The sequence below is a fragment of the Zingiber officinale genome, chromosome 8B, assembly GCF_018446385.1.
Source record: "Zingiber officinale cultivar Zhangliang chromosome 8B, Zo_v1.1, whole genome shotgun sequence".
In the NCBI taxonomy this organism is placed as follows: Eukaryota; Viridiplantae; Streptophyta; class Magnoliopsida; order Zingiberales; family Zingiberaceae; genus Zingiber; species Zingiber officinale.
The window spans coordinates 112,713,745-112,835,640 of NC_056001.1; the positions used below are offsets into that span (position 1 = coordinate 112,713,745).

Genomic DNA, 121,896 nt, shown 5'->3' on the forward strand with positions numbered 1-121,896 from the left:
TGACCGGACACTTGGTGAGTCTAGCGGTCAAGGGAGTGACCGGATGCTAAGCATGAGATACCAATAGGTCAAGGTTGACCGGATATTGGTTTGGAAGGCGTGGAACTTGGTTTGGGCAAAAAAAGCTCGATCGGCCGATCCGATCGTTGTATCGATCGGTGCGACCAATCGATAACAAACAAGGCGATCATGGTTTGGGCTTCGATCGGGCGGGACCGATCGATGGAGCTGATCGGCCCCGGACCGATCGGGACGCTACCACGAGGTGGGATCGGTCCGAGGACCGATCAAATTCCACGCAGAGTTGGGCAACTCTGCAGGAGCCTCGATCGGATGCGGGACCCGATAGGCTGATCGGTCCCACGGCCGATCGAGCAGGCCCGATCGGTGGCTTGATCGGTGCGATCTCAGCCGTTAAGTAACAAGCGGCTGGGTTCTCTTCTGTCTTCGTTGCAGGTTCTTCGCAGGCACAGGTAATATAAAGAGGTCGAGGGCTACAGGGCTGAGAGTCTCTCTTCTTCCTCTCCTTCTTCTAGCTTGCTGTTGCTTGCGATCTGAGCTTTGTTTGAGCTCTTCCCAGTAAGCTTCGTGTGAGCTTCCAGTCGACGGTCAGCTGCTGCTATTGTCCGAGAAGTTGTTGCTTCACAGGCAGTCGACGAGAATGCGAGTTAGTGTTTGTACATTGTTCTTGTCTTTCTACTTGTATTTCTTGTACTCCTTCTTGTTGTTGCAAGTTATTGTGACGAGGTTTCTCCACCCATAAGGAGTATATATTAGCCGGTTCTCCGGGGACTCATCCACCGACGGATTGATAGGCTTCATCCACCTTACGGACACGCCAAGGAGTAGGAGTATCATCTCCGAACCTCGTTACATCGCTGCGTCTTAGGTTTGATCATCTTCGTTTCGTTTCTATTTAGTTATTTCCGCTGCGCTAACCCTAATCGTAGGAAGAAACGCAAAGATTTGGGGTCGGCTATTCACACCCCCCTCTCTAGCCGTGATCATCGGTCCTAACAGAGGCGACGGCGCTCTACGACGACGTCGGCTTGGAGGCGTTGTGTGCGCGAGGAGCAGAAGGAGACTCCATAGAATGTGGCAACGGTGACCGTGGCGGGCGTTGGGGAAGGAGGGAGAGAAGAAAGAGTAGAGGAGTATGGGAAGAAAGAGCTATCGGCGCCGGATGTGACCGGCACCGAAGATGGAATGAGCGACATTCCTCTCCTTATAGTGGCGGCCACCTCCTTTCGTGAATGAGCCCCCCTCTCATACTGCCTGAGTGAACAGTGCTCTTTATACACATTAAAACCCTTAATGTGTCAAAGGACCCAAATGCCCCTTCTCTCTTTCTTAATTCCCTTTGGGCCCTAGACTATATCCGCATCACAAGCCTCCCCTTCAAGTCTAGTCGAAGGAGGCGTAAGTTCGACTAACTAGACCAAGTCCAAAACTGAATCGCTACCGAACGCGAAGTCAGATCACCGGGCTCGTCTTATCACGTCGAGCGAGTAGCGGTGGCGATGCCGCGCAAGTGACTCAAGTAGTATCGAGCGAGCGACGAGAAATAATACAATCCAAGCGACGGAGATAGTGCTGATCAGGTAGAAAGACAGGCGATCAAGCCGAGCACACGATCAAGCAAATGCCGATGCGAACCGAGTAACCGAGAGAGCGTCACACGAGAGATGGTAACGGTGCCGAACAAACTGCGAGAAATAACGCCAGGTCAGAAGCCAACACAATGTCGAGAGGGCGATGAAACACAATGCCAAGCGAGTGGTAGAACGTCAAGCGAGCGACAAGTGAAATGATAGACGACCGAACGCCACATGGGATATCGAGCGCACAGCCGCGAAGATGCTGACCTAACGACCGAGCGAGCGATGCTGATCAGATGATTATGAGAGTGTTGAATGAGCGGGCGAGAGAATGCCGACCGGACGACCATAAGTTGCCTACCGGATTGCCTTAAAATGTGACCGGGAGACCGAGTGAGAGGCAAAGCAGCGCTAGGCAGGCGTGGAGCCTAAAAACTAAACAGGAACATAGCCCGTGAAATCAAGTGCTAACGGAGATGAAAGTCATGAGTCGAACGGGCGCATCACACGTGAACTCAACTGAGGTGTAACCTGTGAGTCAAGGGCGCGTGGAAGCGAAAGTCGTGAGCTGCGCTGATGCATCGTACGCAAAACCGAAACGGAAGTCGTGAGCCGAACGAGCGCAGCGCCTATGAGATATCCTGGTTCAAAACCGGTGGAGACGCTCTTATTCGTAGCCATCGACGATGACTTGACCACGAACGGGGGAGATAAAATGTTTCGATATGTTTGTGACTAGTAAAGACCGTTCAACCTCGAACAGGGAGGATATGAGATCCGATATGACTGTTCGACCCCGAACGAGGGAGATAGATGCTCGTGAAGACTGCTCGACCCCTGATGGGAGAGGTAGATGCTCGTGAAGACTACTCGACCCCTGATGGGGGAGGCCAATGCTCGTGACGACTGCTCGACCCCTGATGGGGGAGGTAGATGCTCGTGAAGACTGCTTGACCCCTGATGGGGGAGGTAGAATATCAAATGCTCTGATAAGCTGGTCGCTGAAGATGCGGGTTTAAGGTCGCCGCTCGACCGCCGATGATGCGAGGGTTTAAGGTCGCCGCTCGACCGCCGGTGACGCGAGGGTTTAAGGTCGCCGCTCGACCGCTTGTGACGCGAGGGTTTAAGGTCGCCGCTCGACCGTTGGTGACGCAAGGGTTTAAGGTCGCCGCTCGACCGCTGATGATGCGAGGGTTTAACGTCACTGCTCGACGTTCTTCAAATATAACTAACACCTGGCTGATTAGCACGGGGTATTCGACATCGAGCCCGTGGCCCGGACAATATATGCCCGGCCAATTGGCACGGGGTCTTCGACATCGAGCCCGTGGCTCGGATAATATACGCCCGGCCGATCAGCGCGGGGTCTTCGACATCGAGCCCGTGGCTCGGATAATATACTTCCGGCCGATCGGCACGAGGTTTTCGACATCGAGCCCGTGGCTCGGATAATATACGCCCGGTCGATCGGCACGGGGTCTTCGACATCGAGCCCATGGCTCGGATAATATACGCCCGGCCGATCAGCGCGGGGTCTTCGACATCGAGCCCGTGGCTCGGATAATATACACCCGGCCAATCGGCATGGGGTCTTCAATCGAGGAACTAGGATAGATCATATAACTGAAAGAGCACAGATAACAAAAAAAAACTGACCTGCCGACCAGTAGAGGATTTGACCTAGTTCCTCGACTCCTAAATACTCGTGGAGTGAGGGGAATATTTATATTCGTTGAAGCCTACCAGGTCACGAGGATGGTAGAATTTTCCGGTGTCATCCATCTTCACGTTCCAGATCAGGTGTGTTCCCACAGATGACGCCAATTTGTTTCTGTCGGGAAGTTGAGAAGACGAACCTGCCGGAATGACGTGTCTAAAATGTTGACCGCATCTCCATGACCCGGATGGTGAGTTGTCTCCTGTGTTGACCAAGCCACCCGAAATCCTTTGGTCAACAGTACCTATAGCCAGGGACCGGGTTGCCCCAGTCTCCGGTACCCCGGTGCTTGAGGTGAATCCCACGAATATGTAAGCAGCCTAAAAATAATAGAATAGCGACATAAATGCAAGATATGCACAGTGACGTACCCTGGCCCAGGGGGGTGCCCTTGGATGGGTCGGTGAGCTAATCACAGTGCTGATCGAGTCGTAACAGCCCGGACGAGTAGAGGGGTATGAGCCAACTGAGGAGCCCGATCTGAGGACGACGACATAGAATCTGATGCAGCCAATGTCTAAAGAGACGACACGTAGGCCAGATGTGATAGCTCCTCGTAGGCCGTCACATGGCACGCAGGCCGTATAATGTCACTGACTCAACGGCTCGATGGTCGGAACACAACACGCCAAGCATAATACAAACCGTGGAGGTCGGAGGCCGGCTAGTGGTTGTCACTGAGGGTGACATCAGAGGTGGGAGTCGGCAGAGGCAGCGACAGCCACTGCAGGCGGTGATGACAGCCGCTAGGGGCGACTACGATGGTAGTGGCGACAGTGTTCGTTGTAGACGACAGTGGTGGCTTCTAGAGGCATTGCCGGCAACCTGCGGAACAGGTGGCCCGGCCTAGAGGCGAGGGCGGTGCCCACTGGAGCCAGCAGCGCTTGCTGGAGGCATAGGCACCTACTGGAAGAGGCGACGACTGCTGTAGGAGATGGTGATCGACTGAGGAGGTGCTCAGTGGCTAAGGCAGTGCTAGGGAGGGGCACGAGAGGGAGAGAGGAGGCAGTCCAATACATAGGCGGTCAGATGCGCAACAATGAGGGTAGGAGGTTGTCGGTGTACCGGCGAGCTCCCGAGGAGGCTGCAGTGGATGATGCCGAAGGCCTCTCGAGGCGGCGGCGGCGCTCTACGACGGCGTCGGCTTGGAGGCGCTGTGTGCGCGAGGAGCAGAAGGAGACTCCATAGAACGCGACAACGGTGACCGTGGCGAGCGTTGGGGAAGGAGGGAGAGAAGAAAGAGTAGAGGAGTATGGGAAGAAAGAGCTACCAGCACCGGATGTGACCGGCACCGGAGATGGAATAAGCGACCTTCCTCTCCTCATTGTGGCGGCCGCCTCCTTTCGTGAATGAGCCCCCCTCTCCTACTGCCTGAGTGAACAGTGCTCTTTATACACATTAAAACCCTTAATGTGTCAAAGGACCAAAATGTCCCTTCTCTCTTTCTTAATTCCCTTTGGGCCCTAGACTATATCCGCATCAAGTACATTCATCAATTTTATATGAAATTGATGACCTAGATGCAACTGAGTATTCTAGCTCATTCAGGGACACTTTCTCAAGATCAGAAAGTGAGTTAAAGCAGGTGTTGGTTGCTACTCGGAAAGCCTAGAGGTTCCACTGTAAAAAAATTTTGTACAAAGGTCTGAACCTTTTCCTAGCTACCATGTGTTCTTTTAAATTAAATTTTGGATCGCCTGCGGAACTTAACACGTTTGATCCAAAACTTAATCTATTTGTTCTTTTAGGTTTTGACTTGGATCTCCTGCGGAACTTAACACGTTCGACCCAAATCACCTTAAGTTATTAATTCCATTAAATATTAATTTCCATAATTGGTTCCCAGTACTGACGTGGCGAGGCACATGACCTTCTTGGATATGGGAGCAACCACCACCGACTAGACAAAACCTTTTATAGAAATCTAATATTTAATTTTCTAAAATAACTTTAGGTTAACCGAAAAGAACAATCAAATCACAAGGAAAAATAAAACAAAAGAACACAACTTCAAAAAACATATTCGAAATACTAGAATCGTAAGCCTCTTGTATTTGATATTATTTCAATAAATAACTAGTATGATGCGGAAAGATAAATTACTAGTTATACCTTCTAGAAAGACCTCTTGATCTTCTACCGTATTCCTCTTATAACCTCGGATGTTGTGTGGGCAACGATCTTCCGAGATGAGAAACCACCAAGCACCTTCTTCTCCTCCTAGCTAGGTTCGGCCAACACAAAGAAGCTTCACCAAGGACGAAGAACAAAACACCAACCAAGCTTCAAGGGATACAAGCTTTCTCTCCTCCTTCTTCTTCTTCTCCAAGTAGTATCTGGCCACCACAAGAGCTCCAAGCCAATAGAGAAGGTTCGGCCACCACCAAGATGAAGAGAGGAAGAGAGGTTGGCCGACCACAACACCAAGGAAAAGAGGAAGAAAAATAGAATAGAGTCGTTAGCCTTGAAGCCTCCTCTACCCCCTCTTTTATAATCCTTGGTCTTGGCAAATAAGGAAAATTTAATAAAAACTTCCTTAATTCTTTTGCCATTGAAAAGGAAAATTTATTTAATTAAAAATAATTTTCTTTCTCAATTTTATTTGGCCGGCCATATAAAAGTTACAAACAAGGAGAGTTTTAATTAATTAAAACTTCCTAATTTGTCTTTATAAAAAATTTCTCCAATAATTTTTATCCCTTCATGATTGGTTTATAAAAAGGAAATTTAATAAATTAAATCTTTCTTTTAAATATGTGGATAAAAAGAAAGTTATCTCTAAAAATTAAAATCTCTTTTAATCTACAAATAAGGAAAGATATCAAATCTTTTCTTAATCTTTTGTAGAAACTTATAAAAGAGAATATTTAATTTTAAACTCTCTTTTAAATCATGAACATGGTTAAAAAGAAAATTAAAATCCACCTTTAATCAACAAATAAGGAAAGATTTCAAATTTTAAACTCTCTTTTAAACATGTAAATGATTTACAAATAAGGAAAGTTTTTACCAAAAATTAAAACCATCCTTTTAATCTACAAATAAGGAAAGAGATTAATCTCTTCTCTTAATCTTTTGTAGAAAGCTATAAAAGGAAATTTTTAATTTTTAAACTCTCTTTTTAAAACCTTGATATCCACATAAGAAATAATTTTAATAAAAATCTCTTTTAATATTCTAGTGGCCGGCCACCTAAGCTTGGGACCCAAGCTTTGGGCGGCCACCTACATAGCTCATCCACTTGGTCTTGGCCGGCCCTAGCTTGGGTTCCAAGCTAGCTTGGCCGGCCCCATTGGATGGGTAAGAAGGTGGGTATGTGGTGGGTATAAATCTCTATATACTAGAGGCTACGATAGGGACCGAGAGGAGGAATTGGTTTTGGTCTCCCGATGAAATTAAGCATCCCATGTTCGCCCCGAACACACAACTTAATTTCATAAATAATAATTCATTCCACTAAAAAACTATTATTGAACTACCGCACCAATCCCAAATTACATTTTGGGCTCCTTCTTATTATGAGTGTGTTAGTCTCCCTGTGTTTAAGATAACAAATGTCCACTAATTAAGTAAGTTACTAACAACTCACTTAATTAATATCTAGCTCCAAGAGTAGTACCACTCAACTTCATCGTCATGTCGGACTAAGTCCACATGCAGGGTTTAACATGACAATCCTTATGAGCTCCTCTTGGGGACATTCTCAACCTAGATCACTAGGACACAGTTTCCTTCTATAATCAACAACACACACTATAAGTGATATCATTTCCCAACTTATCGGGCTTATTGATTCATCGAACTAAATCTCACCCATTGATAAATTATAGAAATAAATATCAAATATATGTGCTTGTTATTATATTAGGATTAAGAGCACACACTTCCATAATAACTGAGGTCTTTGTTTTTTATAAAGTCAGTATAAAAGAAACGACCTCTAATGGTCCTACTCAATACACTCTAAGTGTACTAGTGTAATTATATAGTTAAGATAAACTAATACCTAATTACACTGCGACCTTCCAATGGTTTGTTCCTTTCCATTATGGTCGTGAGCTACTGTTTATAATTTATAAGGTACTGATAACATGATCCTCTGTGTGTGACACCACACACCATGTTATCTACAATATAAATTAATTGAACAACTACATTTATCATAAATATAGACATTTGATCAATGTGATTCTTATTTCTAGATAAATGTTTATACCAAAAGTTAGGCTTTTAGTATACACTCTAACAATCTCCCACTTATACTAAAAGACTAAGCTGCCATATCTGCTGCCATACATCTGATTCCCAACCCTTCAACATGTCCATCAAAAGCTCTCGCCTTAAGGACCTTAGTGAAAAGATCTATAGGTCATCATCTGATGCATTCTAGGCAACATCTCCTCGTTTATACGATTTCTCGTATTGGGTGGTACTTACGCTCTATTGTGTTTACTTACCTTTATAGACTTATGGTTTCTTCGAGTTTATTGACCAATATTATTACAATAAATTGTAATAATCTTTGGACAAACCGTAAATCATATTTAAGTCTATCTTGAGGTTATTAAGTCATTCAGGTTTTATGGCTACCTGGCTTGCCATATACTAAGCTTCTATGGTGGAGTCCAGAAAATACCTATGCTTATCACTCTTCCATAGTTATGACTTTACCTCCTAAAATAAACACAAAACCCCGAGGTTGACTTATTATTGTCCATATCCGATTGGAGGTCAATCCAATATGATGTGCCGAAACTACAAATAAAAGACAAATCTTTGGGCGCAAGATTTTATCAATTATCACATACTAAATATTTTTAATGCTAAAGTATAACATGGTTTTTGTAACTATTTAAACTTTCACGTCTCGCATAGCATACATTAGGTCTCTATCAAGCATAAAGAACTGCCTACATGTCCTCAATCTCCTTTGATGTCATCGGAGACATCTCTTTAGATAAAGACACTCCATGCTTAAAAGGTAAGAAACCTTTCTAGGAGTTTTGCATGCTTAAAATGAGCAAGGATTTTTTCGATGTATCAAGCTTGGGATAAGTAAAATATATTTTTTCTTGCGATCCCTTATTACTTTGATCTCAAAAATATATACATTCTCCCAAGTCCTTTATATCAAATTATTTGGACAACCATACCCTTACTTCTGACAATATTTTGATATTGTTTCCAACTACCAAAAATATTATCTACGTATAGTACAAGAAATACCACCACGTTTCTATCACATCTTTTGTATACACAAGACTTATCCGTTTACTCAATAAATCCATAGGTCTGGATTACTTTGATAAACTGGATGTTCCAAGACCTTGAAGCTTTGTATCAGTCCATAGACTGATTGAGCTTGCACACAAGATGCTCTTAGCCCTTTGCAATGAACCCTTCTGGTTGTTTTATATAGATGATTTCTTCAAGGCTTCCATTAAGGAATATTGTCTTGACATCCACTTACCAAATAGATAAAAGAAACCGGATAGACTTAAGCATGACTACCAGTGAAAAAGTTTCCTTTTTCATCTAGCCTTGCTTTGAAAGTTTCTACCTTCCTATCTATCCTCTTTTCCTATTATAGACCTTTTTATACCCAAATGCTTTTACACCATTTGGTGGTTCTACAAGCTTCCAGATTTTATTAGAATACATATGTTCTAATTCTGTTATTCATTACTCTTTGCCAAGATGTTACATCTTTATCTTGGAGTATTTCGTCATATTTCCGGAGATCAGGTTAATTCATGTCCTCCAAGGATCGAGTCCAAAAACTCTCCCAAAACATGAATCTTTTTAGGTTGCCTAACAACCCTCCCACTACGACAGGACACTTTATGCAATTGTGTATCATTTGTGATACGTGTTGCAGTTTCCTTGTGGTATCTCATCTTGTATAGTTGGTACTAGATTAGACATGCCTTTTATTATTTCCTTAAGAACAAATTTTCTTATGGGCACATGGTTTATTACATAGTCCTTTTCTAAAAATCGGTCATTGATGCTAACAATGACCTTTTGATTTTTAAGACTATAAACCTACTTTCATTTCACTAGGATAACCCCACAAACAAGTGAATTCCTGTCCAACTTATCATTATCTCTCTTCTGCATATGTGCTGGACTACCCGAATCCGAATATGCTTCGAAATAGGCTTACGCCTATTCTATATGAGTAGAGAGTTCTGACTTTGGAAGGTACTATATTCACTCCCGTTTCCAGAGTATATCCTTAAAATGATTTTGGTAATATTCTTAATAACTCATCAATCTACTTATTTCCATAAGAGTCCTATACCTTCCTTTTTCTACACCATTCTGTTGGGGTGTACCAGGTGCAGTTAGTTGGGATTGAATCCCTACTTCTGATAAATGACTCCTAAATTCTCCCAAGAGGTACTTGCCACTACGATCTTACCGTAGTGTCTTGATACTTTTACTTTGTCGTTTCTCCACATCAGCCTCGTACTCTTTGAACTAATCAAAGCACTTAGACTTGCGGCACATCAAGTAAATATATCTGTATCTCAAATAGTTGTTTATAAAATAGATGAAATATTTGAAACAACCTCTTGCCTGGATGCTCATAGGATCACACAAATCAGAATGAACTAATTCCAATATATCTTTGACTTCATACCCCTTAGACTTAAAAGCTTCTTGGTTATTTTTCCTTCCAAGTAAGACTCGTAGGTTGGAAAGATTTCCACTCCCAAAAGTTCATCAGCTACCAATGAATCCTACTCAAGTTAATATAACCTAGCCTTAGATGTCAAAGATATAATTGGTTCATTTTCGAAGGTTACTTTCTCTTAAAGTTAGAAGATGTGTTACTAATTTCTATTTGTTGCATCGTGAGAGTTATTGGATTTATAAATTATCAACCAACGTATCAGAACAGATAACTTCCCTCTTTTTCTTAATAATAACTTTGTTATTAAAAGAGGTAGAATATCAAGTTCTTTGAATAGTTTATAAACTGAAAACTAGTTCTTTCTAAACTTGGTGCGTAAAGATAATTACTCAAAAATCCATGTTTTATTCTTATCAAAAGATAAACATCTCACACTGCAACAGCTACCATTTTTACAGTAGCGCCCATGTGGACGGTGTTTTATTTTCATTTAGTTGCCGGGTTTCCTGGAACCCTGCAATGAATTGCGGACATGATTAATGGCATCTGTATCTATACTCCAGGTTCTGGTAGATAACACCACTAAACATATTTCAACTAATGAATTAAATATACCTATATTGTTCTTAGTTCTAAGAAGACAGTCTATCTTAATGTCCAAGTCCTATTTCCAATCATTACAATTGGGACTACTAAGTCTTTTCTATAGTATGACTACTAGGAGATTGACAAACATTTTAAATCCTAAGAATCACAAAAATACTTGGTCTAGATCAACTCCTTAAAAATCCCCATGAATTTTGTATGCCACGATAGTATGGACGTATACAAAATCGAAGAGGAGATTTTATTCATTAATTTTATTATCTCGTCAACTTTACTTTATGACGAATAAAATTAATAGTTGATCTGTCTTTGATCAAATATTTAGTTAAAACTTTTTGAATTTAAAAAATATTGATTCCTCAAATAATATTATTTAAATTCACCAACACCTCAAACACCGTGAATTTTGCATGCCACGTTAGTGTGGACGTATACAAATTCAACATTTGTAAAAGGAGGGTTTTAACCCATTAATTTTATTATCTTGTCAACCTAACTTTTTGACAAATAAAATTAATAATTGGTATCATTTGGTCACACAAATAATAGCAGTGACTCCGATGGGGAGGATACTATTAGATGTGTCTAAGTGTATACCATTACTTAACACTAAGTCTATTAATAAGATTGTGCCCCTTCCGATGGGGAAGATCACATGCTCTTAATTAATTTCCTATAGTCATCCAAAATGGAAGTTCGTTCTAGTGATCCACAAACAAACTCATCCGATATGGAGGAAGGCACTCAGAGCCAACGCGCAAATTTGTTTGCATCTCTTACAAACCAGTAATGGAGACCGTGGAATTTATTTAAAATCCCTCTCCCACTTAGTTATTTAAAGTGAGGAATTTTGACTATGCTAGCCTACTAAACATGCATACTAACAAGCACACACAGTCACAGCATAAAAAGCAATAAATAGAAAAACTATTTTCAACTATTATGGCTTTTATCTATTGTTGTCCTCCGTGTGTCACCAACCCTAGCTGCTGCCATCGCCACCGGGTCTAGTTGTCGCATCCATCTTGCTCCTTGCGCCTCTGATCCTCAAAAGGTTCCACGCCTTGCAAGATTCGATCCGCGACATAAATAGAATTTTACATTTTTCGATCCTATATTCCTCGAAGGAATGTACATGTATCTAGATCAAAAAATAAAATCCTAATAAAACTAAATACAGCTCCTGTTGTAGTTTATAATACAATCATGCACACACAATAAAATGCCCTTGACATGTCCAATGGTCCAATCATACACACAATATCTATAAGCCATAATAGTTGGATCTGCATCCACAAAGTTAGCACATCCTATTATTATCCTGCCTAAATTATGTATGACATGTGCATAATTAAACTAATACCAAATACACAGAGGCAAAACCCTAGCTCTGATACCAATTGTTGGTTGCTACTCGGAAAACCTAATGGTTCCACTGTACAAAAATTTTGTACAAAGGTCTGAACCTTTTCCTAGCTACCATGTGTTCTTTTAAATTAAATTTTGGATCGCCTGCGGAACTTAACACGTTTGATCCAAAACTTAATCTATTTGTTCTTTTAGGTTTTGACTTGGATCTCCTGCGGAACTTAACACGTTCGACCCAAATCACCTTAAGTTATTAATTCCATTAAATATTAATTTCCATAATTGGTTCCCAGTACTGACGTGGCGAGGCACATGACCTTCTTGGATATGGGAGCAACCACCACCGACTAGACAAAACCTTTTATAGAAATCTAATATTTAATTTCCTAAAATAACTTTAGGTTAACCGAAAAGAACAATCAAATCACAAGGAAAAATAAAACAAAAGAACACAACTTCGAAAAACATATTTGAAATACTAGAATCGTAAGCCTCTTGTATTTGGTATTATTTCCATAAATAACTAGTATGATGCGGAAAGAAAAATTACTAGTTATACCTTCTAGAAAGACCTCTTGATCTTCTACCGTATTCCTCTTCTAACCTCAGATGTTGTGTGGGCAACGATCTTCCGAGATGAGAAACCACGAAGCACCTTCTTCTCCTCCTAGCTAGGTTTGGCCAACACAAAGAAGCTTCACCAAGGACGAAGAACAAAACACCAACCAAGCTTCAAGGGATACAAGCTTTCTCTCCTTCTTCTTCTTCTTCTCCAAGTAGTATCTAGCCACCACAAGAGCTCCAAGCCAATAGAGAAGGTTCGGCCACCACCAAGAGGAAGAGAGGTTGGCCGGCCACAACACCAAGGAAAAGAGGAAGAAAAATAGAATAGAGTCGTTAGCCTTGAAGCCTCCTCTACCCCCTCTTTTATAATCCTTGGTCTTGGCAAATAAGGAAAATTTAATAAAAACTTCCTTAATTCTTTTGCCATTGAAAAGGAAAATTTATTTAATTAAAAATAATTTTCTTTCTCAATTTTATTTGGCCGGCCATATAAAAGTTACAAACAAGGAGAGTTTTAATTAATTAAAACTTCCTAATTTGTCTTTATAAAAAATTTCTCCAATAATTTTTATCCCTTCATGATTGGTTTATAAAAAAGAAATTTAATAAATTAAAATCTTTCTTTTAAACATGTGGATAAAAAGAAAGTTATCTCTAAAAATTAAAATCTCTTTTAATCTACAAATAAGGAAAGATATCAAATCTTTTCTTAATCTTTTGTAGAAACTTATAAAAGAGAATATTTAATTTTAAACTCTCTTTTAAATCATGAGCATGGTTAAAAAGGAAATTAAAATCCACCTTTAATCAACAAATAAGGAAAGATTTCAAATTTTAAACTCTCTTTTAAACATGTAGATGATTTACAAATAAGGAAAGTTTTTACCAAAAATTAAAATCATCCTTTTAATCTACAAATAAGGAAAGAGATTAATCTCTTCTCTTAATCTTTTGTAGAAAGTTATAAAAGGAAATTTTTAATTTTTAAACTCTCTTTTTAAAACCTTGATATCCACATAAGAAATAATTTTAATAAAAATCCCTTTTAATATTCTAGTGGCCGGCCACCTAAGCTTGGGACCCAAGCTTTGGCCGGCCACCTACATAGCTCATCCACTTGGTCTTGGCCGGCCCTAGCTTGGGTTCCAAGCTAGCTTGGCCGGCCCCATTGGATGGGTAAGAAGGTGGGTATGTGGTGGGTATAAATCTCTATATACTAGAGGCTACGATAGGGACCGAGAGGAGGAATTGGTTTTGGTCTCCCGATGAAATTAAGCATCCCGTGTTCGCCCCGAACACACAACTTAATTTCATCAATAATAATTTATTCCACTAAAGAACTATTATTGAACTACCGCACCAATCCCAAATTACATTTTGGGCTCCTTCTTATTATGAGTGTGTTAGTCTCCCTGTGTTTAAGATAACAAATGTCCACTAATTAAGTAAGTTCGACAACTCACTTAATTAATATCTAGCTCCAAGAGTAGTACCACTCAACTTCATCGCCATGTCGGACTAAGTCCACCGCAGGGTTTAACATGACAATCCTTATGAGCTCCTCTTGGGGACATTCTCAACCTAGATCACTAGGACACAGTTTCCTTCTATAATCAACAACACACACTATAAGTGATATCATTTCCCAACTTATCGGGCTTATTGATTCATCGAACTAAATCTTACCCATTGATAAATTAAAGAAATAAATATCAAATATATGTGTTTGTTATTATATTAGGATTAAGAGCACACACTTCCATAATAACTGAGGTCTTTGTTTCTTTATAAAGTCAGTATAAAAGAAACGACCTCTAATGGTCCTACTCAATACACTCTAAGTGTACTAGTGTAATTATATAGTTAAGATAAACTAATACCTAATTACACTACGACCTTCCAATGGTTTGTTCTTTTCCATTATGGTCGTGAGCTACTGTTTATAATTTATAAGGTATTGATAACATGATCCTCTGTGTGTGACACCACACACCATGTTATCTACAATATAAATTAATTGAACAACTACATTTATCATAAATGTAGACATTTGACCAATGTGATTCTTATTTCTAGATAAATATTTATACCAAAAGCTAGGCTTTTAGTATACACTCTAACAGCAGGAGAATGGGGATATGGAAGTTGATTCACCCTTTGTTCCTTTAAATGTGGATCCTGCAGTATTTGAGTGTTCTAGGACTTTCACCTTGTCTAAGATCACTTAGAATTTTTCTGTATACTTAGTTTAACTTGTTAGAACTAGGGATAACAATTTCACCTGAACCCGATGGAGGATTCGACATCCAATCGGAATGGAGGAGGGTATGGAGAGACTATCAATACCCGATACACGACCTGAATATCCAATTAAATAATATATATACATATATTAAAGAAATTTTATTTTTTCTAAAATCAACTTACTATTTTTGTTGATATTAGTAGGAGATTACATAGATGTTTAATCTATTTTTTAGCATATATAGGATGTTAATTTTAGTATATTTTTGTTGAATGATAATCGTTGATAGAAAGAAAAAAAAATTATAAGTATAAAAGATATCATATCTTTAATGGGTATGGGTATACCCATCGGATATCCTATACCCGATGAGTATAGGGACGAAGGACATAGAATCTAACCTGAACTTGACTCATTGTCATCCCTAGTTAGAATAACAACACTGCTTAACTTTGAACTTTTGCCAATATCAAAATACAAGTTTGATTAGCTGGTGCTTCCAACACTAACAATGTGTCTATTAGGAGGAATTAATGTGCTTAGATGAGTTGGTCCACTTTCTTATTGTTATTGCACTCTTCCAAATATACTATTGACTATTGCACAACATTATTCAATTCATTAATTAGGTATACTCTTTTTTTGTCTTTTCTTTTTGTAACACCATGTTTAGACGAGATCATACTTCTCTATCATCCACTTCAATAGTTGTGTTAGGATTAGAAGAGTCAGTATGTGCACTTGATGATTATGATGTCCTTGCTTTCTTTGCAACTCATCACCCTGAGGATTGAGGAACGTATATTGAACTATCTTTCACAATCATCTACACATGTTCATATTGGAAAGTAGACTTAAAAGTATTCTTGTATCCCAATGAGCCCGTACCATCAAATCCTAGTCTCTCCATCCGCTGGTCGATTGTTGTACTATTTATTGTAGATTTCATTATATCTTTTCATGATTTTTTTACCGAAGCTCAATGTGATTTTACTTTATTCGCAATTATCTTTTTAGCTCCCTTATCTTGATTAGTATTGTAATATGCCACCACCCTTTTACAAAAAGACTCATTATGGGCATTATTAACTACTAAATCTTCACTCATAATTGTGTAGGCTACTGTAAGGAGCTTATCATCCGCTACTGTCCACATTGTTCGCTTGATATGATTACCATCCAATTCGTTGTCCGTCTCAGTTGTTTGATCGAGAATAATATTGGCAAACCCTATTTGATATAAGAATGAAAGAAATTGTAAATCGAGGACTGCATGATGTGTTTCTATACATTTATCACTGTCACTTACGTCAATACTAACTCTTCTCGATTCATTTGATTGAATCCCTAATGATTGAAGCGAATTAATTCTATGAGATTAAACTTGTATGAAATATTAGTTATTTTGCCAATATTCCAGTGGATGTGTATAAATTGGAACTCGAGGGTCATTACTCGAAAAATTTGAATAATTTTAAAAATTATGATAATATGGAGGTGGGTATGAAAAAAATAAAAATTATATCGATATTATGTAGGTTAGGATGAACTTGAAAATGTTCTCCATTTAAAATTTTGTCAATATTTAAAGAATTCAATAAATTTTTAAAATAATGATTGAAATTTTTATTCATCTCCTTCTAAATGTTTAGTATGGAGTGATTTTTTAGTGTAAGATTAAAAAAACTAACGTGTCTATAGAAGGAAATCAAATGATCGACTTTTACATTCAATTGTTTAAAATGTATAATAAAAAAAAATAACAGATCTGCAACAACCCTTGAGGGGGAGATGAGATCCTCTGTCCCCAAAATGCTGTGTCCCTATGTCTCAGAGCCGATCGGACGGCTATGATATTTTCATGATGTACACTGCATTCTTGAGATATGATTTAATCCGTCCGATCGGCTCTGGGACATGGGGACACAACATTTTAGGGACAGAGGATCTCATCTCCCATTTATCCTTATAACTTACGGGTCGTACAGAACCTTTTATCTAGTGATTTCAAATACATAGAAAAATATCTCTCCAAATATACGCATAGCTGTCCCTAGTAACTTAAGCATGAAAAGACCTGGTCCGAAATAATTTCGGGTGCGCCGCCTTGACATTTATTTTTGGGTGTGCAGGTCAAACCATGCCGTGTAGATCAATCTAAACCTTCACTTTGATAGCTACTAGATCAATAGACATTCACATCATTACCTTTACCTCAACATTCATCTTATTAGCAGATTTTATAAGCATTAAAGGTTATCTAAAGAGCTAGCAAATCATAACTCCAATAAACTAGTCAATAGAAATGCATGAACTGAGACTCAAATCCAATACTTAAGAATTTCTCTTCAAGTTAATTAACAAAGGGCGAAAACATTCATATTGATTACGCTAAAATTTCATTTCAATGCAGTTAGTAATACTGGAGGATACTTCGAGTAAGGGCTCATTGGATGCTAATATATCGTTGAACTGCTCTCTGCTTGTGCGACTTTTCAACTTTTGCAATCCCACTTGCTTTAATTCCTCCATCTTCTTCGGATTCGAGAGAAACCCTTCAAACGTCTTCTCGGGCATTCTCATTTGTAAGTTAATTAGCTCTACGTCTGTAGAGCCATGAAGCAATTGATCGACCCTTGTTGTTTCATCGGTGCTCTTTATACGAGTAGAATCTACATGTATACCAAACTCAGAATTGTAGCCATTGTGCACCTTGAGCAGCTGGGTTAATATCATTAACGATGATTGATCTTTCAGATTGAAGTCAAAGTTGAAGATCGCGGCGTCCTCTTTGATTTCCGGATAAATATATCTATCAAATTCGTGTTCTGCTGCTAATATCTGTCAACCAAAGCAAATTATGTTAGAGTATGCATAAGAAATGAAGGTCAGCTTCATCAATCTTCTCTCACGTTTGGGATTGTGCTAGAATTCAGCCTCAGCATGAGACAAACGGTTGCCATTGGAAAAGCAGCTGTTACACAAGAAGGAACTCCGAGAAGCTTCATCAATGCATTTGAAGTATATTCCGGTGGATTGAGGCTAAGAAGTAACGACGCGTTCCGGACCTTGGGCGTTTCAATGCGCAGCGCAGTGCCGTTGATGGTGAGCGACTCAAGCTTTGGGCAGTGGACGTCGATGGGGCGGAAGATGGGAGTCTTGTATAATACGACTAGATGCTTGATGGAGGCGGAGTGGATGCTTAGTTTGCTCATGTAGAGGTCGTGGCAACAGAGGACATGCAGAGTCTCGAGGAAAGGACAGGAGGCGAGCAAGGCCAACAGGAAATCATAATAGAGAAGGCTGCAATATTCCATTTTGAGGGAGGTGAGAAGGGTGCAGGCAATGGGCGGAGGGTGGCCGACCGCAATATTGTGCAAGGAGAGACTCCTCACCGACTTGATGCCCAAGAAGCCGCAATGTTTCCTGATACTGAAATTCATCCAATACTCGCCGGAGTATTCGAGGGTGAGATCTTGGACGCCCGACTCGACGACATCCTTGACGAGCAGCCGCTCGAGGCGATTGAATAAATATGTGACGTCGGAGAAAAGGATGTGGCATTGGCGGATCAGGGCGCGGGGGAAGGTCTGCTGCAGGGGGATGACATTGCCGACGACGTAAAGCCTGAATGTGTCGAGTCGGGGGATGAGGGAGGGGAGGCGGCGGCGGAAGTGGGAGCAGACGGCCGAAAGGGCGACGCACTGCTTGATGGAGAGGAAGGAGAGGACGGAGAAGAGGAGGTCTTCGGGGAGGGAAGTGAGGCGGTCCTCGGCTGAGCCATCCTGCTGCAGCACATCATTGCGGCGGCATCCAATTGAGCTGCGACGGCGACGGACCGCAGGCGGCTCAGGCGGGGTGTCGTCGTGGTCCGCCATCAAGAGGCGAGCAAAGGCGTTAGGGTCGAAGTATCGCCGCCGCCCCTTCAATATTTGTCGAGGAAATCAGGAGGATAAGTCTTTTAATTCTTATAATTATTAATTCTAAAATTTAGATCATTATTTTTTTTATTTACTTTTGTCGAGGAAATCAGGAGGATAAGGTTTGTAATTCTTATAATTAAACGTTAAATAATAATATAGAAAAAAAAATACAGTATGTAAAATTCTAAAATAGTAATTAAAATATAATTATATGAGAAGGATTCCTTTATCTTGATTGCCCTAGCGTAATTTTTAAAAATTAATTCTAAAATTTAGATCATATTTTATTTATGAAAAATAATATATCTAGAGGAAAAAAAATCTTAGAGATAGACATATAAAGTGATAGGATCAATAAAAATAAAAATAGTGAGTCATTAATTTATATATCTATTCCTAAACTTTTTTCTGAGATTTTTTCTTCTGTGTATTATTATTCTTTATTTATTTACTTTTTACATCTATTATAATATCAATTAATTCCTCATTCCCTAATAGAACTTAGCAAACAAAGTACATTGTATTTAGCTTAATCTATAAATAATAATGGAAAGAAGTAATACAAAAAAATATTAGTTCTCAATTAACATCCAAGAACTTTATATCTCCATCAGAATTTAGGTATAATATTAAATAGATAAGCGTTCTCACACCATAAGTTGGATAAGAATAAATATGACAGAAAAACTAATAATCTAAGATTTTGAACATAGAATATATTAACTCTAACTTATAAATCAATGAAGATAGTAGACACGATGATTAGAAAAAGAATTAGTATTTTGTGTGTACAAGATACAAAATGAGTAGGTGAGAAGGTAAAATTGATAGAGAATTCGAGTTTTAAATTATGGTATATAGGAAAAAGTAAAGCAAGAAATGAAGTGAGTATTGTTATAGATGGTTCGTTAAAGGATAAAGTTGTAGGAGTAATTAGAAAAGGGAATAGAATTATAACTCTTAAGATAATAATGGCAAAAGAAACTATGAATATAATTAGCATATATGCACCGTAAATAGGATTAGATGAAGCTACCAAATTAAGATTTTAGGACGACTTAAATGAAATATTACAAAACTTTCTGCCAAATGAAATAATTTTAATAAGAGTTGATCTAAATTATCATGTCAGAGTGAAAAATGAGAAATATGAGAGGGTACATGAAGGTTATGTGTGTTGGCGCAGCGGGGCCAGCAAGAGGGAGGTGAATTGCCTACAAAATAAAAAACTAACCCCTTCTCATTCTTTGGACTTGATTAGTAGCACAATAATAATAATAATAAAATCGAACTAAATAACTTAAAAGAAAGACGTAAGAAGACCATAAATTAACTTAGTTACAACCTAGATGGTTGTTAATCTAAGGTAGTGAAAAGTGCTAGTAGATCTCCTTCGTTGCAGGTGGAGAAGCCTCTTACAGACGTTGACAGCTCAAGAAATAGACTAGGAAAGAGTACAAGAGTTGTAGTTACAGTTGTTGTCTATTTTCCAACTCTAAGGGCCTTTTTACAGCTTCTAGAAAATCTTATTCGAGGGTGGAAGGAGCCTTCAAGAGGGTTCAAGGTGCCTTCAATTAGTTAAGTTTTATCCATGTGAAGATAAAATTTTATCTTCGCTAACAGCTATCGGAAGGCACCTTCAAAGGCTAGAAGGTGCCTTCAAACTGTCCATCGAAGGCATCTTCCAACCATGGAAGGCACCTTCCACACAGTAGATCAGCTCTTTTACTGATCTCTTTGCGTAGGTGATTCTCCGACTAACTGTAATTGAGCTCACTCGAATCCAACTTCGACTTTCTTCTCGAGCAACCTTCCTCCCCAACTTCTCATCCCTCGGACCACTGCGCGCTTCCTTCTCGTCCGCCGGTGTACTCTTTCATAGCATCTCGTCCTTTGGATGCACCGAGCCCATCGACTCCCTTCCCGTGCCATCCTTTTGGCTAGCCGCGTCTTCTGCTCGACTTCTTGTGTTCCTAAACTCCTGCACACGTAGACACAAGGATCAAAAATACCAGAATCTAACTGAACTTGGTTGACCACATCAAAACTACTTCAGGGTAATTACAATTTCTCCCTTTTTGATGTGCATCAATCCAAGTTCAAGTTAGGGTTAAAAATATAATAACATAAAAGTAGATAGCAAAAAAACTGGAATAACAAATTGCTTGTAAAAATAAAAAATTCTAAATCTAAAAAAAATCCTAACTCCTCCTGAACTTGTACCTATTTCTCCCCTTTTGATCACATAAAAAAATAGGGAAAAATACAATAAAGTGTTAAATAAATACTTTTAGGGTACATTACAAACATTACTAGTAGGCTATTTTTTTTTAAAATATTTATAAGGATAGAGAATGTTATATTTTATCACTAAAAAATAAGATGTAAGTATGTGAAATAAATTTAAATTTTAAAGTATGATTTTTGTTAACAAAATAACTCAATAGTAAACAAAATTTTTTTAAAAAAATCTATTTGAAGTTTAAATCATCAGATAGAATAGAAAAAAAAATTCTAACTCAAAATACAAACAGAAATTTTTTTAAAGATATTTATCTAATTGAGATCATTTCTATCCTAATAATTAAAAAAACTAGAGTTTAATCTAAAAAAGATTTTGGAATCCAATATAGGTTTCTACCTACTGGATTTACTAAAAATTTGAGAAGTACATAATTTTTAAAAATGTTCCTAACTTGTTCCTGGTGATTTCTAATGTACTAGTTGATTTTTCTATAATTTCTAAATTTTAATTTTTTAAAATTGTTTGAACATGCATGTTAATTTTTCAACTTTTCAATTTATATTTTCAATTTTCAATTTTTTATTTTTTATTTTTTATTTTTAAATTATCATACATTTCTAAGGGGTATGAATTGGCTAAAGTTATTTTTATCTTGACATTTTCTTTTTCTAGTTGTACTATATTTTTTGAAAGTATTTTAATAAAATTGAAAGGCTATTTGGGAGATAGTGTGCATACCTCACTTACCTCGTGTTTGATTCTCCTCCTTCATCGTAGCTTTCCTTTAATGATCCTCCTCCTTCATCGATGCTCATCTCTAACTGTTTTCATCTTCTCCTTGGTGGTCTACCATTAGAGCTAGTCCGACATAAGCTTCAATCTCGGACTCGGAGGACGATGATTCATCCCACATAGCTTTCAAGATCTTGTGCTTCAATCTTGTTGGTCTTTTGCCTTTGTCCTTCTCCTTTTTCTTTAATTCGGAGCAGTCATCCTTGATGTGTCCTTCTCCTTGGCAGTTATAGTATTGTACCTTTCTTTTGCTCCGAAAGTTCTTTTTCACCTACGACTTATTAAATTTATTAGATTTAATAAACCTATTAAATTTTCTTACCAATAATGTTGTTTCATCTTTGTCAATTGATTCTTTGGAGTCTAGATCTGGTTCGCCTTTCTAGTTGGCCTTTAAAGCTATGTTGTGGGTTGTCTTTTCTTTTTTTCTTTCGTAAGCCTACACATCTTGATTCGTGAAGTTCAAAAGTGGAAAACAGATTTTCTAATGAACTAATTTCGAGGTCTTTAGATATATAAAATGAGTCTACTATAAAGGTCCACTCGGGTGTCCTAGTAAATGCATTTAAAGTATACCTTAATGAATCTCAGTTCGTTACCTTTTCTCTGAGATTCGTGAGTTCGGTGATGAGTTCTTTGATCCTCGAGTGTAGATGTACAACTGTTTCACTTTCTTCCATCCAGAGATTCATCAATTATGTAAGTATCCCAAGGTAGTTTTGATATGATCAACCAAGTCAGGTTAGGTCCTGTTGGTATTTAACCCCTATGTCTAAGTGTGTAACAATTTAGGAGCATCGGAAGTCGAGCGAAAGACGTGGCTAGTGAGAAGGACGACATAGGAGAGAGTCGACAGGCTAGGTGCGTCCGAGGTACAAGTTGCTGCAGAAGAGTATGCGGACAGACGAGAAGGAGGTGCGAGACGTTTCCGAGGGACGAGAAACCGGAGCGGAAGTTTGCTCGAAAGCTGAAAGTTGGGTTTAGGTGAGCCTTATTCTGGACGGCCAAGATCACCCAAGCGGAGTCGGAGCCAGAGCCAGAGTGGAAGACCCGGACCCAAGCAAGCGGAGCTGGAGTGGAAGAACCCGAACCAAATAGTTAACATGATGTTAACTTGGGTTCGGGCGCTTGGACTGAGTCCATGTGCCAGGAGCAAACTTTTATCCGAAATGCTATATGGCGCATTCCGTTGTGATGGGGATAAAAGTTTATCCCTTCCCAAACACCTGGAACCCTTCCAGGCGCACCAACCAGGACTATAAAAACAATCCTAGTCCCAAAAGCTAAAACATAACACTTGTCATTGATTCCTATTCAGTTCTGTTCTATAATTGAGTGCTTTAATTACTGTAAAAAGCCTTCTCCACCTGAAGGAGAGTTTAGTGCACCTTCATCTTTCTTAGATTAACAACATCCCTAGTTGTAATCAAGTAAATCCGTTGTGCCTCTTATTTCTAGTTTCTTATTTATTTTATGCAAGTGTTGATTCTTATTAAGTTGTAAAGTTCGAAGAAGGTTCGTATTTCTTTGCAGGGTCATTCACCCCTTCTAGCTGGTCACCCAAGGTTCCTACAAGTGGTATCAGAGCCAAGTTCACTTTAGGAGGACTAACCATCGAAGGAAGCACACGAGATGGCCGGACCGAGCATCAATCCACCAAAGTTCAAGGGGAAATTTACGAGCTGGAAGAAAAGATAGAGGTATTTTTTAAAATAAACTTTGAATTATTAATAATTATAAAATATGATTTTATAGCTCCGAAAGATAAAGAAGAATATCAATGGATGAAGGAGCAAGCCGACTTCGTGACAAATGACAAAGCAGAGTTCCATCTACTGAGCATCTTACCGCCATAAGAAGTCAACCGGATCGGAGCCTACAAGTCAGCCAAGGAGCTCTAGGAGAAATTCCTAAAACTACACGAAGGGCACTCGGAGGCAAAACTAGCGAGACGGGATCTACTCCAGAACCAGATCAACAACCTCTGATTAGAAGAAGGCAAAATTGTCGCACACCTCCACTCAAGAATCAAGGAGCTCATCACCGGACTCACGAATCTCAGAGAAAAGGTAACCAATCGAGATTTGCTAAGGTACACACTTAACGTATTTCCTATAACTCCGGAATGGTCGACCTTAGTAGATGCATATTTTATCTCTAAGGATTTAGAAGTAAGCACTTTAGAAGATTTTTTTCAACTTTTGAAATTCATGAGTTAAGATGTACAGGTCTAAAAAAGGAATCAAGGCAAAACATTGCCTTAAAAGCTAAAATGGACAACCAGATTTCGAGACATCACTTGACGATGATGAAACGACGTTAATGTTAAGAAATTTTTAAAAAATATTTAAATCTAATAAATTTAATCAAAGTGTAGGGTACAAAAAGAAAAAGGAAAGTAAGATGCTACCACTATAATGAAGAAGGACATGTCAAAGATAACTGCTCAAAATTGAAGAGCAAAGACAAGGACAAGGAAAAGAACAAGAAGTCAGCTCAGTCCAGGTATAATCGAAAGGTGATGTGGGAGGATACGTCATCCGAATCGGAGATAGAAGCCCTCGCTGGACTTGCGCTTGTAGCAAGTCACCAAGAAGATGAAAACAAAGCAAGCTCGCCCGAAATGAGCATCGAGAGTATCGATGAAGTGGGAGCAACATCGGAAGAAAGCAGCACTTCAGGGGGAGCTTTAGATTACGGAATCGATAAGGTAAGTCAGGTACGGTCTCTTCCTCCTGACAAGTTATTATAGTTCATAAAACTATTATCAAAAAATTATTATAAATTAGAGAAAGAAAATAAGGATTTAAAATCAACCTTAGCTAGTTCTTGTCAATTAAAAGATTTCGACAAAGTAAAAATATCAAATGAAAAATTTAAAAAGGAAATAAAAAATTTGAAAAGTCATGCATGCTCAACTTTTATTCCTTCTAATTTTAAAAATTATTCAGGACTTAACTGGTATCTCAATTATCATAAGAGTCAAATTAGAAAAATATCACAGAAATATATTCCTAAGAAATTATTAATTAATCATGTAAGAAGGAATCTATTTTAGATTCCAAAAACATATTTAGATTGATTGTTTAAAGAAAATTAAATATTCAATTTCTTTAAAAGACTTTGTCTAGATCCAATATCCAAGAAGGTCTAATATCTCGCCACAGCCTGGAAGTTAATTATTGAAATAAGTATTTAATTGACTAACTGTTAAGCATTGAGTAGTTATAAAAATACTTTAAATTATTTGTCAAAATTTATGATAATTTTATGTTATTTTAGCAAAGTTATGTTTCTGTGAAACTTTATCTAAACAATTTTTTTTGTTAGAAAACTTTCTGTGAATTAATTATCAAAAATACAATTTTTTTTAAAATTTTGACTAAAATTAAAGAAACTTTTTTTGTTCAACCCTTGTTAATTTTTTTAAGGAGTTTTTTTTTTATTTTAATTTTCCCTTAGACTTTTAATTTAACTTTTCCAAAGTCATTTTAAAAGTAACCCCATTTTTAATGTGATCAAAAGAGGGAGTAGTGAAGATTAAGTCTAGGGGGAGGGTAGTACAAATTCTTAAGTTTTGTACTTGTAAATTTTTTTGCGCATTACTTGCAAATTTTTTGACTTGCAAAAATTATAACAGTTATTTGTTTGTGGATTACCCTAACTTAACTTGGGTTTGCTCACATCAAAAAGGGGGAGATTGTAAATATCCCAAGGTAGTTTTGATGTAATCAACCAAGTTAGGTTAGACCTTGTTGGTATTTAACCCTTATGTTTAAGTGTGCAGGAACTTAGAACCAAATAGTTAACATGATGTTAAGTTGGGTCTGGGCGCTCGGAGCAAGCTTTTATCAAGAACGCGACGTGGCACGTTCCATTGTGATGGGATAAAAGTTTATCTGCTCCCAGATACCCAGAACCATTCCAAGCACCCCGACCAGGGCTATAAATACAACCCTGGTCCCAAAAGCTAAAACATAACACTTGTAATTGATTTATATTCAGTTATGTTATGTAATTGAGTGCTTTAATTGCTATAAAGAAATTTCTCTGCCTGAAGAAGAGTTTAGTGTGCTTTCATCTTCCTTGGATTAATAACCTCCCCAGTTGTAACCAAGTAAATCCGTTGTACCTTTTATTTCTAATTTCATATTTATTTTATGCAAGTGTTGATTCTTATTAAGCTGTAAAGTTCGAGAAAGGTTCATTTTTCTTTATAGGGTCATTCACCCCTTTCTAGCCGGTCGCCCAAGGTTCCTACAAGTTGGTTCCGCAGTAGGTCCCATCTCACGAGCTTTAATTCGGAAGTTCCTTTGTATAGCTCCAGGAAATTCTCCCAAAGTTTCTTTGCTGATTCATAATCTCTGATCCGATTGACTTTCTGGGGTGGCAGTACATTGAGCAGGTGGAATTCAGCTCGTTCGTTCGCTACGAAGTCTGCTTGCTCCTTCTTAGTCCATTGGTATTATTCTTTTTTATTTCCTTGTGGGTCTTCGAGAGCTACAAAATGAAAGAATCTCAAAATCTATTTGAAAAAAATACCTCCATGCTTTTCTTCCATATCGTAAATTCTCCCTCGAATTTCGGTGGATAGATGCTCGCTCCGGCCATCATCTCTGTACTTCAGTCAACGGTTAGTCCTTCTGAGGTATTTTGGCTTTGATACGACTTATTGGTACAGCAGGCCGATAAGAAGGGGGGAGGGGGGGTGAATTACCTACAAAATAAAAAACTAACCCCTTCTCATTCTTTGGACCTGATTAGCAGCACAATAATAATAATAAAACTAAACTAAATAACTTAAAAGAAAGACGTAAGAAGGCTAAAAATTAACTTGGTTACAACCTAGATGGATGTTAATCCAAGGCAGTGAAAAACACTAATAGATCTCCTTCATTGCAGGAGGAGAAGACTCTTACGGACATTGACAACTCAAGAAATAGACTAGGAAAGAGTACAAGAGTTGTAGTTATAGTTGTTGTCTATTTCCCTCTCCATGGGTCTTTTTATAGCTTCTGAAAAGTCTTATCCGAGGGTGGAAGGCCCCTTCAATTGGTTAAGTTTTATCCATGAGAAGATAAAACTTTATCTTCGCTAACGGCTATCAGAAGGCACCTTCAAAAGCTGAAAGGTGCTTCCACACGACAGATCAACTCTTTTGTTGATCTCTTCGCATAGGTGATTCTTTGGCTAATCGGAGTTGAGCCCACCTGAACCCAACTTCGACCTTCTCCTCGAGAAGCCTTCCTCCCTAGCTTCTCATTCCTTAGACCGCCGCGAGCGTCTCTCTCGGCCGTCGGTGTACTCTTCCGCAACATCTTGTCCTTCAGATGCACCGAGCCTGTCAACTCCCTTCCTGTGTCATCCTTCTCACTAGCCGTATCTTCCGCTCGACTTCTTGTGTTCCTAAACTCCTACACACTTAGACACAAGGATCAAATACACTAGGACCTAACTAAACTTGATTGACCACGTCAAAACTATCCCGGGGTATTTATAATGGGTTTGGATGTGAAATGAGGAAAGAAAAACTATATTAGATTTTGCGATAATATATGACTTTATATTAGCTAATACATTTTTTAAGAAAAGAGAAGAACATTTAGCCACATTCAAAAGTGGGAATAATAAATCGTAAATTGACTTTCTTAAAATTAAGAAGAAGGATAGAAAGATTTATAAAGATTGCAAGGTCATCCTTGGAGAAAATTTAACTACCCACCATAGGTTAGTAGTTTTGGATATACATCTCAAACATAGTATCAATAGGAAAAAAATATAGGCGACTCCTAAAAATTAAGTGGCGAAAGTTAAAGGATGAGAAGCAAAATATATTTAAGGAGAATGTAGTGTGAGAGCAATCGACCTAGGTTTGATTTGGTACAATCATGGTTTTAATATGTGTGTCAAAGAGTTTAAGTTGGGCTTTCATATTATTTTGATATGTATTGGAGTCATGCAGGACTTAGTGAAACACATGAGAAACTTGGTGTGGCCAAATTTGGAAAAATCTCATCCTATGGCTCAACTCCTTGAGATCGGTGAAGGATGATACATCCGAGGGACTGCCGGATTAGGAGCAAAGGAGTGGGTCAAAGGAAGTGGAGTTCAAGGTAACGTGAAGGATAGTACGGAGAGGAGCCACAGGCTCAAGTGCATATGAGGGACAAAGGCCAAGGAAGAGGACTTTAAGGACGACTCCAGATAGGATGAGTGTGAGTGAATATAAGGGCTCAGTCATATGGTACTAAGGCAAGTCGATTGGTCCAAATTCATGAGAGAACAGAATGGTTCTATATCCAATGGTTGAGAATACAGTCGACTGCTAGAAAGCCATTGGTAGTCGTTGGTTTTGTGCCCGACGATTGCGAATACCATCGTTGGTAATGAATATCAGTCGACTGGTAATGACACCAATCAAGTTGCCCGAAATCGAGAAGTTTAAATATTTATGATCATTTTTGTAAAATAATAGAAGGATTGAGAGAGATATCTTATATAGAATACAATCAAGATAGCTTAAATGGAGAAGAGTGTCAGGTGTTTTATATAACTGTAAAGTACCTCTAAAATTTAAAGGAAAGTTCTACAAAATAATAGTTAAACCTGTTATGTTATATGGAACTGAATGTTGGGCTATGACTTGAGCAAATGAGCAGAAGATGAGAGTTGCAGAAATGAGGATGTTAAGGTGGATGTGTGGATATGCGAGGATAAACAAAATAAGAATGGGAACATTAGATAGAAAGTTGGAGTTACGTCTATTGAGAAAAAACTCTGAGAGATACGTTTAAGATGGTACATACATGTACTTAAACGACCAATAAATACTTCAGTTAGACGATGTGAAACTATGATAAATATGCATATCAAACAAGGAAGAGGAAGACCAGAAAAAGATTTGATTAGCAATAATAAAATAAGATAGAATTTATTTAAGTATAGATGATAATATAATAGGAGATAGAACTCAATGGCATAAAATGATCTATATAGCCAATTTCATCTAGTGTGATAAGACTTGATTGTTGTTCTTGTTATTTGTTTTCTGATGCAAGGAAAAGAAGGTGAGGAATAAGCAGGTCAGAAGTAGGTAAAAACCAATCAAGAAGAGAAAGTTAAATGAAATGTTTCTCAGTTTGTAATTCCTAGCTTTGACTAGAATAATATTATGAGATTGTCTGTTTGATTAACTTTGTTTGGAATCTATTTGTGTTGTAAGATTAACTTTATATGATAAATTGGTTTGTCTGTGTGACAATGAAGGGGTTCTGTTTGAATTTTTGTGTGTTGGATTAACTTTCTATGTGTCATTTGTTTGGATGTGAATTTAGTTTAGAATTTTTTTCTCTAAGATTGTTTCATGATATGTATTGTATATATCCAAATTTGTTTGTTTGAAATTTGTTGTAAAAAAATTTAAAATTTGTGACAAACTTTACCATGAAAATAAATTTGACAAAATCGAGCAATTTGCATCGAAAAAGCTTTTCATCGGAAATTATTTATGTGATAATTTTTTTATAAAATTCATTGCAAAATTCATCCCATGCAGTGGATTTTCTTTAGTGAATCTTAAGCTCATAGAGCTCAAACTACTGGGATTGTTGGAATGTCACATTTGGATTCAATTACGCTTCCTAATTTACCTGATGGGCGAAATAGGAGAAGACTGCTCATCTTTAGCATTAATCAGATCTAAGGCCTAAATATCTGGATTAAAATAATAATAATAATAAATAAATAGACTAAAACTATTAATTTATTAACTAGCTAAGTAGATCAAATCCAAATGTGTTGGATTAAGCTTGGAAGAGGTGAGTGAATTAGGCTTTTATGGGATCTCTTTGGGTCGACCTCATGTGGTCACTTAACAAGCCAACATGATGTTTCACTCCCTAGTCTGCCACCATGCCCTCCCTCCTCTAACCCATCTCCATTGTATCTTCTTCTCCATCATCGCTTCCACCTCCTCCTCGGGTTCCACTGCTTCTCTTGATCCCCACTTCCTGATCGAGTACCTCGTGAATACATCTGCTTAATTAGTATTGGTGCAATCGACTTTTAGGGTTTTGATTTTTGACAATGTGTCTAAATCTAGTCAGTTTGACGAAGGGTTGATTTAAACAGGACTTGATGTTTAGAAGATAGAAGTATAGTCAAGACTAGATGACTAGCAAGGGTAAGTCCTAATAGAAGGATAGGCAGATGAGAAGTCTACTGAGTGACTAGTCCTAACTAGAGGATAGATAAGGAGAAGTCCTGGTGAGTAAAATCAAGCCCTATTGAGCGAAGCTAGGTAGTGGAAGTCCTAGTGAGAACCGGCCTCTAGTGAGTGAAGCTAAGTAGTGGAAGTCCTGGTGAGTGAAGCTAGGTGGTGGAAGTCCTAGTGAGTGAAGTCAGGTAATGGAAGTCCTAGTAAGTGAAGTCAGGTAATGAAAGTCCTAATGAGTGAAGCTGGACAACCTTAAGGGGAGATAATCCTAGGTAATAAGGGGTCTTGGATGAGAAACCAGTCAGTTTCTGGTTGACCACTCACAGTCGGCCGGACCAGTGAATTATTAATAATGTTAACACTATTTTCTTTACCATTTTATATCTATTGTGCTAACTCAATGTTGCAGGCAAGTCTTAGTAGATCAGCTTGGTCAGATACTAAGCAAGGCTAGAGAAAGTCCAAACAGGTCTGAAGGACCAGATGTTTGGTAAGTAAGTGGAGGTAAGTCACTAGAAGAGAGTGACTCAGTGAGGACGTGTCCAGGTTGAAGGGACAGTAGGCGTCGGTCTAACTTAGGTCCATTTCGAAAACCTAAATTGAGACTCTAACTAAATCTTGGTTTGGAGGGCAGGGTCTAAGTCATGAATTAATCACATTATTATTGTGCTAGCCTTATTTTGTAGGTTAAATATTTTTGTGTTGGACTAACACTTGTTGCAAGACAAAGGGAGCACAAAAGGTCTCAGGTGAACAATACCCGAGGCACCTTCCAAGCGACGGAAGACACCTTGAGTACTCTTCATGGAAGGCGCATTCCAACGGATAAAAATAGACTTTGTCGACGATAAGGAGCAATGTTTTTTGAGATACAGTTTTGCCTAAGAAAGGCGCCTTTAGGACTATAGAAGGAGCCTTCCACACTCTATAAAAGAGGTGCTCATCTAAGACTTTGAAGACACCTTCTCTATGAGCTTCTACGTGTTCGTATGACATTCCGACTTCCCTAGCTTCTTGCTGCTGCTTTGCTACGGTGTTGCTACACTCGACTACTGCTGAGGAGTCGTCCAACACCGAGCCTAAGTCGATCATCCTCGAAAGTGTTGGGCAGCGAAATTCAATTATGTATTTAATTATAACAAAAGGAAAAGTGTAGTGTGTTACATTTGTTCCTATTCTTTTTGTATTTGATCCCCTCTTCCGGCGGTTTCGGAAGAGATTATTAGTGGATTATCTATCAATAGGTCTGTGGGACCTAAATCTTGGAGTAAGAGTCACCAAACGCTCCGAACGAAGTAAAATCGCTTGCGTTCTTATACTTTTCTGTTTCTATTTTTCTTTCTACACTTACTTTGATTTTAAAATAAAAGTTTTCAAAATCACGTGATTCACCCCCCACTCACGTGTGTCTCAATCTAACAATTAGTTCAATATATGTACAAAGATATAACAACCAGAGAAAAGACTTTAGGCGGCGTAACTGAAACATTTTCAATAAAGATAGCATTACATTAAGGATCAACTCTAAGTGTAGGATCGAGGCACATGCAAGAGGGTGAATCACATGTGTTTAAAAATGTTTTCTTTTTCAATTTTATAAAAGTGAGTGCGCAGCAGAAATAAAAGAAGACAAAACAGAAATGCAAATACAAGGGTTTTTACATGGTTCAGAACCTTCGGTGACTCCTACTTCAAGATCCAGGTCCCTTAAAGCTATAGATGGGAAATCCATTAAATTCTTTTTTAGAATCGCCAGAAGAGTAATCTGAATATAAAAGATGAAGAAAAGTGTAACAATCCTATACTTTTCTTTTGCAGGTATATACTAGAAAATGCACAATAAAAAAGTTGTTACCAACACTTAGAAGAATTGACTTTGGTCGAGCTCATGTGTTGGTGTTTGTGTGCCAACAGCGATCGGATGTCTCAGAGTAGTAGCGCAGCAGTTGTACGACGTATTCGGAGCAGCAGAAAAGTTGTAGTAGCTTGGAAACCAGTTGTATCTCAAGTGCTGGTTGAATAGCCCTTTTAAAGAGCGTTGAAGGCACCTCCAACCTCATCTGAGGTGCCTTCTGTTGGTGCGGTTAGCACTAACGATTTAACCCAGGTTTTGATAAATGACAAATAGGTTAAGTTAGGTTTGTCGTTATCTAATGCTTTGATCGAGTATGCAGGCTAAGTCCAGACAGGTCGACGGGCTGACCGGATGTCTGGCACGAAGTCCAAGCGGGTCGACGGGTTGACCGGACGCTTGGCGAGAAGTCCAGCTAGGTCGACGGGCTGACCAGATAGCTGGCACGAAGTCCAAGCGGGTCGATGGGGTGACCAGACGCTTGCCACGAAGTCCAACTAGGTCGACGGGCTGACCGGATAGCTGACACAAAGTCCAGACGGGTCGAAGGGCTGACCGAACGTCTGGCAGGTAAGTAAAGGTAAGTCACTGGATGAGAGTGACTGTGAGGGCGCATCTCAGTTAAGGGACAGTAGGCGTCGGTCCAGTTTAGGTCCATTTTGGATCCCTAAATTGAGACCCTGACTAGGTTCTGGTCTCAGGAAGACAGGACCTAACTCATAAATCTATATAAAATATCTATACATATATTTTTATAACTCTATTTTATAGATACAAATGTAGATCTTCAAATTCTGCACGCGTAGCAACTGACAGAGCTTGATTCCGAGTTCGGAGTCAAAAGTTATGACCTTCGGAAGATGACTGTGTCAAACAAGTAGTTGGAGACGACTTGGATCAGCCAGATTCGAACTCTCCTCATTTGATCCGAATTTTTGGGATCTGATAAGCTCTGGAGACCCCTCCAAAGGGCTATAAAAGGAGGGGGTGAGCAAGCTTCAAGGACACAACTCTCAGAACGAAGAATCTGCTTCCATGTGCTCCTGCTACGCTGCGATCTCCGACAAGCTTTTCCTTTCTGTTCTAAGTCTTTTTATTGTCGGTAATTTTTCCTTATTAGCAATATTGTACTTAACTTGTAATCTATATTTCGAATTGCTAGTGAATTTCCCAACGAAAGTACTCACGGAGTACGGGCCTTCGAGTAGGAGTCGTCACAGGCTCCGAACGAAGTAAATCCACTGTGTTCAATTTTCTTATTCAGCTGCGTTTATACTCGTTGTTTTTCGAATCGATATTCACCCCCCCCTCTATCGACGTTTCACGATCCAACAAGTGGTATCACAGTGGGTACCGCTCTAATTTGGTGCAACCACCAATCAGACAGGGGGTGAAAATTTCCTTTTTTTTTATTTCAGTTTTTTCGCATAAGTCCAAACTAGTATCATTACTTGTTTTGGATATTTTCTTTCGTTGCAATTAAGACTAAATTGGTGCAACACCAACTTAGTTCATTTTGATTAAACTCTTCCCGCACTGCTAATCCAAGACGAAGTCTTGGGATATTTTTTTTTGCTTAATTTCGTGTGTGCAGATTAACATGTCTCAATTAGAAGGCTTCAGCACAGTACGTCCTCCCCTATTCAATGGGGATGACTTTTCGTACTGGAAGAAAAGAATGGAGGTTTACCTGAAGACAGACTACGACCAGTGGTTCAGCGTCATAAAAGCCTACAGACCTCCAGTCGACAACTCCGGAAATCCACTAGACCCGGAACAGTGGACTCCGGACATGAGGAAAAAGGCATCAACTGAGAACAAAGCAATTAACACGCTACACTGCGGTCTAACACGAGAAGAACTAAACCGGGTCGGACCACATCAGAACGCGAAGGAGCTTTGGGACAAATTGATCGAGCTACACGAAGGAACGAGAGACGCGAAGGTAACAAAAAGAGACTTACTTTTAAATAGAATTTTTAATATAAAAATGCAGGAAGGAGAAACGGCAAGTCAGCTCCACGCGAGGATCAAGGACATCCTCAACGGACTCCACGCGATAGGCCACCAGATGGAAAATAGAGACTTAATAAGGTACACACTAAATGCTTTTCCACGTAATAGTTTGTGGGCATCGATCGTAGATGCCTACATTTATCTAAATTAAAGTTAGACGAGCTTTTTTTGTTAGTTAGAACTGCATGAACAAACTAATGCTAGAGACGAGAAAGGTGTTGCTTTATTTGCAGGCTCCTCCAAAGAAAAGAAGAGCAAGCCTGAATCTGAAGAAGATTCCGACCAAGATTTCGAAGACGAAGAATACTTGGTGAACTTGGTAAGAAAAATGTTCACCAGGAGAAAAATGAGCTTCAGCAAGAAGGATCTTCAAAAGATCAGTTCTCCCACGGAACAAAAGAACGTGACCTGCTTCGGATGTAACAAGAAGGGGCACTACAAGAACGAGTGACCGAGACTAAAGAACGACAAACCGAAGCCGACCAAAAAGAAGGCTCTCAAAGCGACGTGGGACGACTCCTCCTTGGACGAATCAGAGGTAGAAGATCAGAAGCACCAGAGCCACCTCGCGCTGATGACCCGCGGAGCTGAATCAGAAGACGAATCGGAAGACGGGTCCGAATCCGAATCGAGCCACGAGTCCGTACTCATTTCCGAAGGCCCGGAAGAGGTATATTTCGATTTAAACAATTTTTTTAAAAAATTATTTCCTTCTTAAATAATAAATTAATTAAAATAGAAAATGAAAACAAATCACTCCTTGAGGAAAATCAAGACCTCAAGGAACAAATAAAAAATTCAAATCCAACTCAAGATCTAACACTTGAGGAAGAAAATTTATCATTAAAAAATGATATTAACAATTTAAAAGAGATGTTAGAAAAATTCACTACAAGATCAAAAAATCTAGACTTAATCCTGAATAATCAAAAGGCGTGTTATAATAAAACCGGACTCGGATATAAGTCAAACTCAAATAAAACCTTTAAATCATTAATAACCCAATTCAAACCAACACGTAAAGCTTGGGTCCCGAAAGCGTGCTTAACCACGCAAGTAGGACTTAATCAACTTTACATACCTAAAGATAAAATATATTATATAAAATCTGATAAAGAAAATCAAAAATCAAAATACAAACTTAAATCAAAAATTTAAAATCTGAACATTTTAAAACTCAACAAAATATAAATTACCACCAAGTTAATTATAACTATAAAAGAAATAGACATAAACCTAAATCAAAAAGGTTAAATTGAAGGCCAATAATTCAGGGGGAGACTCCAGAATAGCTGGCACCTCCAAAACTAACATACCCAACAGGGTAACCCAAACAAACTAACCCGGCAAGGTGATTAGGATTAGTTAAAAAGGGACCAGGTTTAACTTGAATCATGGTACTGGTGAAGTTTTTGGATGATAGTACGTTAGGGAAGCTTGGGCATCGCGTGTCTAGAAAGATATGGCTTCGATCTGGTGCATTTGGCCAAGTGGAACTGACCGAAGCTACCCTTAAATGAATCCTAACTAGTTAGACCAAGGTTTAGTACTAAGCTCCGTGGATAGGACTATTCGGAAAACTTTGACGGCATGGTTACTCACCAGAGCCCAGAGGTTTATCCGAAAAATGCATATTTGTTGAGACCAAAGCTAAACCTGAAGCTAACACAAGTTAAACCAAACTCTATAATCAATTCAACTTCATCTCATAAAATTATAGGATTCCCTTATTGATAATTTAGATCGGGTGAAATGAATTAGGTTTAAATTAATTTTTAAATTAAATTTCGAATTAAATTAAATTTTGAATTAATTTAAATCTCGAATTAATTGAATCTCGAATTAATTTAAATTTTGAATTCAAAATTTTAATTTTAAACTTAAAAATTAATTTCAAAATTTTAATTTTAAACTTAAAAATTAAATTTCAAATTTTAACTCTCAATTAATTTCAATGTTTTAATTTTAACTTAAAAATTAATTTCAAAATTTTAATTCTAAACTTAATTTCAAAGTTTTAATTTTAAACTTAAAAATTAATTTCATAATTTTTAATCTTAAACTTAAAAATTAATTTCAAAATTTTAATTTTAAACTTAAAAATTAATTTCAAAGTTTTAATTTTAAACTTAAAAATTAATTTCAAGTTTTAATTTTAAACTTAAAAATTAATTTCAAGTTTTAATTTTAAACTTAAAAATTAATTTCAAAATTTTAATTTTAAACTTAAAAATTAATTTCATAATTTTAATTTTAAACTTAAAAATTAATTTCAAAATTTTAATTCTAAACTTAATTTCAAAGTTTTAATTTTAAACTTAAAAAATTAATTTTAAAATTTTAATTTTAAACTTAAAAAATTAATTTCAAAATTTTAATTTTAAACTTAAAAATTAATTTCAAAATTTTAATTCTAAACTTAATTTCAAAGTTTTAATTTTAAACTTAAAAATTAATTTCAAAATTTTAATTCTAAACTTAATTTCAAAGTTTTAATTTTAAACTTAAAAATTAATTTCATAATTTTAATTTTAAACTTAAAAATTAATTTCAAAATTTTAATTTTAAACTTAAAAATTATTTTTATAATCTTAATTTCAAAAACTTAAAAACATATTTTAAAAATTAAAATTTAAAGTTTCTTAAAATTTTATTTATCAAAATTCAAAACTTAAAATTAACTTAAATAATGCTTGCTCAAAAATAATCTTAAAAGACTAACTTTAATTCCTACTTACTTTAGGAAACCAAGTGGATTTTGGACAGTGGTTGCTCTAAACATATGACTGGAGATCACACCAAGTTCACTCAACTCACTTACAAAAGCTTAGGAACAGTTGCCTTTGGAAACATTGGCAAACTCAAGGTAATTGGTATAGGTAATATTAAATTAAAAATAGACTTTACAAAAGTTTTACTTGTTGAAAATTTTAAATATAATCTTCTGAGTATAGTCAATTGTGTGATACTAGGTATGAGGTTAAATTTCTATCTACAGAATGTTTAATCAAACATCTAGATAATCCTACTGTAAGCCTAAAAGGTTTTAGAAAAGACAACATCTATGTCATCAACTTAACCACTTTTTCAATTAAGTGTTATTTAACACAAAAAGAATAAACTTGGTTATGGCATAGGAGGATGTCGCACACCAACTTTAGAAATATAAGCAAATTAAACGGACTAGTTAGAGGGTTGCCAAAATTACCTAACTTGGATTCAATCATATGTAATGCTTGTCAACAAGGTAAACAAACAAAATCCACTCACAAACCAACTAATCAGCCACAAACCAACTCAATATTAGAACTTCTACATTTAGACCTTTTTGACTCCCATGGAGTAATCAATAAATGGAAACTTATATTGCTTAGTAATAATAGATGATTATTCTAGGTTTACTTGGGTAAAATTCTTAAAACATAAAGATGAACTTTTGGAATCTTTACAAACTTTTGCAAACAAATTGAAAATGAAAAAGATCTTAAAATTAAAAGAATTAGAAGTGACAATGGGGGAGAATTTAAAAATCATAACTTTAACAAATTCTGTCTTAAAAATGGCTACCATCATGAATTTTCGTGCCCTAAAACCCCTCAACAAAATGGAATTGTAGAAAGAAAAAAATAGAACCTTACTGGAAGCCTCTAGAACTATGTTAAATGAATACAATTTACCTAAATATTTTTGGGCAGAAGCTGTCAGTACAGCCTGCTATGTATAAAATAGAACAACATTAAATAAAAGACATAATAAAACTTTCTTTGAAATATTTTATAACAAACAACCCAACATAAAGTACTTTAAAGTATTTGGGTGTCCAGCCTTTATCCTAAATACCAGAGAACATCTAGGAAAATTTACTTCTAAAATAGAAAATGGAATTTTTGTAGGATACTCACTAAATAGTAGGGGTTACAGAATATATAATAAAGTCACATTAAAAATTGAAGAAACAACAAATGTAAAATTTGAAGAATCCAAAGAAATCCCAGGACAAACCCAATTCCTACCAATTGAGTTCACTCAAGGTAATCAAGAAGAATCCAATCAACCCTTAAATCATGAAGAAGAAGAACAACCTCAAGAAAATCAACCCCCTAGAACTATAAGAGTGAACCCAAACCATCCAACTGATCAAATAATTGGTGACCCAGACCTGAGGGTCCAAACTAGATCATCATTTAGAAATCTAAGTCAAATCTCTTTAATCTCAAATATTGAACCCAAAACTGTAGCTGAATCCCTACTTGACCCAAACTGGATCATAGCCATGCAAGAAGAACTAGCTCAATTTGAGTGTAACGAAGTCTGGGACTTAGTACCACCACCCAAAAATAAGAAAATAATAGAAACAAAATGGGTATTTAGAACTAAATTAAGTGAAACTGGGGAAATTACTAGGAATAAGGCTAGGTTAGTTGCCAAAGGATTCATTCAAGTTGAAGGACTTGACTATGATGAAACCTATATCCCAGTAGCTAGATTAGAATCCATTAGAATGTTACTAGGTTATGCGGCCTATAAGGGATTCAAACTATACCAAATGGATGTTAAATCTGCATTTCTCAATGGGTTAATAAAAGAAGAAGTTTATGTAGGTCAGCCTCTTGGATTTGAAAGTCTAGAATACCCTGACTATGTCTTTAAATTAAAGAAAGCATTATATGGACTTAAACAAGCACCCAAGGCATGGTATGAAAGGTTAAACTCCTACTTAACATCCAAAGGATTCAACCAAGATCAAATTGATCCGACCTTGTTTGTTAAATCATTAAATAACGACATATTTATAGCACAAATATATGTAGATGATATAATATTTGGTTCAACTAACTCAGATTTTTTAGAAGAATTTACTAATCTAATGGAACAAGAATTTGAAATGAGTTTAGTAGGAAAATTAACTTATTTCCTAGGATTACAAATCAAACAAACAAATGAAGGAAATTATATTTATCAACACAAATACACTAAAGAATTACTTAAAAAAATCGGAATGAAAAATACAAAAGAAATTAAAACACCCATGGCAGTAAACACAATCTTAGACAATGACCCAAATGGAAAACCAGTTGATCTAAAGTATTATAGGAGTGCAATAGGTAGTCTACTTTACTTAACTGCAAGCCGACCTGATATTTTATTTGCAGTTAGTATGTGTGCTAAATACCAAACATGTGCTAAAGAATCCCATTTGACTCAAGTCAAAAGAATTTTTAGATACCTTAAAGGAACAATAAATGTAGGAATTTGGTATCCTATGACCACCAACTTTGAATTAATAGGGTATTCTAACTCAGATTATGCTGGGTGCAAATTAGACCACAAAAGCACAAGTGGTGGATGTCAACTACTAGGTCCATCACTTGTTAGCTGGTTTAGTAGAAAGCAACACTGTGTTGCGCTATCTACAACTGAGTCAGAATACATAGCCATACGAGAATGTGTAGCCCTATTATTATGGATGATGCACACCTTAAAAGATTTCAACTTAAATATCACAAATGTAAAAGTCTTAATTGACAATATTAGTTCAATTAATTTAACAAAAAATTCAGTACATCATTCAAGAACCAAACACATTGAAATTAGGCACCACTTATTAGGGACCATGTCACTAAAGGTGATATTGAACTCAAATACATTGAGTCCAAGTCAAATTTAGCCGACATATTTACCAAACCACTCCCTGAAAATGAATTTAGTAATTTACGTAGAAAATTAGGAATGTGTTTAATAGACTAGGATTTTCAAATTACAAAATTATTTTCAAAAATGGTTATTTTTTAGGCTAAAATTATTTCTATTCTTATTTTTCAAAAACTTCCCTATTTTTATATTTTAAAGACAGTTTTACCCTTAGACTAGTTCAAACTCCTTAGAAAGCATATACCTATAGGACTAGTTTTTGAGCATCTTACCAACACCCTAGGCTTACCTTGCTTGTGTTTGACAAACATAGAAAAGGGGTGAGATGCATAGGCCACTTGCCTAAGACTTAAGATGCTTATTTCAGTGCATCAATATAAGTCTAGGCGTTAAATACAAGATATACATTGATCAAGTTAAGTTATTCAATTTAAACTTAACTTGACTAACCTAGTGAAAACTATTGCCTTCTGATAGTCAGTCAGTAATTAACTGGTTAGACATTTGACTTGATGTCAGGTTTAGGGGGAGGAATAAAATCAAAATCTTTAAAGTTCAAAATTACTTAGGTTTTGGAAAACAATATCTTCTCAATTTTTGAAAATTCGATTCTACTTAGTCTTTGAAAACTGAGCTTTTCAAATATTTTAAATCATGGTTTTGAAATTAGTAAGTTAAACTTTGAAATTTTAATTTTGGAAAAAGAATTTTATAAAATTATTTTAAAAACTCCTACTACTTCATTTTGAAACATTATTTTGATTTTAATTCCAAAAATGTGATCTTACTTTACCAAAATTAGTTGTGACAAACTTTGAAAACTAAAAGTAAAGTTCAAAATCGTTTTTCTTAATGTTTGAATTCGATTTAACTTCACTTCGTTTTGAAAATAACCCTGAATCAAGTTCTGGAAAATTAGTCGTACTTAATTTTGACAATTTGATTTGACAAAATTAGTTTTGAAAATTACTATCAACTTAGTTTTGAAAATTATTTTAGAAAGTGATTTTTTTTAAAAAAAACTTATGTTTGAAAACTTGAATTTTTAACTTTGACCTTAAAAACTATACTTGAAAAATTAGCTATCTTTCAAAATTACAAAGTTATAAATCAGCTATCTTTCAAAACCTAGTTTTTTTCAAAGATTTAAGAAATAAAAGCAAAATAATCTATGTTTTAAACTCCCCCAGATTAACTTACATTATTTCTTACTTTGTCTAAAGTCTGTATTTATGCTTACTTAATCCATGCTTACTTTTGATGAATGCCAAAGGGGGAGGGTTAGGTGATTAAGTTAGCTAAACCAAACTGAAAATACAAACTAACTTAAAAACCACATAAATGTATGTTGTTACTTGTTTTTTCTTGCATATGTTTTCACTGACTTAACCAGGTTGTCATTCCATCAAAAAGGGGAAGATTGTTGGTGCGGTTAGCACTAACGATTTAACCCAGGTTTTGATGAATGACAAATAGGTTAAGTTAGATTTGTCGTTATCTAATGCTTTGATCGAGTATGCAGGCTAAGTCTAGACAGGTCGACAGGCTGACCGAATGTCTGGCACGAAGTCCAAGCGGGTCGACGGGCTGATCGGACGCTTGCAAGAAGTCCAGCTAGGTCAACGGGCTAACCAGATAGCTGGCACGAAGTCCAAGCGGGTCAACGGGTTGACCGGATGCTTGCCACGAAGTCCAGCTAGGTCGACAGGCTGACCGGATAGTTGGCACAAAGTCCAGACGGGTCGAAGGGCTGACCGAACGTCTGGCAGGTAAGTAAAGGTAAGTCACTAGATGAGGGTGACTGTGAGGACGCATCCCAGTTAAGGGACAGTAGGTGTCGGTCCAGTTTAGGTCCATTTTGGATCCCTAAATTGAGACCCTGACTAGGTTCTGGTCTCGGGAAGACAGGACCTAACTCATAAATCTATATAAAATGTCTATACATATATTTTTCTAACTCTATTTTGTAGATACAAATGTTGAGCTTCAAATTCTACACGCGTAGCAACTGACAGAGCTTGATTCCGAGTTCGGAGTCAAAAGTTATGACCTTCGGAAGATGACTGTGTCAAACAAGTAGTTGGAGACGACTCGGATCAGCCAGATTCGAACTCTCCTCATCTGATCCGAATTTTTGGGATCTGATAAGCTCTGGAGACCCCTCCAAAGACTATAAAAGGAGGGGGTGAGCAAGCTTCAAGGACACTGTGTTCAATTTATTGTCGGTAAGCTTCCTTGTGCTCCTGCTGCGCTGCGATCTCCGACAAGCTTTTCCTTTCTGTTCTAAGTCTTTTTATTGTCGGTAATTTTTCCTTATTAACAATATTGTACTTAACTTGTAATCTATATTTCGAATTGCTAGTGAATTGCCCAACGAAAGTACTCACGGAGTACGGGCCTTCGAGTAGGAGTCGTCACAGGCTCTGAACGAAGTAAACCCACTGTGTTCAATTTTCTTATTCCGCTGCGTTTATACTCGTTGTTTTTCGAATCGATATTCACCCCCCCCCTCTATCGACGTTTCACGATCCAACACCTTCAACCTGAAAAATTATCTCGAAAATGTCAGACTCGATCAACTCCGCGTGCTTCGATTCCTATTCATGTGAAGGCGCCTTCAAGCTCTCCAAGATGCCTCCAAGAGCTCCAAGGCGCCTCCAAGCACTCATCAGGGGTGCCTCCAGTACACTCCAGGGAAACTCCCAGCACAAGAACTTATCCTCAAAGTTCATATGTGTGAGGGCGCTTCCACTAGATCTAGGGCGCCTCCATGCCACTCTGAGGCACCTCTATCACTCTACGAAGCGCCTCGAACACTGTTGATCTGAGGATTAACTTAGTTTTTGCTCCTACAAAAACATGTTAGACTAACAAAAAAAATATTTAACCTATAAAATAAAGTTAGTATAATTTATAAGCATTATTAATTATATCCTATCTTCCCAAGATCAAGATCTTGTCATTATCTCAGTCTAGGTTTCCAAAATGGACATAAACTGAATCTGTGTCTAAAGTTCTAATTAGGACTCGTCCTCACTGGAACACTCTCCTCCAGTTATTTACCACACTTACGATGCAAAATCACTTGGCTTATCTTTCTCCCACCAGGTCTTCCCGCCAGTTGTCAGGTGTGCATTCCCAACTGGACTTTGGCAGTGTAAAGAGGAAGTGTCCGTTTGGGAAACAAAGGATGTTGAAAGTGTCAAGACATAAGTTAAGCTTCATATTAAGTCGAGCGGCACAATGAAGAACAAGCGTCCAATCGGAGGATAAGGGAGCACCAGCAACACAAGTGTCTAGTTAGTCGAACTGCCAGCCTCCTTCGACTAGACTTGCGGGGAGGCTTGTGATATGGTTGATGATGTGGAGCCTCCGAGTTGGGTCAAAGTCAAGAAGGTTGGTGGACGTGACAATCAAAGTCAAGGAGGGGTCAACTCTTGAAGCCAACGCATTCAATCATCACAGTCGAGAGTTCGTCCGACCTGACCGATGGGCCAGTTGGACGTCGATTCACTCAATGTTGAGGACTAACTAAAGATGAGCCAGCACTATCTAGAGCCAGGACTTCTTTGCCACTTGAGGATAGCCTGATTAACTAGCTCGATCAAGTAGTTTAGCCGATCGAAGCAGCGGTCTGGTCGAGCAAACTGGACATTCGGTTTGATTGAACTGTGCGGCTAGATAGATAGGCCAAGTGAGGGACGAGTTCCTGACAGTATTTTGCATGCCCGATCGGCTGGTCCTTTTAAGCGATTGCCAAGCGGGTTACTAGAGGAACTCGATCGCCTTGTCACGTAAGCATATTGTGAGTCCCTCAACCTAACAGCTTTATATTCCTTTTTAGCATTTTGTACCACGAAGAACAGAAAATATTCTGTATGCAAGCTATACATAAGAAGCTCCTCTTTGCCAAACTTAGAAATTGCGGGTCCATTTTAGCAAAGGTGGTAGAACATCTTTATGGTCGGTCTTTTTTTAGAAACATTCTGATATTCATGTAAAGACAAACAGTATCACTATAAAAGGGGTCGGGTATCCATCTACAGGCATAGGTACACTTACACGACGCAAATGCTACATAATTTTACACACGCATCCACTGTTCTTACTACTATTCATCACTTTCTACCGATCACTGTCTTGAGCGTCGAACGACCTGCGCCAGGACTCTAGCCTAGTCACTAACGCTCATTTTAACACACAGAAGTGCTTCGGAGTTATTTTTAGATAGCAAAAAGTTTTTATTTAGTCAACACCAGAGCTACACATCTAGTATTTTATCTCCATCAACTTCAGACAGGATCACCGACCTCCCTAACATTTTCATTTGCACTTAGAGTCCTATCGTTTCCCATGCATATTTTTGTGTTTAGCATCCGAGCCCCATCAAAAATGTGCACACTCCCTTTCAATATATAATGGCTTAATTTGAATTTTAGCCATTTGTATATGTTTAAAAATTGAAATAAATAGCGAAATACAATTGATAATTTAATTTTAGTTTCTTTTGTTTGATTTTGAAAAGAAAATATTTTTTTTCATATTTAATTATCAATTCATTATTTGAGATATATCCATTATCGACGAATTAAGATGTTAATGATTTTAGGTGGATTAATTATTTTTGAATATTTTAAAATATTATAAAAGAGGAAAATTTCAAAGATGTTGAATGGAACTTTATCTCATTAATAATTAAATTAACCGAGATAAAAAAAATTCTTTTGATTTGGAATCAAATCAATTTAATGGAAATTTGATTTTTTTTTATTTTTATAAAAATGATAAAAACAAAAGTTTCAATAAAAAAATATAAAACAACACATTGACCTTTTATAGTGAATTTATATTAATTAAAGTATTTTAGCATTAAAATACTAAAGTAGAGTCATTAGGGTAAAATACCTAACTTTTAAAAATCTAAATTATTTGGATTTTTGAAAATCTGAATTGTTTGGATTTTCAAGTATCATCCTTACAGCTTTCCTATGAAAAAATTAATTTAATTTAATATTATACTTATCTTAGTAAAAAAAATTAAGAAAAATATATTTTTTAACATTGTCGGTCTAAAATATTTATAGAAGTTTCTTTAATTATAGTGTTGTCAATTCTAAAATGTGGGACTAAAGAGAACTATATTTTTTTTTATATAAAACAACCAGAGAAAATTAATGATGAGAAAATTTCATAATAATATGCAGTCCGAACTCTAGATCACTGATTGTTTCGCTTGTGAAATTATTAATAAACCTTGGAATTATTTTTAGTCTGAATAAAAAAAAAGATATTAACGTAAATTCATTTTGGGCTTCACCAAAGTTAGTTAGTAAAGGGGAGAGATTTTTTAATAAAATAGTAAGATAACTTAACTTAACCACTAATTTTATATTAAGGTCTATATATATATATATATATATACACACGAAGAAAATCAAATTAATGCTAAAAATTTAAATTTTAAGATACAAACTAAATAATAAAATAATACAAATATAATCATTTTAATAGTGAAAATATTCCAACAATTGCTTTATTTTTAATCACTTTTTTTTAGCGTGGCTAACGAGAATTTGTGCAGCGATGAACTTGTAGAATGAGTAGGCATATATTTGATCGTCTCCATTGAACAATAAAAACATTCTATTCATCGCACCTATTGTTATAGAAGATGAAAGTGTGCATTTTTTTGTACATTGCTAGTGATCGACGACCACATATGAGAAGTTAACCTAAATTGATCCCTTTAACCACTTATGATTCGAAAACACTTGTCCAAAGTTATATGTCTATGACTCTTTCCGTTCAATAGCCACGACCTTATCATTTTTTTCTGAACTAATGATACAAGTGAACAAGAATCACATTCAAAGAAGAGATGAGTGAAAGTTTCTTCATTTTAACATCTTCATCAATGTGACTCTTATTTTTTTACTTGTAAATTCGAGTTATAATCTAATATTCAAATACATATAACATAGTCGATCCAATTGTAATTTTATGAAACTTCTCTTTAAGTTTTAGAGAAACTTTACAATTATAAAAAATATATAACTTTTTCATTTATTTCAACTATATAACTTGTATTTTTTTAAGACATCTCTCAACTCTTTCATTTTTTTTATAAAAATGATCATAAATATTTAAAGCTCTCAATTACATATAACTCATCATGTCTTATCCTAATAATTATTTTATTACATCTAATATTACTAAACTTAAATTGTATATATTTTATCTATACTTTATAAGGTCAAAACCTTTCACTTTCAATACATCCTAGCTACTAAAATTTGAGCTTAGCAAAAAGTGTTTCATCTATCAAAATAATATTATCTGCAAACAATATATACATTGTGGTAACATGTCTTGGATGTGTCCATTGAATTTATTCATGATTAATATAAAAATAAATAAAGACTTTGAACAAATCTTTATGTAATTTTATTTTTATAAGAAACTCTTTCACTAAAAGTTTTTACTCTTATTATTACATCCTCATAAGTTTTTTTAGATTGGCGAATATCATGTGTAAATCCTTGTTTTATACTTTTCAATAAATTGTATGATAAAATGTATAACTTATATTGTTAATGTCATATATATATAAATTCAAATTGATTTTAGTTTATCATAATCTTGACTCTTTTCTAAACTTGCGGATGTATAACTCATTAATTTAATGTTTCTATAATTTATATAATTTTATATGTTTTATTTGTTTTTCCTCTGCTAATGAGACTTTTTTTACATTTTTTCAAAAAAAAATTTCTCAAATGAATCACTGGCTTTTCTCAATTGATCAAAATTTGCTTTTGATCGAATGAAAATTTGATTCTAACAAAATTGCTAGTATATAACAAAAATTTTAAAAATAATTTCTAAATTAAATTTCTAAGGTACAAAAAAATAAAATAGTACCATTTTAATTTTCTAATGGTCTTTTATATATATATATATATATATATATATATATATATATATATATATATATATATATATATATACATATAATGTTCAAATTAATCGAATGATATAATTTGACTTAAACTATAATTTATATAAACATCTATATAATTATGTTTACTGAAAGATTTTTTTTTCCTTGATAGAGCCATCTTTAAAGTAAGATATTTTTAAAAACATATAATAATTTGTTTCAAAATATTTCGTTAAATAAAATTTTCAATATTCTACTAAAAATATTTATAATTTATAACAAATTTTAAAAAATGATAAAAAATTTAAGAAAAGTTTTAGAACTAATAAGTTTAATCAAGTATAGGCAAAGAAAAGAAGAGCAAAGAAGATAAGATGTTATAACTGTAATAAATGAGGACACATCAAGGAAGACTATCCAAAGATGAAGAAGAAGGACAACAAGAAATGATTAAATACAACAACAAAGCATAAAATCCTGAAGGTGACGTGGGATGAGTCATCATCAGAATCTAAATTAGAGGAGTACACTGGACTTGCATTGATGGCAAGTCATCAGGAGGAGAGCATAGACGAAGGGGGAGGCTCCTCAGAAGAAAGCTACAGCAAGGAGGAAGAAACAAGCTTCAGAGCAGACATGGTAAATGAAGTATGTTTACTATCCCCAGTTATATTCAAGTATTAAATCTATGATTAGATCGTTATATAAGCCAAAATCAAAAAAAAAATTGAAAAAAGAAGTTTTTTAATTAAAAATAATCTTAGCAAATACATGCTCCTTAGAAATGTATGATAAATTAAAAGATGAAAATAAAAAATCGAAGGACCAAATTGAAAAATCAAAAAACTTTGCATGTAATAATCAAAATACCTATAAAAATTATAAAAGTTTAAATTGGTATTTTAAATATCATAAGGGCTAAATTAGAAAAGTATCAAAAAAATATGTACCCAAGAAATTTCTTGTTAACACAATAGATAAAAATTTATTTTGGATTCCCAAATTTTGTTTAGTCTAAATAAATGATTATGCATGTTATATTAATTTCACTTTTGATCCTGTCTGAGCGCTGAGTCGACGGACGCTGGGGACGTGACTCTCCGCTGCTGATCTGACTGGTGGTATAGATCTCCGGCGAACCTGCAAACAAGCTGAGCCGGGAGGGGTTTCCCGGCGACGACCCTCCGACGCTCAAGTTAGGCAACGAAGAAGCAGAGTAACGTTACTGTGGCTACAGTGATCAAGATTACATACCTCTGTCGAAGTCTGGGGGTCCTTATATAGGACCCCGGGAGGCACGGGCACGCTTCTTGATGCGTGCGCGCTTCCCCAAACATACTTCAGTAGGGTTGTGTCAGAAAAGTACGCCTGACGTCATTCCGCAATCGTCCGAGCATATCCCGGATGTGACGGTGGAAGCTTCTACCGTACGATATTCTGTCCACTTCGGCCGCCGACCATGCTGTTTGTCGGCGGCAGGTGTCTCGAGGATGAAGCTACCAGCTGTCCTTTTTGTCTCCTAGCGCTCTTATCTGTTCCCAGGCCGAGCGGAACGGTCGCTCGGCGCTCATGTCCCCCAAGAAGCCATATTCACGTGCTCGGCTGGGATTGCGGATTACTGTCCTAGTCGCTCGGCTTAAATACTCTTTTTACCTTGAGCATCGGAAACCCGCCCCATGGTCGGGTTGTCTTTTGTCCGGTCGCATGGGAGACCCGGACCGAGCGCCCGGTCGGCTGGATGTCCGGGGATGATCCGCCGGTCCGCTCGGCACGACCTTGGTGTTGACCACCTTGACCGTTGACCTCCACGTATCATTGACCTCCCGCCAATGAGGGTTTCCCGTCCTTACCACCGGATCAACTTTCAAAATTAAGTTTCTATGTTTACTGTTAATATTTATTTCTAAAATTTTTCTTCTATTGCTAGAATGAAAAATATTTTAGTATCAAAATTTTGAGAATTTTTTTATTAAAAGTTACTTTATGAATTTTTTATTAAAAAGTCATAATTTAATATTTAGAATGTTTTGGATATATATTTTGACAAACCTAATTTTTTACAAAATTATCATTATATTTAAATTTTTGAATAACAAGAAAAATCAGTATTATTTTTAGATTAATAAAAATATTTTTAAATATTTATTTTTGAAAAGAATCATGTCTATTTTAAACATTTTTCGTACCATCTTTCTTTTTGAAATCTTTGTCTAAATTTTTTATGGTGATATATCATTTGAAATTCTGTTTGAAAATATCTTTTTGTAAATTTTTGATAAACAGTAAATTTTATATAGATTAATTATCAAAAACCTTATTTTTAAAGCTAAAAAATCCTGAAAACTTATTTTTGAAAATTTTAATTTTTCATTTGTTTTCATTCTCTTTTCAATACTTAAAAATATTTTTTAAATTTAACTAGTAAAGACTATGATTCTACATAAAATAATTTATCTATGCTAAAATACTTAAAAAATTTCGTGAAGTTTTTTCTACACATGTAAATTAAAATTATCAAAATAATTATTTTAAATAAAATAACTACTTTAAGATATTTTAGTAAAAAAAAAATATTTATTAATAAAAATTTAATTAAAAGCCTCTAATATTATCTCAATATATGAAGACTTATTATTTAAAAATATATATTGGTAAATCTAATAAAATATATAAAAATAAATTTTAGTTGAAGAAGAGAAAGAAATCCTCGCGATCTCATGCCCCATTTGCAATGCTCGCGATCTCCTGTCTCGAATAAAGCAAGAAAAACGGATTGAAGTTTTTAATCGAATTTTAGATGGATGAGAAAACATATCAAATCCGCGAGCGTATTTAAAATCTGTCCGTCTGTCTGTATTTTTTTTAACAATGGAACTGCCTCAACTACTGACTGATGTGTATTTCATCATGAACTGTTTAATCATCTACAAAATACCCTCCATCCTTCCACCCTGTCTCATGGTCGCATGATGATTTCATCATGCATTGTTCAAAATTCTACAAATATCCAATAATAATATTCATTTACAATACGAACCACTATATATGTTCAAGTATGTATTGTGTAACATGATGGTTGTTTTTCTTAGCTTTTCAAGGACTTCACGTTTTCTATATTCTCTTACTATGTCACATTTCCTAAAGTTAAAGCAAAGTTGAAACTGAAAAATATCCAGAAGAACATACTGGAATATACACAAGCACGTAGTATGATTATTTTATATATCATTGTTTTTTACTATATTCCAAAACCATATATGACTTATGTAGGTTGGATCTAACTGTTTCTCTCTGAATATTGAGGTAACAATTATAGTTCATGCTTGAAATTGACTTAATTGACAATTTGTTAAAAAGCAACAATGTACAACTGATAGTTAGTACAAAAAGAGTGAATGAATAAATATGCAAAGCTTGCAATGTACTAAGATTTTGTGCATGTATCATAGACAATGGATACACTGAGTAATTTCTAGTACATTTTGTATTAGTGGACAAATGCCTTCTGTAGATCTTATACCTCTTATCTTTTGTACATTATTAGATAATGGATGCACTGACTAACTGCAAAATATATTAACTCAAGGATTTCAATGCTTTTCTGCTTCTTTGTTGATTAAGCATGTTCATTTTTGTTGATTCTGCACAAGAATGCTTATGGTAGACTTTATACCAGACATCTGTTTAGAAGATGTGAAGCACATCCTTTTCCAGCATAAAGACCAGCTTGCAGTTTGATTTCTTTCCTCAACTTTTATATTTCGGTTCTAAATTTGTTGTTATTTGTCTATTAATTGAAGGTTTTCATACTAATATTCTTCTCTAGGAAAAATTTCTTTTTCATGTTTGCCAAGTTGCAAATTTGAGGTGTTTACCAAACTATTCAGATAAGGACTGAATGTGTAATTTTGTTCTTCAGCTCGTAAATGCCTTAGCAATGTTTTCCTTGCTGAGCTTATGTCCATGATTGCTTGTCATAGAAAACTAAGGCATCTAATTCATTTCCTTCACAATTAGATTTGGTAAAACGATTTGGGAGATATTTATTGGAACGCGAGGCTACATTTACTTTGTCTGTTTCACTTAAATTTTGAGACTCCCAGACTTCTGAACCAACTTAGTCATCTCTTTTTAGGGTTTGATTGTAGACATATTATGAGCTTCAATTTCAAACAACAACTTGACTTCCTTAGCTCTACTTCTAAAACAATGTCAGTTTAAAATAGTGGGAAAAGTATGCATTTTGGGTTCTCAGTTTGAGTATCGCTTCTTGAATCGTCTAAAATTCGTTTAAATTTAACTTGTTTATTCTGTCTCTCACACCTTAAGGGTCAATTCAAAGACGAATTCGTTAGTATTAGCCCTAAGAGCTAATTTAAAGATGATTAGGATTTTTGGGTTATTCATTGAATTAGACTTAGACTCATTGGATTGAGTGTAATCTGAGTTAGACTTGATTGAATTCATTTTTTTAAGGAAGATCAAAAGACAATGATTACTTTTGATTAATCATGCATTAATAAGAAGGAAGGTCAAAAGCAAAAGGACCTTTGGTATTCCTTACATGAGTACAAAAGGTTTGTAATTCATTTTTATTAGAGAGATTTTTGATCTTCCCTTCTTCCTCCTGGCCAAATCCTCTCTTGGCCAAACCATCTCTTGTGGCTAGCACCACGAAGATGGTTCTTCTCCAAATCGTGAGTTCGTGAGACGGACGGAACATGTTCGTGTGGATACCGTAGAGGCACGGCCACTTGATCGTGCTGAGATCCACCGAGGATAAAGTTGCTGTCGGGAGTTCATATTTACGCAACAAAGGTATAACTCTCATCTCAACTAGTATACGGTCTCCTTCGCATCAATCTTCTGAAAGGATCTAGTTAGTTTTTCCGCTGCGCTTTCCGCGTATTTAGCGCTCTAGATCCTTACAAAATTTGTCACAGCCGGAAGCATCCCAGTCTCTGAGATTTGTGCTCTACTCCACGGGCAATCAAAAGGAGAGAAAATTCTCTTTATCTTTTACTCATCACTTTCTCCTTTTCTTATATTGCAATGTAGATATCACTAAATATCATGGAAAGCAAAGTAACGCCGAATCTATTTTTTGCAGGCGAGGTAATCTGTTGTTTTCCTATTACATTGTAGTTTATTCATCGGATAGCATAATTGGAAATCAACTCTTTTGGATTCAACTTTCAGATAATGTTTATGTACATGAAAGTATTCTATTGAAGAACATATTGATTTAGCTACCAACATGTTGGCGATGCTAATTGTGTTTGCAACCTTCTATTTACTTTGACTAATTGACAAAAAAGAAGGATAATTAAAAATGTCACCATGATGGTGAACAATCGAGAAAGTGTGTTTTGTAAATTGTACCTGAGAGTTGAACCAATCGAAACCGGTTCAATCGAAGTGCTACTACAACTGGACCGATCTTGTTTCAAAAACATCCATTTAGGTAAAATCTTGTTCTAGATATTTTAATAACAAAAAGTATATTTGTAAGCCATAAGGTTAATTTATTGAAATCATTATACCGATAATTGTAAGCCATTAACATGCGATCCCAACATAGAACCCTACAATGGTCCCTTCACGATCATCACTTTTGGCTATCAATGGTCGAACTGTTGACATTAATAGAGACTACCATAATTAATGGCCATTAATCTATAATTAATGGCTGAAATAATTGAATGGTCTCTAACTTCCAATGATCTATAATTAATTTCTTGGTCTTTTGGCAAAAATCAAATGTAGTATTTGTTCTTATCAGTTTAATACCTAATATAAAAAAATAAATTAATTTTTTATGAGAAAAAGTCTATTAGTAACTTGCTGCTTGGGGTTCTCAAACGTCACCCTTACGTTGCACTACTACATAGACCTGACACACCCTTACCAAGTTTAATTTATGGATGGGCACTAATTTATGCTTATTCATGCATCATATTACACATGCAACGCGTGCATGCGATGACTAGTATGAATTAAAAATTAATATAATTGACAATATATTTATAAATTTGATAAACTAATTAAGAGAATTAATATATGAATTTTAGAGACATTAGATTTGGATTTATAAGTATATGGTTTGACATAGTGAAATCTAACAAATTATGTACTAGAGTAGTAATCACAAAACCTCATCTTAAAGTTGTTTGATCATGGAGACAGATATATTATATTTGAATATTACATTTCAATTTTTATGTACATATATATTTTTATGCTTTGAGCATGAGGAGGAAATTTCAGTCAAGTTTATGATATTGTGCAATGGAGTAAAGGGACATTTTTCTAATTGTTTCGAATAGTCGAGTGACAAATTTGACTAAATTCTGATTAAGATGTTGGACTGTTGAGTTTAGTTGTGTGCAACTTCTCTAATAGGGAATTCTGTATTGAAGAAAGATTTCTAATTTCTGTATTGAGTGAAGTTGCTGATAGTTTGGTTAATTTGTTTGGATGTTTCATCAGTAGTTGTTGTATAGTTGGTTCAATTGGAAATCAAAGTGGGATACATGTTGTAATGCAGAAATGTATAGTTAGTTCATCAGGGTTTCTAAAATTTATTTCTGAAACTGTTGTAATGCAGAAATATGAAACTGTTGGGATCTGAAATCCTAAATTTGAGTATGGAACTAATTGCTGAATGGCTGAACCCTTTGAGCAATTTAACACCTTTGATGCTCTGGTTGAACCTGAATTTTGAAGGTCTATTTCCTTGAATTAGATTGCTAAAAAAAAAAATAGAACAGAACTATCAAATGCTGAAATTTGAAGTTGATGTTTGAATTCATGAAATGCAGAGGATACTTCTAGTTTAAAGGGTTCATAGCTGAAGTGGGGAGTACAACTGAGATTCTGGAACATCACACCAAGTTGTTCTAAGCTAACAAAAGAAGAGGAAACAAAAACTAAATCAGCAAAAACCAGAAAAAAAGCCTGAAATAACAAAACCTTGTTATGTGTGACAATTCTTTATGTTATTTCTATTTAGAATTGCTTTAAATTGAAGCTCCAATCATTCTAGTGTTAAATGAGAGTCCTTGTTCAGCTGAATTCTGCAGGATCTAAACTGAAGCTACTTTAATTTGAAATCCCAATGTTGAAACTTAAGCCTCGGGTCTGAAAATTCTGAAATCAGAATTAAGAATTGGCCTCATTTCTATTTTTGATACTGATTTTAGTGCTATTGGGATGGAATGATAGAAATTTTTATCCAAGCTGAGTAGAGACGTTTTATCTTTGATCTTGCTGAAGTGCTGCACATAGGAAGAACTAGGACAAGAGTAGAAAGGAAAAGATTGCTGAGTTGCTGTTGGAATGTGCAGAAATGAATTCTGAAACTAATGCATCACTAATTAGTAATTACATGTTGTGTGCCAATTCATGATTGCGATTATCTAACTAGAACATTTAAATTTGAGCCTGTATTAATCTCTTGTCATTTGGTGCCCCTTATTCTTCAAGACTACCATGATTTAAAGCATGTAGTCTCAGTGGATTCAATTTTTGAAACTGACTTCTGTTTCCAATCCTTTTGTGGTATAAACTCTGAAAAAAATCATAAGCTGTTCTTAATTGATAGTGATGAGAAATGGAGAAAGTTACCAGCTTCTATATAAGTTTGAGTGATGTGCCAATCGACATACACATCAGGAATTTAGAGGATGTTGAGATGTAAGAATGTTAAGTACAGTCAATGTGAAATCTCCAACTAAAAGAGCTTGATAGGACATCACAGTTTCTGAAATTTCAGTGAAACATTTCGATAGTTCTAGAATTCTGATACAAGAAATGAAGTGAGTTCTTGAAAGTGGAATATAAAGAAACAACAACCCACATCATTGGTTCTGGATCTCAGAATTCAGCAATGCATTCTGAAATTGAATCAACAGAAAACAAAAATCACAAAGTGCCAAGTTTTTAATGTTGTTTGCAATCACTAACATTGACTTTGATTCCTTATTGGTTCAGTGCTAAATGGGATTTAGTGATAAGCTTAACTCTTCAATTCAAAACCTTTCAACAAAGGAAATTCTAACTTTCCAGCAGTGAAAGAAACAAGACCCAATGAAACTCAAGGTCCAGAACTAAGCCAATGAAGTTATGAATGAATGTATCAACCTTAAACCTATAGCGTGCCAAGTTCTTGGTGCATTTATCCGATCAGAGAAAAGCTTGAGAAAACCTTTTGTTTTGCAGTGTTGAGTGATTTCTAGAATTGGGAATCCATGAGTGGTAAAAAAAGGTCCAATATTAGTTGCAACTAACTCATCAAGTTTACTCCTCCCATACTCTCATTACTCATTGATTCATTTTCTCTTGTTATTTTGTTTGCTTCACTTAGTTCTTTTTTACTCTATTTCTATTCTTAATAAATCCTTGTGATTCATGCATACTATGTTTTGATCATGGTGGAGAATTAGAAAATAAGTAAGTTTATGGTAATGAAATGGTATGAGTGACATTTAGTGAACCTCCACTTCCATATATGATTGTGAGAGTTAGAGTGGATACATTTATCTTGTGAGGTTGCATCTTTCTTAGTTAATCAAATGGATTGAAACCACCATGCTTATTGATTGATTGTGTTCATGAATGTTTGATCTTTAGATGTTCTTAGTTAATTACCTTTTATAATCTTTGAAGTATTGCTAGGGTATTATTTGGGAGATGAATTTTTAGTTTGTTTCATAGTTTTGTTTGTTTGCCCTGATGTGCAAAAATAAATGTGGGGATTTCATAACCATCATTTTATCGCGATATTGAGGCTTCTATATTCATGCTTTTTTATCTTCTCGTGTGTTAAATTCACATTTATATCATATTTAATGAGTTAGATTCATTTTGGGCTTTTGATACGGTTTCTTTTATATTCAGGGAATTATATGCTAATTATTTGAATGTGATCTTTATAGGGCTCAAGGAGGAGGACTAATCTGAAGCAATTTAGGTCGTTCATCTAAGATATAAAGAATTCTGGGTCGTCCACTCCACTTAATCTCCTCCACCTACGTCGATTAACTCGAGGTCAAGGGGATTCCCTTCCTCTGGTGATCGTCCATCCACCTTCTCGCCATCAATGCAATCCACCGAGGCATCTTCTTCCCCCATCCGCCACCTACCGGAGCTTCAGCCACTATTGTCTATCGGGGTCAAGGGGTTCTTCTTCCTCATTTATCTAGCATCATGTACCATTGGAGAAGTCTAGAGGATTCCCTACTTTGACTGCGGGCCACCACAGAAGCTCCGCCATCGCTTCATCTACATCCTAACGCCAACCATCACCGATCACCAACACCTTCCATCGTCGGTCATTTACTTAATTGAACATCCACTAGGGTTAAGAGGATTCTCTTTGTTATGGATTTCATCTTCCAGCCGCAGCTCATGATCATCATCACCACTATCGATCATCACTGTCGAGCCTCCTCTTAACTTCTGATCAAGCCCTGCTTGGTGTTACCCTAGCTAATCTGTGAGAACCATTTGATGGGATACCTTTGTTTTCTTGATGAATTGCGATCTTTCTTATGCAGGCTTCAATTTCCCCTATTCGAGTAGATAATTTCAATTAGAGTAACTGTCTACATTCTTGATTGATTTAATAGAGGAATTAAGGTTGATAATGAATTTTGTTTCTGATTGTTTTTCTTTAATGTGGTAGTTAGGTTAGTTTGGATTTCTCTCTTTTCATGAGTTGATTTGCTTTCCTAGATTATCTTAGTTTCTTTATTTTTCTATTCATGCAAGTTGGATAGATTAGGTTAGGTTCCATTAGATGCTTAAGTTTCATTAATCACTTTGCGCTTCTTTAATTCATTACCGTTATAGTTTAGGTTAGGTTAAGTTGTCTTTCATTATTCTTATTTAGCATTTATAGCTGAAAATCCAAACCCCATGTCTGAATAATTTGATTCTTAGATTTATCATGCATTGACTACATACATTGGGAGACAGCTCGAGTCATCTCTATACTGCACTAGTCTAGAGGAGTTTGGTAATCAATTGTTTGTAATCGCTTCATGACAAAAAGTTTATCAAAAATTGCCATCGTTCTAGGGAATTATAGCGGTGTTTGATGATTTTAGGATTGTTTTCTTTTGCTTTTATATAAAAAAAATTAATTTTTTTTCTAAGTGATTTAATATTCAAAAAAATCCTTGTGGTTGATCTTATATGTTCCTGTGTCTTTTGATCATATTTGTTAGTGTTTTAGTGAAAGAACAGGAAATTTCTTAGAAGCAACCATGGATACTTATTTTCAACAATTTGGAGGTTTCAATGAGACTTATGGTTATGGTTGGGGAGAACAACTAATAATGTCCTTGTAACTTATTAATGAGTATAACATCTCAATTATCTCTTCTATTTATGCTATTTTAGATGTTCATTTTGAGTTTGTATTAGATATAGTTCCATATGAGGTTTAGACAATTTAATTTTCCTTTGGTATTAGGGGGATAAAACCTGAGAAGTTTGTCTACTTGTTTTTATGAAAGTGTAGTACAGTTTACACGACTAGGTTATATTCTACAGAGTCAGTCGATCGAAGAGTTCTATCATTTACAAAGCAAGTTGTTGGAGTTTAATTTGTCAAGACACTCCACGAATCCTAGCCTAAGCTGCTAAAGGCACTCAATATTGATGACCATGATGATAAGTGAGTGACCACAGCATTATTTTATACCAATTGTTTCTTACGTTGAAACAAACTTTGGCGATTAGTGCATTCATTTAATAAGTTGACTAATGCGAAGGATAGCAGAGGCCTCCACGTGGTGAGGTCCTATCTTGCTGTCTGGTCAAAGGTCAAGCAGAGGTGAAAGTCAAAATAGACCCCCGCACCCGGCTCTTTCAATTCGTCTATCCGACACCTTGGACTCAACTCACCCAATTCCTTCGATTGGTTCACCCCAACACTAGGAACTTGGCTCAACTCCTTCGACTAACACTAGGAACTCGGCTCAACTCCTTCGATTCAGTTCACCCTGACACAAGAAACTCAGCTCGTCTCCACTACTCTACTCAGCTCGCCTCTGCCTATCCGACAGGCCAATGCCACTCAGCTCGTCTCCACTGCTCAGCATAGCTCTACCTATTCGACAAGCTATCACCACTCGGCTCGTCTCCACTACTCAGCTCCTTCCTTACTCGGCCTCGCCGATCGAGCTCTCCCACCTACATGACTCTTAGCTCATTCCTTTCGATTCATCCGATCAAACCCTCCTTTACTTAATAAGTCAAACCCTTGGCCCAATTAATTCCATATCCTATGGTATGACATTGTGAGTAGTACAACACATGGACTAACGCAACATGTGAGATAACACGAGTTGTCAGAGCATGTGGAGCGATTTATAAATATAGAACGTGGGTGACTTGACCGTAGGATACGGCGGTAATACTGCAGTGATATGTTGATATAACATTTTCCTTACTAGAATGTGACATCCAATCAATGAGGAAATGACTACCATTCTCACTGCGGTAGTATTATAAAAGGAGCCCGTTTCAACGGGTAAAGGTACACAAGCACATAACCGCTCAAAACTTATTGCATCTCCTCATTCACTTTCATCTTCTTCTCCACCTCCCCCGGAGATTTGACTTGAGTGTCAGAGTGGCCAAGTCAAGGTACCCCTGACCTCCATTCTAACTCTCCTTTTCCTTCCCAGGCTTCGCAAGTGCTCCAATTGATTCGGCTCCCTCCTTCCTTCTCTTCTTTAAAGATTCGATGACTTCGTCAACATAGAAGAGAGCTCATAGGTGGCTCATCCTCCGTCGATCTCAGGCAAGAACAAATTGGCACCGTATGTGGGGACACTAAGGGAGCATTTGGTTTGTTTGCATTTTCATTTCATTTTCCAGAAAATCGCATTTTCTCATTTTTGAGAAAATGACTTTTCCACATTTTCCGTTTTCTTAGAAAATGCTCTCTTTTTCTTGAAAACGAATGTGGAAAATGCAAACCAAACACATTTTCCATTTTCTCAGAAAATAAAAATAGAAAACAATAGGGAAAATGCAAACTAAATGCTCCCTAAGATTTTGCACTGAGATGTTAAGATGAATGATACCGGAAGATCCACTTTCATCACTAAGACACAGAAGAATTTTGTTGGTGTCTCTATGCGCGTACAAAAATTTTGTTTTTGAAAAACACATAACGAAAGTATAATAATTTTCTAAATTATTATAACACACTTCACACACAACTACAAGAACATATATATGTAGACATAATCATAGAAAATAACTTCGTTTAGAAATTATACCTATTGGATGATGTTTAACGGAAATGACATCAACTAGCCATCCTCACAAGACTTGCCTCTATTCATATCTACGCGAGATACCTTCAAGATGACTTCACAACATCACAATTCATGTCTCCTCTTTGGTACTAGCCAAAGGAGGGAGACGATGTGATTCGAGAGAGAATCCCATGACTCAACTTGGTGCTTGACGACAAGGGCAACCTGGCAATACCAATCGGGACAACAACCTTCAGGTTGTTGTTCACTTCTTGGATAGTGGCTGCCCATGGCGTCGGACGTCTGTTGGCTAGGGGTGGTGACCAAAAGGGCCGACGACAGCAAGAGCTACTGGCGGTGGGTGGTGGTGGCGACAAGAAGGGTGGCGACATCCTTTATCTCAGCGGTATAGGAGAGGGAGAGGAAAAACCTAAAACAATAATTCCCTTTATTTTTCATACACCTCCATCATAGTTGGTTGAAAGCCGCCAGTATTCAAGCAACCCAGGAGACTTTTCGGCGAGACAATCTTCAATAGGAGTGAGACCAACTTGCTCGGGATATGGAAAATCCTTAAGGCAGATTGAAAGGCAGCTCAAGTAGAAACATTGCTTACAGTAACTAGGGTGCAGACATTCGAGGACTAGGCTTATAGGGAAGAACTATCGAAGGAGGAAGCCTTGAGACAGTTGGCCAACTCCCTCTGTCGTGAAGCTGAGTTGAAGAAGATTATTTAAGATTCGCAGATCACCCCATCTTTGGAACCAGCTCAACTGCTCAAAAAGAAGAAGGGCCATGTTGATAAGCTATAAAGTCGACAACCAAGATCTCATTCAACTCCTCCTTCTAATCTCGCACTGATCTGGAGTGCCCTTGTCTATTTAAAAGGCCAAAACTTATAACAAGGAGGTCATAGCCCACGGGTTGTTTCTTGTATGGCTGTAAAATATTTATCTTTTTCTGTTAATTGACATTTTCCTAGGCCATTGTCTAATGAATGCATCTTTTTCAAGGATAGGGGAAATAATGGCCTAAAAAGAGATAACTAGAAGGGTTAAATACTCAAAGGACTGCATCTAACTGGATCCTTTAGAGATTATAAATTATTCTCTCCTTGAATTAAACAAAATGACTAGAACGGGTCCTGCGAGAGGTTCTTTTAGACTTAACTTAGGCTTATTTCATAGGTTGTCCTTCTTGGTGTTAAGACCAAAAGAATTCAAATATTTCCATAATGGTATAATATTATCCGTTTTGGGACTAAGCCCTCATAGTTTTGTTCTTGGGTTTTATCCAAAAGGTCTCATACCAATAGAGATATCTTTTTCTTATAAGCCCATGATCTTTCCAATGTGTTTTCAATATGGGACTATGCTTGCAACTCCAACAATCCCCTCTAAAACAAATGACCGCAAGGTCCCCCCTCAAGTATCGAGTCACTCTTGATTTGCTCAGTAGCTCCCCTCGAGCATCGGGTCACTCTTGACTTGCTCAGATCCTCCCTTCAAGCATCGGGTCACTAGCCTGCTCAGGGACTCTCCTACTTGGTTCAAGGTTTCACCCTCATGGTTCAATCTTGGATCATGACTCTGGATCGTGCTTCTTCCGGCGATTAGTCCGGTGAAGAGTGACCTCACTCTGATATCAATTGTTAGGATCAAAAGAATTAGGATATCTCCACAATGGTATGATATTGTCTAATTTGGGCCTAAGCCCTCATGGTTTTGCTTTTGGACTCTACCCAAAATGCCTCATACCAATGGAGATATCTTTTTCTTATAAACTCATGATCTTTCTAATTATTTTAATATGGGACTATGTTTGCAACCTTGCAACCCCAACACTTGGTCCTCCTAAATTGAACTTTTGGTTTTCTTTTTTTTTTCCGACCTGAATCATTTCCACAACATTTCTGGGTTGCTTACTAATCTCCACACGCTTTCCCTACTTTACCCTCTATAGGGAATTTGATCTTTTGGTAATAGGGTGAGACGACCACTTGTAGGGCATTAAGTGTCAATCGGGCCAATATAATGTTATAAGCATAAACAACCTCCGCTACTGTGAAAATTGGCAAGATGATCCGCTGGTAAGGCTCCATCCCTAAATAAAGTGGGAGCTTAATTTGATTGAAGGGTTGAACGACATCCCCCAAAAATCTGAACAGGGAAGTGTTAACATTCTGCAGGTCATCCATACTAATCGCCATCTATTCAAAAGTTGAACAGAATAAGATGTTGACGGAACTGCTAGCATCGATGAAGACCTGAGCCACCTCAAAGTTGGCTATTGTAACTGGAATGGAAGGAATACCCTCTAGGTCTTCTGGCCGAAAACCTAACACATGCCTAGTCTCCATATTAGGTTCCCTAATAGAAAAACATTCTTCCCTGCTATATCTCTTGTGGGCCCGATTGGAATCACCATCTGTGACCCTTCCAAAAATCATGTTGATGACTCCCCAAATCGATTGATTACAAGGGCGGGAGCTTCATGTTGTGATTCCGATGTGAGTGGATTTGGCCTAGGAAATAAGGGGTTTTATAGCACCTAGATGGCCTGACCATGAGGGGTATTGAGGAGGAGGTCTAGGCTGGAATAGCACCAGAGTTATGAGCAAAGCCCTCACATTGTCCATATTTATGATAAAAGGCATTGTAAGCATCAGTTTGAGGTTGTCACGGACCTCGTTCAAAGACAAATGGTCTTCTCAAAAGTTGATGTTCTTCACAAGAAAAGCATCGCCCTCTCCTTAGGTATCCAAAAGGAGGCGGGAAAAGGTGAGTAGCGTGGTTGGACTAGCCGTGGAAGAGATCGAGGTTTAGGAAGATGTTCAGGAATTTCTGTTAGTCGGGTCCCCCTTGACTTTTGTCAAGCTCATTAGGTTACTTCCATATTGTTGTATTTCTCAACCCAAGTGAGATGTTTCTCATAGTCTCACGGTGGTTTCTTTGACAAGGAGTGAAAGAACTCTTCCTCCTTCAACCCCTGGGCTAAAGCGCCCATCAAAATGTCAAGTATGACCGAAGGAATGTCCAAAGTGACCCGGGTAAACTTTTGTATATAAGCACGTAAAGATTCTTGTGATTTTTGCTTGAAATTAAAGAGACTAAGAGGAGTAGGTGAGTACCTCTTCGAGTTGGAGAAATAATGCAAGAATAATATGGAAGACATCAAAAGACTGTATGATTTTTTCCTTGAGAGTATTGAGCCATTGTTGGGTGGGTTCAATAAGTGTAATGAGAAAGACCTTACATTTGACTCCCTAGGAGTATTGATGCTTGAGAGCTGCATTCTCAAAGCGACAGATATGCTCATTTGGATCGACACTTCCATTTAGGTCTGGGTCGGTACGGTATACCGTACCAAAATCCGAGTACCGTATATCGTACCGAAACATTCGGTATTCTAAAAAATGATACCGATACTATACCAACATTTCGGTATACCAAAATTTCGGTATATTGAAATGTCGGTATGGTATCGGTAAAATACCGTCATACCGTCATATAAGAAGAATTCTCCATTTTTTATATTTGTTGCTAGTTTCAAACAAAAACAGTATTACATGAGATCAATATTTCTTATATATTTAATTTGATTTCACTTGTATTATTTTTGATGTGATTTGATCAAAACCTTCAGAATGATTGCACCCAAGAAGAATATAAAGTTACATATTTATACAAGAGACAACAAGTACAAGCAATAGCCGAGATTTGATCATCTTGGTATTTTACCCATGGCTGGCTCGAGAACCCGCGAGGTCTCGAGTCAAATAGATATAAAGAGCACACTTGATGAGTATTTACAGAACTCATCTAAAAGACCATTGTATTTCTTCAAGAGATCTTCCCTTGGTCGCAGGAACCCATATTATGACAAACAATAAGGTGAGGGCACTCACAACTGCATAAATCAAAAAGGTACCTGGCAAAGATAAATAAGAAGAAGAAAAAAAATCCTGTGTTAATGCAACAAAAATAGGTGTCAATTTTCATAGAGAAGCACATGGTAACAGAATTTCAACCTCCAGAGGTCCAACTCAAAAGCAAATTTGCAATCATTGTTACCGCAAACGGCATCAATCAGTTCGCAAGTGTTGCTACACTGCCTGTAAGACTCTGAATGAAGATTAAGCTTTCTCTGTACCACAGTTCTAGTATTACATTGATATAGATATGCATAACGATTATGAAAAATATCACATATGAAAAATCTCATAAGCAGATATAATTAAATACCGCAACGCTTATTGAGACTCAACTTCCCAAGTGAACAAACATGGGTAAGACTCAGAACTAATAATGCTTATCACTTAGTGTGAACTTCGCATACAACATAAAATCACGAAAAGATTTCTCGGAAATCCAATTGTCAACAAAGCAAAAATTCATAAAACAATGAATATAAAATTCATAGTCGGACACCACAATGACTCAATATTCTATAGTAAAACTTCAATAATTCAGTGTCGGACACCTCAATATCTATATTTCTATATTGAAATAATTAACTATAACAAAATACAGGAGGAACATACATGCTAATACCCATTATTAAAGCATTCTTGTGTGACCGGAGTCATTAAGTATATTACACAAGCTGACAAGCACCTATATAATGAGTTTGTGGATAATTGATGAATCAATCGTTGATTTTGTTAATAAGTTTTTCTTAAACTTTCAGAGAAATGTGCTAACCCACCATACATTCAACAAGAACACCAGTAACCTACGACAATCTTTCTGAAGAGAGTAAACTAATTAGCTTTAACTCACATACCTCACATACCTCAGACATAACATAATAATCCATGGAATTGCTCCCAACCCAAGAGAGAAGGAAACGACAAAAGCCTATGAGAAGATAAATAATAGATTAGGGATTACAAAACAATGACTTCTGTTACATAAAATGATAAACTCACAGCTGACGTATACATACCACAAGTCCAACCAAAGAAAGGATGCTCATTACATGGTATGGATAAGATTCTTGCAAAAAGACTCCCTGTTATCAACAATTACAAAAATTTTAAAAATTATTGAAATAAGTATAAAGGATGCCTGATCACATTAAAAAGGAACATCAAGTTATGCCACAGAACAATCATGGTACTAGAATCAATTTAGTAAACTGACTATTGCCAGACTGACCTCCAAAAAAAAAACAACAGAAACTAGGAGAAGGCTTAGTGTCATCCGCCCATTCCTGCAGCGGAGATCTGCAACCAGATAAGATTTTCCATGTGCATTATTATTACTTTTAAAATAGATGCATAAAAAGGTAATTTATGTCGCATAAGCTTACTATAAGAAGAATTCTTCGACCAGCTCTGTCTGTTAACCATGTGATAACACCAGTAGCAACCACCTGGAAGATAGTTGATGTCCCTTTGGTAAGAAGATGAGGACACTAAAACTTTAGGATATTATATTAAAATCCTGAAATGAGATTCAAAATGACTACCTGAATAGCTCCAAGGCCGCATGTGGCAAGGTCACTATTTGTAATCCCTGTTCAAGAATAAAAATCCAGACAAAATTGGACATGTTTGAACTCAAATGAAGGTTTAGAGGTTTACCATTACGTGGGCACATATATGCAGATTGACATCAATTTATCCATATATATTAACAAATGGAAACCCTATTTCTTAATAGTTCAAAGTATATAAAATACCAATTAAAAATATTCTAGAGTAAATTCGACAGGATGAAAAATATAATAAGATTGACTATTGATGAATGAAATAAAACATTTCAGATTAGTGCAACACTAAATGACTATCAAATACATTTTAGATTAACCTGCAATACTTCTTGTAAGCCACTGTCAACTATATTCTCACTCAAGTATAAATCTCATGAATGCAGAATATAAATATAATTCATAAACCATCAAATATCTTACAAGATTAGTGCTTCATGTAAAAGTCAAAACTCAAAATAAGTGTCACATCAAATTTATCACAAGTTGTAACACTAAATGACTATTGCTTAGACTGCTTAGTTACAAAAAAAAGTGTCTCCAGATTTTTTGAAATTCCAACGTCTCAAAAGACCTGCAAAAGTTAAAAACTATAATTTAGTTACAAATATTAGAATTTAAATAAGAAAACATAAATGCAATCTTACTAACTATAATTTTGTTGAAACTCTAAGTCTCTAACATCTCAAAGGACCTGCAAAAGTTACAAACTAAATTTAGTTACAAATATTAGAATTGAAATAAGTAAACATAAATATAGTCTTACTCTTAAAGTTAGATCAAGGTGGAGGGGGGAGAAGATGAAGTGTTTGCACGGTCTTGACTGGCATTTGCATCTGTTAAAAGAAACATTATTATTCATATTAGATTAACAATGATATAAATATAAACTTAATTTAATAAAAAATGGTTACTTTTTTCAATTTCTTCAATTTCCTTATATAGTTCAAGGTCATCATCAGTTGGATCTTTCCAAAAAGAGAACTCCTCCGCTCTTAGCCAATCACTAGTGCATACCAATGCCTCTACCATTTTAGTACTCAAACTGCTCCTAAAAGGATCCACAATTCTTTTGCCCAAACTAAAAGCTGACTCACTAGCAACGGTTGAGCATGGAATTGAAAAAACATCCTTGGCAATCATTGAAAGGATTGGGTACCTAGTTTCACTTCCTTTCCACCACTCCAAAAGATTGAAAGATTTATTAGATCGTTTTTCAATCTCATCGGCCAAGTACTTATCCACTTCATTGGATATCTCTTGAAGTTGCTCTTCTTCATTTTGTGCTTCCACATCATCAAACAATTCATCACAAAGACCACCACCAGGTCCACCACCACCACTAGTGCTGCCATATCCATCATCACACTCTATTTGCATATCTTGACTCTCAACATTCAATATATCATTTATTCCCTTGTACTCCATCCATAAAGTTACCAAGCTTTGTTTGACACTATCAACAAACTCTTTGACACTTGTAGGAGTACCTCCTAATTTTCTGACGATGACTTTCATCATTTGAAGTTTGTTTCTCGAGTCCAAAATATTACCAATAAATATCAAAGGGTTAATGTTATTCCAATTTCCCCAATACTTGTCAAACTTTAACTTCATTGCACATGCTACCTCTTTAAGAATTGGATTTGAATCATCATGTCTCTTTCTATCAATCTCAACTTGTAGTGCAATCATGGTTTGATAAAGCAATTGGGAGGTAGGACTTTTTGATGCACTTAGCTCCAAAGTGGCATCATAAAACTTTTTCAGAAAGTGTACAAAAGCCTTTGAAATCTCCCAATCATCAGCATTTGGAGGCCCTATCCTTTCTTTACCCTTATCATCTTTTTGACTGAAATAATTCATAAAGGGCAACCATTCTTCAGTCATCCTTTCAAACACCCTTCTATACTTTAATGCAACTTCAAGCATTTTATAAGTTGCATTCCACCTTGTTTTGACATCCATAGGTACTGTTGATGTACTAGAAAACTTGGCTAGTATGGCAAACTCCCTAAATTTATTCAATCTTGATGGGGAAGAATGAATAAAAACAACTGCATTCCTTATAGCTTTAATTGAAACATTAAGCTCCTTCAAGCCATCCTTAACAATTAAGTTAATTATATGACAAGCACACCTTAAGTGCAAGTATTTCCCTTCAAACAACAATGAATTTTCAGTTTTCATTCTTCTTTTCAAGTAATCAATTGCAGTGTCATTAGATGAAGCATTGTCAACTACAATTGAAAATACTTTGTCTATCCCCCAATCTCTTAGACAAACCTCAACCATCTTTCCAATTTCTTCCCCATGATGACTAGTGATTTTTGTGAAGTTAATTATTCTTTTATGTAGCTTCCAATCACTATCCAAGAAGTGAGCTGTCACTACCATGTAATTTATGTTTTGAATGGATGTCCAAGTATCAGTAGTGATGCTTATCCTTTGGTTGCCAATCACACTTTGTATCTTAGCCTTTTCAACTAAGAAAATATCATAAACCATACTTGCAACTTTCTTTCGATCAGGAATTCTGAATCTTGGTTGTAATTCATGTAATAATTCTACAAACCCCTTCCCTTCCACAGTCCTAAAAGACACTTCATCGACAATCACATATCTCGCCACTTTCAATTCACATTTTTTTTTATTAAAAGTATGAGGAACCAATGCACTTCCTTGCCCCATAGTCTCATTCGTCAATATAGTTTGACTCTTATCATCCCCCCTTGCTTTATAGAGCGGACTTGACTTACACCTCTTTACTAAGTGGTTTTTTAACCCACTAGTACTTCCGTAAACTGTTGGGATCTCAACTTTGCAATATTTGCATGTCCCTATTTGTTGTTCTGTTCCATCACTCAACTTCCTTGATCCCTTTATACAATGCTCCCAAAATTTACTCTTGATATGTCTAGGAGGCTTCCTTGGTCGTTTTTCAGCAGTGGACTGTTGTGTTTCAGGTTCAATTGTATTTGATGTTTGTGATGAATTTTGGAGAGTATTAGACTCCATCCTGAAAGAAAACTAAGATAATAGTATTAACTGCCAATTTATTCGATATATCAACATGAAACTAGAAAGGAATTAAATCATACTACATGAAGAAGATTTAATAAAAACTATCAACCTTTTAAATCAAGATAACATGTAATAGCAACTCTGTTATCAAAATAATTACACACTAATTATAAATGTAAATAATAGTTGCTTATTTTAAACATTACAAATGCATTATGCATGCAGGACAGCAGGAATGCGAATCCATAAGACCATAAGGCCATAAGGGCAAAGTAAAGAAAATATTAATGTAAGTATAAATATGGTTCTTTCAAGAAAAGAAGACATTAATGTAAGAGATGGAAAAGTATAAATATATTTTTCATTTAATTAGTTTGGGCAGCTTACTTATAAGAACAAGAGATGTGATTTCGGACCTGAATATGCAATATTGAAGCTTAAACCAGCAGATAGTGATCCCAGAGTGGTGGCTCGACGGAGACTCGTCGAAATATTGCCGGAAATAGCTAAACGCTAGCTGGAAAAATAGGGGAAACATTATAAACGATGGGAAGCAAAACGAACAGCAAACAGTGGTGATTTTACATAATCGTGTTAGATTCGTCGATGGAAACTGAGCATTATATTAACAAGGCACATAAAAAAATGCAATATTGTGCAATCAAAAAATAAATCAAATCTCCCACCTGGCAGCAAAATCAGTAAGGAAAAAAAGGAAAGTTAATCTCAGTGTAATGTACAAAATAGGGAACACTAATTGCAGATTGGGTTTCCACACTCGTAGATACAAACTGTGCTCTTATTCTAAATTATAATCATAAGATAAAATTGCATAGCCAAAGGGCCCAAACATATATGCTTCAATCCTACTAAAAATACCATAAATCCACCAAAAAGACGAAGCTAAAACTCACCGGAAAATCGAACAATAACTTGCCCAAGCCAAGCACAGCTCTCAGAACAGACTCGGTGCTCGGATTTCTTCAGACTCGTTGCTTCTTCTCCGGCGACTAGCGCGATGGTCGGATGCGCAAGATGAAGAATCGCGACTGGAGTGACAGCGCACGATGATCGGCTGCGCAAGAAGAATCGTGAGTCGCAACGGTGGCTGTGAGCGAATAGCGATGGTCGGCTACCCAGGACGGCAGGAGAAATGTGAAATAGGTTTGGGAAGACGGAAGAGTTAATGCCTTAGGGTTTGGTTTAGGAGTAATTAAATAATTAAATTAATATAATTAATATATGGGTTGTGTCGGTATTTTGGTATACCGAAATAATGTAAATCGTTACCGTTACCGTTACCGAAAAATTCGGTACGGTATGGTACCGTACCGAATTTTTCGGTATACCGAAAAATACGGTATTTCAGTATTTTTTTACGGTACAGTATTTTGGTATTTCGGTATTTTTTTCCAGCCCTACTTCCATTGTAATCATGAATGTGTAATGGTCTGAAGTGTCAGGGCAAACTCCTCCTTCAGGATGTTCTCGACAAATGACATTTGTCGTACGACCATCCTCTGAGCGAGTAGCAATCCCTCTAGCTCGTTTTGGATGGGCTGCTTGTCGAGATGATGGACTGAAGTGTTCCTCTTGAGCTATGAGCATTAGGTTTGAGCGGGAGTGCCTCTCCAACCGAGGCTAGCCCCACTTCCCCTTCAAGACGAAGAGTAGGGCCTTGTCTCAAGGTTGTCTCTAGTATAATAGCTATCATTCATGAGAACTCCCATGGAACTAGACTCTCAAGGGTTTCCACCATGGTTGGCGGCGGAGGTTGACACTGCTCCCTGTTAGCTAGAGCCCTAGAGCCAATCATTTGATGATTGTATTTTGGACTTGTTGTATTATATTCTATATAAATAAAGGCATTTAGTTTTTGGTTATTATACTTACTTGTATTGGTGCCAAATAAACTAAGTATAATAACGTCCTTGAGTAGAAGGTTCTTACCTATATCAATCGATTAGTTGAATCGATAGTGAGATGATATAGGGAACACTACTCTTAATCATTCCTAGTCGGGTATTAACATTCAGGGACAATGTTAATGCAATAAGACTAGCATGTAGGTCAACTCGATGACTTGATCTCACAAGTCATAGATATGGAGATATCAAGTTGACACATGGGTATGCATTGGAGAATGTATACTGAATGACCCGCCATGAGAAAGTATCATGGATCGTTATATGAGTGTCATATACTTTCTCATGTGGCTATTAGTATGACTACTAGTCCTTAGACCTGAAGTCACCATGGTTCCCTACATAAGGAGTTATGTACTTTGGTTTCGTCAAACGTCACCCGTAACTGGGTGGACTATAAAGGCGATTACTGGGTATGCAACAAATTATGCGGAGGGATGTGAGTGATGTAGATGAGATCTATCCCTCCTATATGACGGGAGAGACATCGGTATTCTTGATAGAGTGAGACCACGAAGTGCATGGCCATGCCCAAATGAGTCAATATAAGATATTGAGCTCATTTGATTTAGTGAGTCTACTCGGAGTTCAAGATTTAGATTGATCAGAGGATGACACGGTCTATGCCTCACATTGATCAATCTAAATGTCTAGGATAGAAGGACACTTGTCATATATTGTGAGGAGTCACAATTAGTAGTCACAAGGTGATGTTGGAGCTCAACATTCTTGTAACTTGGGTAGCAATGATGTATTGCTAGATGCCACTCATTGCTTATGTTTCTAAAGGAGTTTAGAAACATTGCCAACGTTACAAGAACCTATTGGGTCACACACAAAAAACAAGTGGATGGAGATTAGGTTCATATGATGAACCAATTGGATTATGTTCATATGATGCACCAAGGATTGGATTCGGATTAATTCAAATTAGACTTATTGAGTTAGACTCAATTAGATTCAATTGTTGAATGAGTATAATTTAAATTTGATTCATTGAGTCAATTTATATTAATGAATTGAGATTCATTAAATTGAAATTGAATTGAATCAAAGGTTGGATTTAACTCAACAAGGAAGAGAATTGGTTAATTTTGACTTGACCAAATGGAAGTTGAAACATCAAGTTTGACCTGATGTATTACCACATCATGAAGGTTGACTCATCCTACATGGCATGACTAACCTTGCCACATCATCTCCACATCTTCATGGTGTGCCACCTCATGGAGGTTACACATCCCATGCCATTTAATGTGGCCGGCCACATTAATGAGGGAGGTTACAACATGTGGCCGGCCACACTAATGTGGTGAGGAGGTTTTGTTTTTGTGTATTGATGTGTATTCATGTGTGGTAATTGCTTCTCCTTCTTCCTCCTCTTTGCTTGCTGTTGCCGTGAGTTTTCATGGAAGGAGAAGGTGGTTGAGTGAGTTCCAAGAGAATAAGGAAGAGTGAAGGTCACAAAGGAGGATACTACTTCTTGAGTGTATGAGATTCTTTTTGCATCCTCTCTTTTTCTTCCTTTCAAATCCTACCCGAGAGCCCTAGAAAGTGCTAGCACACTTGGGGTGCTCTCTTCTCCATCCTTGAGTGTTAGAGAACATATCTTGTTCGTGTGGATATCACTAGAGAGTTGTCTACATTGACAACTTCGAGATCCGGCGTACCTTGGACTTGCGGGATTGCAAAGGGCACGCATCGAAGGTATAAAATCTTTTTATGTAGATCTAGGAGTAGATCTAGTTTGAAACTCGTATTCGTAGTTTTTCGAAATTTTTCTTTGCACGGATCCAATGGCTAGGGGGTTTCGGGGTTTTCGCGACGCGAAAAAGCGGTTTTCGCGGCCCGAAAAACCCAACACTCCCTCGACTCCTCTAGTTGTGGTTGTGTCATTGTTCTTCTGGTGTTCACCATTGAGATTTTTCTAATGCTTCTTATCGTAGCTTTTCGTATCTCTTTCCGTAGACGATGCTAATTTGATGGTGTCACATTTCACCTGCTCGAATTCCTTCCTTCCTACCTTAGCTTCTCTTTGGATAGCAGCCGCTAGGGATCCTTCGAGAGACGAGACATGAGGATCAACGAGCATTAGTCAGGGGTCGACATTGCCCCTCAGACGATCAAGTCAATGAAATGACAAAGAGGAGAGTAAAGAGCTCGAAAGAGAGAAAGACGTAAAAAAATAGCCTCTGTGAGTGCCCAAAAAGACCATACTTTCACTTACCTACGTGAAGATAAAGACTCAGCCAAAGAGGATCCATGTCAACGGTCACGCTAGCCCAGGTTAGGCCGCATGGGTGATCACACGAGCGAAGCATTGCTCCTTGATCGACCACATGAGTGAGCCTCTCCATCTATGACAACAACTATGAGTCTGTACCGTCGGCTTTGTCTGATTGTTAGCTTGACGTTCCTTCCTCCAAGGGGACCACTAGTACATACTGACTCTGTATCAGAAGAGGTTAGAAGTGGGCATCCCAAAAGAGTCGACTCATCTTGGCTCTGAAATAGTAAGAATCTGGCATGGTCACTCAGTCCAAAAGATGATCACTTGGATCAAAGATGACTGGGTTGCCTTGTGTGGAAAGGGGAGGCGATTATGTCTTATAGGTTCGAAAAAGCCCATGACCTAGTTAGATTTTACCTAGGTGACATAAGTAAGAAACACCAATATATTGATAAATGGACGCTTGGTTCCATAATCATGATTAAAAATGTGTCTTGAAAATCAAATATAAGTTTTCGAAAGATTACAGTTAGTATTTTCACACTTATGGAATTCAAAATAAATGGTTTAACACATTTTGGTGTCTTTGAATCTTTTATAAATTTGGTTAATTTCAAAAATTAAAATGATCTTTCATGAAAATTTAAATAGGGCTAATACTTACATTTAAATAAAAATAAAAAAATAAATTTATAATTAAATTTTACAGAAGTCATGAACTTTATTCATAATTATTACCAAACTAATTTACTAAATTTTAGTTCCTTTACTAATCTTGTGGATGGATAAAGGAGGACAACGAATGCAGGAAAAATTCTTTAGTGGAAACGAAAAAAGTTACTTAGTAGATCAATAACATTGCGAAAGAAACGAGAAAAGAAGGACAAGAAATGAAAACAAGGAAAAAATTAGAGAGACAAGGTCAGTCGTTGTTACTTAAAAAATATTTTTACTCTCATGTAACCTAATTCTTTCCCTCATTCATCCTTTCATGTTACTTAAAAAATATTTTTACTCTCATGTAACCTAATTCTTTCCCTCATTCATCCTTCCGAATAAACATGATATTAATTCCCTTGATTTAATTTTATTTATGGCGATTTTAAGTTATGTGATATCTCAACGGTTGATTTTCTATTTTAATTAGGGGCAATTAGGGTTTGATTCGGGTGGGGTTTGAATTAAGATTCCGTTCAGGGGTCAATTTGGGCGAGGTTTGAATCTAAACCGATCACTCGGGTTCCAATACCCAGCGTGGGGGCCTCTGTTAGTAGGGTTTATATATAGTGATTAGTGAGTGATTCGTGCGTCGGAACAAGCCTCTCCCTTTCTCTTCTCGTTCTCGTTCTCGTTCTCGTAATCTCCCTCGTGTTTCTGATCCCCAATCGCGAGGTAACCGGCGTCGAGGATCTTACGGCGCGGTCGGAGAGCGTCTCCTGAGCGCTCCGCTTCTGGAGTAGTTGAGCATCTCCTCTCTTGTGGCCGAGTTCTTCACCGAGCGGCTGCGGATCTGGTTGATTAAGATTGGTGAAGATCTTTCTCATCTTTCTTCTTCTATTTCTTCCCTTGTGTTATCTAGAAACTATTTTCTGGTGGGATCGGGTTGTCATTATCCCTCTTCCTATTTGGTTGAAGTTTTGGGTTCCGGATTGTATTTTTTCCCCTGTTTAGGGGATGTTGTGTGGTTAGAAATTGTTGTAGGATGTTATGATCCCACACTTCAATTCAGTGGACGCTGTTCCTTGGTAGAGTAGAGAGGTTGTGAACCTTGATCGTTAGGAATTAGTTATCTTCTTTTGTGAGTTTGGAATTTTCTTTTGTTTTTTTTTTTTGAGAAATATTTTTCTTTTTGGTTCCGAGACTTATTTACATGTTTTTTTCGTAGGCTCGTTCATTTTTCCTATCATGTTTGTATTTCAGTGTGTCCAAAAGTTTTAAGTACTTAGAAGGGTTTCAAGTATCATGGCTCCTGCGCAATGTATGTATGGTGCCAATGAAGAAGGAAAACTTGATGTCTCAGTAAAAACGGAGAACAAGGAATTTGTAGAAACGAAAGAGGCAGCCGGAATATTTTCTTCAGATAACAGTGAAGATCGTATGTTATGTGTTGGATCATTGAAAGAAATGGGCAAATCTGTAGTTGTCCCTGATGAAAGTAAACTTAACCACATTGTAAAATCTGTGAACATGGAGTTGGTGGATGACAAAGATGTGCTAGGATTTCCACATGCAAAAAATTGTGAAGAAGTTGATTTTTGTGCTGGATCCTCTACTTCCTTGACTAAAGTTGATAATGTCATTGTTGAGGAAATTGACATTGTCAATTGTACGGATGACATTGATGACAAGGCACTGGAAATTGATGACCTAGATGCAACTGAGTGTTCTAGCTCATTCGGGGACACTTTCTCAGGTTCAGAGAATGAGTTGAAGCAGGAGAATGGGGGTATGGAAGTTGATTCACCACTTGTTCCTTCAAATGTGGATCCTGCTGTATTTGATTTGCTTAACAAGGATTTTAGGTAAGTTTTTATAGATACAGTCATTAATTTTTTCCTTAGAAGTTTACTTTTTTTTTATACTTAAGCATTGTTATGTCTGGAACTATTGTTTTATATATATATATATATATATATATATATATATATATATTGTTTTGGGGGATTAGAGAAGTGAGATTGAATTAAGTTATTAACTAGAAGTTATGGAAGTCATGAGGATGATGAGACGCTTTAGGAAAATTGATGCAAGCAAGAGTGGAACAGAATGTTAGGGAAAGAGACATGTTAGTTTGGTAATATGAAGATATGATATACTAGATTAGGATAACCATATTCATGCCTTGGAGAACATTGAGGAATCATAATTTGTCTCATATTGTACAACTCTAGATTCAAGTTCAAAGGGTTTCATCTTACTACTAGGAATGTAGGTGTTGGACACATCATATTCTCAAGTTGGGACATAGTGTAAAGGACCTAAATTTTTTTGACATGACATATCTTTAGTAAAACGTTATTTTGTGTCAAGGTAGGTAGGGCTAGGGGAAGGCATTAAGTAAGAGTCTGGGTAACATAGATTGCAAGTATTACAAAAATCATATTAAAATTCTAGAATTTTGAAAACTAATTAAATTATCACCAGAAACACCTAGAAATTTAATAAGAATATAGACATATAAACATATTAAAATTAGTTGATGAATCCTTTTGAGTATACAACAGATTAATTCTGAAAATATATAGTATATAAATTAATCTCTCTTATCCATGGTTTAAAGTAAGGTTTCTTACTCTAGTTTTTATCCCCATCCACAACATCATATTAAGACTTAGACGTTCCTCTACACTTGACATGTCTTGAAGCATGTCGAGATAATCTCGTAGTTTTAATTTAAATATTCTTGCACTTGGCTTGTTTACTTTTAAAAAAAGACTAATAATTAGAAAGTCAATCAGATTAAAATTTTAGAGAAATGAATGACTAACAAGAATTTTGATTAATGACCCAAAGGAGTATTAGTAGCAGATGTTGAAGCAGATATAATTAATTACTCAATTGTAAATATAATTTATTAGAATTATAAATAAATGATCATATATGAATTAATAATTAATGAATTTACTTTTATAAATATAAACCTTAATTATATCCTATAATAAATATATTGTTTAATCAATGTAATTAAAACTATAAGTTTTTATGAATTACTAAATGCCACCCCCACAAAATATAATAATCATTAATCATTTGACTTTTGTAATTTTAATGAGTCAAATTAAAAATCCTTTAATTAATCAATTAGTTAAACATCCCACCTTTTAACGAAAATTAAAATTATATTAATCCATAACTTATTCACTATATTGAAGCCTAACCCTTTTTTTATAAATTGATAACATGATTTATTCTTTATAAAATAACTAACTTTTCTAATAAAAAACCTTAATTATCCCAATACAAACTCTAACAAACTTTTCTAAAAATACTAAACAACCTTTCTATGCCATCATATATCATAATTGATGAAATCATGATCCCATGATTTATGGAATATTTCTAGCCCAATTCTTAGGGATATACATAGTTACAAAAAAAAAATCATGTTTTCCTACACCCTCTTAATTTAGTGAATAGAAGATGCAACACTTTGAAACATTGAGCTACTTAGCCCTTTTGTAAGTCTAGTAAGTGTATCTGCTAGTTGTCTATGAGTGAGATACAAATCAATCCACTCTCTGCTCTCTAGTTTCTCCTTAATGAAGTATTTGTCAATTTCAATATGCTTTGTTTAATCATGTAGTGTCAATTTGTGAGCTATGTTAGTTTTAGATTTATTATCACAATAATGTCTCATTAGACCATCCCACTTTATCTTTAAGTCATTTAACTTTAACCAAAGTCATTTATACACACCTTGAGTCATTGCTTGGAATTTTGCCTCTGCACTAGACCACACTATCTTATTTTGGTTCTTGCTCTTCCATGTTATGAGGTTGCCATTAAGAAAGGTGCTATATACCTTCTGTTAATCATTGTCCTATCATAATCAACTTCCATACATGTCTTTAGCACTAAACCTCCCTTACCCTTTCCTAGTGTTCCTTTGAGATACTGTAATAATAAGTGAGTTAGTTGTAGATAAGTTTCTTTTGGGTTATGCATAAATCAACTAAATTGCATATTAAGTCTGGTTGTGTAAGAGACATAAATAAGCTTTCCTACCAAACATTGATACATTTCTATCTACTGTGACATCTTCCTTTGCCATTCTAAGTTTAGGATTTGAGTCTGTTGGATTACTTAGGCTAGCTTGCATGTTGCCTTGCTTGTTTATACAAGCAGATCATAAATAGAGATACAAATGCCTTGCTTAGAGTGAGCCACTCAATCCGGTAAAGCATTTCAACCTTCCTAATACTTTGATTTCAAACTTCTTTGCCAAACACTGATTTAGAAGTTATCTTTATCATCAAAGAGAGTTGACTCCCTTTGGGGAAGAGTGTTTAATAAACGATACATGATCTCTTTGGCTTTGTCTTTACCCCATGACAATTATAATTTTTGCAAATTTTCTATACTATGTTCGTGGTGATTGCTTTAGTTCATATAAGGCTTTCTTCAATTTATATATACTATTAGCACCAAAATTATTTCCATATCTTGATGGGAGCACCATATTAATTTCTTCCTTTAGTTCTCTTTGCAAAAATGCATTCTTGACATTAGATTGTTGCAACTCCCAACTATAATTAGCTGCCAATGAAATTCTATTCATTTTTGCAACTAGAGCAAAAATCCCTTGAAAATCAATTGATTATAACTTGTGGTGATTGCTTAGGAGTTAGGTCCATATAAGGCTTTCTTCAATTTACTTACAATACAACAACAAACAACAACCAAGTCTTTTCCCACTAGATGGGGTCGGTTGTATGAATCAATTTACATACAATATGAGCATCAAATTATTCCTAATTGTTGAGATCGAATGACCTCCTCTGATGTGCTACACTCCTTTGACTGCGTGTAGTAGTTGTTTCTACAACTTCTGACATTTTTATAAGTCAAGACTTGCCCAAAAAAAAAACTAGTGAGAAATGGGGAAAATCAACAATGGAGGCTGAGCAACAATGATGAAGAATAGAAAAAGGAATCTAATTCTAAAGGTTGGTAAAAGGGACATGAGTAACATGGAAGAAGGAAATCTAAAATCGATGAAGGCTGGAAGAAGGAAATCCAAAATGAAGCCCAACGCTTTTACACCATGACAAAAATTAAAATTATATTAACTCAAAACTTATCCAATACATGGGATTCTAACCCCTTTTTATAGATTGATAGCACCATTTATTCTTCTTATGATTTATGAAATCATGATCTTATGACATGGAATATTTTTGTCCTAAATTTTAGAGATACATATGGTTACAAAAATACAGTTCCCACATTAATCACCCCACGCCATACCATAGAGGAGTGACTCCATGCAATGAGTAGGTCCTCATGAATGTTGTTATAAGCTCTTTTGTTGTGTCAACAATATCTTCATCACTGCTGCTTCCTTGGGTATGTCATTGCCTTCCTTTATCCTCTCCCATCGTCTTATATTCTTTCCTTCCCCACAGACATGACCAACAATTAGAATCAAGGCTGAACTCATGGGGTGAGCAATTTCTGTGAGTTGGGGTTGGTACCAGAAGTCACAGGTTGAGATTGACCTTGTTTACTTCTTTTGACTAGTGTTGGTTATCATTCTCTGTAAATTTTGGCCCACTTAACTTGACACAAAATCTCCATCCTTGCTCTTATGACTACCCTAAATATTAACCCAAACGAGTCTGAAAAACACATGAGATGGAAAAATAATTTTAAATAATTAGATCTGAGAAAAAGCTATGTGAACTAACTTCTTATAAAAAGAAAAAAAAGATCATGTTTTAATTTCCACAAAGCTGGTCACACAAATATAACTTGAATAAGTCAGCAATGATTGTTGTTTAGTGGTTAAATATACTCTTAATATCTACAATGATTTTTTATTTTTAAATATGGCCTATATCAACTTTGACAATCAATTTCCTGGAAGAAAAAAGTGAGTGCTCATTGGAGAAATTCCATCTCTTATCTTATGTGGAGATGAAGAGTCTACCTATTTTTGTCAGATCTATCAACATTCTAGAATTCATTCAGATACTAATTCACTTATTAATTATCACTTCTTACTCCTACAAGTTTTGGTAAGAACATAAACATACTAAAACATAGATAAATCAGTTAATGCACTAACTTTTTTGTATCACATATATAAATCAGTTAATGCACCATCTTTTTAGTATCAAATAAACAAATTCTAAATACATGTAGTCTTAGAAAGGAATCTATGGAAAATGCAACTACAAAGCTGAACAATGTGAAAAATGATAACTTAAGGTCAATTAGTTTTAGATCTGAGGTGAACTTGTATAAAAGGGCAACTTGGTGCACGAAGCTTCTGCCAATGCGGGTCCCGGAGAAGAGTCGGACCACATTGAGTCTATTGTACGCAACCTTACTTTGTATTGCAAAAGGGTATTTCTGCGACTCGAAACAATTTTACCGTTGCACCAAGGCTTCCCTTCTTGAGATAAAACTATATGAAGTAAGTTTTTGTGCTCAGTATTAAAAATCTGTATAATAAACCCAGGATTCTTCGGTTTTAATTTCCTCAAAGCTGGTCATGACAATATAATCCATTAGTTATGAATGTTGTTCAGTGGTTAAAGATATCTCTTGACTTCCAAAATGAATTTTCTGTTTGAAATGGTCAATACTAAACAAATTTGACATGACAAGCAACTTTCCAGGAAGAAGAAAGTGAGTGCTCATTGGAGAAAGTTTATCAGTCCTCTCACGTGGAGATGCCAATGGTTAGAGTTGCACATGAAACAATTTTTCTCACAAGCTTCAATGTATGATAAGGAGCTTACGATGTACAAGCATGGAAAGGAACTTCAGTCAAAGATTATTGAGTTGGATAATTCTGTCTCTAGATCAGTGCCCTTCACATCTCGAAACAATTGGAAAAGTTCCATGGACAGGAGAAAAAGGAAAAGAACTGAAGATAAAGATGGCATATCATCATATATGTCAAATCATGCTATATTTTCTTACTATGGTAGCTATGAGTCCCATATATCAATCTTTATGCCTCTTTTAGTGCAACACTTGGTAATTTATTCTACTACTGTGCAGAAAATAAGAGAACAGATTCAGACAGCCACTCAGTTGATGATGATTGTGAAGGTAAAGTTTTCTGCTAATTCAGGATTTTTTTATTATGGTTAAAAATAAATGTAGTTATTCTATTGTTAGAATGCTTAGTACTGATGATATATGGTGAAAATATGTTAACATTCACAAAATGTAGTGGTAAGAATAAACAAAGAAATGCCACTTCATTGCATAAGCATTCATCTCAGACATATATATTCTAGTTATCCATGTATCCTTCAATATGGACAATTGCTGAAAGGATGAATCCCATTATATAACTCCCGTAGTTGAGCTCCATACAAAGGGGAAAAAATGGCATGAAACATCACCTGAAGACCACTGTTTATTTTCCCACTTTCTGCTACAAGGCAATACATAACCACAATTGATACCGATGTTTCATTAACATATATCTTTTCTATGCAATGGTTTTTCCCGTTAGTTTGAGTTTTTTTTTTATCTTCAGAAGGTTATGAAACAAGATTGTGACACTAAACCTCTAATAATGAATTTCTGATTTGAGAAAGGTTACAAGATCTATTTATTATTTTATGTTATTTTATAATCTTTGCATCAACTTGCTTCCTATTAACTTTTTCTGAATACCTTGTCTTCCAAAGGAGAAAATGTAATTTAGAGTTATATTTTATTTTGTTCTCTTCTATCTACTATTTTAAATGCTTTCACAAAGACAACTTCTATAGATGCATAGGTTATGAGTGAGGTATCACATTGCCTCTTCTCACGCTCATATAAAAATTATGCAGGCCAAATTAATCCTATCTTGTTAAAATGGAAGTCATGTCCACGTTAACGACTTGATTACTTGCCACATTGATTAACAAGAATTAAATTTGTTGTATTGGTTATCTTATCCTGTAAATTTTTCTTCAGATGTGCTGGTTGATTGGTTGACATGTTTGTTAAATGATATGTGTTTTGTGATATATGTATTGTTTGTGTTACATAGTTGACATGCATGCCAAATGCTATGTTTTGTGCTATATATTTTGTCATCTGCTAAATAATTTGTATTGAAGTATGAATTGTTTAGGATGATTAATCTGAATGTGACCAATGAAATTTTTATATATAATAATAGCTTAGTTTATTAATTTGATATTTTTGTATGTGCTTGTCAAACATAGGACTAGTATGCCTTAGTTATTGCTTTAGGGATTATAGTTTTTATGGTTCATTAATGATTTCGTCTATCTGGCAACAAGTAAACAGCATGGTTGATGGCCTGACACTGTTTGTAATACTGTGTCGGCCTGGTCTCGACTGATACCCAGAGTTTGAATCGTTCGAGTTAGTTTTATAACTGGCCTGAAAAGAAATATGGGTATTTTGCTTGGTGCTATTACAGGAATCGTTTTTGCTTTCTTTTCCTCTAACTACTAAGATGTTTCAGTTGATTGTCTCTTGCCTGTCCATGAATTCAGCAACAGTTCGAAAGATTGACCTATTCGGGAATCTCCGGATCTATGCTTATTTTCAACTACCTAAAGTATTTTGTCACTTGCTTTCCACTCCTAAACTAGTTCTTTTACTCAAATAGTCAATCTTTTATTGTTTCACATGCTTATAGAACTACATTGAATGGAATGATATCTTACTTTGGAAATTATTTGAGAGGAATATTGTGGAAAAAAGTACCCAGCATCATCCAATCTTGATAAGTGCTTTCTGTTGTTCCTTTTCTTCCTTGGTGCACTTGGATGCCTAAAGCAATTTAGTTACTGAAAGCAGACTACCTGTTATATTTTGTTGATTTTTTGTTTTGGCATATCCTTCAATTTGAGACAATAATATATATCAGAAATTATAAGCCGAGATCAAGTTTTTTCTATCACAAATTTTTACTGATCTTTAAGTTTTTTGGTTTTTATACAAATTCAGATTTTTTTTTATATTATTCATTGTGATGCATCTTTTCAATGATTTTTATTGTGAATATTGCATCAGATTACAACATCATAAGCAATGATGATAATGAGTGGTTGCTTGGCTTGAAAGGCGGTGATAATTCCCTCGAACAGATTCTTTTGAACATTGAAGCTGTTAAATCTAGAATTCTGAAGTTGAAGATTCAGCTTGACAATGTCATAGGTAGAGATGTAAGAGAGATACCTTCTCCTTCCAATCTATCAATGGAAGATCTGCCCGTGAGTTTTCTGCAAAATGGTACTGGTGGAGGTGCAACGTCGACTGGATTGCCAGGTACACCACCACACATTGCATCTGAATGTGAGACACAGAGGGTGGTTATGCCCTTAAGTGAAGGTTCAAGCTACGGTGATGCTGCAGATATTGGTATCATTGAAAGCACAATCGGCTTATTGTCTGGCAGTGCTGTAACTCTTGATCACCACCACATGAGAGACTTGTGTGAAGATGTAAGAATTCTCGCTCTCTGCTCTTTACATTGTTCTGCTATCTTGTGGTTTTAAAGCTGGGACAGATCAGCAGGTTCAAGCAGTTAAACTGGAACCAGCTAGAGGTAAAACTGGTACAATTCTATTTCTGGAGGGCAACCAATTTAACCGGACAAGTTTAATAGGAAAAACTGAGGACCAGCAGGTCTTCCAGTCCACTGCCCTTCCTGGCCTAGCTAGTGTTACAAACTGTTGCCTAGTCGAGTAGTTTCTGCTCTGAAGTGCATTTATTATCAACCTATAAGAGCTGTAGTGCTTGAACCATGCTTTGTATTTCTATTTTTATTTTTATTTTATAATAGGTAGATGACCTTTCCCTTTTGTTTGCCTACCGGGTAAATTCAGAGCACAACTTAATCATGCTCAGAAGTTGAACTTTTAGAATATTCATCCTTATTAAGATTTGAATCTATTCTAGTCCTCTTATTTGTTTCTCTGAATGCTTTACCGCTATACTACACCAGTGGGGGCATTGAACTATGCTTTGCCATTAGAATTATGAATGTCTTGGGTAAGAGAAAGGGATGCCTCGTATTTGGGAGTCATATTGAATGAACATCAGCCAATACAAATGGCAATTATTCTTCTACTTAATGATTTCTGATGCTATTACCTTGTGTTGAGTTGCAGAATGAAGATGTGTTGATTGATAACCCAATAGCTGAGGAAGAGTATCAGAACTTTGAGAAAGTCAGTCATGAAACAGATAAAGTTGAGGGTATAGCAAAGCCAAACAGCGTGATCCATTCTGGTGACCAAAGTACTGCCCCTAACGTGTCAGTGCCAGAAACAAGTCGACCTGGATCGAATGTTGAAATGCCACTGCAAACAATTCTGAAGCCCTGTTACACTGGTAAAAGAAGAGGACGAAAGCCCAAGAAAAAGTGGCAAGCCAGTTTAGTTGCTGCTTCTCGTCAACCAAGGACCAAGAAGCTTCGCGTATCTAGTTCTTCGTGGAGTGACTGGAATTCTGGTCCTCCCAAGACTGAGAAGCTTCAGACTTCAGGTCCCTGGAGGAGCGAGAGGCTTAAGATGCAAAGATTAGACGCCAACAGGAAGTCGTAAGTCTGTCGACGCTTCACGTCCCTTGAGGGAGGATTAGATTCCAAGAGTGACCAGTAAGAAAACATGATGAGTTCAAGTGTACATGCATCCCATCAACTTGTACTGGAGCCTGCTCTGGATTCTCTTTCATCCTAATCTAGAACAAAGCTTGTATGCTACTGGATGACTGAATTATTAGGGTACTGTTCTATGTATATGTTTTTTATTATTATTATACCATGACCTCGATCAGTTCCGTAGTGTCAGATATCATGCAATTGTTTTGTAGTCAGAACAAATGAAAAGGTAGAATTTGTTTTATCGTGTTCTGGTATGTTCCATGTGTCTGCCATTGTTATTTGCTATTATCAGTCGTGTAGAGTTTTTGATCACTCTAATTTATCTATATTAATTTTAAAATAGATAGTAGTTTTAAGTTGAAGTTTTTTTAAGTAATTTGTTGAAAATTATTATATAAAATTATTTTAGTTAAATTTATCTGCAAGTGTGCTTTCAACTACTTTAAATTCATATTAGTCTAGTTTTAATAAAAATTGTTATATGGAGTTAAATTGATCCAATTTTTTAAAATGTTCTCTTCTTATAGACTTAGTTTTGAAGTGATGTTAAGCTGTTAGATCATTTGAATCCAAGGTTATTAGCAATTTTAACTAAGATTATTATATAAATTTAAACTAGATGCATTTAACAATTTAATTTTAATGAAAAATATGGAGTTAAATTGATTGAATTCGAAAAACATTCTCCTTTGACACTAAAATCATATATTATGCTTTTAGACCGTTTAAGATCAAGATTACGAGATGCTTTTGAGCAAAATTATGATATAAATTTAAACTAGTTTTTTTTTTTAAAAAAAAAAAGTGTTCTAGGTCTTTAAATTTATCTTATCACTTTATGTGATTAAAATTATTATAGGAACTTAAATTGGTCAAATTTTAACTTTTAAGTTAATCAATCTTTAGGATGCTTAACTTAAAGGGGGAGATTGGGTTATTTTTCAAGTTGGCCAATTTGGCTAGCAAGAAATCTCGGAGAAGCTCCCTTCAGAAGGTCTTGGCTTGTATGAAATCTCTAAGGTGGAACTCTTAACCGGTGAAAGTCTTAAGATGTCCAAATCCTAAAGATGGAATTTCTAATAGATAAAAGTAAAAAAGAAATAAATTCTTGACGAAGTATCAGAAGAAGAGTGAACTCTAGTAATATAAGCTTAGCAAATGGAAGTTCCAAGAAGAGAACTCCCGACACATATTAGTTCCTATAGAGAAGTAAACACTTAATCGGTGGAAGTCAAGAAGGTCTTAGTAGATGAAAGCCCAAGCAAGTTTTGTTTATTCTCTTCAAACAATAATTGACTTGGCAGTTAACTAATACTTTGCTCAATTGACTGGTTATACCATGAATTCCAAATCATAAAGTGTGGTATTCTACTATGAGTTAGTTGACTAATGATGGGTTTAGTCGACTGAAATCATAGATCAGTCAGGAAAGTTAGTCAATTGATTAGTTAGAACAGTTGACCATAAACAATAACAAAATTGCAGTCATTGATTTGACATTATGAAATTTGCAACGATTAGATATCTGTAGGATATTGTGCAAGCAGTTGACTGATGTACAGTGACAAACGACTAATGGCGATTTGGAAATATAAAATTGTAATTAATCATTATAAAAGGTTTCTCTGCATCAGGTTACTAACAAGAAAGGAAAAAACTTAAAGATGCTTTGGAGTGCTCCACTTTAGGGGCTCTTGAGACGAGCTGGATCTTCTGGTCCGTAATTTGTGGATCAGGGGATGGTCCGTTGTATGAGGATCATTGATTTCGATGGAATTCACCTTTAAATTGATAGGGTCCATCCAAATCAAGGGTCTACAATAATGGACTATCCCCTGGTCCGTAAATTGTGGACTAGAGGATCTATCCTCCTCTTGAGAGAAGAGCAAACCATGTTAAACATCGTGCATTAGTCAACTGCTCCTTCAACATCAATCAATCGACTGGGCACTAGAGCTTTACTTGCCCTATTAGTGAAGTGTTTGTTCCGTTAGTCCGACTGTGGCTTTAATAGTTGCTTTTTGAGACAATTATTATATCCGTTATAACCGTTTAATCCTCCACTTTATCTTTAATAGTAGCTTTTGGAAAATTGTTATAACAAATGGTGATGTTACACTAGATTAGTTGTTATGCTAGTTGACTCAAGTGACTACCAATCGATTGTTCAACAAAGATGACCAAATTGTTTGATATTTTAAGTAATTGAAAAAGGTTGGAAAGAAAAGTCATAATTTTTTAGAAAAGTCATAACTTTTAGTCATTTTCAATATGTTTGGTTGTCCATAAAAGAGGTTAAATTGGATAGAAAATAAACATATATTCTTACTCTCCTTTCCTTTGTTTTCTTAATTGTCTTACTTAGTGAAAGTAAAGGCAATTAACTTCATCTAATCCTAAAGGATATTTAGTCTTTGTGGTGCATAATTTATAGACCAAATAAAGTCTCAAGGATAGTGTTTGAAACACGATTTAGAATTTAAGATTGATCTTATTTTTGAACACCAGACTCATACTACACCAACACAAATAGTGCTCTTGGTCTAAGTTACAGTCCACTACGCAATCGATTGGCATATAACATCAGTTTATTAATCAATTGATTGAAACACTTGGCATACAAGGGCGATAAATTGTCGACCGATAACATCAATTCAATTGATTGAGTAATGACTAAGTCAATTCTAACATTTTGGTCGGAGTTTGATCTATCCCTTATTCCCCAATATTACATGTGCACTCATATATATATATATATACCCATCGTTGCACAAATGAAATATGTCAAGTTACTAAAGAAAAACCCTTCTCCAAGACCTTTATATGGAGTCTTCTTTGCCTTGCCGAGTGTTCTATCAACATTGAATAGTCGGACTTCATCTTATCGGGCATTCGGTCACACTTAATCTTTCAAGACTTCCTCTCGTCATACATTTGATTACCCTTGATCAATCAAAACTTTCTCTTATCAAACATCTTATCATCCTAATCTATTAGGATTGAATTCTCTCTTATTATGTGACTTGCTCCTCCTGCAGACACTTGTCACAGGCTTATCAATTTCCAATTTCGACTTTAATTGTTATTCATAAGCTTCTTTTAGGATGCAATTGCCTACTTAATTTTTATTTTAAATTTTCCTCAATATGTACAAGTGAATTTTTAAAAATAAATAAAATATATTTTTTAAACATTTCAATTGCTTAATCATATTTAGTTTACTTGCTTCTATATAAACTTTCGAGCGTCAGAAGGCCAACAATGTTGATCAAACCACGCTGTTAATAGAACAGAGATATTACACAATGTGATGTAGAATCAGATAGATAGGAACATACTGGCATGTAGACGAACGCAGCAGGCTCTATCAAGCCACAGTTCAAGCTCATGAGATATTGCACACGCAATAGCCAAAGCGCTTCCGACTACTCTACTAAACTTTCGACCGTCAAAAGGCCAACAATGTTTATCAAAGCACACTCTGTTTATAGAAGAACATGCATGAATCTAGATACCGATGTGATGTAGAATCAGATAGATAGGAACATACTTGCATATAGTAGGACGCAACAAGCCCTATCAAGTCACAGTTCTTGCTCATGAGATATTGCACACGCAATAGCCAAAGCGCTTCCGACTACTCTACTAAACTTTCGACCGTCAAAAGGCCAACAATGTTTATCAAAGCACACTCTGTTTATAGAAGAACATGCATGAATCTGGATACTGATGTGATGTAGAATCAGATAGATAGGAACATACTTGCATATAGTAGGACGCAACAAGCCCTATCAAGTCACAGTTCTTGCTCATGAGATATTGCACACGCAATAGCCAAAGCGCTTCCGACTACTCTACTAAACTTTCGACCGTCAAAAGGCCAACAATGTTTATCAAAGCACACTCTGTTTATAGAAGAACATGCATGAATCTGGATACCGATGTGATGTAGAATCAGATAGATAGGAACATACTTGCATATAGTAGGACGCAACAAGCCCTATCAAGTCACAGTTCTTGCTCATGAGATATTGCACACGCAATAGCCAAAGCGCTTCCGACTACTCTACTAAACTTTCGACCGTCAAAAGGCCAACAATGTTTATCAAAGCACACTCTGTTTATAGAAGAACATGCATGAATCTGGATACTGATGTGATGTAGAATCAGATAGATAGGAACATACTTGCATATAGTAGGACGCAACAAGCCCTATCAAGTCACAGTTCTTGCTCATGAGATATTGCACACGCAATAGCCAAAGCGCTTCCGACTACTCTACTAAACTTTCGACCGTCAAAAGGCCAACAATGTTTATCAAAGCACACTCTGTTTATAGAAGAACATGCATGAATCTGGATACCGATGTGATGTAGAATCAGATAGATAGGAACATACTTGCATATAGTAGGACGCAACAAGCCCTATCAAGTCACAGTTCTTGCTCATGAGATATTGCACACGCAATAGCCAAAGCGCTTCCGACTACTCTACTAAACTTTCGACCGTCAAAAGGCCAACAATGTTTATCAAAGCACACTCTGTTTATAGAAGAACATGCATGAATCTGGATACCGATGTGATGTAGAATCAGATAGATAGGAACATACTTGCATATAGTAGGACGCAACAAGCCCTATCAAGTCACAGTTCTTGCTCATGAGATATTGTACATGATAGCCAAAACACTCGAGACTAATCTACTAAACTTTTGACCATCAGAAGGTCAACAATGCTGATCAAATCGCGCTGTTTATAGAACACCAGAGGTTGACTAGGGCATGAATCTGGATACCAATGTGATGTAGAATCAGACAGATAGGAACATACTTACATGTAGACGGGCACAACAGGCCCTATCAAGCCGCAGTTCATGCTCATGAGATATTGTACAGACACGATAGCCAAAACGCTTGAGACTAATCTGCTAAACTTTTAACCATCAGAAGCCTGATCAAATCACATTGAATTTATAGAACAGCAGAGGTTAACTAGGGCATGAATCTGGATACCAATGTGATGTAGAATCAGGTAGATAGGAACATACTGGCATGTAGACAAACGAAATGGGCCCTATCGACCCACAGTTCATGCTCATCAGCTCTGTTTGAGTTTTATGAGCACCAAATGTTGGTGTAGGATGTCTATAGAAAAATTTGCTACTCTTCAATTCTGTGTAATATATCCTATTTCGCAACAATTTTCTCAAATCCAATTCTTAACAAATCCTATATGAGAACATCAGAAACAGTGCAATGGCATTTTCATCGGCAACTAGTGGTGATTATTTAAAGCAATTACAAGTATGATATACTAGCTAAAAGAACAATGCCATCGAGCTGAAAACACAGGACAGAAATTCAATGAACAAATTCTTGATTATATCGCAACTTCGCTTCCTTCGCGTGTTACTCATACTCTTCATCTGGCAGAATTGCTGTCAGGAGCGAATACTTGGCCCTCAGTGAGATCTTGCCCCTCTCTAAATGCAGCTTCGCACCGGAGACCACCCAATACCCTGGGCTGTCCTGTGGGCCTCGTGACATCTCAGTGGTATCGACAAACTTGAGCAACTTTGGAGGAACTGGAACTGGTGGGCCGCCTGGATACACCGCTGAGTTGATGTTCACATCTGCTGGCCTTGGCGGAGGTTTCTGGATAGCCATGGAGAAATGAGTGCTAATGAGTGTTGAAAAGAGACCAGACTTTTGCACCAAGTTTGGAGACCCTTCCCACTCGGGATCTTTGACCAACACAGCATTAGAAACTGACGAGAAATGGAGGCCAAGGAAAAGGACTTTCTTTAGACCATGATACTCTACGTGCAACTGAGCCCCAGTGACAATTGAAAGATCATCATCAGCTTCAACAGGAGCTGTGCAGACATGAGAAAAGCGCTGCCAAGAAACAGGCTCGTAGTACTTTCGGTCATGAGAATCGGTAGAAAAGTGGTTACTTGCATTGTCACCAAGTTGAAAAAATTGTGGACGAGAGCAAAGATGTTGCAGATGGATTGCTAATCTGTTACTCCTTTTACCTTCCAAATATAGCCGGAGTCCAGTCACAGGCTTCTTCCCCACATCCACCTGCAAAGCATAGTTGATTACAATTACAAGAGAGCCCAACATAATTCCATCTTAAGCAAAATCAGAAAGCATGAGGATCATTTAAAAAAGCCTCATAATTCATACTTCTTGCAACCAAAATCAAACAACTATAGCAGTGCAACTCTGGAATAAACTACAACTTCTAGGGGAAATTAAAGCAAGAAAAGAATTATACATAGCACTATAGCAGTACCAAAATCTCAAGGGACAGAGAGTTGACTAATTAGAACAAATAATATGCAGAGTGAAAGTTCCAATCGAAAACTAAAATAAGAAAACAGGGTCAATAAGTTCGCTCAAGCTGTTTGTAAGAATCAGCTGTTTCTAGAGAACTATGGTGAACACCTTTGGTAAGCTTCTAGTAAGAATTGAGCACCCACCCCATTACATAAAAATGAAATCTATATGCATATATTTTGGTTTTAACCTTTTCTAATCCTTCTATTTTTACCTTTTGCTGCTACTCAATAAAAGCACATTCAACATGAATAGAAATGCATTTTTTTTAAAATAATAATAATAATAATTCTCCCATTCTTCTATCCCATTTTCTCTTTTTTTTTGTTCCCACGAGTGTGGTGCAATGGTAAAGCACTTAGAAGAGTAATAAAAAGAGGGGTTCAAATTCCAAATGGGAAATGTATCTTGGTAGACGAACTAGGGGGAAAGTCATCTACCTCAAGGATTAATTTGGTGAAAAATACAAAATAACAACCAAGCCTTATCCTACTAAATGTGGTTAGCAAAATGGATCCTTCTACATCATTGGACTCTATCCCCTACTATATCATCATTTATATTTAAATAAATTTTATCTTATTTTATTGTTACTAATCAAATCTTTTTTGATCTTCCTCCTTGTTTGATGTGCACATTTGTCATAGTTTCACATCGCCTAACTAGAGCATTTATTGATCGTCTAAGTATATGTTCGTATCATCTTAAACGCGTCTCCTAAAGTTTTCACTCAATAGGTGCAACTCCAACTTTCTCTGATATTTTCATTTCTTATCATGTTCAACCTTTATGCCTCTACATCCATCTTAACATTCTCATCTCTGCATCTCATATCTTTTGCTCATGTGCTCGAGCCCAACATTTAGTTTATATAGCATAGCAAGTCTAACCGTCATTTTGTAAAACATTCCTTTTAAGTCTTAGAGATGTTTTACGATCACAAAGAACACATGATACTCTCTTCCATTTCAACCATCCTGCTTGTATTCTATGTAAAATATTTCTCTGAATGTCTTCATTCTTTTGTAAAAATGATCTTAAATACTTAAAACTTTTAGTTACAGACATATCGTCATCTCCTATCATAACAATTGTCTCATTACGTCTAATATTACTAAACTTAAATTTTATATATTATGTCTTTACTCTACTCATTTTAAAATCTTTCACTTCTAGCATTTTTAACCCAGATTTAAGTTTAGCATTTACTCTTTGTCTTATCTACCAAAATAATATCATCTACAAACAACATGCACCGCGGTACAGTATCTTGGAAAATAAAAAATTTATAATTATTGTATCCTTTTGACAATACTAAACTAATGTATCTAATACCTCCTAGAAGCTCTTAACTTTAGAGCTAGATTCCGTCCCCAGGGCTATGGTGCCGCGGTAGGACATCCAGGTTGTCACCTAGACACCCGCGGCTATAGCGTATTTGCAGGAATTTTTCTTCCAAATGGAGGGCGCAATCAAAGGATGCTGGGCTTCTGGGCTGGCTGCCGCGTGCGCTTCCCGATTTACCCTGGTGGCCGATGAGAAACTTCCGTGGAGTCGGGCCGGTCACCGCAGGGATAGTCAATGAGGCTAACTGGATTATCATTTATTATTTATTTATTTATTTTACTTTAGAGCTGGTGTAATGTCCTAAACCAATATGCGTGCGCCCACACACACATATATATAAAGTTATTAGATACCAAAAATGTAGATAAATGTGTAAATAATTAAAATTTAACATAATTAGAATATTTTAAGGAAAATGAATATTTTTAGTGGATAATATATCAGGAAATAAGTTTATATGAATTTATGAAATTTATTGAAATTTTTATAGATTTTAAATGAACCCTTTTAGGTTTTAAGTGATACAAATGGGTAAGCAGAAGCCTATTTAGAAATACCCATTTCAATGAGGAGTTGATGGTTATATAAGCAATTTATCTAAACCCTAAGTTTAAGTTCTCATTAATGGCCCAATTCCCCTTATCTCATTGTCGTTGACTCCCTCTCCCGATCTTCTTTTTCCATCGCCTCTCGTCGTTAGCACCGACAGCTGCTAGCCCTGATCGCCGCAGCCAGTCGCGGCAAGTGACATGGCCAGCTCCTTTCCCGGCCTCCTTGGGCCAAGCAGCACCGGCGTTGTGCCCTAGCTTTTTAGTCGTCGTCGCCCTTTTGCCTATCACCACAAGTAGCCACTAGCCAATCGCCGTGCCGCTCGATCCCTCGATCATCTCATTTCTTTTCCTCACTACTCGATGCCGGTCGCTATTCGCGAGCTCCGACAGATCGCGCCAGCGCCCGTCGACGACCGCTGCTTCTCTACTCATCATCAACGGTCGCCCAAGCCTTGCTCTGGCAATCGACCTCCATTTTGGCCTCCCATCTTTGGCCTTGAACACCAAAGGGCTCCCAGTAGCCAAGCTTTCGGTCGTGCCCTAGAGCCGTCGTCGAGCCGCCTCCTTTCGATCATGCACCACTGCTTCCTCTTGTTGTTATACTCTCTCCAGATCTAGAAAGGGATGATTAGTGGTTTAGGGGGAGCTTCAATTCCACCATAGCACCATTTGATTTTCTATCAGAGGAAGCTATGGATCTAGATTGAGCCATCTTCACACGCAGTTGCGAGCCTCTGCCGCAAGTCACTGTCTCAAGATCGCCATTGCACCGCCACCCCATCCACCTCTTTCTTCGATCTTGAGAGCAGAAGGAAGGAGGTCTCTCTGGCCTGAAGCCCTGAATGGAGGTGAGGAAGAAGAATCCCGATGGGAATAGGATCCAACGGAAAGAGAGAAGGTTTGGGCAGAGTTGTCTTTGAGGCATGTTCTTCACTTTCTTGACGCTTTAATTCTTCCTATAATATGTAGAACTATGGGTTAAGTATAGATAACATCCTATGATTGAACGAAATAAGATTTCATGTAGAACCAATTTAGGTTTCTATGTTTCATGTGCATGTTCTATACTTTATTATGTTTCAACCAGTTCCCTAAAGTCATGTACGTTTTGACACCATGTTAGGTTAAGTGATAAATTTCAGAATTTAGCTAATTGTGATGATGATTATGCTTTTACTTGTTTCTTATCTCGATAACCTTACATGCACTATGTAGGTTTTGGATTTGAATTTGGTTGAGATTTAGTTATGAGTTTCGATTGTGCCCATGCTCTTTATATTTCCTAGCATGATTTTCTTGCTATAGGTGACATGTTAGCGTTAGGCAATTTAGTTTAGCATATTCTCAACCATGTTATTGCTTTAAATTTATCCTCTATGTTTTGTGTGGCTTCAGATTTTTGTAACTTGTAAGGTTTTGTTTTGTTTTCTTGCTAAGGATATCATGTTTCGGCCCGTACAAATTGTGCATGTTTCAACTATGTTAATGCTTTAGTTTAAGTTCCTTCCTTATAAGTTTTGAAGGCTTGTATAAATGCATAATTTTGGATTTCATAGATTCCTATACTCTTTTGCTCATTTAGTGAGTGATATCATGTTAGCACCTAGAACTTTTAAGCTTCAGAATTTGTTTAGTATGCTTGTGCTTACCCTTGTTTCACATCATGATAGTTTAGTAAGCTATATGTATGATACGATTTTACATGCTTGGGCTTACGATTATGTCATGTTCTTTTGACGCCTTATTATGATACCTTAATATGATCTAGGCTTAGGGGGACGTTTATGTTTTTCCCTACATCCTACCATGATAACATTTATAGGTTACATATTAGGTTTTCGGATCCTTAGGATTTAACATGCAATGAAGATAATTATATTTGATAACTTTGCAAGCATATGTAAAGTTATGTTCTTTAGGATCAACATACTATAACGGTGATGATGTTGGATAACCATGTGGTATAGGTAAGTTTCAGATTTCTTGGTTTGATAATCTATAACCCTAAACATGCTCCTGAAAATGATAATGATTTAATAAGAATATCGTGAGAGAAAAGACCGTAGAGGGAGCCTGTTTACGGGAAAAGCCCCAGAGGAAGGCCAATATCGGTAAGTTGACTGTAACAAAGTGATAATGATAAAGGTTTAAAGAGGATAGCGTGAGGGAAAAGACCCCAGAGGGACCTCGTTTATGGGACAAGGCTCAGAGGTAGCCCAATATTGGGTAAGTTGACTGTGACGAAACGATTATGATAATGATTTATGGGAATACTGCGAGGGAGAAGACCCCAGAGGGAGCCCAACACCAGATTTCCATCAGCCACGGGACAAAAGGGTTGTTGGAGTCCCCACCAACTATAGGCCAAGGCACAGTAACAAAAAAGTGGTTGCTGATGTCCCGCCGCCTGGTACCATGGATTTACAGCTGAGATTGATCAATCGACTATATGATGATAGCTAGTCTCAACAATCCAACCTTGCCTTAAAAAGGTTTTATGATATGCTACGTTTATGTATATGTTTAGGTTCATGATATGCTATGTCTATGTTCATGTTATGCTATAAATATGTTAGGTTCCTGAGATGCTACGTTATGTTCATGTTATGCTATGTATATAATTGGGTTCATGAAATGCTATGATCAAGCTCATGTTACGCCATGTTAGATTAGTTCGTGCTATGTTTACGCTAGTTCATGTTATGCTATGTTTATGTCATGTCTATTATGGTCATGCGATGCTATGTTCATATTCATGTTAGTTATAACCCTGTTAAGCTATTTTATTGTTCATGTCAGTTATAACCATGTTATGCTATGCCTATGTCTATGCTAGTTCATGCTATGTCATATTCTTGTGATGCTACGCTTATGTTTATGTTCATGCACGTTGAAATCATGGTATGGCCATCAATAAGCTTTGGTTTACATTTAGACTATGCTAACTAGGTAGGTTGGTAATATAGATAAGTTTAAAAATTTAGGCGACTCTCGCTTTTCCCTTAGTATGCACATTATACGAAGTATTCTTGCATATGGTGGTTTTGAATATGCTCAGACTTTACTTTTTTCAGACTATGGAACAATTGTGCAGAGGCGTCCAGCTCGGAACAATGACAGTACAACTGGAAGACCTTCTGATTTATGTTACCGCATTTGCTAGTAGTTCCTTTATTTAGTAAATACAACCTTGTAATTGATGACATGTAATAATAACCGTTAGTGACTTGTTCTATTTAGTAGTCTTTCCAGATGGCCGCTTGTGTCTAGAAAAAAAAAACTAGGGATGTTGCAGCTAGATTCCACCATAGCACAAACATGAGATTGAAAGAATGGGATGTTAAACAACATGATTGTTGTGTCTGTGATGTCTAGTGAGTGATGAGTATTGTTTGGAGCAAGGAATTATTTTCAATCAAATTCGATGTGGTTAACTATGTGATTTGTGAAAATAAATTCACAAATGGAAAAGGATCCTCAAATGTCCAAAACAAATAAAGAAAATTTCTTAATATTCTATACAAAGTAGTTCATATATATATACACACACACACACACACACCAACTTCTTAGCATGGTGAAGTCCCAAGAATGAACCTCTCTGCATGCTGGTAATCCTTGTGAGGATGAATTGACCGACCATGAGTTGATTAGGCAGTCAACTTAGGCTCAAACAAAAATAATGTTTTTGTTCAAGGATCAATCAACTAGTACATAACTGTGATTCCCAGTTAGTCCACTGGTGAACCAGATCAATTGATTGCTCAATAATAGAAATCTTGAAAAAGTCATTAATCTGACATTAACGAACTGCAACGACCAAATAGCTTACAGGCTATTATTCGGCAGTTGACTAATGGCTCATTTTAGTTGAGGTAGCCATTGTAGCAAAAGAGGCTAACAAAATCAATTAGAAGCATGATTCAATCGAATGACCGAAGGCTACAATGGCTCATTTTAGTCGACTGAGGGAGCCATTGTAGCAAAAGAGGCAAACAAAATCAAGTCAACAATTGATTAGAAGCATGATTCAATCAAATGACCGAAGGCTGGAAAGCTATTTGAAGGCTGAAAAGGAGCTACATGGCTATAAATATGGGCATGTCTAGCCACTGGAATACCATTGAAAATTGGCATACTATCATTCTTAAGCTCAATGCATTATAGTTGTAGAACAGGAATACGGGGTTCCAAACCACAGTAAAAACTCTTATTCAATTTGTTTGGTTTGTCTTTTTTTTTTTCTTTTACTTGCATTGCACTAACTCAATTTGTAGAACCAAGCATGAAAATGAATTATTGATTATTCATCCCCCTCTAGCCTCTCAAGGATCCAACAAGTGGTAATAGAGCTCTATCACTACTAGAGGACTAGTTGCCCAAAAGAGCAAATTTAAGAGATGGCAATGCAAGAGGAACATAGCACAATACGGGCACCATTCTTCAACATGACCAATTTCTCTTATTGAAAAGGTAGGATAGAGTATTATCTAATGACAGATATTGATACGTGGTTCATTGTGAAAGAAGGTTTTGAGATGTCAACTCAACAATTCCAACCCTTAAGTCTCAAGGACCTTTAGGAGAAGCTCATCCAACTCCATGAAGGTACAAGAGATTCTTGCAAATCTTTTATCGAGCCAAATGTTAAATTGTGTGAATTGAGAATTAAGTGAGCCAGTTACATGGGAGGTTCAAGGAGATCCTTAGCAAGCTACATGTTATTGAAGAACAAGTAGAGAAGCGGGACCTTATAAGGTATGCCCTCAAAGTCTTTCCCCATACCTCACTTTGATCATCCATTATGGATGCCCAACAAGTGCCCCAAGATTTATCTTTGATAAAATTTGATGAATTTTTTTGTTAAATTTCATGAACAAGCTACCTTATGGGTTTAACTTTGGTTACTATAAATAAGTAAAAGGAGTCATCTTCCAAGTCCGAGCATGAAACCAAGAGCGAGGTGAAATTTCAACAAGTGGGATAGCACACTTCATGAAGACGATGATGAGGAAGAGCAAGAAGTTCAACAGAAAGCATGTCAAGAAAATGTTTGAGGATCAAAGAAACCAACAAAATTGGAAGGTGTAACAAAACCAAATCTAATATTACTTTCAATGTAACAGAAAGGGGCACTACAAGTTGGAATTCCGGAGTAGCACAAGAGGAAAAGCTAAGAAAAGGAAAGTTTTTACAGCAACTTGGGATGACCCCATTCCCTTCATGGCAATTGATATGGAGTTGAGAGATCAAGTGATGAAAGAGAAGAAGCATCAAGCTACAAGGGGAGCCATTAAGTGATGATGAAATAATATTTCCTGAATTAGATAAGTTAGATGAAACTATAGCTTGTTTAAGAAACTCCTTGTCTAGGTCTAAGGATAAGGTTAAGTCACTCCAAAAGGAGTTTATAGCGCTTATGGGAGAGACAACTCCATCCTCCACTTGCAAAGTTCAAGAAAAAGTTATTCCCGAGTTGAAAAACTTAACAGAATGTTCATTTAAATTGCAAGTGGAAGAATTGAAGAAATGTAAAGATTGATTTACTTAAAGCTCCAAATATCTAAACAAGATACTTGGGGGCCAACAAGCTATTTATAGCAAAGTATTGGCTATAAGACAAAACAAGGTATCATATGTTTCCTTAATTTGTTGAAACACCTCCTTCATGCTTAAAGCCTCCATTAAGGGAATCTCAAGGTCTAGAATGGTAAAGGCATGGGTACCCAAGCATTTGCTAGGTACAAGCAAGGGAAGGGTACTTTGGAGAAAGAATGTTGGATAACGGGTGTTCTACACACATGATTGAGGACATTGCAAAATTCACCGCCCTCAAGCACGAGCACAAGAACAAAGAGATGGTGTCATTTGAGAATAGTGGGAAGCTTAAGGTAATTGGTATAGGCAACATAAATTTTACCTACAATTTTATTAGTTAAGTGAATGAACTTTCACCTCTTTAGTATTAGTCAATTGTGTGATACTGAGTGTAAAGTTGAGTATCACTCAACTAAGTGTTTGATAAAACACAATAAATTCTAACAATCATGCTAGTAGTAGGATATAGGAAGGATAACATGAGGCAAATTGCATAAATTTACAAGAGGGATTAGGTGAAGGGCGCTACAACAAGGACAAATTATGTAATGCGTGCCAAGAAGGCAAACAAGTCAAATCTACGCATAAAAGTAAAACTTTACTTTTATTACTTCACAACGGTTACAATGTTTGCATTTAAATTTATTTGATATTCATGGTACTATTTCACTTAATGGTAACAAATATTATCTAGTAATAGTTCATGACTATAGTAGATTTACTTGGGTGCATTTTTTTAAACATAAGGATCAATTTTGTTAGGACCAAATAGATAGACGATTGGAGAAGTTAAAAGAGTAAAGGGAGTGAATAGCAAACATTCTTGATTTACATTTAAAGAAATCTAGCTAATAACTTATCAAGGTCAATTCAAATCAAATACAGAGGAAATAAAATTGACAAGAAAGTGTTGGTGCAGGGTGCACCATAATCGAACCTGAGTTTTGATGTTATCAAAGGTTTAAGTTAAGTTTTGTTGTGATCTGACAATTGACTAAGTGTGCAGGCTGTTTACTCTGTTGGTGCAATCATGCCCTGGAAGTTTCAATGTGTTGACAATTATTTAAGTTTAGGTTAATACGGTGGAACTAACATGCATTGTGAGTTTGCAGGAGGAGTTTCTTGCAGGTCAGAAGACCAGATGCAAGAGAAGACCAAGAAGGTCGAGGACTGGATTCTTGGTAAAAAGAGTTCTTGCAGGTCAGAAGACCAGATGCAAGGCAAGGTATTGAATCGATCGGCCGATCGATTCACGAAGCTGCGATTTCATGAGCAAGCGGTGAATCGATTCAAACGCGCCTCAATCGATCCAAGTCAAATGAAAGAATCTGCACCGTCGATCTTGACGCGATGGCTTCAACGGATAGTTGTGAATCGATTGGAATATGACCTCAATCGATCCACGGCGACGGCGGCGTGAGAAACGGCTAGTTTTCTCAACGTATAAAGCACGGAAAGAAACGGAAAACAAATACAACAAAACATATTGTTCCATTGCTCTCCAAGCCTTTTGAAAGCTCTCAAGTGATAAAGATTCAAAGCAAAGGGTTCAAGCTCCTCTCCACTACGTATATTTATTTTGAAGAAAAGGGAGAGGTGTATTTCGTTAAGGTTTCTCCACCTTCGGTGTGATTCCGAGAAGGAGGGTTTTCGATAGTGAAAGAGTGTGAGTGGTGTGGATCCTTGGATTAGTCACCTCCTTGAGGAGGTGGATACCAAGTAAATACCGGTGTTAGCATTGCCTTCAGATTTCCGCTGTGCAAAACAAAGTTGGTAAAAGCCCTAGTCGCGGCTAGGCAGGAAAGTCTTAACAGATCGTGAAAGCTAGGCAGGAAGTCTAGGTGGGTCGAGGACCTGACACTTGGCAATTGGAGTCGATCGGTCTGGAGGACCTGATATCGAGAGGAAGCCCTAGCTGATCCGATGCTAAACCGAAGTCCAAACAGGTCTGGAGGATCCGATGTTTGGCAGGTAGGTTGAGGTAAGCAACCAGAGTAGAGCGACGGGGAGGTTGTGTTCCGGGAAGGAACAAACCCTAGGTCGCTGATCCAACTAAAAAAATCGACAGGTTTCCAAGTTGAGATCAAAACAAGTCTTACTGTTTTTTCCTATTCATGCAACACTTGCAGGGATATTTTATACTACTGTGCAAACTAACTCTGTTTTGCAGAATCCAGGTGGATCGATCAATCGAACAGAAGGATCAATCGACTGAACCAAGCTGACATGGCACAGAGTGATCAAACAGAGCACATTTGGTATTCAAGGGGATCGGTCTACCAAACCCATTTTAATAAACAACTTAGAAGATCGAAATCTCAACAAACTTGGAATTTAGGCGGATCGGACCGAACATTAAATAACATTAATGTCAAAGAAGATTCAGATCGAAGAGAAGAAGGAAATTCAAGGGATCAGTCGACCGATAAAGGTGATCGGTCGACCGATCAATTAATGCTCTTAATCACGCGAAGATCGAATCTCATCACCAAAGGAAAGCATAGTATTCAATCGACAAGATTCAGTCGACCAAACAGATCAATCGACTGTTGGGTTTTTCAATCGACTGATCAACACTTATAAAAGCAAGCTTCAAGCACCGAGCCGAAGTAACTTTTCTTCATTTCCATTATTCTATTGCTGCTCATTCTGCTTCTGATTTTCTACTCAGCGTGGAAGCTACATCACTAAGAAGCTCCGACAATCTTCATTGTTGTATTGTTGGTATTTCTATTTAGCTTGCATTATGTTGTATTAACTTATTGTACGCATTACCTCTTTTCCAAAGTTTTCGAAAGGAGGAATATTAGTGAATTGCCCAACAGTGCAATCAAGGATCGCGGGTCTTGGAGTAGGAGTCGCCACATGTTCCAAACCAAGTAACCAAACGAGTCTACTTGTTTTTGTTTTTATTCCGCTGCTACTTTGATATTTCGAAACGAGAAGAAAATTTTTAAAAAGAACGATATTTACCCCCCCCCCCCCCCCTCTATCGCATCTTCGATCCTTCAGAAAGAACAAGTTAACACTTTAATTTACATGATTTGGAACTCTCATTCCTACTCCACAACTTATGATCCTTCAGTGCATTACTCCTAGATGTCTACTATGCTTTCTCCTTCTTAGACAACTTCCAAAGGTGGAGAACCTCTTATAGACTCTTAGATGATTATAATTGAGAGCATAAGAGTGAGAAGAATATGAGTGCAATAAGGCTCAGAACATTAACAATATGTATGGGAATGTTAACCTTCAAATTTCCTCTAAGACCCCCTCTTATAAGAAGACTTCATCCATTTGATTTGTTCTTGGTCATTATGTTGTGCTAATGTTGATCAGTCGACTAGAATGCACCATTAGTATATCCTGTCGCCATCACCAATCCAACGTTGTCGCATAGCTTTTTCTTATCAACTCTCTTTGATTTTTCTACTATAGCAGGAGCCGATTAGATGTAGTTGAGTCAATTGATCCTTGATCAGTAGATTGACCAATCAACTCAACCACGAATGAAAATATTCTATTCACTCGTTGGTGATTAGCTTGAGTGGACTGGCTAGTTGACTCACTCATAGCCTTGAACGGAAACATTCTATTCACCAACCATAGCCCTGAACATGAACATTTTGTCTGTTGGTTGAAACTCGAGTCAACTAATTTGTTCACTTAACCACCAATTAGCTAAAGCACCATTCAATTGACTAAAACATCAACTACAATCATTCTAAGAGTTGAATCTGCCTAAATTGAGATCTACCCTCTTCTAGCAGGTATATGTTCTCAACTCTCAACTCACTATGGAGTTTACCTTGCCTTGAGGCCTTCTCACGTCAAGCTACTCATCCCGTGGATGCACCCAAGCCCTCGGCTCACTGTATGTGTCATCCTTTACCCCTTCACGCATGTAATCTACCTCCTTCAACTCAATTGTGCTATGATGCTCCTGGTCTCCCCTAATATCCCATATCATCCTTCTTCGATCTCCATCCTTAAGTCATTAAGTCATCAGCTCACTTGGGCATACTGAGTCTCCATGTGTATCTAAGTCCTACACAACTTCATGCACATCAAATACAAATATAATCCTAACATAAACTATTTGTCCATACCATAAAAACCTATGATGGATCATGATTACTTAGGGGCTAGATTGTAGTAACAATTTCTAACTTAAACCATTCTCTTCTACCTCTTTATCATGCATAAAAAAGATTGCACCGAACAATTTACAAACTAAAAATTTAATCATTTAAATAGTAATCCTAATCCCAATCTCGGATCTAAATGAAACACAAATAATAACTTGATCAATTTCAGCTAACTAAAACCTTCTACATACAGTCAGTTGCCAAACTAAGCCCCAATCGATTGGATATTTGATGCAATTGACTGAGTTCTAGATTACACTTTTGTGCAAAATTTTGAAATGTATTAAAACAATCTACAAACCTCTAAAAATTTTAAATTTTGCACAATGATTTGTCTAGTGTATATCTATCATGGAAAAATACTTTTTCATGATAATACATTTCAAAATTCTAGATTATAGGAGTTTGGTGCGGCATTAAGTCTTCAGATAAATATACAGAAATCATGTATCTACCTAGCAGGGGCTGATGATGAGACACATGTGACTACTCACGATCACAAGTTTTCAGGAGGGTTCCATGCCATTTATGTATCTTGGGATTCCTCTGGCTGCAATGAGACTTCGAATTTCTTATTATAGCCCCTTGTTGGATTCGCTAGGTAGACGAATTATTGCTTGGCCACGAAAAGCTCTATCTTATGCAGGCAAGGCACAACTTATTACCTCTGTGTTACAAGGAGTGAAGTATTTTTTGTTATTTATATTACCACTTCCTATGGGTATTATTGATCGTATCAATAGTATATGCAGGTCTTTTATGTGGACGTCTAAGCACCCGCCGGTCTCCTAGGCTGATATGTGCAGACTAAAGCATGAAGGTGGCTTGGGCTTTCAGGATCTACGTGCTTGGAACTTGGCCCTCTTGGCTAAGTACTATGATGGGTACAGGCCAAGGAGGATGCGCTTTAGATAAAGTGGGTGCATCACACTTACTTGAGATGCACAGATGTTTGATCCCGGGAGGTCGCTCACATGGACTCTCCACTAATCATGTGGTTGTTCCTGATACGAGTTCTTTCGATGGTTGGGGCACTAGAGGTTGCTGGATAGATGTTGGACTAGTTTTCTTAGGATGATGGTGTGACCCAAGCTTATATTTTTTTAGGCACCCTAGTCCAAGAAACCATGGGCTCGGATGGTGCAGAAGACCTATGTTCAACCAAGTCATGCGGTCACATTATGAATGTTGGCGTAGCAACATCTTCCCACTAAAGACAGGCAGGAAGATCGACAGTGCACTTTCCATCGTTCGGTGCTGGAGTCATTGGATGCCCTCCCATTGCAGAGCTCTGGAGGAGGATCAGAGATTGGCTACATATGAGACACGCGATGTCCGTGTATTATGTAAATGCTACCATGGGAGGCGACTATTGCAAAGGCCCGTCATCTAGCTTTGCCTTCATTCACTATGTTTGGCAAGTGAGGAGCAATAACTTCTTTGGGAAGAGATATTGAGTGGATATTCAGGAGCATGCAAACTCATGTATACCGATCCTGGGAGTATACTCCAATTTGACACTATGTCAGGCATAAGTAGCCTCCGGGGATAAGGGATGGTTGATTATGGTGATTGGGCTTACCCAATCCTTGTTGTACACCTTTTTCTTTGGATTTAATATATTTTTATTTATCCAAAAAAAAGAAGGTTAAGGAATCCTCAATGTTGTGTTTCATAGAAACCATGAAGTCATACTAGCACTCTCCCATTGATAAGAATATCAATAAAGAATTAAAATGAATGGTAAGTTGGCATTACTCAATAGTTTCATTGAGAGTTTTTTTTAGAATCACCACCCAGGTTTAAGAACCTAGAATACTCAAAACCATATTTTCAAACTTAAGAAAGTTTTATGTGGTTTGATAGAAGCATCTCGGGCTTGATATGAGAAACTCTCTTTGTTATTTCCAAAGACTTTAACCATCTTATTCTAATGGAAATGACATTTTGTTAAAATAGATGATATCATCTTTTGGTCAACAAATAAGATTTTTCAATGAATTCATCATGCGAAGAGTGAGTTTAAGATAAACTTAGTGGGAGAATTGAACTTCCTTTTAGATCTTTAAATTTACAAACTAAGGAGGAATTCATATCCATTAAATAAAATATATCAAGCAATTTAACAAATTTGGCATGAAATGTGCCATGTGGTTGTCAACTCCCGTGGCTACTAACATTAAGATAGATCATGATACAGAAGGTAAGTACTTTACAATTGTCATAACAAGGTCGAATATAAGACTACGGGTGGAATGTGTAGCACAATTGCTTTGGATTATCTACAAACTAGAAGACTATGAACTTAATTGTAAGAATGTTCAAGCTATGCAACAATTGCTTTGGATCATCCTAATAATTGAGTCCACCTAAATTGAGTTCCACCCTCGCCCCATGCATATATATCACTCAATTATCACAGCTCACAATCAAAATCTTACCATCAAAACTTGACTTTGCCCTTGGTCTATCTGGCATCAAGTTACCGGGTCCCTTGAATGCACACAAGCCCTTGACTCGTCTCCTTATGCCATCATGGCTTCACCTACGTAGTACATCTCCACCATTTGTCGTCCTTGTTACTCCTCAATCCTCCTCATCCTACAATCCATTGGTCGCCTCATGCAACCTTCTCTAATCCCTTCAGATCTTGAGCCATTAAACCTCCAACTTGGTCCAACACGTCATTGTCCAAAGTTGCTCCAATCACCACCTTAGTGCTCACATCTTGCGATCTCTCGGATATCTCATATCATCCTTTTATGATGTGTCACCTTAGTCACACTAAGTCATAAGCTCTTCAAACTTCATGTGCACTCCTGCAAATCCTTGTACACTCAAACACACATCAAATCACAAGACAAAACCTAATTTAAACCCTTTACCCAAACATCAAAATCCAAGGTCACACCGGACCACCTAGGGCACGATTTATTTTCAGTAACTCCTCATTTATAAAGTAACTTATGAGTTACTATTTCATTTTTAGATCTTTAAGTTCCATGTTTCCTTTATTTGATCTTGATGCATCTTATCATATATTCATGTTTACTTCTTAGTTGTAAATGATTTTTGTGCTAATTTTTGCATGAATGATAGCTTTGTTTTACTTTTTCACCAACTTGGGCACGTCCTTGCCATTTTATTTTCAGCTTGTGCTTTAGATACATGTCTAATCTACTGAACAATAGTGATGATCAAATATCATGATTGTAAGTACTATTACAGGAATTTATGTGCATAAAGTCAAATTTTAATAAAGGATTTCTAGAAGAGAAAGAACTGCATGAGATCAAAAAGTATTCAGAAATTTTCACAAGATGCTAAGCATATTTGTCAGAAAAAAAACAATCAAAAGATGCATTTGTTCCTTCATCATTGCATTCAAGAAAGAATCAACTCTTGTAACATTAAGTTAGACCACTATTGACTTTTTATGGAAAGTGCATTATGCAATACAACTATTGAGTTTCCTAAAATTATCTTGATATTGATATTTGAACAAGAATTGCCTAGCAGGTTAAATCCAAAGGGGCATAATATACAAGATTCAACTTTTCATTTCATGCTGGTTTTCAAGTTTTTATAGTAACCTCAAAAGAGCTCATTTGTAAATTAAGAGCACTAAAGAGTTCTAAATCTATATGAGCAGTTGATAAGGAAGAATGTCTACCTAACTGATGAATCCAAGCTATCTGAATCGCCATCTATAAATAACTAATGAGTCCAGTGAGGAACAAATATGCATGACTGAAAATAATTACCACGCTGGTATTAACATAAAGCTTTGGGCCCATGAAGGCAAACTGAAGAGATGCACTGCTCTGCTTCCTCCGCTGTAGACCAAGTTGAAGATCACAGTAAACAGGAGCCCACTGTCTTGGAAGCTGAAAGTCCAAAAATTGATGAAGTTCTTCTATTGGCGGCTTATCTAGTGCAATGAAAAACCAAATGTGAGCACATAAACCTTAGTCCTTCCCAAACTACATACAAATTTTAGAAGGTGATGGTAACTCAAAAAGAACTTCAAAATGCAAGCATTATCATTTTGAAGGTAATGGTATCTCAAATGTAATAGTTGAAACTTAGTGTAACAGGGAACATACTGTTCCAACTCTGTGCCAAAACCAAAACCAAGCGGCATGGACTAAAGTTACATGTTCCACCCATACCACTTGTGCTAACTATGGCAACCCTATGTATCGTCCACATGGGAAAAACAAATTTTAGTTTTGGCCAACATCAGGTGAGACAAGCTTAAGCCTCATGTAATAAAATTTAAGCCATTCAAATCCAATTAAACCTAATTTGAATGTAAGTTCAAATAATAATGAATTAAATATACAATTCCCTTTCAATTGATTATCTCTAAAAGAATTATCACTGACAAGAAGACCTTGGGCAGTGAGAACAATGCCTCTTCTGTATCAACCAAGCGATGAGGTCAATGCACACTCCGACTGAGACTCCAACTCTATTGAACGACTACAAAACTTCTCTTCCAAGCTAATCAAAGACCAAGAAGACGACTCGCACCTACTCTACTCGAGTGGCTCCAAGTTTGACATAGATTTGGACTCCATCTAAGGGGTGAAGATGCAAATGCAGGTTATCTAATGAAACATCCTTCTTTGTTATTCTTTCATATTCTTGATTTGGCATGCTACATGGCACCTTAAGGGGACGCAATACTCATGGGGTTTAAAATTCTTCTATTAATTGTAAAAAAAATCGTACGAATGCCCAAATTGAAGATGTTGATATCTTGTTAAGAGTCGAGTTCTCATTGGTGCATAAAAATGGTGGATTAATTAAAATTTATATTTTAAAAGCTTTAAATAGGAATTTATAAGATTTTTAAACTTAGTTTTCCCCTTTTTTTTATTAAAAGGGGAATTTGAAAATCAGCACATTGCCCACATTGCCATCACAAGTGAATTATAGCAGTACCATTATGTCGATCAGACTGATGAAAATCAGCAACATAGACGAATTATAGTAGCATGGTTTGAAATCTCATATTGTATCGAGCGTAATAGTCAAAATGTATTGTTCCAGTAAATTACTAAAAGTCGATACCACTTGGCACAGATAATGTCTCTTTCCTATGTTTCATCTTCTTTCTTCTTCAATCTCCAATCTATATGCACCAAGTATCAAAACATCAATATGATACTGAAACAATGTCATTCTAGTTAAAGACTGAAACTTCAACACGGCTCGAGATTTTGTAGAGCCATTATGTTGATTCGTCTTGGTAAGTACTGCAATAGATAGAATATTGAATTGTGTTGATAGAGAGATCTAGTAACCATTATGCATTTAGGTAACTCTCACTCTCTTTTAGAAGATCTATTGATCCCGACATCTTTCCCTCCAAGCAAGGGGTTCTTCTTGCTCTTTTTTTTTTTAAAAAAAATCATTTTGATTCTGCTAGGACTGAAGGGGAGCCTTGGCGCAACGGTAAAGTTGCTACCACATGGCTTGGAGGTATCGACTTCAAGTCACGAAAACCAGCTCTTTTAAAGCAGGATAAAGTTGTCTGCAATAGAACCTTCTCAGGACCCCGCATTAGTAGGAGCTTCGTACACCAAGTTGCCCTGATTCGGCTAGAACTATGAAACGCTGCTATAGGGAGGTAAATGCACATTCAATTTCGTTTGTGCTCATGTCTACAAATCATCAATTGCCGCAAAAATATAAATAGGACACAATCTACTTTGAATAAAAAGCCCCTTGATGCCCTATTTATAGAGTTTTTGTTGTTTTTGATCAATCTGCTTCATCCTCATCTATTGACTGATTCACTATTCTCACATAGATCAATCTAACTGTTACAATTTCCCACTTCATTTGGATCATGATTGATTCTCCTACTAACTCAATCATCATCAGTAGACTCTAAGTGATAGTTATTGATTTCTTCAGCAAACATCTTGCCTTGCTCATGAGTCGACTAGTCATACCTCAATCGCCTGCCTAGTCGACTAACTCCTCATAAAAAGATATTCTGTTCATTGGCATTTCAGCATAAGTCAACTACCTAGCCGATTCAATTATCATTTGTATCAATCGACTTATACCCTGACTTTAACCAACTCTAAGACTGAATCTCGTCCTACCAATAGATATCATGTCTCCATGACTTTCTCATCTACCTATTACAATTCAACTTCAATTTACTAGGACTTTCAATGCTTAGAGACCACTTCTCTAAGATTTCATTCATTGCCTAATTTTAGTCACCCTTGACTAACCACAACTTCAAATGCCTAGAGACCATTTCTCTAAGATTTCATTCATTGCCTCATTTTAGTCACCCTTGACTAACCAGAACTTCAAATGCCTAGAGACCATTTCTCTAGGACTTTATCCATTTTATTAATTGTCCACTGTTAGTCACCCTTGACTTACTATCGATATTCTTCAACAGTCAATGGTTTTGTAAAAGCTTTCTCTGGTTTCATAAGATTCCTAAGAAAAAGAAAGTAAAGTCGTTTTTTGTGGAGTTAAGCCGCAGAGTAGTAATTAAGGTTTCTGAACCATGTAAAATACTTATAAATTTTTCTATTACTCTCAGATCTATTAGTTATTCGCACAAATTTTTCTATTATAATATCTCTATCGTCGGTTTTTCAATGAACACATTCCACTGCTCATTCATCTCATACTTAAATTTCTAAAGCTCATTTGAGTCTTCACTAGATTTTTGAAAGATTTTTATTTCTGCTGCATTTAAAAAATAAACTTGAAAACAGTTTATTTCCTCCACAATTCTTTAAAGTATTTAAGAACTTCCACTGCATTGGTTTTGAAATAATTTCGATTATGCTATTCAACCCCCCTCCTCCTAGCATCTCTCTCAATCCAAATAATAAAGATGTAATTTAGTCCCTTACCATGTATATACTGCTGCCTACACTATATTCTAAAGCATAGAAAACATTCATATATCAACATCACTATAAAAGGAATCCTAAATTTCATAACTGTATTTCCAACCAGAATGACGAAAAAAAATCCACCTACCTCAGAAACTTCTACATCCAAATCCGCAAATCTGGCCAATGATAGGTTGGTTTGGCTCTAGCCATAAGCAATTGCTAAAGTTTTTGAATCTTTGGTTTCCACCTACCTCAGAAACTTCTACATCTAAATCCATAGATCTGGCAAATGATAGGTTGGTTTGGCTCTAGCCATAAACAATTGCTAAAGTTTCTGAATCTTTGATTTTCAAAAATCAGATTCAGTATCTAAATTTCTTTCCCATCCACAGCAGTTGCAAATTAATGAAAAATATATGTTAAAATTTAAATTATAGATGGATTTCTTTCCTAAATGCTTAAGTTTGTGGGAGAAGTGGTCTTCCACCCTCTTATATTTAACATGGGCCATTGCAATTCACTTCCCATGTCCTTGTGTGAAGGGCAGAGTTAAGAATATGAACGTATAGATAGAATTCTTCTTTTATCCTTTAGTGTCAAATTTATAGCTCGTAGAGGAGGATTGGCAAAAGTGCCAATTTTGTTGAAACAAACTGAGAACTCATTCTCCTTTTTATAATGCTATACAAATCAATGAAAGGCATGACAAGCTTCAGTGTTAAAAATACCTGATAATGATGCAAACAATAATGGATCAATTTAAAATAAACTTCTCAAATAAAATAAACTGGATCATTTAAAATCAAGTTTTCATTTAATTGTTATTTACTAAAATGTATCTTTTTTCTTAATTAATTAAGTCTATATTGCAGCAAGTCTAGCTATTATTGGGTCTAAAAATGAGATCTAACTCCTTAGTTTTTACCAATTCCAGTTTAATAAGGTTTTGATAGGGTTGCAAATGAACCAAACGTTCATGTGCAAGCTTGGTATTCGGCTTAACAAGAGCTTGTTTATCTTCATTCAATATACACAAGGTTAATTAAATAAAAAAAATTGAGTAAACAAAATGAACAAACTTGAATACGTATATGTTTAGCTCGTAAAATTCATGAACAAAGATTATGAATTGTTCATGAACAATGTTCATGAACAATATCCACAAAAAAAGTTTATGAACCATGTTCATCAATCAAGCTCTTATGAATCTTGCAAATAGACAAAAAAGTTCTCAAAATGAACAAACAAACTTGTAATATCAAAAAGTCAAACAAACTCGAATTGAGAGCTTAATAACATCTAAATGAATCAAGCTCAAGCTCATAAAAAGAAACATGTCAAGCATAAATGTTTCAACAGTTTGATTCATTTTAGACACATCTTGACTTGGCTTGCTTATCAAACAAGCTTGAACAACACAAAGTTGGGCTCAACTTGGCTTATTTATAGCCCTAGGTTTTGATCTCTCTTTATGAGTGTTCTCTCTCAAGAAAATCTCTAGTGTTGCAACAAATAGTGAGGAACTTTCCACTTCAACTTACAATTTGTAATTTCCAAATGAGACCTAAATTTAGTCCCATCTTAAATACACTATAAGAAGTTGAAATATCTCACATATGTAACAAAGCAATAAACGTGTAATTTTGGATCATTAATGTTGTTTCAATGAGTTCAGATACTAAACCTCCATCTAAGGGTTAACTTAAGAGTGTCATATCAATTCACACAAGTGTTTTTGACAAGCACTATCAACATTATGGATAATCAACCAAAGATGATTTTATAATATATCTAAGACTACAAGCAAGACCTACATATCGGTCATGTGCTGGAATTTCAATTGCAACATTAATTTTCCATAAGCACTCAGGAAAAATATTGGAGCAAAGTCAAATCAATTTCCAATGAAGGAATAAACATTCTCTTATATGTTTAGAGATAAGATGCCTGGTAATAAGGGAACAAGCTTGAATGATACTTAAAACATGCCGATAATTTCGTTAGACATGAGGAACTCCTAAAAGACTGGTTTTTGTACTGATTTGTGCTATAAAATTTTACTTATCCAAAAATAAATAAAACAAGCCGATAATGGAAAATTGAGACAAAAGCAATGCTCATTGACCCACAAGTTTATTTTGGAAATAAATATATTCCATATTGTAATAATGGAAATTAAACTTACATCGTAGGTACAGATTGAAGGCATGCTGTAGGAAACCACTTCCAGGCACTCCATTCAAAAGAGAAGTAATTGGCAGAAAGGACATTGAAATAACATCAGGTGCAGAATGGACAGTGTTCAACCACTCAATATGAGATAAATCCCTAGTATCTCTTCCACCTCTTCTTTTCGGGATTTCTACAATGTCCTAAAATTTAGTACAAAAAGTAACAAATGATCCAAGGAAGAAGTATAGCCAAAGTAAGAGCTCTTTTCAGGATTAGAAACCATGCCACAAAGGACTAACATAATTTTTTATACCTCTTTTGGGCAATAAGAGCTCGATGGACTGGCATTGACAAACCTAAGCCTTTGCTCTCTCATTTCAAACTGCACCAGGCACTAAAATGATGGTATAAGTGATGCTAATTTTACAACCACTATGTAAATTGGATTAAAGAAAAATTAATAAAACTAGAAAGAGCTGGGAACCTTCACAAAAAATTGTTCTCACTTTTGTCCAGTACTTGCTACAAGATAAGTTTCAAAAATGATGGGGTATAATTTTGCATAACTGAGCAGAAACTAATCTAAAAATAAAGTTTAGAATTAAATGAAGATGGTTATGTATTAGTATTTGCATAGGCAAAGATCTAAAATATAAAAGAATTGTAAAAGCAACATCAAGGAGAAAAGTAGTAGAAGTAAAAGAAGACAAAAGAAAAGTTGACAGAGTAGCAGAGATAGCAGCCAAGCAAGGAACAGAATCAAAGGCAGAGCACTAAGATTGATGAGAATTAGCAAAGCAATAACAAAAATATGAAGGTAACGTAGGAAGAATATTTGGTAGCAGAACCCTAGATCAACAAGCATAAGAAAAGGCAAAAAGAAAAGTGCAGCTAGACCTGATGCCCTATAGACCATATCCACGTGTGTTTATGATCAATTCATTTTGTTCTTACATTGCTTGAGGGTAAATCTCACACTATGAAAAATAGAAAATGTCCAGCTGTGAAAGAGAACTATGGATTATCTCAACAAGAGCTCTAGGATAAAGGGGAATGAAGCAAATAAGGGCAGCATTGGTTCATGATTCTCTTTTCTATTATTCATGTCACCACAATAAGAAATGTGAGAAATAGAATATTTTTCTACTGAGAATTCAAATTTTGGTATATCAAAACAGAAATAATGCTACTGGAGATTTTAAAAAAATTGTGATAACTTGTTCATCAGTTAAAAATATGACTAATTATGATAAATTTAATCAATAAATTAATAATATATTGTTTTTACCGTTAATGTTTGATAATACTATACCTACAATATAAAATCAATAAACAACTTGAATTTAACAATTATACATACTATCAAAAAAACATTGTTTCTAAAGTGATATAACAAATTATTACATAGTATATAATTACTCTTTATTACTATACGATTACATTATGTTCCATTGTTATAACATGGTCGGTAGAGCAACCATTACATTGGAGAAGTACAAACTTACCACAGCCATAAGGCAACATTAATAGCAATTGAGAGACTGATACAAGGAGTTGAATGCAGCAATGAGCTTTTAATTTTTTTACTTTTATTTACTCAATCTATGCAAGGACCATAAATATCAGCGTGGAAGTTGTCCTTTGAGTGTGGTGCCGCATGGTTAAAATCTCTTAGGCAGGAGATTTGTGTGGTTATTGATGTAGAAACAAACAAGGTAGTTAGTGTAACTGAACGAAAAGGAATACATATGTGTGGAATACTAGGGATCATTAGATCCTAAAAACCAAAGTTATCTTAATTTTCTTTCTTCCCTTTAATAAGATGCTGAGTTATCATAACAGTTAACACAAACAATTTCACATCTGCATGAAATTATAGGTCAGCAAAATCAAATTTCATAGCATCTGCCACGTTTAGAAGTAAAGAATCATGACAACAATCCTCCTCTAGAACACCATGGCTTAGATCCCAGGTTACATGTTGTCTGAATGCTCTTAGTTGCAACTTTGAAATTTCTTGAGTAGTCCAATGTGGCATGACAGCCCGCAGCCATCCAGAATATCCATCCAATGATTATCACAAGGCTGCCCACCCTTAGGCGCACACAGCACATTCTTTTACTTCTCACCCAATCCAACTGGAGTTCCCAAATTCTAGTGCAGAAGATCCCATCTGCTGATTAGCCAATCATTACTTTTGACATCAACAGGTTGCAGAAAACAAGAATTAAGCGTGATCCTATATCGAAAGGTTTTCTTATTTCTCTTAATTCTCTTATATCAAGATCACTGAGTTCTCTTAAAACAAACAAGCTCACATCTACCTACTAGCGTTCAGCAACAAACTGGTGGGACTCAGAAACGTTGAGACATCTGCTGACATTGAATAATCAAAAGCCTTAATTGAAGTTCATATCAAGTTAACTTTGGATGGGCTGCCAACAAACTTTTTGTCATATTTATCTCCAACTATATTCTATTCATTGGATAGCACAGTGGAAAGAAAATTTTGATTTAAAAAACCATCCTCCCTCACATGTTTCCCACAATTTCATGATTGATTTCTTTTGGGCTCAGGAGTGTTAATCAATTGAAACTTCATTCACAATCATGCGAATTGGATAAGCAGAAATGGGTTGTGCCTTCAAAGTAAGCCTGAGGTCCATAAGGTGGCATCTCTTACTCTTTATAGTTAGTGCAGTGCTATGGTGCATGCCTCACAGATTAATTTTGTTATTTTGTTCAATTTTTTAGGTATTCAATTATGCTTGAATCTCTTTAAGGGTAAAATTTATTATCTTATTATTAGCCATTACATATTAGCATAATATATCAGGGTTCTGGTGTCACTCCTGCTGCCCAATATGTGCATTTTCACTGTTCTGACATGGGATCTCATGGCACACTCATGTCAGTCATACAGCATGAGATTCCCTTAGTCAGACAGATTTTCTTACGTACTCGTAGCCAACAAGGAACGAGTAAGAAAGAACCACTTGATTTCTTTTGTCGATCACATGGGAAGGGTCAAGGTTATAAAAGCTTGGGATCTTACCAAAAGCAGCAGCAAGCAGCAATGAGAGGCTACCAACAACAATCACAAGAGGTGGCGAGCAGTGGTGAGCAGCAATGAGCAACAGCAGGAGGCATCAAACTCTTTGGCCTCAGAGCAATGGCGTGTGGACAAGTAATGTGTGCCCCACAATACGATGTTGAAACCATTTTCTTTCAGTCTAAGACTGAAACTCATGCCAAAATTTTAAACCTTGTAATACACTATACTAATTTTGACAATAAGCTGAAAGGGAGAGTTTGGTATTGTGTTAAGATTTTGTTTAAAAAGAGTGTATAATTTTTTTTTCATTCTAATTTCTGAGATCAATGTAAGATGTAGGACCTAGAGATTAATTTTCTCCTCAGTAGAAAAGCTACAAACATGCAAATGTTCTATTGCAAGTCCTAATCTTAAAAGTTTATGAAACAACCAAACTATATGTTTTTCATTGTTACCCAATACAACATTGATGTCCAACCAAAAGGGATTGGATGTTTATTGAATCTTATTGTACAATGAGTTTAACAAAGATGTATTGAACAAGGTGACAAATAAATTCATCTTGCTCCACAGGATTTTCTTGTATTGTCAAACGATATTACTTTAAGTTAAAATAGTTGGACAGCCTTAGTTATACATTTTCACTTTTGAAACACAAAAAGAACACACACGCCAAGAAGAGAGATGATCACCTTATCTTTCTCATATGTTTCTTTAGAAGCCATGTCATATTCTCTTGAAGTCTCTTGAAATCTCTTATCTGCCAAATCTTTCAACCTTTTTTGAACTTCAAAAGATTGGAGGTTGGATGAATGCTGTTGTTTGATATAGATTACATCCTTTCCTCCCATCTTAACACCAATAATAATATGAGTGCCAAATCTTTCAATAAACCTTGAAGAAAAGAAAAACGGAAGTCATATCTCCTAAGAATGATATTGAAAATCCAGTTCAAGCATGCTGCTATTTTGAATTGATATTAGTGTCTCCATGAATTGGAATATTAAAATAAATAACTTGCGTTGAAATTTGAGCTATGACCCAGGAGACAATTATAAGTTATTTCCAGATAACATGAGTTATTTAATAATAAATACTAACAACACTCACAAAGGGACGCCAATAAGTTAATTTTAAGTGTGTATATAAGTACTGGAGGATGAGCTAATAGAATAAGTATCTAGATTTATTTCTAAAATCACATGTACCTGAAAATTTATCAAAAAGAGAAATAGTTTTTTTTTAAAAATCCTTTCAATATTTATATGCAACAGAACACGTTTCTAACCTTGCCAAGGCAGCAGGGTCCCATGTTGATGGAACTGCATGCTTAACATGATCAAGAAGTACAATCTGAGATTTTGATAATGCAAAAGTGTATAGGGTAATAAACCATCCATCAAATGCTAAAGTTTTCGTATTTGCTGCATCTTTCTGCCAACAACCTGTGAAGTCAAACATATTGTTGAAGAGACCAGATGGTATTTTGCCAGATAATGATAACTCCTGGTTGAATTGCTCGGACATCTGCATAAAGTTCAATATTCAGCTAACATAACCAAAAATTGTGTTTTTACATGAGCTGAAAACTAGATAAGCATGTGCAAAAATATCCTATGAAATATCCCAAGTCAGAGCAAAGTTTTACATCTTGATCTCAAATAATACTGGACTATGTCAACTAGTATCAACAAAAAATATAGCATGAAACATGTAGAACATTTCAGAATGTATTAGTAGTTTATACATTCCCATAGACATAATCTCCATTCTTTAATCAACTGTACTCTTAGCTCACTTAAATTAAAAAACACATATCCTTGACCATTTCCTTCAAGAAGATTATATAATTTAATTTTTATGACTTCATTTGTTAGCCCTACCAAACTGATATAATGTTCTAACAAACTTATGATGTTTGCAAACCTAACCCAACTTTCCATAAGTTCTAGGCTTCAAAAATTTCAAAACTGATATTTCTTAAGCTGCATACAGACTAGAAATGGAAGGACATATGCTAAATGTATTCAATCTATAATGTTGCTAATAAACTTATATGTGATTTACATGATGTAGCCTTTTAGTATAGCTTCTAAGGAATTAGAATTTGGCATTTGGAACAAAATGAGACTAGTTCATTAACTTAGTCATAATTTCTTTCAACTTAATAGCATGCAAGTTGCATATGTAATTTGTTAAAGAATATTAAATAATTTCTTTCAGAATGGTTTCACACAATTTTGCCCTACTTTAACCATGCATATTTCTTAGGCAACATACGAATATATTTATATCTTCTCTTAACCTTTTATGTTATATTTGTATCAATATATTTATATGTTCTCTTAGCCTTTTATGTTATATTTGTATCACCCATATCGGGCTTCATAGACTATCAGAGCCAACATCAAATCCAGACATGGCTGGCTATATAGTCAATTTTCATCTTGATTAGGTAAAGAAAGTAAGAAACCACAATCAACAAGGAGATAGATGGAAGATGAGGTCACACAAATGTTAACTTAGAAAAAGAAGCAACAATCTACGATAAAAATACAACAAGTTTGAGTTACAACTACTAAGGACTGAATGCATTGATTTTCTGCCATTGAACTCTGTAATATTATGTGGGTAGGAACACATTCCTTAAAAAACGTGTAATTATAGTAAATAGAATTTCTTGGCCTTGCTTCACTTAACCACCAAGGGTCCAACCTACAATCAAGTTGGTTCCTATTAGGTAAAGGATAGAGAGGGAGTGAAAGAAGCTCATACATAAATTGCTTACAAGAGCAAAGGAGGAAAGAACAAGGGATCAAAAAATTAATAAAATGGAACAATGGATTTTAAGGAGTTAACACACACTTAAAGCACAAAAAAAAGGGCAGCCCGGTGCACGAAGCTCCCGCTATGCAGGGTCCCGGGGAAGGATCCATTGTACGCAGTCTTACCCTACTTTTTGCAAGAGGATGTTTCCAAGATTCGAACCCGTGAGATGCAATAAATAGAAAGAACATAAAGAATAATTATAAAATTGTGAAAAAAATAAGAAACTTACAAAATTTTATTACACCCTAAATTTATCTTTAAAATATTAATGAATTCATTATATGTCACATATGAGTGTTCGGCCAATGGAAACTACTCATCATTGATATCACCTTCCATGTCATTAGCCAAGAACACATTTCCTTTTATTTCCTCTTCAACCTTATGATTTCTTACTGAGTCCAAGTGTTTTCAAAGTAGTCCTCCACTCCTATACTCATCATAGTTGAGTCATCCTTACACTTCATTGAGAAACTCAAACAACTAGTGTTTGTGTTCAACAAAACAGAAAAGTTGCAGGATGTAGATGATATATTAACAATGCAAATACTTTTCTTGAATTAGTAGGTGTCTTTCCTTCAATCTTGATTCAACAAATTCAATAAATTGAGCACTTCGACACAATAGGATCTTCCATGCAATGCAAAGTTAAAAAAAAAAACAACCATTAGATGAATATAGAAACAACATCAGCTGGTTTTGTGCTCCTAGCAAAATCATCTTTGTGAGTCAACTAGAACATCCTCATATAGTGAATCAGATGTGTCTAAGACCACTAAGGATCTTTAGCAAAAATTCATTAATTGGCCTAGACGAAGAAGAAGAAAATTAAACATGTCGGCTCTAGGGAGCGTTAGGAATGCCCTGGTTTTTGTTTAGAGTGGATACTATATATTTAGGTCCATCAATACATTTTGCCAAAAATCCTTAATGAGACTAGAGGTGCCCAAAAAAGAAAAATTAGGCATGGGAAGACTTTGTTCATTGTCAGGAATGTATCTGTACTGATTTAGAATGAGTACTGTGTCTTCATTACATCAAACGCTTTTGTTTAACAAGCAACAATATTTGAATGTCAATTGGGGATTTAGAAAAGTAGATTAATTTCTAAATACAATGAACAAAAGAGCTAAGAAAATGATGGATCACCAGGACCAACAAGTAAAGAAACACCACAAATACTCATTCGTACAACACCATTAAAATATACATGGGAATGGGGCATACTTCTGCATTGTAAAGAGAAAGAATCTGAGGAGACTACCAACAACCAAACATTATAATGAGTTTTAGAGGTCGCTAATTCTATATGCTTGCTTAAATGTATTTTTGGATGATTATAGCACTGAAATAAGGAGACAGATGGGAAGAAAATAGAGTCAAGCATAGCATTTTTTGCTTGTATGGTGTCATTTTTTTTGGCGGTAGCAAAGGTGATGCTTTGGTGGCTCAGGCGAAGGAATGTGGTATGGCGTTTGATGGTTTAACTATTACGGGCTAAGGGTTTTTTTTGTGATCCGGTGCGTGATTTGATTGTTTGTATAAATACTTAGAACTTGTTTAGAAATCACACTTGGTATATTAACTCTAGAGTCAGCAAATCAGGCTTCCAAATCAGCATTAGAGACCAAAAAATATAGATACATGAAAAATGCGATACACTGTTTCGATAAGGGTATAGTTGTTGAATAGCCAATGCTAAAAGAAGAGAAGGATCAACAAGTTGCAAAATTAAACCTCATGTAAAAACTGCACAAACTAACCAAAGATTTTGAACTCCAAGTTAACATAAAGGAGTTTATATTTACAATGTGGACTGTGGATAGCACGATTTACCTAAAAAATAAACAAACTTAAAATAGTAAAACCCCTTAAGCTCACAGCACATACACCAACTAACCAAAGATTTTGAACTCCAAGTTAACATAAAGGAGTTTATATTTACAAGGTGGACTCTGGATAGCTCGATTTACCTAAAAAATAAACAAACTCAAAATAGTAAAACCCCTTAAGTTCACAGCACATAAACCAACTAACCAAAGATTTTGAACTACAAGTTAACATAAAGGTGTTTATATTTACAAGGTGGACTCTGGATAGCACGATTTACCTAAAAGATAAACAAACTCAAAATAGTAAAACTTCTTAAGGTCACAGCACATACACCAACTAACCAAAGATTTTGAACTACAAGTTAACATAAAGGTGTTCATATTTACAAGGTGGACTCTGGATAGCACGATTTACCTAAAAGATAAACAAACTCAACAGAAGCATACCTGTTGAAATGACAGAACGTCGGATCTGAAGCGCTTAGTTCTTGGCATATGACCTAAAGTTCCTGTTCTTCTGTGGCTAAACAAATGTAGTAGCTTCCATATCCTTTGTCCTTTTCTTTTCTCAGTTTAGGGCATTGGTCTTTTACTTGCCCTTCTTTTAGGCAATTGTAGCATCCCAACATCCTTTTGTCCATCCTCCTTATGCCTATGGTAATTCTTTAAGTTATTTCTATATGCTTCACCATTATTGGCCTCCTTTACGGTGAATTCCTTGAAGTTTGAGGATGACGGTCTCCCTTTTCTTTCCTTTTCTCTGTTGACTAAGGCTAAGTTATGATGTGTGTAGACTTGCTCCTTTTCGGCATCTAGATCCCTTGAAGTATGTAATTCTACTAATAAAAAAATTGATCTAAAGTACTTGCATTTAAATTTCTAGCAATGTAGTAGTTGTTGGTGACTGAGCTCCTTACTTTGTCTTCGGTTAAGGCATTGAGGGCGTTCTAGACTAGGTCCTTGTTTGATATTCACCAATTTTTGTCAATTCAGGAATAATCTATGTATACTTGGCATGCATGTTAGCAATTTGTTCTCTCTTCGAGTTGAATTTCGTGCACGGGAAGTCTCTTGTGCCAATTTTACTTTCAATTATCCTTTGTGCATAATTATGATTCTTTCCCACAACTCCATGGCAATCATATACTTTCTGATTTTGTTCATTTCATGCTCTCATAATGTTAGTGGAATTAACCCATGGTCAGATTAACCTAGATTTATATTTTGATGTTTGAGTAATATATTTGTTAATTATATCAAATACGTCAAAATTGATTGGATACCTATCTATGTAAGAAGACCAAGTGAGTCGAGGTCGATTAGGCACTTGACAATCTAAAAAGAGAATAAATGTTGGAGGATGGGAAATCTAAGTGAGTCAAGGTTAATCAAACACTTGGTTGATGGGAAGTCTAGGTGGGTTAGGTAGATCAGACACTTGACACTTGAGATTCAATAGGTGTTGATAGTGGAAGTCTAAACTGTCAAATAATGAGAAGTTCGTGTGTTAGCAGTGAAAGTTGAGGCAAAGAGGATTGGATGTCTCACAAGTGATAGAAAGTTTGAGCAAGTTGATGATGACTCGATGTTTGTCAGTGGAAGTTCTAATAGGTTGATGATGATTAGATGTTAGGCAACAAAAGTTGAGGTAGGTTGACAAGGACTGGATGCTTGATAAAGGAAGTATTAATAGGTGATGGAGTATTGGATGTTAGGCAAGTGACGAAAGTCTCGACAAGGTTGAAGTCCTAGAGGAGTAAACTGTAAGCAAGTGAAGTCTCAATAGGTTAAGGTTGATTACAAGCTTGGCAAGAGAAGTTCTAGGTTTTTAGGTAGTGAAAGTCTTGACGAGTCAAGGTTGACTCGAGGTTGGGTAAAGAAAATTTTTGCTAGGCCAAGGTCTGTTACATACTAGGCAATGATGCAGTCCAAAGACGAGGAGCCTTTGGAGAGTCCTGGTGATTTAAGGTTGACGTGCACTAGGTAGATGAAGAAGTCGTAGAGAAATAAGCTATCTTCGCAAGGCACAAATTTAGCCTTGGTGTGACTGTAATCAGAATATTAATTGGCTGGTGTAGTATTAGTTGATTGGAGAAGTAGTATTAGTCTATTGATGAATTTGAAACCATGAAGTTGTGATTTGAACAGTTGACTGATGTTGTAGTAGTCAACCGATGGAGTAGTTCACTCAGACAAAAAACTAAACGAACAGAGAGTGAATGGACTAATCGACTGATGGTAAGGAGAAGCCAACTGATGGGCGGAATCTAGATTAACAACAACCTTATAAAGAGCTTCAAAGGTACCTTTCAAAGGTGCTCATGTAGTGCTTCATGAGAGCTTCTACAAGGGCTGTGAGAACGACCAGGTCAAGGTTCTAGTGCTCATCCAAGCAATTAAGAAGAAACAATAATATAAGCTTTTAATTGTGTAATCTTCATAGTATATTTGTTTTCATTTGTATTTGTTTGTGTAGTTGTAACTTGGACAATTTTATAAGAGGTTTCTCGATCTCCAGAAGGTTTTTGAGAAGCAGAAAAGCTAGAGGTGATTCTGGGAGTGATTTGCTTTAAGTATCATAAGTTGTGAATTAGGAGTGGGTTTGTGTTCTTGTGTTTGAGTTATTGCTTTGTTATTTTTAGTGTACTAACTCATTGTAGACGAGAATAATGAATGAATTGCAAAAGTGTCTCTTCACCCCCTCGAGCCGCTACTTACAATCCTTCAGTTAATGCTTGTTCCAACACTAATTTGCTTTGTTCAGCCACCATCTCCTCCTTTTGTTCATCGTGAACTTGGAAAGTTATTATTATTATCATCCAATGGAAATTCATACCTTTCTTTTATGGCTCTTGCTATGTTGTTGCTGAGTCCTTAACAGAATCATCTTTTTTAGGAGCTAAAATTGTCCTCTAATTTTGGAATTTGAAACCTAGGTTAGTTTTCTTGTTGGTATCACATATTTGTATCAGGTTCTTTAGATCTACACTTGCTTTAGCACCTTGTTGCTCGAAAAGTCGTTAAGCTTTTTCAGAGGATCCTCGCTTTGATACCATTATTGGATCGTATTGTCAGTGGTAGAGGGGGTACTAGATACCACTTCTTGAGATGTTAGTGCTCCAAAACAAAATATATAGCAAAAATAAAATAAAGAACATGCACAAATAGTTTAACGTGGTTCGGTAACCCCTAGGCCCTTAGTCCATGACCTACGATCCTCAAGTGGATTGCTCTTGAGAACTCGAGTATTTTCTCCTTCTCGACAGCATCGAAGATGGAGAAACTTCTTATAGATCAACAAATAGGATTTATAATAAAGAGAAAAAAAGGTCAATAAAGCTCAAAATAAGAACAGAGTGTGGGTGATGTTTACATTGGATAGATGATAAATGATGTATTTTGCTATCCTTGAGCTTTTAAAGCCTTCTCCTTCGTTATATTGATGTGGTGACCATGAGTCAACTAATCGTTAACCATGAATCGGTTGATCTATAGTATGTTATTCGAATCCTACGGTTGATCCTTCTATCTTTGGCTTTGTTTGCAAATGGACTAATCGACTAACAATCATTTTGAGAGTTTGCCAATGGTCTGAATCATCAGCAAACAAAACCTTATCCATCAGTGCTTCATTCTATAATACCCCACACAGACCTAACTTGGGGTATCAAGCCACTAATCGACTGGTTTCCAATTATCGGTCAACGTGGCAAATCACAAACTCACAACCAACAATTTAATTGGTTAAGTGACAAGCCTTGGAACTCTTAGGGTGTGATTTTCTCATCCACTAGTCAACTAGATCACTTGACTTTGACCACATCTACTTTCTAGTTTGCCTAAGCTGCCATCTACTTTTGTCCCTTAAATACATGTCATTCTACTCACATTTCTCATGTAGTCTCTCCAAACCTTGAGGTTCCTATCTAGCTATGTCTCTTGGATGCTCCAAGCCCTCGACTTCTTCTCATGTCATCCTTCACTTACGTATCACTTTCTTGGCTTTATGTCATTGCGATGTTTCTCATGTTGCTGTCCCTCGAATGTTGGCACCATCTTTCTCCAATCTTCATTAACCTTGTCCTACAGATCCTCGAATGCCGCGCTTTACTTCAGTGATCTCCGACCTTGAGTCGTTGAGGCAACAAACGCCTTGGCCATGTGAAGTGAACCTTTATACATGTGAGTTATCAAAACACTTAATTGCATAATTGCACTAGGGGATGAAAACTCCAACATAAATTAATCAAATTGTAGCTATTAAATTACTTAAGACTAAGGTTTGAAATATCGAGTTAATTGTCTCAATAATATGATTCTACTACTTTGTTGAAGTACAAATACATGGTCGTGATAGCGTATTGAAGGTGGCAGGAGAAAAGAGAGAAAAAAAAATAAAGAAGAAGATGAGAAGACAACATCTTATTTGGGGCAAAGTTTAAAGTGTCATTCTATATCAAAGTTTCATTCCTAATTAGAATGAAATATTTCTATCGCCTTAT

General features: G+C 36.3%; 3 protein-coding genes and 1 pseudogene across 5 annotated transcripts; 2 read left to right on the forward strand and 2 right to left on the reverse strand.

Annotated features, from left to right (window-relative positions):
- Positions 1-17,053: 17,053 nt before the first annotated feature.
- On the reverse strand, positions 17,054-18,808 carry LOC122014407. Its single transcript, XM_042570636.1, has 2 exons — positions 17,651-18,808; positions 17,054-17,579 (listed from the first exon to the last, which is right to left on the reverse strand). Exons 1-2 carry the CDS (start codon positions 18,614-18,616, stop codon positions 17,130-17,132), a joined length of 1,416 nt encoding a protein of 471 aa, XP_042426570.1. The 5' UTR covers positions 18,617-18,808; the 3' UTR covers positions 17,054-17,129.
- A 33,295-nt stretch (positions 18,809-52,103) lies between these two features.
- LOC122018168 lies at positions 52,104-52,280 on the forward strand (annotated as a pseudogene).
- A 20,352-nt stretch (positions 52,281-72,632) lies between these two features.
- Positions 72,633-82,820, forward strand: LOC122016969. Of its 2 annotated transcripts, none has more exons than XM_042574410.1 (6): positions 72,633-72,847; positions 73,206-73,842; positions 78,664-78,974; positions 79,052-79,102; positions 81,041-81,471; positions 82,141-82,820. In XM_042574410.1, exons 2-6 carry the CDS (start codon positions 73,283-73,285, stop codon positions 82,573-82,575), a joined length of 1,788 nt encoding a protein of 595 aa, XP_042430344.1. In that variant the 5' UTR covers positions 72,633-72,847; positions 73,206-73,282; the 3' UTR covers positions 82,576-82,820. The 2 variants fall into 2 exon arrangements, with proteins under 2 accessions (XP_042430344.1, XP_042430345.1); XM_042574411.1 differs by having other exon boundaries at positions 73,241-73,842.
- A 5,047-nt stretch (positions 82,821-87,867) lies between these two features.
- On the reverse strand, positions 87,868-117,873 carry LOC122016970 (MACPF domain-containing protein At4g24290-like). Of its 2 annotated transcripts, none has more exons than XM_042574413.1 (7): positions 117,842-117,873; positions 114,022-114,260; positions 113,426-113,627; positions 109,992-110,060; positions 109,692-109,878; positions 104,387-104,553; positions 87,868-88,720 (listed from the first exon to the last, which is right to left on the reverse strand). In XM_042574413.1, the coding sequence occupies exons 2-7, from the start codon at positions 114,258-114,260 to the stop codon at positions 88,043-88,045; spliced, it is 1,542 nt and encodes a 513-aa protein (XP_042430347.1). In that variant the 5' UTR covers positions 117,842-117,873; the 3' UTR covers positions 87,868-88,042. The 2 variants fall into 2 exon arrangements, with proteins under 2 accessions (XP_042430347.1, XP_042430346.1); XM_042574412.1 differs by having other exon boundaries at positions 109,992-110,072.
- Between the last annotated feature and the right edge of the window lie 4,023 nt (positions 117,874-121,896).

Bases quoted from the DNA above. Each gene is read 5' to 3' on its own strand.
- LOC122014407 (XM_042570636.1), bottom strand. From the start codon at position 18,616: ATGGCGGACCACGACGACACCCCGCCTGAGCCGCCTGCGGTCCGTCGC. The intron at 17,580-17,650 runs GTGAGAGAAGAT...TTTGGTTGACAG, and splicing joins ATTCTAGCACAATCCCAAAC to ATATTAGCAGCAGAACACGA.
- LOC122016969 (XM_042574410.1), top strand. From the start codon at position 73,283: ATGGCTCCTGCGCAATGTATGTATGGTGCCAATGAAGAAGGAAAACTT. The intron at 78,975-79,051 runs GTAGCTATGAGT...ACTACTGTGCAG, and splicing joins TGCTATATTTTCTTACTATG to AAAATAAGAGAACAGATTCA. The intron at 81,472-82,140 runs GTAAGAATTCTC...GTTGAGTTGCAG, and splicing joins TGAGAGACTTGTGTGAAGAT to AATGAAGATGTGTTGATTGA.
- LOC122016970 (XM_042574412.1), bottom strand. From the start codon at position 114,260: ATGTCCGAGCAATTCAACCAGGAGTTATCATTATCTGGCAAAATACCA. The intron at 110,073-113,425 runs GTGATCATCTCT...CCATCATTTTAG, and splicing joins AAACATATGAGAAAGATAAG to TGCCTGGTGCAGTTTGAAAT. The intron at 109,879-109,991 runs GTATAAAAAATT...ACTAAATTTTAG, and splicing joins GCTCTTATTGCCCAAAAGAG to GACATTGTAGAAATCCCGAA.